Below are 144,179 nucleotides of genomic sequence, written 5' to 3'. Positions count from 1 at the left end.
ATTGGATATCAGATGAGCTCTAGTATGCACCCATTCGAGTATATTGTCACCATTTTTATTGATAAAAGCTTACAACTAAAGTAGAGTCCAATAAGCCACTAATGTCAGCAGGACTGTATGGACCTACATACTATATGTTGCTTGAATCAATTTTAATCAACATATGGTATTACACGGCATGAAATTGGTGGACAGTATTCAAAATCCTACGTAAATCGGCACCTGAACATCACTAAAGTTATTTTATTTTGCTTTGTTTTGTTTGACTTTACAAAGAAAAAAATGATTGAAATAAGCAATTTTAAGTAAATTTGAATTACCCAAAGTAAAATGAACAGTAAAGTTTTGATTGTTTTTATTGTCGCCATTGTTTAATACTGTCACAATGTCAAAAAAAGGATTACTTTATTTAATTAAAATGTAATAAAGCATCACGAACTGTTTACATGTCAATTGCTACCTATCAGCTGGTAAAATCATTTAATGAATCAGAGGTGTAACCTCCATGAACTAGATATAAACTTCTTATCTATTCATTTTGAAAATTGATATACTGTAGCTATATGTCAGGCTAAATGTTCATATATTTCAGTATGATGCTTCTAAACAACAAAATTAATTTTCCTCCAAGATAAGTATTATTTGCAATTCGGCAATGTTGCTGATCTCAACAAATGAAAATTTTAGCTGTCAATCTAAAGTCTGGTTTCCACATGGTTGTGACTTATGACTCGAAAATGTCGTTGCAGAGTCGCAAAGATAGAGTTATATTCTATTTTCAAGACATTTACGAAACTGTCATTACATTCACGACATTGTTGCAACACGTTCACGATCATATGGAAACCTAGCTTTATTCTGAGCACCGCAGTCGTGAATATCCCAAGCTTAGATGCAAGTCAAAAAATAAATTTCTCATATATTTTTCCAATATGTTTCTTTATGGTAAGTAATCACATATTATTCTCGAGATTTATAAAGCCTTTCACAAATCGAGGCAAGATCGAGCCAGATTGAGTCCATATATTTTGCGCTGTATTTTGTGGTGGTAAAACATGCTGTATTTTATAGGCAAACATTTTTTAGAATAAAAGCCTTATTTAAGTCTAATCGACATAAATATAAATAGTTTTACTTACTGAGCACAAACATCAATGTTATTCGCATCACAAATCTTTAACTGTTCAAAACATTGCCACCAAAGTTGCCAATATTCAGCGTATTGACTTACAATTTCAAAACATTGTATGTAAATAAGATTGGTTAATGAATGCATGGTTCACCATAGGCGGCCCAGAAATCTGTTTAAGTTTTTTATTCAATCGATTTATATAAATAGCACAGTAAATGGTAAATATGTTATTGGATTTATGTGCAATACGTTTCTATGATTTTAAAGGTCGTATCTTTCGAAGGTCGTATGTTCTGATCCCTTTATTTAAATAATGCATTTCAAATGAATTGAACACTAATATTATGTATTTATCAATATGGCCCATTCCCCAATAATCGATATTCCTACACAAGGATGATTCGGTAGCAGGACAAGTTAGTTCTTATAAAGCCTGTATTCATAATTTCGTAGAAGCGCTATTGTTAATGTGCATTTAATATAGACGACGAGTGTTTTTAGAATAGACATGTTTCGGCGTCTCATGATGCCATCTTTAGTATAAGTGAATAATACCTATTTAATATAACGTTTATATAAAAGCTTATACAAAGTTTGTATGATAAATAAATTATAACAATAATAAGGAAACGAACTTGGACTTCGGTTCAGCATTAAACCACTACGACTCAACTCAACGGACATTCTGGCAACATTCGAAAAAATCCACCAAACTATAAAACACAACATTCGCAGTCAAGAAAACTACACGCATCTCAAAACAGAGCTGGCAGGGCACACATCGCTCACTCGTACATCTCATCTTATCACCCGACACCAGCTGACTTCAAAAAACATCCCATCCTTAAAAAAATTCGCAAAAATCCAAACATTATCATTCTCAAACCGGACAAAGGCAACGGCGTTGTGATCCTGGATCGTCAAATGTATCGTAACTCCTGTCTTAAAATTATAAACAATACAGCAAAGTCCACGTCACACTATCACATGAAGCAAAACTGCAATGACTGTTAAAGAAAGGCTCGATTAACAACAAAGTTTATAATGAAATCTTCCCAGAGGTTCTCAACTCTCACGCTTCTATGGCTTACCGAAACTATACAAGAAACGAGCACCAGATCAACGACCGATAGTTTCATCAATCAACGCATACAATTATAATTTAGCTAAGTATTTTAGTTCTCTACTAACACCACTCGTACCAGATGACCATTTCACTAAAGATTCTTTCACTTTCCACGACGACTTCTCATCTTTCAACTCATCCACCTCTTGTCACAAATTCTTTATCTCCTACGACGTTGAAAGCCTATTCACAAACATACCACCGACTAAAAACATCAACCTAGCAATTGACGCAATATCACAACCCCAGTATCACTATAAACAGGACGGACATCACGCAACTGTTTTCGATAGCGACAGCACAGACGCATTTTTTATTTAATGGATAATTTTATGACCAGACGGACGGTGTTGCGATGCGTTCTCCTTGGCCCCATACTTGCTAACATTTTCATGGGCTCACATGAACGAAACTGGCTAAACAATTACAACGACGCTAAACCACCATTTTACCTCAGTTACGTTGACGATATTTTTCGTGTTTTTACTAATGCGACTGAGGCCATGAAATTTTATCAGCTAAGGAAACCTTTCCCTACTATATTTATTCACTTCGCACTGAAGATGGTATAAAGTATGCCGAAAATTTTTGCTATAAAGAAATTTGTCGTCTATTTTAAATGACTTGTGATGAACTATTTTAGTTTTGCACCGCTTTCATACAAAACCGGACTTATACACACACTAATCGACAGAGCATACAAACTGAGCAATACGAACAATGGCTTTTAAAGAGACATAAAAAACATCACATCCACTCTTTCACGAAACTCTTTCCCACTTACACTTTATTAACCGAACTGTAAAACGATATCTCGACAACAAACAAGGCAATAACCTCAAACTGGACGCCGAAACTCCTGACACGACCGTGAAGACCAACACAAATGAAAATTCCAAAATAACAACTCTATACTTCAAACTGCCATACATCGGACATTACTCACGACACACACAGCGCAGACTTAGGGATATTATGAAAGGATATTGACATTCGACAAATTTTCACATTATTTAAAATCAAAAACTTCTTCTCATTCAATGACAAATCTCTAATTCAATTAAATCAATGGCGGTATATGAATTCAATTGCGCGGGATGTAATTCCTGATATATTGGCGAAACTTCGCGCCATTTATTCACCAGAATCAGGAAACATACCACAACTGACAAAACTCTACACCTACACCTTCTTAAATCTCACTCATGTAAAACCAACTATTCACCTTTTTGCTTCAGAATCATCGACATTGCAGACACCTCATTCTCTCTTAAAATCAAAGAAGCACTGCACATTAACGAAACTAACTCTGAACTCAATGTTCAAGTTTTTAGTTACAACACAATATTTGAAACTAAAGTGTAGTTAGCAACACACTCCCCATTAATTCATCTCATTACCTTATTATTGTTATAGTATAAATATTAAAAAAGTTTGTCCTCTATATTCAATGTACAACGCCCATTAATTTTTTTTAAGTCAGCAGGGACTTTTGATGATCGATAAATGGGGAGAGGTGGGATTGGTGGGTGAGCTGAATATTTATATATGCATTTCCGATTTCTGGTTCATGTTATGATCATTTGTGATTATGTATTATAACATGTGAATATATGAAAGGGGCCCATCTTAATTATCAATCTTCCGTGATCACAGATGAATTATTTTGTAGATTTTTTTTGGAATTCCATAAAAAATTATAAGCACAGTTTTAATTGAAGAAAACTTTTCTTTAGTTAAATAATCTTTCGGTGGTAGTTTAGGATTTAAAGTTCATTAAACTTGAATGAATCAAACTTTTCTTTGCTAAATGATAATAAAGTGATACTTTAATGAATCATCATAATTTTGTGTTATACTTGTTCTTGCAATTTTTTAAGGTGTCATTAATTTTATTTCCACATGTTTATCATCAAAAGACTGTACAGCCAGTGCCATGTTTTTTACAAACATTTCAGACTCTGCTGATAAATACAATTTACAGTTAAAAAAGAACGGACCATCTAGAAAAAACACCTGTCTAAACATAGAGAGAAATCTTCAACGCATCACCTTTTCTTTTATTTTTAGATGGTTAATAAAGGCCATTGTGATTCGTAATTTTTTATATGTTGTATAGGCAAGCATTATACGAATAAGGGTCAATTATTTAGTACTGACTGCTGACATAAAATAATGAATATGCATGTACCTTCGTCTGTTAACTATAATTGAGTGTGAACTTGCTTTCAGACAACATTTTATTTTCAGCTCATTCTGTAGAAACTATTATAACATCTATTACTATAAATACATCATCCACCAAATTATTGATGTTCTGCGGTGCCAAATGAAGCATTTTCTAATTTTTACTTAACAATTCTATAAATAAAAAAAGTTTTTCATTACATAAAAGTTTTCTAATATTAGTAAATAAAAGTTAAATTATACTAAACTTGCACAAATTAAATTTCTCTCGGCTCAATAATAATCAAAAGGAACAATTGCCGTTGCAAAAAATCTAAAAATTGTTTTATTAATATCTCAATTTCCTTGGTGGATGACCAAACTAACATATTAATTCGTAGAATAACAGTATATATTAAGATTAATTACCCGATAGTTCTAAAAGAACTATTTTAAATCTAAAAGACACGATGCATTTCTTCCAAATACTGTTCAGGTGTCAACTTCTGCTAAATGTGTTCTGGTTTTAAACAGTTGTTTTAATTATATTAGGTGTTTTTGGCCATTTCCCATGGGATTTGCAATGTTCAAAACAATAAAAAAATTTTTCAATATGGACCAATATCTTAGTTCCAGTTTTGATCCTTCAGGCAAATTATTTCTCGTTCTTTATCATCATAGCTATACCATTTCAAATCAGAGAGGGAAGATTAACTTCTGCTCTTAATATAAAGCATTGAGTCTATGCAGCTGCTTAAAAGCCTTTTTCATGTATTCAATGAACAATTGCATGCAAGCAAGGGCAAAACGTCATTTAAAGTTTTGCTGGGCTTGACAAGGGCATTCACATTTATTAAAAATTTTCCTTTCATGTAGCTATCTTTGTTCAGCTGATCGACAGTGTCTTCTGATCGGTTGACGGATATTTAGTTAATAGAGATTAAAAATGAATATGTAAATTTTAATTAATAAAACATGGACACTGGTAGTACAGTCAGCAGCAACAATTTATGCTACGCATGTGCATAAAGTTTGATAGAGAAGACTGAAAATTTGTATAGAAATTAGCCTGATTTCTAATTGCTGAATTTAAGAGGCATAACAACTTGCTATTTTAGAACAAACATGGCGCGGTACAAATAATGAAAAAAAAGGAAAGCAGTACAGCGACAAGTAAGTTAAGAAATGCTCGAGTTTTAGAAGCTTATTCCTAATCGAAAACCATACGTACACTGACATATCGTGGGACAAATAATTGACATAAAATTGAAAAATTTTGTCTGTTATATAAAATATACAATGCATCTTAACCCTCTAAATTCTTCAATCTAGCTACGTAGTTGCAGAATTGATTAAGTCGTTAAACAGATTTACAAATAATTTGCAAATATATACATAAAAAAACGACATTTTAAATGTCTTCTCATCAATGTAATAAGAGTACAACAACTTGCTTTTCATTTTAAACTTTTTCAAAATTTAATTTTTCGTTCTAATTTGTACAGAAATAGGTGAGATCATCGGCGGAATAAATGGAGGCATAATCGTCGTTATAGTATCGTGCTGTGCAATTGCTGCATGTTTATAGGTTTGTCAGCCTACACCTTAAACGTCACTGGTCTTAAAATATGTACGCAACATGATTGATTTTTATATTACGTATTAAAATGCACTCACAACTTTTCATGATAGCTAATATTTAAAAGACATAAATTAAAAGATAATGCATATAATGATAATATGCATAAAAATGATGCTGCATTGTTAACATTACTTAATTGAAAAAGATTGTAATTTTACTGATGGAATTACGCAAATTCGTTTTTCTTGATTGAACGATGTTTTCCATGAAGTAATGATGAAGAAAAGTTGACATTCAAACGTAAGTTTGAGAACCGAGTCAGTCTCTTGTATCAAAAGTTGTCCTTCCACCTTTTTGCAGAACTTTACTTTTCTACCTGGTATCTTTGTAAATTAAATACACTTTTATAAACTCATTGTATTTATTTTATATAATGAAATCATATAATTTCATAACTGAGCTTTGCTAAAAGGATTTATATTTCACAAATGCTTAGCACATTATATATTTCAAGTTAACATACTTAGCTAACAAATATTTAAAACGTGATTCCACATTCGACGTTGAAAGAAATGTTGTATGATAACTCAGGCCCTGGCCTCTACCTTTGTTAGAATAGAAATTGTTAGATAGTTAGATTGTTAGATAGAAAAAAACAGCTGAGTATAATAAGGCTAAAACGCATAAATCAACTTTCCTTTTATTAATTAAATTCATGTCACATCGATTTCGAATTCGGTCTTTGTGTTCAACTATAACAGAAGAAAACGGTAAATATTTTCTCACTAATTATGTTATTAAATGCATGGATATAGCTTTACCTCCATGCGTTTCTCCTTAATACTTACGATATGGAAGCTCTACGTGTATCGCAAGTTCACTACGCCTGGTTGAAATATGTGTTGTGATCAACTATCTATGTTACACCCCTCCCTCCCAAAAAATGGGAAAAGAAGCAAGAGATCGTGATTTAAAGATAATCTTACCCTAGACCAGTTTCAATTTAAAAAAGAATTGTACTAGCCTGTTGTTTGACTTCATGGAGAAAAAAACGGGCTGTTGGTGTTAAAAATTCATTGCAAAAAGTATTTCATATCTTTATAATAAAAATTAATGCTATTTTATCATATGACACATTACATCTAATATGATGATAAAAAAGGAATTGCTCGCGCAGAGTACGTTTCTCATTGTTAAAACAACAAAAATTTTATTTTAGCCATAGCTACTAAATGGCCTAAGCTTCAGAATTAAAAAAGGGTAAATAGGTCTATTTGTTATAATTCTTTTTCTCTCCATTCGTTGGAATTAGGTAATACCATGACGGCTTAAGTTCCTGCGAGAGGTGAAGGTCAAAAGTAATTTATTCTTAACAGGGGGACAATTATTAAAATGGTTAAAAAGTTTATGCAAATATTTGAAAAAATAGATAAGTATTGAAGGAATTATCACATTCTTGTGTCTATTTAAACATGGTGACCGTTTCTGTCCATATGTCGCTCATAAACTTGATATGCAGCTTTTAAACCACTTTCTAAAGCACCTTGTATCCACTTTTGTGTAAAGGAAATTCCTTCACCAGCGAAATGAACGTTTCCCATAGGCTCCCATAAATACCTAGTTTTGACAAAAAAACAATGTATGTCATAACCAAATAAAAAATTTGTTTGACCTATAAAGTTTATACGAAGCTCAGATATCAACCAAATTTGCCACAATTCTTCAACTTATTAAAAATGTAAGTACGTGTTTCTAAGACAAGCTTCAAATACAGTCTTAAAAATTAAAAGTTGAAGTAAAAATTTGATTTTTTATGCACCCAGTTCTGAAAAATCAGCTGTAAAAAAATGGAGGATTTGAAAATCTTATAAAAATTACGGCAAAAAACTTGTGGCAATGTTGTATTTCATCATACAGTCAAAGTTCGTGGCCAGTAAACAACGTGGTATGAACACAACTTGATCTCGCTAAGGTCATATTCTATAATTAGTCAATTATGGTTCAATATTAGCTATATTTGTAATTTTATGTACTCTAGCTTTTATGTGTTCTTTCATGAAAAAATTGCATGTTATCCTAAATGATCCTACCTGATGTTGCCGTATTGAGCAGTTTTCATTGCTCCACACGCGCCTTGATAAGATGGCAGCCTATACCAATGATGAATTATACAGTTTGATACAAGTTCTTCTTTTAATGTTGGATGAATTTCTGCGAGTTGTTCCACTACTTTTCGTTTTACTTGCTCTTCTTCCATGGAGCCAAAAAGCAAAGCCTCCTTCGTCCATACGTAAATCATTACAAGCCCTTCTTTTGTGCAGGGGTCTTCCGGGGTGACGTAATGAACCTGACCTATGGGAGGTTTGTAATTGAAAACCCACCTTTGATTCCTTCATCTTCCCAGAATCTTGTTTTGGTTTGAAGAAAGATTTTGATGAATGCAAGGTAAGAATATGGTTCATAGCTTGAAGGTTTTTTCTTGTCGCCAACTGGGACTTATTATTGTTAAGCTTTGATTTGAAAGTGATTTGGCGCAAAATATTAGTTGGTGTGGCAACAATTACGGCCTACATAAAAACAAAGTAGTAATTTTACCGTTGCACACACTTACATATCACGTCTTCAGCCAGTCAGGAAAATTGTCTCCATACAGAAAGAAATTTGTCTAAAGTATGAATGAATGACTTATTGCTGTATTATATAACATTGAAATATGTCGTCTTTCACTGCTGAATTTTTCGCACTAACCAATGAGGTTTTTCTTGTACATCATAAAAGTTCATTATTTTACAGCAAAAAGTATCGACTATTGAAGCTAATGAATTGCAAGACGATGACAACAATAAGTCATATGAAATTGAACAACTCAAGACTTCAATCGTTATTGTGAACTTCTCAAAATGGATGCTTGTGGTATTTACTAAAAACGTAAGCATAAGATATTTTTAAGTTAAATTATTCCCTTACACAGACAATCTTAAAATTTTTGAAGCTAACATAAAAGCTATTGGTGAGCATTAGAAGTTTTAACATTAACAATTGGCAAAATTTTTCAATCAGATAGTAATATAAAATACAAAAAAATACGTTTAAAGATTGGTAATCCAGGCATATTTAATGTATAAAAATAAAAGTTTCTCAGATTGTATATAAAATGATTTTATTGGGCTCTCAACTCGGTGCTTTGAGCCTTCATCAGAAAGATATAGGAAGTTATATACAATTCTTTTCATTAGTAGACGCTTAAGCCTTATCGTCTAAATTGACGAAAATGAAAACGAAACGATTACAAATGCATGCCAGACACGACGAAAATTTCAAGCATGTTTGCAAAGCCAAAACATTATTGGCAATAAGCAAGCATTTTGACGGATTAGAAACAATGGCGATCTCTAAAAGAAAAAGATTACTTCTTAAGAAAAAGTTACTGCTAAAATGTTTAAAAGTAATGGAAATGAATGATTTGATATAAAAGTTTGTCACTATCAATAATACTCACTATCCACGCCAAGTCCGTAATTTTATTAAATTCATCTAAAACATCTTGCCAGTGATTTCTTTTCTTGTTCCTCGAGTCCTTATAATCCGGGTGACTTTTATCATACAAAATTGGTTTTCTCGCATCAGATTTATCAAAACCTCTTGCCACTCCGCCATGTTTGAGAACAAAGTCTGATATTATCAAGATATTTTTAGCCAATAGTATGCGTTTTCGTTGACGAAAAGGTCAAAAGTTCAACTCTTCTAATATGAACGAAAAAATTTTCGTCGAGTTTTCGTTCAAAATTTTCGTTGCGGAAGTTTTCGTTCTAATTTTCGTCGATATGGACGATAGTGTGGCCTAGGCTTTAGAGCGTCTAATTAGATTAGTGGGTGGATTAATGTGATTGGATGGTGTGGAATGCGTTGTCATGGGTATTGATGTATTGTGAATATGACTGCTGTTAATACCATAATAGTGCATTGTTGTAGTTTTGGCGTTATTTGTAGTTTTTTTGTCCTTTTTCTTTAGTTGTGAGTGCATGATGGGTATCCCAGCTTGCACACGACTTACTTATGACGTTGGTTAAAGGTTGTGAGAACGTCAGGTCCGACCTAACTTTTTAACGACGTTCGCACTACCTTAAGTAATTATTTTGACGTTGTACTGAAGTTGACACAACGTTTGTTAGCGACGTAGTAATTAACCGTTAAAGCAACGTTCATAGAACGTTGAAGTCCGAAGTTATAGCAACGCTGGAACCAACGTTGAAAGCCTGGTTAATTAGCGCTTGCATATGTTAGTGTAATCAGTCCTAAAGTAATGTTTTTTATGATATAGTTGCTGCTGCGACACTCACACAACTTCTACTGATGCAAAATTGAGAGGTTTGCGTAATCAGTCAATGTTCCTAAGACATGTGTTCATCATATATGTTCAAAATATATTTTAATTTTTTCTAAAATGGTGAAAAATAGTTTCCTAAATGCATTTTAAGAAAATTTTAAGCTGTTGAAAGAAATATTTATGAAAATATATGATAATTTTGTTCTTAGGAATTCTAGAAATCTCATTTCATACAAAAACTGTGATTTTTATTTTTGAAATAAATTTTTATTTTCAATTGTAATTTTACTTTTACATAGATGAGCATTTACATTGACAAGCATTTTGTTTTATGCCAAATGTAATTTGGAATATATTCCATGTATGTATATACATATTTATAATTATGTTTAAGATTAGCACGCATTCATAAGCAAAATAAAATATTTTCATAGTTAAGAGTTCTGAATGATTTTTCTTTTTTACAATTTCAGATGACGGCACACTAAACACTCAAGTATACCGCAAAACCACCTACACAGACCAAATACTCGATTTCAACAGCTTCCACCCAACACAACACGAAATAAGATGCATTCGAACACTTTTTAACAGGATACACTCTCATTGTAATACCGAAGAAGCCAAGAAAACAGAACGCAACTATATACTCCACATTTATTAAAAACAATTACCCTAGAAACTTCATAAACAAAACTATAAACAAAATACAAAACAAAACACAAACCGACAAAAGCAACAAGAAACCAGAAGAAATAGTAAAAATCGTCACATGGTAATGTACATAAACGGAACATCAGAAATGACTACCAGACTTCTTCGACCATTTAATATTAACGTCACTCACAAACCTACACAAAAACTCAAATTATGTTTCGCCAAACATAAAGACAAAGCATTACACTCTAATAATAATAACACCAGTCATATTCACAATACACCAATACCCATGACAACGCATTCCACATCATCCAATCACATTAATCCACCCACTAATCCAGTTAGACGCTCTAATCGTCTACATATGAAAAAGAACAGTATATAACTTCCTATATCTTTCTGATGAAGGCTCGAAGCACCGAGTTGAAAGCTCAATAAAATCATTTTATATACAATCCGGAGAAACTTCTATTTTTATACAAAAAAATAAGTGCATGCTCTGATTGGTCTATTGCTGTGTTTGCATTAGCCTGTTAAATCCAATTTCAGCCCAACCAACAAAATCAATCAATCAATCAATGAGATAATGCAAATTAATTTTTTTTCAAATTTTTCTGTTTTCTATTACTGTTATTTTGTAAAAGAAATAAAAGATGTTTTTTTGTGTTTGCACAGGCTTATGCAAACCTCGGAGACGTTTATACGAACTCTCGAGCAAGTGCGGACCTTGACCTTTCGTCTGGGGCTTGCATTGATCTGCTCTTGATTTGTCTGAAAGGTCTCCTCGGTTTCCATCAGCCCGTGCAGACACGGGATGAAACTTCCTTTTCTTAAATAAATTTTAAATACATTTTTCATATACACCTTCCAAACAAACATGAAAAAAGTTCAAAACTACCATTATCATCAACAGATTTTTAAAGCTTTCACAAAAACGTCCAGAAATATTTTACTTCGATTCTTGTTTATGCATGCGAAGGACAGTTTTTGATTTCCTGCATTTATATTGGCTGCAGCTGGGGGGGATTTTTTACGATATTATGACTGTAGTCGACGAGTTATTTCTGGCAAAAGATTTGCTTAGAAAATCAAATTTTTAAATTTATTTGAGAGCGGTGTAAATTGTTCGAAGAGAAAGCAAAATGTATTTAAGTGATACTTATCATAGCAAAAGTGAATTTTACTATTCGGAGACAGTACACTTAATAAAAAATTCAATTTTCGTCTCAACAAGCCACATCGAGCAATTTAAAATGCGATTATTTTTCTTTATAAAAATAAGAATATTTTCACTCGGTCTCAAAAGCATCTTGACATTCATGGAAGATTGCTTCAAACATTTGCTTGAAACATTTCTTTTCTTCACAAATTTAAACATTAAAAATGACGGTTGTAATATCAAACTACGTCTTTATTGTTTTTTCAGTAAAGGAACAAAACAATTCAACATAGACATATAATCAGAAAGATGTTCTGATATACATCAGTAAATTGAAAACTATATCATCAAAATATACAAGATGTACATTATAGAAATATGCTAAACTTCTGTTTTCATCAGTGAAGCAAAGTTTTAACCAGTTCCTTTATGAACATCTACACTATACATGAATATATTGAAGACATGAAGGCGTTTGTTGATACTTTGTTGCAGATTGAGAATTCATCTTCGAAAAATGCCTCGCGGAATAAAAATTGTCCTTGTCAACTTCAACTTTTAAATGGCGATACAACATGCTATCTCATTTCTCAGTCATTACAAATGCACAGAAAATACAACATTAGGGTTAAAACTCTCCACCGGTTTTCCTGTACATCTCATTAAAACTTTGTCCAAATCAGAAGTTTTTAAAATATAAAAAAGCAAAAAATGTGAATTTGTAATACAAAAGGATGGTAAAGTAAGACCGACATCCCCCATTAAGTCAACAGCAAATGATCGAACTTCCCGCTTTAATTTTCACGAGAGATGCGTTATCCAGTCTAATGTACATAACACAGGTTGCAATTCACAAGAGACGCAGATGTCTCGCTGTGGGGGAGTTTTATTTTAACAAACCCTTCGGCAGTATAGTAGTTCAACAATCACTGAACAAGTTCGTAAAGTAAAAGGTTAAGCAAACATTTCCGACTAAATTAATTTCGGTTAACTAAACTTACCTTTCCTTTATAAACAATTGATGCACCACTATTTGAATAACAAGACACCTCTACAAAATCGTTGAGCGGGCAATCATCTTTAAACCAGTAATTTATTTCATATACTTGCTTCTTGTATTCTATGTCATCTGTATTTAATATTCCACTATTGAAAAACGCTTTTGGCAAACTGTGCATGCCACCTTTCAAACAATGCATTTCAGGAGAATGCCATTTTCCCAATGGAAAAGAAAGATAGTGTTCAAGTGATTGGTCAAGATCATACGCATAGAAAACTACAGAAAAGCCTTGAACGGCGTCGCTAGAATGGCAAAAGACTTTCAAGCTTTATTAAATCCAAGTCTTCCTGCTCTTGAATAGAAACTTTAGCTTTAATTACATTGATAGTACTTTCAAGAAAATTTTCCACCGTGAACCGACTCCAAATTTTAATCCAACGATCCCAAGCATTAACTTGATCATCTACACTATTTGCTTTTGATAACCAAGTGTAAATCTGGTCACTGACAACACTTGTTGTTTCGTCGTAGTATTTTCCTGATTAAAAAAGGTAAATTATTGTTACTAACAGTTTATAATGTTGATTTTATTCTCAAGACATAGATTCTCACCCAATGAAATATGGTTGTTTTCCCTTGCATGCCTCGTCAATAGTTTTTTTACATATCTGAATCATAAAATAGACAAAACATCTCATTGTATAATTACCAATATTCAAAATGTCTTTTCGTAATAATTCATTTATTCCATCCATCCAGTTTGGCCAAAATTTGTCAAAATGTTTCTCAGCCCAAACTGAAAACATGAGACACAAAGCAGCATAAACAATTATTCTAGCAAATTAATCATTACATATGAAAGAGTAGTACTAACAATATCCAGTTGCATATAGCGTCATAATGAACTGTAGTGGCAGGCATTTTAAGTGTAATCCAGTATTAGTTATAATGCAGGCCTAAGTTCGTTGTTGAGAAAATAATTGTTGTAAATTTATAGAAATGATTTGAGTTTTCTTTCTATCGATGTTTGCCTTTCATGTTACAAACTTTCTATTTGTATAAAAGAACAACACTTGAATATGTTATACAGAGGCGTAACTAGAACGTTAACTGGGTGTGTATATTCATATATTCCGTTGTGCCCTGCCGATTTCTTTGAAACTCAAATCACTTTCATGAGAAATCAGTTGGGCAAGGCGGAATATATGAATATGCCCCCCTCCCCAATTAACGTTCTAGTTAAGCCTCTGATGTTATATGTTTAGCAAGCATCGTTTTGACTAGCTAGCGGAAATAGAAAAACATTTCTCATGACATGCAATTGCATCTTCCCAATACATGCATTAAAAGTCGTCTTGTTAAATTTACATTACACGATCTCTGCTTTTACACACTTTTTGTTCACTATTTTTATACACTTTACCTTTAGATTTTTCGCGAAGACCATAAATGCTAGTAATGACATTTTCATCGTAGTTTGGAAAACATTTGATAGGTAGATTAAAGTTCTTGATGTAACCGTCCGTTAAATAATGTTGTTTTTCATATTGATCATCCACACCTCCAGGCAATCGCATTGCTCCAGCTTGAAAAATAATAAATATTTTTTTAGTTGAAAATTGTAAGATTTTCTTTCATTTCTGCATGTACATGATTAAAGAATTATATATGTAGATGGTCGCCAATATCATATAATACCAAAAAATTCATGTATTCTAGTGATTTTCATAAAATTTTGCATTTTCTAAAAGAAAAGAGTGTAATCTCTCAATCTTTAATCAATGCTTCTCTTTAAAATGACTTTTCTAGATTACTTGATTATGAAAAAACTGTTTCATTAAAGTGTATAACCTGTAGATTTAAAAATTCGTAGAATATATTTTTAGTTCTGTGTCTTCCAACACGACAATGACGTCAAACACACACATAAGTATATTTTTTTGAAAACACCCCACAGATAAAAAGGTTTGTGTGATTCAATGCCCAACACAATCATCAGATTTGGCACTAAAGAATATAGGCACAACTCAGGGGAGTTGGAAGCGGAGAAGCAATGAAGGCTATAAGACCCTCCTAACTTTTCTTGAAAGGACAGCACCCCTTACTCATAACATTAAAACAGTAAAATTCCTATGAAAGATACAGGTCTCTTTTGAATATAAAACATACGTATGTTTATTGCGGCCTGGTAGACTTCAAAAAAATCTCGCAGAAAGTTATTGTGATTTCCCTTAATAGCATATTTTGTTGTTAACATCACCTGATGAGACAGAAAATGGTACTAAAACAGCTATTTTCATTTTCCTATATGACACTGATGGCATATCATTTACTTTATTATATTATGTTTTACATTTGCATGCATGTCTAAAACTTTCTAAAATGAGAAACACCTTGTAGGGTGCTTAACAATGTTAAATTCTTTGATTTTTAATTGATAAAGCGAACATGCAAAATGCTACTTATAATTTTTAGGAGGCCTCCTCCTATTTTTATTTAACTAAGGAGTTTGACAAGCAACTGAAAACTATCAATTGATAATGAAATTTTTCGAATGCTTGGAAACAGATGGAATGAATAACATAAAAAGAGAGTAGAAAAGATACCTAGTTGTTGAATCTTTCACAGAAGCATAAGCTCACAACATCATTACTTCAGCTATTCGTTGAAATTTTTTGTTGTTTTAATTTTGATTCAATTTGTAGTTGACAAACGATTTTTGAATTATTTATTCTTTAAAGTAAACTTTTTTATTTCTATAGAAGAGTTTTCGATGGGGGTGGGGTGTTGGTATCATTTGTTATTCACTTACTGCACGTTACAGCTAGAACGATTGGAAGTATTGTTTAAGAAAGCATTCGCTGTATTGGAATTTTTACCGTCGAAAGCAAGAAGTTAATCAGCTAATATCGTTGTAATGATTACCATGTTTATACAAAATAAGTTGCTGTTTTTCGTCATATTTTGTCAGCCAGTAACAGTCGTCGTTTATTCAATGTGGCTTCTGGTTGACACACGCATGCCAGGTATATTTCCTAGTTGTGCTGTTGTCTGCTGTTCTAGCTATACCTATGGGGGCAGCAATTTTACAGTTCTGTGAAAAAACTGTGGCAAAGCTTTTGAATTTATGATTTATGAATGAAATAGCTTTAATTTTACCAGACAACTTTACTGAGCGAGTTTATCCATACCTTCTGCATACAAACCAGACGCAAGACCGCTTTCTTCACCATACGTAAATATTCTTCCTCCATAACGGTCTGTTTGCTCTAGAATTTTCACAGAAAGACCAGCTTTTTTTAATTCATACGCTGCACTTAGACCTGCCATTCCTGCACCAACTATAATGACGTCACTGATCTTTTCATCTTCAATATCATTGATTATCGATCTTGGATGTTTTGATTCCACCGGTTTGTATCCGTAACGATTATAAGCTTTTCGCAAACCTTCATCTTGGATACATTTCAGAAACGTTTTGATGCAATCACTGTGCTGAATTGGAATTTGTTTATTTTTCGGAATTTTCGTAGGTTCATCATTTTTCCAAAATCTTTTGTGGTTTTTAAGATAATCTGACGCCATTGTAGAACATGAAAACTTAAACAACTACAATGTACATTGAGTTGAATAAATTAGATGTGTAATAAATGTAGCATTGTATGACTGATCTTAAGAATTTACTTTCTTTACTTGATTTTACTTGTAGATTGAAGATTTTTGGCCGAAAAACAACCGAAACAAAAAAAGACCACATGCCCTAATATCTGTGTTACAAAAACATGTTGATCAAAAGGCGAATGCAATTTTGATTTGTTGAGATATGAACATCAAACGAAAACATATAAACAATACAGTATTTTGCATAATTAATTAAGTAGATATGACATATGCCATATCACATGAAGATCGTCATTATAATATCGTTGCTCGTTACATTTGCTTTGTTTCTCTATAAAATCTATATTATACTTTACATAATCCGAATGTTATTACCGACTTACGAATAATTTAACATGATTAACAATAGAATTTTATCCGAAATACGTTTTTTATTGAAAAAAAATGAATTGCAAGCTGTTATAGTCTGGTATTTAAGTATATGTTACTGATGATACTGAGAAAATCGCTTTTGAGTGGTTAGGTTAGGCTAAATGAGCGTTTACCACTGAAAACATGTCTCGCAAATGAATATTATTTTCGATGAAATCATATACATCATTTACTTTCATAAACATGAAATCATAATCATGTACTTTCATAACAATGATTATCCTTTTCTCTCATTCAATAATGATATTTAAAGCGTCAAAAGATTAATTTTGGATCTCTTCATTTTTCAGGTTAATACTGTGGATATATATTTCTTGACTTGCAATTCAACAATGTTGGTGGTATGATACAAAAAAATATTTTATCAGTGCTATTGCTGCCACCAGCCGACGTGGTCGAGCAACATTGTTTGATAAATCTCAAGAGAACGGTTGCAAGTCAAGAATGCAGTTCAAATACGGCCAAACAATAACCTGTATATAACTGCCGGCAAGTGCATAGTTTCATTTACAAATCGTCCATGTTGATGGCTCATACAAAGACTGCATATAATATCAGATATTGTTGGCACGGCCAACAGCGACATTATTTGGTAAATCCGAGACTTGATGCGAGTTAAAAAAAGCCGTGCATGTTTTTCTGTTAAGCTTCAGGTTTGTAAAGCCTTTCACGTTCGAAGCATTATGGAGATATGCTGCACTTAATTTGCGCTTGACAAACATACTGTATTCCCTAAGCATGCATTTATTAGATTTAAGTTCACTCGTGATAAATCTACTAATTTCTATCGTCTGAACATGATTATTGATATCCGTTTCACAAACCTTTAAGTGTTGAAAATAGTGCCAACGATGTAACCAAAATTCAGTATCTACTTCTAATGACAAAAACATAGACAATATTGATTTTGACAGGCATGCATTGCTTAATCTTTAACACAAAACAGACATTGATAGTGGTAGCAACAAATAAATTAAAATGCTTGATGCTATACCATACTAGGACTATGGTCTTCAATTTTTCTAAAACAGGAATTAATCATGCTTGAGATAAGGTTAAGATGTCTAAAATATGTTGATATTTTTGTTGGAGACACGACCGTGGGTAACAGAATTACATACGTCAACTTTTCACTCAATTTTCAGTGTGTACTGGGCAACATATCATCACATCACTTTAAAGAATGGCAAACTTATCATTTTTCAAGCAATTTGCCAATTTTTTTAAGGATTTGCTAATATAAACCGAATTCGAGTAAAATTTTTGTGTATTGATGACCAATATTTTGAGGAAACACATCGCTAACAAAAGTTTTTGTATGCATGTGCTACGTGCGAGCTTTAATCAATTCAACAAGTGGTTTGGCGTCAAAGAAAACAATAATATTGAAATCATGGAACTCTAGTGAAGGAAGCATAATAAACTTATTCCGATAAATGCAAAAAACCTGGCGATTTCACTTTTTTTTGAAAGTGGAAATTTCTGAAAGAACAGGAATTAAGAGTGAATCATATGTACGTTAACTCACCTTTGTTATTTATTGAATTGGTCTGTTGATTTTTTTAATTGATAACATTTCTTTGCATTTAAGAATGTCAAGTTTGAAAAAATAGTTCGATTTTGTACGATAGACCGCAATAAATGCACCCTCGAATCAGGGGCGGATCTAGGGGTAGGCACCATAGGCAAGTGCCTATGGTGAAATTACCAAAATATACTTCGACTTAGATTCGATACGAATTTATCGAATTATGAAACTATGAATAGCACTTTATCGCAGTCAAATCATCTGACTTTTGTTTAGAAATGTTGTGCAATTAAATGACGTAATTTTGATATGAATCGTAGTCCAGATGCGTATGATTATCTATAAAGCTCCGTGTCGTTAGGCAAAGCAGCCATTTTGCCTAAGTCAAGAAGGCGATCTAGCCATTTGATTGGTTGTTAGCAATTTGCCTAAACAAGATGAATTTGCCTAACTTGACATCGTGTATAGGTATTCTGATTGGGCAATTTTTGCAACCGTATGCTTTCATTGGTCAATTTTTTGCCTAACTTGAGCAATTCCAACCAATCATTGCTGTTGATAAGCATAGTTGAGCTAGGCAAATTAGGCAATTGAAAATTAACATACACTCGTATTGTTTCTGAACAGCCTCTGTGCTCAGTTTACGGTTTTGTGATATTTTATAATGTCTTCATTGTGTTGTGGTAATTCATACGAGACTGCTCAGTCTGCGTTGGCCAAAACGATTTAAAATGCCTTAATGAGCTTTATTCTCGTTTATTGGTCGACGTTCGACCTATGTTTACTAACGAGCAGCTGTTAGATAGAATTTATGACCCCGACCATACTCTGTGTCGAAATTTTGGAGCTGAAATATATGTGCCAAAGCACGCTCATGACGGAAAGACTTGTACTGCAATAAGGTAAATATATTATAATTATATATATCGTATTGTAGTATTTATATATACGTGTAAAATGGTTAAATCTCAATTTCGCTAGGCTATATCTTTGTCTACAGTCAGCAATTCATTCATACAATGCAATCAATCTACCAAACAAAATATTAATTTCTTTTCTTGAATATTTTTTAAGATCTGAAGCTTCTGGCAATTGCCTCTACAGTTCAGCTTCCCTAGTTCTGGTAGGTAACAATGCATTGGTCCCTACTTTGCGAATTTTAACATCGCTTGAGCTATTTATTCATGCTGCTTTTATGCTCAACACCCATGCTTTTTGTCTGTTATAAGTGAGCACAGTGATTACTTTGCCCAAAGCTTAAACAATCTTTTGCCTTTGTCAGTGTCTAAAGAATGTTTAGACACTGGATATACAACAGATGAACTGGTAAAACAGGAGGCTATTTTAAATTGTAATGACCAGAAATGGTCATCTTTTCTTTGTATTTTGGGCCTATCTTCTGTTTTAGGTAGAAAAATTCATACTTTTATCCTGATTCTGGTGAAAGTAGATATAAATTGTTATTTAATCGTATTGTTCAGCCCCGGTTATTAAGCCAAAGAGGTTTGGATGCTATTAATATTTTGTTTTGTCATGAAGGATCTGTACAACCAGGTGAGACTTTTCAGTCTAATCATTTTGTGCCTCTCATTTTCCATGCCCACAGGTTGAAGCGAAAATTGTCTAATTCCTGTACACAGTCTAATTCTAGCAGCTCAACAACAGAGAAACGAAAATTTGTCAAAATTTTTCCAAATATTGCACCAAAAACAGTTGACATTTCAAATTTTTTTACTTCAACTAATAGGCCTGCTGCCCAACCAACTTTTAAAAGGATGCCCAATGAGAGTTTTTCTTCTGCTGCAGCTCTTGCTCAGACATTAAATAAAGCCAATAGTCTTTTGCTTCACACATCATCCCAGGAACTATTGCCTGGTATTCCAACTTCTGGTGATATGCAACCTGCTGTTTTAACCCATAATTTTGATGTTTCCTTGTATAGGGAGAAAGTTAAGGGTATGGATAATTCTGAAATATGTCATTTGATAAAAAATGTATATAAACCAGATAAAAAGTATCATTTTCCTAAATCTAATGGCAGATCATTTAGGCATGATTGGCTAGACCAGCATGAATGGCTTTGCTATTCACCTTCACAAAATGGTGCGTATTGTCTATCGTGTGTGTTGTTTGGCAATAGATTCCCAGGCAAGGCCAGTAAAGTAAAAAAGTTGTTTACTGAACCTCTTCAAGATTGGAAGAATGCTAAATGCTCTTTCACTCAACATGCTGGAAAAAGTAAAGGGAGGAAGTCGGTTTGCATGCATCCACATCACCAATTTTGATGCTTTGCGTTCCCAAATATCAGGTACTCTGCAGCCTATCGAGATGATCATGGATGCTGGTATCAAGAAAGAAATAGAACAGAATAGGAAATACTATCTCCAATTATTGATTCTGTCATTTTTTGTGGACGTCTAGGTTTACCTCTTCGTGGGCATCGTGATGATTCCAAGTATCACCCTACTGTTGGTTGTTATTCATCTGGAGGGGTTGGTAATTTCATTGAAACACTCAATTATGGAGTTAGGAGAGGGGATAAAGTTTTAGAAAATCATTTAAAGAATTGTGGTAAGAATAGAAGTTATATTTCTAAAACAAGTCAAAATAAAATCATTAAATGTTGTGGCCAGGTAATCAGTAATCAGATTATTTCTGATATCAAAAAAAGTAAGTTTTTTTCTGTTATTGCTGATGAAGCATCTGATTCTTCACATAAAGAACAAATGTCTCTTGTTTTGCGCTTTGTTGATACCGATATGAATATCAGGGAAGAATTCATTTCATTTCTTTTTGTAAGTGGGGACTAAGTGGTGCTCAACTTGCCAAGCTACTTTTAGAGGCTCTAAAGGAACTGACTTTATCAATAGATGATTGTAGGGGGCAAGGTTATGATGGGGCTGGTTCAGTTGCTGGTTGCACTAATGGTCTAGCAGCTCAAATTTTAAAGCTTAACCCAAAGGCTCTTTATACACACTGCTATAGTCATAGGTTAAACTTATCCATTTGCGATTCTTTGAGTATACGTGTTGTCAATGATATGTTGAAACATGTTAACAATGCCACTAATTTTATTAAAATTTCCCAAACTCGCAATATTCCCTTTGAAAACATATACGTAATTCAGAAACAAACTCGAAAAGACTAGATTAACAGACGTTTGCAAAACTAGATGGGTAGAACGTATCGAAGGTTTAGATACATTCCAAGAGCTTTTGTACCTGTATACACCACCCTTAACGATATGTCTGAAAATCTAGATGGTGAGTTCAAACCGTCGCTTCAGTCTGATGCCTCATCTTTGTTTCAACTTATTGACAGGTTTGATTTCGTCGTTGCTTTAGTTATCACGAGAAATATTCTTGATTCAACTCTTCCAGTAACACAGTTATTACAGGGTAAGAGTATCGATATAATGGATGGTATTCATTTAATTTCAACTTTGAAAACTGAGGTGGTGAACATGAGGAATTCCTCTGATTTTTATCATGACACCTGGTATGACGAAGCGCTTGAACTGGCAGCAAAGTTGGCATTGAAGAATGGAAACCAAGAACAGTGCGCAAACAAACGACCAGGGAAAATATTCCCCACACAACCATTTCTGAGTATTATAAACGTGCAATTACTCTTCCTCTACTAGATCATTTGCAATCTTCTTTAGAATCACGATTCGACCTTGAGAGTGTGAATGTCTATAAAGGCCTTAGCATTGTACCGACGAAAATGATGTCCATGACAAGAGATGGGGTGGATTGGAAAGAGCCATTCAAAACTGTGGCTAACTTTTATTATGATGATTTGCCAAATCCTTTGGCCTTAGATGCTGAACTTAGGTTGTGGTACACTTATTGGGAGACCCACTGCGGCCTCCTTCCTGATAACATTGCCCAGACTTTAAAATCTGTTCATTTCGCCGGATTTGAAAACATTAAAATTTTACTACGTATTTTAGGAACGCTCCCCATTACCTCTTGTGAATGTGAACGATCTATTTCTTCCCTTAGGACACTTAAAAACTATCAGCGAAGTACCATGGTTGGGGAACGCTTAAATGGTTTGGCCTTGATGCAAATTCATCAGGAAATTGTACCAGATATTGGTGAGGTTATTAATACTTTTGCTGTTGGAAATACAAGGCTAAAATTTGCATGAATTTATTCATATCCTAGTTTTTTATTTTGTTGAAATGTCCATATGTTAACCATTTATTGTGCGTTGTACACAATAGTAACGTCAATAGAATTTGCATCAAACTAATAGCTCGCCCGATAAAGGTTTTTTTCCCTATATACATTCCAATCTTAAAACTGCTGAGTACGTGTATGGTACTCGGCCGTTGTCGACATAAATTTACTTTCACAAAATTGTTAAGCATAAATAGAATAATTTTTCCTTACACCAAATTTTAGTCTTCACAAAGACTCTTTATACAAAGCTCTATTTTGACTATTACATTACATTTACATTCTGCTTATTTGTTGGCAAATGAGAGTGCACATTTTAGGTGGGGGGTAAAGGGTTGGAATTGACTGGGATGGTGTAAGAAACTGAGCAATCTTACATCCATGAAATGTCCCACATAGTCACCCATTTCTAACCAAACTCCTTTTGCTATTTGCTAAAGGTGTGAAAGGCGAGTTTCTGGCGCCTTCAAAAACCAGAGTGCTCATTTTTAGGTGGGGGGTAAAGGGTTGGAATTGACTGGGATGGTGTGAAAAATTGAGCAATATCACATCCATGAAATATCCCATATAGTCACCCATTTCTAACCAAACTCCTTTTCAAAGGTGTGTAGGCGAACTTCTGGCGCCATAACCAGTCTGCTTAATTCGGCTCTCACAGGGCTGTCCATGCCGGATCACGATTTTTTGTTTTGCGTTAAAGTGTTCCTAGGCATGCTGATGAGCCCTGATATGGGGCGAAACAGTCTTGTGTGCATTCAATATTCTGAATAGTGAAAATCAACGACCTTGTGATATGTAAGTATAAATATACAATGTTTTTATGTATTTATACGATTGAGATCTACAAGATTCTGCATAGCTGAATGATTAGACTGTTTGATTTAAACAATTTATCGAAAGCATAAATAGTGTAGTATGTTTTGCAAAGTATGACGTCATAGGTTTAGCACTGAATGACGTCATAATGTTTTGCCTATGGTATCCAAAATCCTAGATCCGCCCCTGCCTCGAATATAACCATAAGGTTAGAGTTATATTTACAATTGAGCATTTTATCGGACATTCTGCCTATTCTGATAAGATGAATAATTATATACCGGCGTCAAACAATTAAAGCATAAAATTTTGTAAGCATAAATGTATTGCTTTTTAAAGGATATTTCTTGTAAGATACTCGTTAATTTTTTTCTTCATTCCTGTGAAACTACGTTATACAATAAGTACCTATTTTAATAAATTATACAAATGACTTATTTCATAAGGGTAAAAGATAATAAAATTTATAGAGGAAGTTCGTAAGAGCAATTATGATGAAGTATATTTTTTTAGTTTTCCGGCGAGTTCAAAACATTGTAAATGTTCACTTGCCAAAGTCCGTATTCCAACATCTAAAAATTTCATTTGACGTAGTAACACTTTTTAATTTACGCAAAGAAGAAACAAAAATCTCATCATAGGTAAGATTATTCTTTGCTAAAATGATCAAGAGTTAGCTTTGTTTGTAAAATCTGTTACTAATAATCGCTCAAAGATCCTTTCAACTTATACATTTTTTGACCGCCTTTGAAGCTTAAGCCCTTAAAAACACTTTTTGGTATACGACAACCGACGTTTTTACATCAGCTTTGCTACTCTTACGCTTTGTTTGAGTAAGCTTCCTGTGGTTATTTTTGAAAAATTGACTTCCCTACATGCTTCACTTGGGGTATAAAACAAAGCGGTTGGCTGTCACAAGTTGCAGTCTTGCAGACATTGGCAGAAGAAGGAGAAAGAGAAACATCTAAAACAATTGTGAAGACATTTTACTGAGTCGAACAAAGCTAACTTCTAAGTAAAATAAAGATAAATATTGATGCATACATACTTCACCATTTGTATAAGCTCATGTCATCGTATATCTAGCCACATATAGATTTTATTGAATATCAATCAATTAAGTATTTCTCTATTGCCCAATAATGTCATGATAGATTATATTTGTTATATTTGCAAAATTTTTTTAAAATCTGTGTTTGTATAGTGACACCTAGACGAATAAGTAAAATACCAAAACAACGTTTATAGCTCTTTAACTAAGTATATATCGATTTAAGCACACATTTAGCCAATATCTTCTTTGAGTTCACGAAATGTAAGACTAAGTGGCATACAAATTTAAAGAATTACTTCTTTCAAAAAACCTCCAGTTCAAATAAGCCAATCCGTGAGAAGAAGCTCTTACATCAACATAAAAACACTGATCATTAATAAAAGTCAAGTTACCTAATCAACGTACACAGAAACAGTGTTTTAAACAAATCTTGTTTCACACTAAATGAAATAGGGTGCGCATGTAACTATTCGTTCTCAGATAAAGTAGTTGATTGATAACTATCTCTGTTATACTTATTTCAATCCTGTAAGATTTCTACAGCTGTTTAGCTACAAACATTGAAAATTAGCAATAAAAGCAAAAATTTGCCTGTTTGCGTGACTTTTACCCTTTTTCTGACTAATCACAGATAACTTCATTGATCGTTAACTGCTACAAAGCTCAACTTGAAAAGAGCTTAATACAACATAAACATTGACAGGTATTTGCGACAAGTGCCATGAAGTAGCCAAGCACTATGAACCAAGATCATGCTGCTCCAATTAGATGCACGAATCGTTAAGTATAACAATGAAAACTTAGGCCTTTATAATGCATTATGTTCTATAAATTGCACCAATAAATAAAGACAAAGAGACTTTCCATTACTCTTTCATTTAAGGAGAAGATATGATCTGATCTCAATAAGAAAAATGTCAATAACCAGGTTTAAGTAACATTTAACGATTTAAACGTCTGCATATTGTCTAGCCTGTTAAATGAAAAGACCTTAAATTTGAAATATAACATTGTCTAGCGTATGATGAAGGACTGGAAAGAAACGCAGTAGACGTCTACCAGCATAATAGTTAAAATGAATTATTGGCAGATAAGATTTATGTTGGAATCTTTGTCATGCGGAAGTATTGATAATCTATCTGATTGTATGGCTGCCGACAAATGCTGACATTATCATGTTGTTAGAAAGTATTGATGAAGTGTAACCACGTGTAGACGTAATGGCATATACAGGAACATAACAACATTAGGAGCTTTAATAACATTAGGAACATTAGGAACCTAAGAGCATTACATAGGGACATTATATCGACGGAACATTATATAAAATAAATTCGGGCCAAACATAGCAAAACACGCATGGGATTATCGACATGAAATTGATTTTGAAAATACTGATGTTAAAGATAAAAGAAAGTACTGTATTAGAAAGACATTACAATCATGGCACACTTCATCGACTCCAGAAGCTTTTGGATACAGTAACATTTTTTAACCAAATGCTAGAGAATAAATAAGACAAGTTAAAAACCAGCCAACATTTATTTTATATGTTATCAGTATTATATTATATTGAAGCATTGTTGAACATACGGAAAGCAATCAACTGTTGTAGACGTTCTGTACGTTAATTGTTGTCGTACAATCATTATGCACTGTATGATGAATGCCATGCAATAACATTTTAATTTAATTTTCATTTTAACAATGCGTTTGGCGAATCCTTTGCTAAATACACGCAGTGTGTCAGGGCACTATAAAAAAGTATATTTGCTGATAACACCCCTACCTTTTTCTTTCAAGTAGAACTACAACTTAGTATTCGAACAGAATGACTACTTCTGAACCAAAGTTTCATACAATGAAACTAAACATATGTATGAATTAAACCAAAGGCAATGTGCATAATGACAATGCAATGATATTTCTAGCATGTTGAAAAATTGGTTTAAAACTGCTTGATTTTGCCAATGAGCTTGCTAACCATCCTGCAATGACACAATGTGTATGTGAAATTTTATTTGACATAATGTATACTCTTTATTGCTAAAATGCTTGACATATAGATATTGCTTCTTGCAAAAGCAACGAACGTGGTACATTTTCATGCTTCTTGCAGCTGCTTGTTAGTAAAAATTTCAAGTTTTGGATAGTACTCCGAATTAAAATTTAACATACTTGTTTTGTTTTCATACCATGTAAATTGAAAGAAACGCTATTTTTTGTTTTGCGTAACATCTGGAAACGAATTTTTAGCACCTGTAACCAAACAGGAAATTTAAAGTTGGATCAGTTTAAGATTGAAATAACTAACTGTCGCAATTAAAAAATATTTATCTTTGTACTTAAATAGTCTCAGCATAAACGTCATACACATACTTAACAATGTGAATTATTTGATACTACACTTGAAAGTGGAGGAAAGCATCACATATTTACAGTTCAACTCAATTCTTATTGGAAAAATTAACAAAACATCCCAGTCTTAACATGAAGTTGGCAATTTCTCTTTCTACATTAACACTTGCATTTGTTTGTGGAACAACATTAGTGGATAGTATTCTCCCATTTTGGATTCGAACGACAACACCAATGCCCACTTTACCTCCAACTAGTGACGAGCAGTTTTATGACAGTAAGTAAATGATATGAATTTGTTACGTATTGGTGAAAAGATATAGTTTCTCATCTCGTTCTTTTTTTTAAAAGAGACTCGATGCGTAGCCATTATCGTAAACACCCTTATGAAATACAAAGGGTTTTAAGATAGCTATAAAAGAAATATCTTAAAAATAAAAATATCTAAAAAGTAAAGGATGTTTGCTGTGTTTGCACAGGCTTATGCAAACCGTGAGGACCTTGAAGAGAGCTGGAGAGCGCAGATCAGTGCAAGCCAGAGACAGAAGGCTCAGAGTTGCACCTGCTCGTGAACTCTCACAAGCGTCTGAAAGGTTTATGAATACGCCAGTGGAAAGACGAAATCTTTTGCTTTTTTTATAAAATTACAATATAAATTGTATTCATGGTTGATTTGCAAATCCTCTATAAATAATTGATTGATTGAATTAATAGGTTGAGCTCATGTCTGTTTTTGCACTGGCTAATGCACCACTATTGACCAATCAGTCTACAAGTTCTACGGCTTTTGGCTAATGTTTTAACGAACAATTTATTCATGAAATATTAATTGCAGAATTCAAACAAATTCCTCCAAAAAAAGTCACAGCATATAAATTGGCAAAAAAATTCTTTCGTCTGCCATCTTCTGTCATGAATAAACCAAGAATCCATCTTCAAGACACTGCTATTGTAATAGATTCATCTGGTTCCGTTGGAGATTGTGAGTACAAGAAGGGAAAACAGGCTATGAAAAATCTCATGAATAAAACATTACCTCCCAACTACGATGGTAACTGGGCTGGTGTTCAGTACTCTACCAACGCAAGAATCATGTTCAATTTCTTTCCTGCTTCACAAGCTGCAAAAAAATCTGATTCATTTTTTTTTAAATGGAGGGACAAACACTGCTGGTGGTTTAGCAAAAGGAAAAGATTTATTTGATGATTCTACGAAAGGTGAGTTAGATTAGCTAATATATGAATATTTTAAATATTTTGTACACGTAAATACTTCATGATTTTTACAAAGGATGCATTAAAATAATCCATTTTTTTGGATCGCACAACAAAAAGTAGTTGTTGTCATTATAGGCGTTTAAATGGCGTTCGAACAAAATGATGCTTACAAAATTTGTGATATCAAAAACGAATCCTATCTGTCAAATATCTCATATACTGCAGCAATCGAGATATTGTAAATTAAACAATCAGTTTAGCTATATCAAAATTATTTGCTGCATAAAGTCTAAACGTTTTTATTCTATATGCTAGGTTACCGTTTTTTTTATTTCAATTACTGGATAAAGAATGAATGAATGAATTTTCTAAAAAAATGAAAAATTTATATGGTAGGAGTAAAAGATTGGGGTGACTTTGCCACCGATAGTTAATTAAATATAATATTATAATACATATTGCTACCAATTTTCTAAGCTTGAACGATAGGTACTCATTTTAATCACAAAAAAGAATTCATTTGGATTATAAGGCATAAGAGCGATAACGCTGATTAAGCCAAATTTTTGTGCCTGTCTGATAAAATTATTTTGCTAAGTAGTGCATGCTGATTTAGTGCATGTATAACACTGTAGTTGAGGAGATTATTTTGAGATTTTTGATTCTTTGTTTTTTTCTTTAAATATTGCCTTTCAATAAGCTCGTGACAATGGTTTGTCCTCTATCAGTTGTTTGATAATAGTGATAATAATATTTCTTAAACATGAACATTTTCATTCACAAATTGGATAAAATGACTATCTCTCAAACTGTCTCAAACCAATATTCATTTCATTTTTGCACAATTCACAGGAAGCCGTCGTGGTGCACGTCAAATGGTGTTTCTTGTGACAGATGGACATTCAAATATAAATCGTCGTCAAACAGCTCCAAATGCAAAGAAACTAAAAAATGATGGTATAGAAATCTTTGTTATCGGTGTTGGATATTTTAGTGGTGGAATTGAAGAGATAGTTCAAATTGCTTCGTTACCAGTAGAAGATCATGTTCTCAGAGTTAGGAGCTATGGAGATATGATCGATGTTGTCAATCGTGTGGTCAAAGAAATTAATCCAGGTCAATATGCAATCGTGGCAAAAATTCCTCCTCCTTGTTAAAAAATGATTAACCCTTTGCTCACTTGTATTTTTGCCTTGAGAAAAATTAAAGTTTTTTTTGCATTAAATGTAGCTGTTTTTTAATCACATCGAAGTTGATTCGACTGAAATGAATAAAAGATGAATTATTTATACTCTTATAAACTACTGTGTAAGAATCACTTCTCGTCTAATTTATATCTTCATGTTACAAAATTGAATTTACATAAAGGGTGAGGTTACGGCAGCAGTAGCGGATTAAGACTACGTCAAATATATCTTCATGTTATAAAATGAATTTACATAAATGGTGAGTTTACGGAAGAAGTAGCGGATTAAGTCTACGTCAAATATATCTTCATGTTATAAAAATAAATTTACATAAAGGGCGAGGTTACGGGAGCAGTTGCGGATTAAGACTACGTCATATATATCTTCATGTTACAAAATTGAATTTACATAAAGGGTGAGGTTACGGAAGCAGTAGCGGATTAAGTCTACCACAAATATATCTTCATGTTACAAAAATGAATTTACATAAAGGGTGAGTTTACGGAAGCAGTAGCTGATTAAGTCTACCACAAATATATCTTCATGTTACAAAAATGAATTTACATAAAGGGTGAGTTTACGGAAGCAGTAGCTGATTAAGTCTACCAGAAATATATCTTCATGTTACAAAAATGAATTTATATAATGGTTGAGGTTACGGAAGCAGTGGCGGATTAAGACTACGTCAAATAAATCTTCATGTTACAAAAATGAATATAAATAAACGGTGAGGTTACGGAAGCGGTGGCGGATTAAGACTACGTCAAATATATATTCATGTTATAAAAATAAATTTACATAAAGCGGAGGTTACGGGAGCAGTTGCGGATTAAGACTACGTCATATATATCTTCATGTTACAAAATTGAATTTACATAAAGGGTGAATTTACGGAAGCAGTAGCGGATTAAGTCTACGTCAAATATATCTTCATGTTACAAAAATGAGCTTACATAAAGGTTGAGGTTACGGAAGCAGTGGCGGATTAGGACTACGTCAAATATATCTTCATGTTATAAAAATAAATTTACATAAAGCGCGAGGTTACGGGAGCAGTTGCGGATTAAGACTACGTCATATAAATCTTCATGTTACAAAATTGAATTTACATAAAGGGTGAGGTTACGGTAGCAGTAGCGGATTAAGTCTACGTCAAATATATCTTCATGTTACAAAAATGAATTTACATAAAGGGTGAGTTTACGGAAGCAGTAGCTGATTAAGTCTACCACAAATATATCTTCATGTTACAAAAATGAATTTACATAAAGGGTGAGTTTACGGAAGCAGTAGCTGATTAAGTCTACCAGAAATATATCTTCATGTTACAAAAATGAATTTATATAATGGTTGAGGTTACGGAAGCAGTGGCGGATTAAGACTACGTCAAATAAATCTTCATGTTACAAAAATGAATATAAATAAACGGTGAGGTTACGGAAGCGGTGGCGGATTAAGACTACGTCAAATATATATTCATGTTATAAAAATAAATTTACATAAAGCGGAGGTTACGGGAGCAGTTGCGGATTAAGACTACGTCATATATATCTTCATGTTACAAAATTGAATTTACATAAAGGGTGAATTTACGGAAGCAGTAGCGGATTAAGTCTACGTCAAATATATCTTCATGTTACAAAAATGAGCTTACATAAAGGTTGAGGTTACGGAAGCAGTGGCGGATTAGGACTACGTCAAATATATCTTCATGTTATAAAAATAAATTTACATAAAGCGCGAGGTTACGGGAGCAGTTGCGGATTAAGACTACGTCATATAAATCTTCATGTTACAAAATTGAATTTACATAAAGGGTGAGGTTACGGTAGCAGTAGCGGATTAAGTCTACGTCAAATATATCTTCATGTTACAAAAATGAATTTACATAAAGGTTGAGGTTAGGGAAGCAGTGGCGGATTAGGACTACGTCAAATATATCTTCATGTTATAAAAATAAATTTAGAAAAAAGCGCGAGGTTACGGGAGCAGTTGCGGATTAAGACTACGCCATATAAATCTTCATGTTACAAAATTGAATTTACATAAAGGGTGAGGTTACGGTCAGGGGTGGATTTAGGATTTTTCATATGTTAGTCAAAAATTTATGACGTCATATGTAGCCTCAAATATGACGTCATAGATGACATCATACATTGTATCTTATGCAGCGATTTATAAAACTTTAGCGATCATAAAATTGCGAAAACTTAGATGAATTCCCTTTAATCAGATGATGACAGACTGTTTCGCCCAATATCAGGGCTCTTCAGCATGCCTAGGATGATGCCCCAAATTTCAAAGCATCATCCGACATGGACAGCCCTTTAAAGAGCCGAAGCCAGCAATCTGGTTATTGCATAGAATTAAATGCATGTCCTTTATACATAGGTACATCAACAATTTTATCTATAAACTAAAAAAGAATTAAGATGTAGAAAGACAAAATTTAAAAAATTCTCATGATTTCAATTAAATTTAAATCTAGTGTTGCCAACAGAAAATTTATCAATTACGCGTTGCACATCTGGAAGAATTTCCTGATGAATTTTCATTAGAGCAAGACCATTTAACCCTTCCTCAACCATAGTACTCCGCTTATAATCTTTAAGAATTCGCAGCGCTGAAATCGAACGTTCACATTCGCATGAAGTTATGGGAAGGGTTCCTAATATTTGAAGTATGACCTTTATGTTTTGAAAACCATCAAAATTTATAGCTTTTAAAGTTGTAGCTACATTACATGGATAAGGACCTTTACGATGTTCCCAGAAGGATTGCCATAATAACAACTCTGCATCTAAACCTAACTGAGTGGGTAAATCAGCAACATAAAATTTTGAAACAATCTTAAATTTATGTCTCCAGTCAATCCCATTTTTTATGAGAAAACATTTTTGTTGGAACAATACTTAGCGGTTGATAAACATTTACACTTTCCGTGTCAAATCGCGCATCCAAAGACGAGAGAAGATGGTCAATTAAAGGAATCGTATAGATTCGTTTGTAATACTCGAGATAGAACGATAAGGAGCGTTAGGCCTTGTAGTTTGCCTTCCAATTGTCCTACGTTTACATTCTTCTACCCCAACCTTTGCCGCTAACGTCAAAGCAATGTCGTACCATTGATCATGATATGAAGCAATAGAATTCCTCACATGTGCAACACTGCTTTTCAAAGAAGAGATCAACTCAATCCCGTCCATAACATCAATACTCTTTCCTTGCAAAAGCTGAGTAACAGGAAGCGTTAGATCAAAACATTTCTGGTAATAACCAAGAGGGCGATAAAATGAAACTCAGAAAGACCTTCAAGCAAAGAGGATGCATCAGCAGCGAGAGAGGGACTGCCACCTTTTGCCATGTTATCCAGTGTGTCAAAAATTTGAACAAACAATTCTTCGAAAGTGTATAAACCTTTAACTCGTTCTACCCATCTGGTTCTACAAACATCTGGCAATCTAGTCTTTTTTGAGTCCGTTTCTAAACTATTGCGTACAGTCTCCTCAAACGGTATATTGCGTGTTTGAGAAATATTGATAAAATTTGTCACATCTTTTATTTTGTTAAGTACTTTCTTAACCTCAATATCTGACAAAGAATCACAAACTGACAAATTAAGCCTATGACTATAACAGTGGGTATATAATGCTTTCGAGTTGAGCTTCAAAATTTGGGCAGCCAAACCTTTAACACAACCTGCAACAGCACCCGCACCATCATAACCTTGTCCGCGACAGTCTTCAATTGGCAAGCCAAGGTCTTTAAGTTTATCTAGAATTAATTTAGCAAGGTTCTCTCCACTCAATCCCCACTTACATTGAAGAAAGGCAATGAACTCCTCTCTTATGTCCATATTCTTGTCAATAAAACGTAAAATTAGAGCCATTTGCTCTCTATGGGAAGAATCTGCAGCCTCATCAGCTATAATAGAAAAGAACCTATTAACCTTAATGTCGTTGACAATCTGTTCAGTAATAACCTCTCCAAAGCACTTGATCATTTTATTCTGGCTGGTCTTAGAGATGTAACTTCTATTTTTCCCACAAGATGTTAAGTGATCCCTTAAAACACCATCCCTGAACGAACTTTAAATATTTAGTGTCTCCACAAAATTTCCAACACCCCCGGTAGAATACTGACCAACCTCTGGATGATATTTAGCATCATCACGGTGGCCACGCAAAGGTAAACCTAAACGACCACAAAAAAGAATGCAATCAGCAATAGAAGACAGTTTACATTTGTTCTGATCGACTTCTTTTTTAAGATTTCTTTCTAACATGAGCTCTATTGGTTGCGCAGACCCTGACATTTGAGCACGTAAGGCAAATAAAATTGGATTTGTTTCGGCATGCAACCCCACTTCTCCTTCATCATGGCGTTTAAAAGTAAATGCATCATCATTCTAGCGTGAAACCGGTTTAGAAAACAAATTTGTAATCTTAGAAGCTTTACCAGGGAAGCGATGACCAAAAGCACGCATGACAAACAAAATGCACCATCTTTTGATGGGGAGTAGCATAGCCAGTCATATTTTTTTAGCCAGTCATATCTAAAGCTCCTACCACCGGTCTTAGGAAAGGAAAAATTCTCATCAGGCCTGAAAACATTTTTAATCAATTGAAGAACACCAGAAGTATCTAAGCCTTTAACTTTATCCTGGTAAGTTGCAACATCAAAATTATGCACAGAATGATACTTCTTTTCTGGACAAGATTGACTAGCGGAGGACTTAATTGGTTGTTTCAACGTGATATAAGAAGGAACTTGTTTGGCAGAAGAAAAAGTTTCATTGGGCTTTTTCAAATAACTTGGATGGCTGTTTTCTGATGCAGTAAAAGTTAGAAATAATTGGAATATTACCAGAAGGAAATTTTGCCACCTTCTTGGAAAATAAGGAAGGCACCTTACGTTTTTGCTGACGTTGTGGCTTGTGTAATGTCAGCAGACTTTCGCTTGTGTGCAATTGCATGAAAAGAAGAGGGACAAAATGGTTAGGCTGAAATGATTCTCCAGTTCTTATGTCACCTTCATGGAAGAATAGAATATGAATTTCTTTTCAACCCTAGTAGTATGCAAGCGGGGTTGAATAACACGATTAAATAAAAGTTTGAGCCTGTGTTGTCCACAATCCGGATAATATGTAACAATACATCTTTTCAAAACTGAAGACAGACCCAAAATACAAAGAAATGATGACCATTTACTATCATTGCAATTAAAAACAGCCTCTTTCTTCACTAAATTTTCCTTACTAGCACCGGTATCTAAGGACTCAACAGAGACAGATAAGGGTAAAAGATTTTTTATACTTCCCTTAAAAAAATCAGGATGCTCTTCAATGGCAGACAAAAGCAGGGATGCTCACAGTAAAATGAGCATTCAGGAAAAGCTCAAGTGAGGTTAAGATTCTTAAAGTTGGAACCAATCTATCATCACCAAGCAGAGACAAAGACACGGAACTGTACAAGCAATTCCCTGAAGCTTCTGATCTAAGAAAATACATGAAGCTGATGATGAAAGAATTTTTGGGTTTGGTTCCAAAATGTTCTATATATGACATTATTTGATAAATGTATTATATAATCATGTTATAATCTTATTTAGTTTTATTGAGTAATAAAATAGCTAACTGACAATAAAATCTCGCGTAAATATGATATTTACTTTATGTTTTTATATTGACAAAATCTACATTCTCTATATGAAATGTGTAATAGTGCTGACAACTATAAGCAGGGAATGAATATAAGTAATTCAAATAGGATAGTTAATAGTAGAATTATAAAGAATCAAGGAATAATCAACAAGCAGGTTGAACTGAAAATTTGACAAGTTTATCTCACTGTACATTCATAAAGTTTTTAAAATGCGAGTCTAAAACCACAAAAATCAGCAAGTTGAAAGGTTGATGAGATTTACACAACACAAGTGACCTGTAATATACAACCAGACGTTTTGCTGGCAACTTATAGCAAGCAGACTTTGTATAGTGCTTTCGTTTTGGAAACACAGCACAATTAAGCAAAAATGCTTAACTTCCCTTGAGATTTATCTGCCTGCCAGCAAACCGTGCGAACGTAAACAAGGCAAGTCATCAATACCGTTTGTATGCATATTTACATTCTTACATATTGTTAGTGAAATATGAGAAAAATTGTACAAAATATATAGTTTACCTCAAAGCTATGCACGATTTTTCCTTTTGATTTCGAACAGTCAAAGGAATATAAGTTTCCGCGCAATAGTTTCTGCTAATGCTGTTTGACGAGCTACTTATGGCACCCAATAGTTGCTCAAGCGATATCTCATCTTGCTCATTTAGTTGCCTGGCAAGATCAACATAAAAACCTGCCAAAATTTTACAATCATCTGCCGCAAAGGCAGCTTGAACAACACCGTAATCCATATCAGATACAACTGAAACTTTTTTAAACAAAGCGTGATTGCAATTTTGCGATGTAGCGAAAGATAAGACCTTCAAAATAAATGACCCCCGCTGTGAATCAGTCAAAGTATCAAATAGCGTAAAATAACAAAGTAAAAATACTAGTCGATAATATAAAATATGATTGTTAGAGCCCTTGAAAGTCGTCAATCCATCAGGCCTCCCCACAGATACATCAAAACTGCAAGTTTCCATGGCAATAGGCGAATTGACCAATGAGAAGACTAAGATTTGACTTTTTGATGGATCTGTGGGCTTGAGATCATATTTGAGGCTAATTACATAGCTTTCCTTAAAAAAACGGCTGTACACTCAGGCCATTAATTAATTCTGATCGTTATGCTTTCGTTTGGCTTACGACAGTGAACTCGACATTTGAATAACTGTAATGATAACCGAAGCCAAAATTGAAGCCAAAAAATATTTGTTGTCATCATTCGTCATCACACGTCAGGCTCTAGTCTCTCGCGTGTTCATTTTATTTTTTTTAAATCAGTTGTCCCTTGGTAATGATAGAGTTCGGATCTTGATCAGAGCGTAAAAATAACGAAATGTTTGTAATGAAAAGGTTCACGGAAAGTGAATCAAAGTGATAAATCGAGAAGCAAGATGAGGTGAACTTAGTCGATCTGCTCTTACGCTGCGGTTTTCCTTTAAAACATATCAAAGTCTTTAAGGATATTCAATTATTGATATCGAGATGACAACCATTTAGTATTTCAAGTTTCAAGCACTATCAAAATCGATGAAAAATATAATCGCTCTGTAAAAAGTAAAAATGCGAGTTATAGACTCGATATTTTTTATGAAACTGGATATTCAAGTTTCTTTTTTATTCGGAAAAACATATCTTTAAATCCACTTAAATGACAAAAAAGACAAACACTGTCTTTTTTGTTTTCCGTTTGAAAGTTTACCTTCCGACGAAAGAAAAATTTATGCTTGAATATTTTTTCGTCATATTTTCTATTGTATTGTCTTTTTAGCAAACAGTGTAATTTTCAGTTGGCTTTTCCTCGTTACAAGTTGTAAGTTACAACGAACTCACTGTAGTAAAGTTTCAGCTGTAAAAAATAACCTTTTGCGAAGAGTTGGCCTCGTGTGTTGTTTGTCGTGATGTTGTTTATATGTTTATGCTTTTGCAATTTGTATTCAAATTTATATTGGCCGTGTATGTTTAGCACTCAGGGGAATGATACTGACGTACAAACCGCGCGAATATTCGACTTTGAAGGACTGGAACTGACGTACAAACCGCGCAAGAGACTAGGACTTTGGCTTCAATTTTATATCTATAAAATGTATTGTCGTTATCATTCCAGATATATATATATATGGAGTTCACTGGCTTACGATATGTGATAGTTGACTAAATTATTTATTAATTTTAGTATGTTGCATGAATAATTAATCACCATTTCATACGTTCGTCGCGTGATGGATTTGATGACCCTTAAATCCGCCCCTGTCAAAATGTGCTACAACTTTACAAGTATTTGATGCAGTTGCACTTCAGAACATCACAAAAAAGGTTACTTAAAGTAAGTTCTATACAATATTGTTTGTTTTCATTTACTAAACCTAAGCAGACTTGAGTCTTTTTGAAATTTCATATGAAACTCAATTACAGAAAATCCGTAAATATCCAGAGATTTAAAATTTACTTTTTTAAAGAAACAAGTAAAAATTCTACAATTGTGGCGAAAAAAGCCATTGCCCATTGCATGAAAAGAAGCAAAATAGCAATGATAACAAATAAGCTAACTTCTCTCTCGTGAACCGTGTAAATGAACTATGATATACTTTTTCGTATAGACTAAAGAGTTTAATCGATCAAACAAGTTTGACGCTGGTAAAAGAACGACCCACATCTGCATTCATTCATGTGTAGCCGACATATATTATAGCTCTTTCGTCGATAGTTATAAATGCATCCTCGTAAGAGCAGATAACTGACAACCACAGTTGACTCGCTGTTATGAATTTAAGGTTTTTAAGGAAATACACACATACATTTTCCTCACTCTTGCCTCAGGAGGGAGTGGGAAATTGTAAAATTTTCGGAAAAGCGGTCAATTTCGGTAAATCTCAGCGGCAAAGGACGAAATGCGCCATTTTTTTTTGCGTCATCAGATATCTAAGGCCGCGCTTGAGATAGCCGCTCCAGTTATTATAGAACTCAATGAGTCGTACTCTTGCTAAAACTCCCTATTAGAGAGCTTAAGCAACAACGTTTTATCCGACAACGGCGTCGTGAGACATCGCGAAAGACTGGGACGAGCATGACGCTCCCGCGTATATTTAAAACAGTTAAGCAAAGTTCGTAATAGAAAGCGGCGGTAGAAAGTGAACTTATTTTCATGTCTTCGTTTAAAACAATACGAAACTTTTGTTGCGTGCTTTTTGAAGAAGGTTACATTACCGAATATGAATTGATCATATTGTACAAGGCATATAAATCAAGGAACCCAGAGCTTCCATTTAAAAATTATGAGCTATTTTTTTTAGATAATCTAAGTGAGGATGAATGTAAAGTAGAATTCCGAGCCAACAAACGCGATATGATTTTCCTCCAACGAAATCTTAGAATCCCTGAAATAGTCAAGTGTCCACAAAGGACAACATGTTCAGGACTGAAGGGGCTATGCATTCTTTTAAATCGTCTTGCTTACCCTTGTCGATTTTCAGACATGATTGGCAGATTTGGGCGACCAGTTCCTGAGTTGTGTATGATTGCAAATACCATCATTGACTTTATAATTATCATAAGCGAAAAATTACAGAATGGAACCATGATCTTTTAAGCCCAGAATATCTACAGGTTTATGCCAATGCCATCCATGAAAAAGGAGCACCTTATGAAAATTGCTTTGGCTTTATTGATGGAACGGTCAGACCAATTTCACGGCCAAAAAAACATCAGCGAATTGTTTACAATGGCCATAAAAAAGTTCACTCTTTGAAGTTCCAGGGTGTGGCATTGCCAAATGGTTTGATTGCACATATTTTTGGTCCAGTTGGTATGCTTATATTATTTAAATGAAAATATTATTGTAAACACTATATTGTTCAAACAAAAACAGTCTATAACTCAGGCAAATACTTTCTATATTACAGAAGGAAAAAAACATGATGCTGGTATGCTGGCTGACTCAAACTTCCATCAAGACCTGGAACAAAATGCTTTTCCTGTGGATGGGAGACCATTATGCATATATGGGAATCCTGCTTATCCAAAGAGGATTCATCTACAAGCTCCTTTTCGGCATGGGGTAATCACAGACAGAATGAAAGAATTCAACAAGCAAATGAGTTCAGTTAGAGTGTCTGTGGAATGGTTATTTGGAGATGTGATCAACTCATTCCGGTTCATGGTCTTCAAAAAAACCTCAAAATAGGTCTAAGTAGTGTTGGGAAAGCATATATTGTCTGTGCATTGTTAAGACTTCTGTTTGTTGTGTAGCTGCTGGGGTACTCAATTGATTTTGTATTTCTTGGTCATTTCGCTTTACTTCTAGTTCTGCACGACGGATTTCAATTTCCTTGCTTGATCTTTCTCTCAAATATTCGACTAACTCACAACTTCCGCGGCGTACTCTCTTAAGCTTAACATCAGAGTTTTGCCCATCAGATTTTCTCTTGCTTGTTTCGCCTATTCGTTCCAAGGCTGTCATCCTTATATCAATAGCATTTGCATTTTCCTTTTGATTTGAACTGATGCTACCTCAAGGAAGCTGTCCTCTTTTTGGCACAACTCTTCAATCAAACTTTCTTTCACCGACAGTTCGTCGACATCAATGCCACTTGCCCTTTCTTCTTTGTGCATCTTCTGCTTGAACTTAGCTTTTAAAAGACTCCACGGGTCTCGAACACTTCTCTTGTCTTTTAAAGTAAAGACTTGCGCTTCCGTTTTATTTAAGTTTTCGACAATAGAATCCCATACTAATCCCCGATTGGGGCTTCCCTTTTTGTATTAAAACAGATCACTAACCATCATTTCTCTCATCAACAATAAATCGTGCTCATCTGTCCACTCCATTTTCTTTGAATTGTCAGCCATATTAATTTTAGAGAGGTTTTAGAGGCAACCTTCAAGCAAGTATTTTCAGGTCGGCGCAGAGGCCCGACGGCGTAAACAAAATACATACAACGCAGAACGGAAATAAAAACAACTTCCTCTTGCCGTTGCCGTCCAGTAAAACGTAGTTGCTTAAGCTCTCTATTTCTAGCAAAAGATCTGCTTAGAAAATCAAATTTTTAAATTTATTTAAGAGCGGTGTAAACTGTTTGAAGAGAAAGCAAAATGTATTTAGGTGATTCGTACCATAGCAAAAGTGAATTTTACTACTCAGAGAGAGTACACTTAATAAAAAAAATTAATTTTCCTCTCATCAAGCCACGTCGAGCAATTTAAAACGCAATTATTTTTCTTTATAAAAATAAGAAATAACTTCACTTAGTCTCAAAAGCATCTTGACGTTAATAGAAAATTACTTCAAACATTTGTTCGAGACATCTCTTTTTCTTCACAAATTTAATTATTAAAAATGACGGTTGTAATTTCAAACTACGTTTTTATTGTTTATTCTGTAAAGAAACAAAACAAATCAACATAGACAAATAATCAGAAAGATAATTTGATATATATCAGTAAATTGAAAACTATATCATCAAATTATACAAGATGTACATCATAGAAATATGCAAAACTTCTGTTTTTCATTAGTGAAGCAAAGTTTTTAACCAGTTCCTTTATGAACATCTACACTATAGATGAATATATTGAAGATATGAATGCGTTTGTTGATACTTTGTCGTAGACTGAGAATTCATCTTTGAAAAATGCCTCATGGAACAGAAATTGTCCTTGTCAACTTCAACTTTTAAATGACGATACAACATGCTATCTCATTTCTCAGTCATTACAAAAGCACAGATAATACAACATTAGGGTTAAAACTCTCCACCGGTTTTCCTGTACATTTCATTAAAACTTTTATTAAATCAGAAGTTTTTAAAATATAAGAAAGCAAAAAAATGTGAATTTGTAATACAAAAGGATGGTAAAGTAAGACCGACACCCCCTATTAAGTCAACAGCAAATGATCGAGCTTCCCGCTTTAATTTCCACGAGAGATGTGTTACCTAGTCTAATGTACATAACACAGATTGCAATTCACTACAGACGCGGATGTCTCGCTGTGGGCAAGTTTTTTTTAAATAAACCCCTTGGCAGTGTAGTAGTTGAACAATCACTGAACAAGCTCGCAAAGTAAAAGGTTAAGCAAACATTTCCGACTAAAATAATTTCGGTTTATTAAACTTACCTTTCCTTTATAAACAGTTGGTGCACCACTATTTGAATAACACGACACATCTACAAAATCTTTTAGCGCATAATCATCTTACACCAGTAATTTATTTCATATACTTGCTTCTTGTATTCTATGTCATCTGTATTTAATATTCCACTGTTGAAAAACGATTTTGGCAAATTGCGCATGCCACCTTTCAAACAATGCATTTCACAAGTAAAGGTTATCGACTCAACAACGCTTCAACTGGTAAAATTCAGATATCAAAAGACGTGTTATTTGATGAAAGCTCATTTCATCGACCAAAGAAATCCACCATCGTATTACATGGATATGATAAAGATATTGTGACCGAAAAACTCAATGATGAACTATTAGAAGGCAACGAAGAACATGAAGTCGATGAAGAAATGGAAGATAGTTCCAGCAACAGTATGATAGATGAACAACAACTACAACAAATATCAACACGAATACACAAATCTCCTGAAATACATGGTGTGGTGAACACAGATATTTGGTGACAGAACAATGTTGCTATCATTGATGATGAGCCTATCGTCACGATGAACCACTCAATATTAATAAAGCTTTTCATAGTCCAGATAAAGCGAATTGGAAACAAACAGTAGACAGTGAATATTCTTCCCACATGAAGAAAAATACTTGGACATTGGTTGATTTACCTAAAGATCGTAAAGCCATAGATTCTTGATGGATATTCAAAGTAAAGTATAATGCAGATGGCTCAATTAAACGTCATAAAGCTCGATTAGTTGCTAAAAGATACTTACAAGAATATCGTTTAGATTATGAAGAAACATTTTCTCCAATAGAAAAACATACAACAATTCGCTCTATCTTAGCAATTGCTAAACAGTTAAATTTGGAAGTACATCAAATGGATGTGTCAACAGCATTTCTGAATGGTGAACTTAAAGAAGAAATATACATGAAGCAACCTGAAGGATACGAGAAAAAGGGACAAGAACATATGGTCTGTAAAATAAACAAAAGCTTATACGGCTTGAAGCAATCTGCCGGTGCTGATTGGATACTATTGATCAGCTCATGAAGAAATCTCGTTACGTCCAATCCAAATCTGATCGGTGCCTGTATATTAAACGAGCGGGAGAGAATGTCATGCTTTTAGGCGTTGTATGTCGATGATTTGATTCTTGCATATAACAACAAGAAAATGCTAGAAGACGAGAAAGATATTCTAAAAAAAAGCTTTGAAATGAAAGATTTAGGCGAAATTCATTTCTGTATTGGCATTCAAATTCAACGAGAAAGGGAAAAGAAACAGATTTAACTTCATCAATCAAAGTACTTGACGAATATATTGAAGAGATTTGGAATGCAAGACTGCAATCCTCCTGCAAGTTCCGTTGAGTTTTAACGAAGTTTTGAGTAATAAAGGAGAGAAGATGAACACAACTAAATATCAAGCATTGATTGGTGCATTAACGTATGCAGTTGCAGCGACAAGACCAGACCTGGCACAAGTACTTTTGAAAGTTAATCAATTCAGCGCCAACCCTAACCAACACCATTGGAATGCTGCCAAACCTATTTTACGATACATTATTATATGGCAAGAGTAATAAGTTTGTCGAAAAACCAGAAATACCATCCAAGAACGAAACACATCGACATAAAATATCATTTCATCTGCGACAAAGCACTGAAGATAGAAATTGCACTTGATTATTATATCATACAACAAATGGTTGCTGATATGTTAAGGAAACCATTAGGAAGAACTGTATTTCAACGAATGAGATCTAATACGGGAGTAACAAACATTTAAAGGAATAAAGACTAGTTTACATTTTTCGAAAGTGACTGTTGAGATATGAACATCAAAGAAAAACATATAAACAAACAGCATTTTGCATAATTAAGTAGATATGACACATGTCATATCACATGAATGTTATTATTGTAATACCGTTGCTCGTTAACTTGTTTTGTTTTGTTCCTCTATGGCAAGACAAACCTGCCAACAGTGAATCGAGATTTATATGTCGTATTAGAATTACTATAAGTTAATTCGAGATTCGTAAAGTGGTACTCGAAATTACTACAATGCGGTGTGAAAACTATATTATTATTGTTGAGTTGTGTATGACAAGATGTATATGACGAGTTTTTTTTATAAACTGTGATGAGATTTATACGACGAGATATATAAGACGAGTTTTTTATGACGAGACTTATATGACGAGTTGTTTTATAAACTGTGACGAGATTTATAAGACAAGTTTTTTTATAAACTGTAACAAAATTTTTTATCGGACGAGATTTATATGATGAGTTTTTCTTTAACAACACGAAGTAATGATTTAACAACACTTGTTTGTTTCATAAGCAGTTATTAATTATATGCAAATTTCGGCGGGTTGGTAACTTTGTCTTTTCTATCTATACTGTATCGCTCTCACCAAAATGACAGAAATGAGCAATAGAGAAATTACTCAGGAGCTTCTTGGCAGAGTTACAGAGCTGTCTGAAAGAACATCACCTGACGTTGACAGTTCTGTAAGCTAAGAAGTGAGAACTATATTTGGACGACATACGACCGCTTTGAATTTGCCAAATGCTGAAACGAGTTGCCAAAGAGAATTAGCGCATCACCCTAATAAAATGGCATCAACAGCTACAACAGAGAATCGCCTCCCAATTAGAAGAATTTCATCCACTGCATTTCAATCGAGGCGCTATTTTCCCGCAAGTAGACCTGCTGCAAGAAGCCGAACAAGGCAAACTCGTTCATCAACAGCAATTGATAACAGGCCATTTTTGAGAGATTTAATCCTATTAAGCGGTCCCAAAGATAATACAGTTCCACGGCAAGGCGCTCGGTTGATGTTGGTAGAAAATGGTCACATGATTTCAGGTTGTCGGTTTTCAAAAGATTTGTCAGCCGCTGCTGTCGAAACTAATATAATGATGGCCTTTGATGGAAAAATTCCACATGGTACAGATATAGAACTGTTAACATCGGTACATTCCACTCTGTTTGCGGCAACATTAGCCCTGGTCAGACATTGGATGGTGTTATCCTCCACAGATTATACGCACAAAACCAGTGTATGTACGACCTAGTGTCCAGCTACTTAACATGGGAAATGCAACAAAGATTCGAGAATTAGATTGCTACATGCTCATCATGTAAATAGTGTGCTTTTAAAAACTGATATGTTGTTCATATACAGGAACAATTCTAGGGAAGCTAAAATACATAGATTGGGTAAAAGCATGGGATCTTTCCACATTTGTCATAAGAGGGATCAAGTCATTGTACACTAAAATAATCTAAAACTATTTTTTAAATTCAAACAATCTTTTTTTACAATTGTATTTTGTGACAGTAATATGTCGAGGTATATAATTTTATATTCTTTCTTTTAGCAAATCTATATAAATTTTCATAATTAAGAAACTTAAGTCATGACTATTGTTCTTGACTTGATTAAATTATTCGTATGAATTCAGATAAGACAGCTCACAAATAGTTTAATTTAATTATTGTAGTCTGCATTCATATTCACAAGATTTTAGTAACTGAATATGCTCATAATGATATGCAAATTATTATGCATTGCAATAGTTTTGCAAGAATTTTTTAAAAAATATGTTATATAGGAATAGATGAACCTTTGGATGATGATAATATAAGCATATCTGAAACCAGTGAAATTCATTCTGTGCCTGTTACTGATATTGTGCCTGCAACTAATGGTGTACCTGAAACTGATGGTGTGGCTGAAACTGATGGTGTGGTTGAAACTGGTTCACTGTCTGCCGCTGGCTCCTCAACTCAAACTAGCACACTCCTTGAAACTGATGATCTTTCTCTTTTGAACGAAGCAGGTTCTCATCTTATGGCCTTGTTCTAATTTAGATTTATCAACTCATAGATCTCGGTAATATGATTTGAAAATACTGGTATATTGTGTTTGTTTGAATTACAATTGAATTTTTTTTTCTGCAGGTGTTTTTTCGGCATTGATAGATACTCCATTCCTGTCTTTGCCAGCTGAGAATAGAGAAGTAAGAGCTGTTAATGTTCACAGAACTACAATACGTCAAGACGTCATAGCCATTTTTAATGATGCAGATGTGCTTAATTGTTTGGTTTGCCCCACCGTAATTGATTACAGCGGCAGGGAAGAAAAATAGAAAGGAAAAGGAGTAATGCTGGATGTTTTGACACATTTTTGGCATGGCGTATACAACATCTAATGTTTCGGCTCGAGCGATAAGTTTCCTATGATTAGGCACGACATGCAAAAAAATGATTGTCAGTCTATTGCTAGAGTTATTGTCTACGGTTACAACCTGCTGAAATACTTTCCTATGAAAATATCACCGGCACTGCTTTGTACATGCTTATTCGGAGAGGACAATTTAGGTAGAGAGTTGTTGCTGAATTCCTTTCGTGACTACGTGACTCTTGAAGATCGCCGAGTTTTTTATAATTGCATGAACGAAAATTGTGACCTCGAAGACGAAGACATTCTTGACTTTTTCTTAATGTTCAAGTGTTTTAAACTTCCGACGAAAGATAACATCAAGGAGATTATGTCCAATTTGGCCCACCAAGAACTTCCTCAAAAGCCACTGTACATAATTCACTTCTGGTCTCCAGTTTTAAGAATGCTCCAATACGATGACATTTTTAAAACACAAGAAGGCATTCTTCAACTTTATACCAGTAGGCAACCTACGGCCAAAAAGTTAATAAAATTGATTAAGGCCGAAACCGGAAATGAAATAGAGGGCCTTACAATAGATCATTTGAAAAGGTACATTCGGTCATTAGAATGTAAAGCTATCGATACATTTCTCCATTTCATCCCTGGAAGCGACTGTATTACTTGCACATTGATAGAAGTAACTTTTTCAAATCTAAGTGGACTCCAAAGACGACCTATTGCTCATACATGTGGACCTTGTTTAGAAATTCCTACCACATATGAGAGCTATGGTCATCTTGCATCTGAGTTTAATAACTTATTGAAGGAAGGACAATCTTGGTCATTTGACATTGTATAAAGTTACGTTAGCAGTTCGTTTTTACATCTTGCATACTGTACCTCTATCAACAATAAAACACCCTTGATAATATTAATTGTAAAAAATACAAACTAAATCTTTCAAAAGATTAAGGGTTGTTTTGTCACTTTTCGATTAGAGGTTGTCTATTTCAAGGAGATAATCCATTTGAAGATTTTCAATAATATAAAACAAATTTTCTTTTTTCCGTCTCAAATATTGAGTTATACATGAACTTTTTATTCGGAGTAGGTATCATATTGTACCACATAAATATATCAGATGGTAATGATCTTGTTAAACTGTTAAAATATTTCATATGAACATGCTCATAGTAGCTAATTCAGTCGTTCATATGCTAAACAAAATTTTTTTATCGTGTCAAAATTTCAAACTAGTCTTGTACCTGTAAACAAACAAAGTCTATTTGTCAAAATGGCATCAAAACAAACTATGTTTTGGTCAATGAATGAATAATTTACAAAATGAATTTACCTTACTGCAATTCATACATATTTCAATCTTCTTAGTTTTCGTTTGTTTTAGTAGTTAAAAAAAATGTAGGAATAAACATATTTTTCAGGCATCTCTTCTTGGCGGAAGATACAGAACGTGTCATTTGGATATGGAACATTGCCAAACATAAACATTGAATTTGGTCAGTTCCTCTTAAGTCAAAAGCAAACGATCTAACAATTGACATGGATAAAAAGAAATTTTATCAGCATTTTTCTAATGGGAGAGTGTTTTCTTGTGATAACAAAGCACAAAATTTGATTGGTTTTGGAATATTAGGAGGTCCCATTGTAATATTTGAAAATTTTCTTTACTTCTTGAATAGTAAGAAATAAAGGATCGTAAGTGTCCATAACACAACTGATCAACGTAAGAATTGTAAATTTTTCTTTCCTACTGGCAATGGTCGTTATAGTTTGGCAGTAATACATAGCATCACTGCAAGACTAAACGGTAAGCTACAACTCGATCAATCATTTCAATGAATCAATCAATCAAAACATAAATCAATCAGTCAATCAATCAATTTGTTAAAACTCTCACATCAAGTACCTAAAATAGATGAGAAAAAATTGAAAAGTGCATGGTTGAAAGTTGTTCTCTGTTATATACAGCAAAAAACAATATATTTGTAAAGAAATTGATAATGACACTGTTAAGAATGTTACTTGCAAGAAAGCCCGGTAATGCACAAGTAAATAAAATAAGCCATTTAAAGAACAAGAGACAAAAGACATTCAAGTCCAAGGTGATGTAGTTTATTATAGTAGCAATTACGAATCTTCTTTCTCAGACATGCAAAAATATACAGAAATCTTTATTTTGGTTGTATACTGAGGTTGATACTATCTTTTTGATTGAAGTATATAGTACTTTTAAAAGCCCTGATTAAATATTATTTTTCATTCATATATAGCGACAAACACTTTTCGATTTCCTTTTTGTGGCCAAACAAATTGTATACTAAAATTGGTGGAACGTTGAAATGCACATGTATAAAAGGATATTCAGGAGAATTTAACTCATGCAATGGTATGGATTTATTACAATCATTAACTACAACTTTCATTAACGGTTCTGTATTAAAAATCAACTACGTGCAGTTTTAAATTTTTGACATAGTAGCGATGTTACTCATGTTATACTTAATTGCTTTGACAGTGCTGTGCACTTTCAAAAATATGCATTAGAACATAATGACTTTTTTATAGCTTGGCTTCATTGAAGTATGAATTATGCACAGTTCAAAATGTCAAGCCCACTTTCACATTATGGCATTATAGAGAACCTAGTAACAAACCATTTGGCGTAGAAGATTGTGTTGTAATTCATCTCAGACAATTTAACTTCCGGTGGAATGAGGCTACATGTGGGTATCACTTTAATTTCATCTGTCAACGCAAGAGACCTAATTTAAACTGTGAGTACTACAGTCATTACTACATTAGATACTTTATATATATTTATATTTTGTGGTTAACTGCTGGCATCATACAGGATGATTATTTTTATAATAATATACATGAAAAACTTTCTCAAATCTGATCCGTTAAGAGCAGTGTAATTTATAGTAAATACCAGTGCAAAAATGGGAAACACTCGTGCAAGAATGCGAAACACCTGTGGAAAGAATCGAAACACCAGAGCAATTTATTTTTGAAAAATACACTCCTGATTGGTTAGTCAAACAAAGAAGTGGTCTAAGAGCCAATGAAAATAAAACACTTCAAAGGTGGGAACGTTACATGTAAACAAATCAATTACAATGGTTTTCGTAAGTTTTAAGTACATTTTCTTTTTTGCGTTTATTGTTAACAAGACGTTCCTGGACGAAAATATAAACACTGCTAAAAGTAGATATCTTGTTCTTCCTTTTTGTGTGGAAGCTATGGTGTTGTGAAAAGTAATAGCAGACAGAATTGAAAAATATGAGCCTGTCAATAATAACTTGCCGGCTTAAGTCTACGTACGCTGAAGTTAAAAATTAACAGCATTGAGAAATTTTTTCTCGAATATTATTAATAAGTTAAAGCATACTTTCGCGTGCAATTTGGAGAACATGCACGAGTGAGATTTTCAATGACTTCAAATTGCACTCCTCCTTCGGATATAAGCAATGAATATCCCAAGTTCCTACAAAAGCCTATGTTCCATTGGATATAAACCTGACAATTCTAAAAGGAAATGTATTGGTAAGTTGCTGTTTCTAGATCCTATCAGATGTACGATTCAGGCTTATCTAAGGACCTTGGAGTCAAATGCAAAAATTATGATGTATTTTTGAAAATGGCTTTCTTGAAGAAGTCTCCTGCTAGAAAAAGAAACAAAGGCATATATAATTTTTAGCTGATAGCTTATGTTAAGTTGCCTTCAAGTTTATTTTGAAGCAGAAACCTTAAATTGACGTTGACACGAAATTGACATAAAGTTGAAAGAAAAGACATTTGCCATTCGAAGTAAGAACGCTCATAAAAGCATCTCGCGCAGAAAAGAACTTTTCTAAGCATCAGATTGTTCTACGTAGATAGGAATAATGCTATACACACTCTAATTGTTCTGCATAGCTTCATACCAAATTTCATCTCCGTAGGTCGCCATGTTTTCTTTTTTGTAGACCACCCAACAAAAGTTTTAGTGCGTTTCATAAAGGTAGCCAATGATAGTCAGTCAAAGAAAATCAAAATAAAGTTGACGTCACTGAACGTGAAAAGTGTGAAGTATTCACAAACGTATATTACCTGGTTATTAATCTATGCGCGGGCTATAAAGCTCCTTGATTTCCAAGAAAATTCTTAAACTTATTTCTCTGTTTGCAAAGATTGATTCACTCAAAATCTTAAAGCTGTTAAATTTTACATAAAAATACAGCAAGTTGGAGGCAATGAAGCATAAATGGAACTGCTTATGTTTTAGCAATTTTTCTTAGAATTTTAGAGCATTTGATTGTTATCATTATTTTAAAGCCAATTTAAAATTTCTAGAAAAAATTTGTCGGAGAGAGGCTCAGCAGATCTACAACAACACCGAGACTTTCGCTATTGCACCTTAAGTTTGAATTGGAATTTCTTTTCAATTAAAAAATTTTTTGTTTAATATTTACCATCAAGCGAGCAATAAATTTAATAAAGTATGATGGGAACAACATAATTTTTAATAATATCAACTGCTTTTACATAATGTTCAATCCCATTATTTCCGTCATCTTCTAAATGAACAATATTTTGTTGGAGGTAGTTAATTTGATCCTCACTAAGGTCAATCTCTGTAGCTGGCACAGCAACGTTATTATTGCTTAATTCCGACAAGGGTGCATCATAATCAACTCCATAGCTTTCATAGTTTAAAATAGTTGTTTCATCTGGCATCATATGAATACTACTTTCCAACAGTACCAGAGGTGTTTGGTTACCAACTGTTCTAATACTATGGTGATTCCACTGTGATGTTAATTCTGATAATGAAGCATTGATTCGTGGAAGAAACACATATGTAGTGCAAATAAATCAATTTCATCCAGTGAGTTCAAAAGCTTGTTCTTTTCCAAAACTCTAAAGAGATCTTTGTATAGCGGTGATAACCAGGGGCGGATCTAGGATTTTTCAAACATCAGTCATAAAACGTCGGAGGCACTCCGCACCTGGGGGGTCTGAGGCATTCTCCCCTGAGAAATTTTGAGCTTCAGAGCCTTAAAAATGCCATTTCAGCGTTTTAGAGCAATACAAAATGTATTTTGTGGGCATCGTTTTGCGTAAAAACAACACATTTTGCTTACGTTTTTTTCAAAAAAAATATGAAGTGAACAATACTTGAATGTTTTGCCAAATATTTATGACAGTTCATAGATAGAGAAAAGCTCAGACTTTAAACCATGCAAGTTTATTGTAACCCTTTACCCATCTCCACATCAGTGCCAGCAAATTCACCGTTTGAGAAAAAACTCAAAATTTTTTTCTGCCAAAGATTAAGCAAAATTATCAGAGTGAAAATTTGCAGTTAAGGACAGCTTAATGCCATAAATGTTTATTAGGCATTTCACTTGACTATTATTTTCTGCAAGGTGTGATATGTAGCAATCACTAGTAGCATTGTATTATCAAATACAAACAGAATGTAACCAACATGTCTTTAAATATATAATTACATGAATGTTAAAATTGGTTCATGTGTCATGCTTACTGGTTATGATAAATATCTTTTCATATGATAAAAGCTCGTTTAAATGTAAATCTGAATTAATTTAGTTTAGAAATTATAATGATCATCAGAAAAATTACCTAGTGATCATGAAAAATACTTTGCTGTTTTGCCAAATTTCAAGGTTTATCTGCATACATAGGAAGACATTTTTACTTTATAGAAAATGCTTTTCATACATCAATAGCCCTTTGGAATTTATGGCAAACAATCTGGTATGAGCCGTAGATTAACACACCTTTACATCTCTACATGAGGTGTTCAGTTGGAAAAGGGGACAATAAGTGACATAGGACAACATTTCATGTATGTGAAATACTCAGGTTTAATACCATTCCAGTCAAATTGTCAAAATAAAAAGCTTCATGGATCAGAAGACTCAAAGTCAGAGGTTATAGTAAACAGCTTCTCATGTAATTAATGTAAGTTTTCTCAAACCTTAAACAATATGTAGTATAACTGTCCAATGGTTGAATGATCAATGATCATAAACTGAAAAGCCCCAAACATTTGTTTATAATAAAGTAAATAATAGTATGGCGCCTTATGGCTACAGATTTTTAGTCCATTGAAATATATTTGCAGGAATGTAGGATTTCGCTGCCATATAATGGTCACGATTCCCCATGCAGTAAAGAAATCATAGCTAAAAGTCCTTTGGGCAAGTCCTTTAGAAGCATCAATCTGCTTACCATACGCCATATTGACATAAATCGCATCACACACTCGCATAAATTGACTTTGATATGTTACATTCATGCATACACTTCACTTGTCCTTTACTTACGATTTTGGATGTAAATTTCTGCTGATAAAACTCAAAACAATGTTTGCTTGCTTTTGAACATCAATGACTGAAATGTCGCTTGCGAGATCGTCTTTGCCAAGCATTTACAATTCATCCATAAATTTTTCGCCCTCTTGAAAAAATTCCCATTTTGGAAAGCAGCATTCATGTCAATATATGAATTTGTAAAAGATTTTCATAAATTCCATCTGATTGTAGTTTAGTTTCTATCATTCTTTAGAAAATTACTATGAAACGATCAAACATTCAATTCAGAGAGTGAGTTTGACCATGTTAGTTCAGTTGGCTATTTGTGGAAATCGGTCAAACCAATCATAGTAAGAGCACATACACGATAGGACGTGGACTCCCTTATAGGTCCGCCCACCCCGCTTATCAGTCGAGATTGCTCCAGATCGTCCACTGATCTGGCTATTGACCAATGAAATAAGCGTTTTTGGCGTTCATAGACTCCTTCATCAGTCGAACCAGTCAAGCCACCCCGCTTATCAGTCGGTTATTCCAGGTCAATTAAAATTCAACTGATCTGGTTACCAAAGAGATATTCATTGCATTAGTCATTAGTTTTAAAAAATAAATAAAGCCGGATTTTTATCACGAAGCAAATGCGATAATAAAGTAAAAATATTTAATGAATTTTTAATTAATATGAATAGGTAAATTTTGAATTTCAAACATTAGTCGCGCGACGGATTTGACATACTCTAGATCCGCCCCTGGTGACAACACTCTATTAACTTCAGCCCACAACCACTCAATTCGTTGATTGTGTACGCTCCTGCCAGTTATAAAACTCCCTCTGTTTGTACCCTTTTGATTAACCATAAAACGTGCCACGTCGACATTTTGAAGTCCTTGATCCCCTCTTACACGAGATGGGAGACTAAATGTTTGGACTCCACTCTTAAAATATTGTAGCACAGTGTTAGCTTTGTTGTTGGTGTAACAGTGCAGGTATATGATCATTCTATATGTTCGTGAGCAGTTGGTGAACTATTATTATCAAGTTCAGCAGTATTTTCACTCTCATTCACCGCCCCCGAAATCGCAACAACTATGGAAAAAAAGTCTTCTAGTTTACTCTTGCAATGTTCTGCAACTATTGTATCTTTATTCAATAATGCTTGGGAAATTTTTCATATAAAGTCTTCAAATTCATTAAAAAACTCCCAAGTTAAATGTTATTCTAACGTATCCGTTACACGAAGTATTTATAATATACGTTTTGCAACCGCTGTCCAGTTTGCCAGTAAGAAATCTCGACGTATGGTCGATTTTCTCAAACATGCTTGCTTTTCTCATATGTCACTTAAGATTCTCGACTAGTGGTTGGAATTCTCGATACACTTTTGTAATGCTTGGCGTGCAATAGTCAACCGTATGTTGTATTCCTTTGAATAATGCAGCGTACTTGTCAATTTTAAATTATTCATGCATTAATCGATTCCAAAATGCCTTTACACTTTGAAAGTTCAAATTGTAAATTAAAATTTGGCCCACCGTACTGTTCGTACCTTCCTATAATGGCTATAACACGGGCAACGCAAAATATTAATTAAAACAAAATATAATTGCTTCCAAATAAAGAATATCAAACAGAGGTGCGTCGCTTCGACGTCGATGTTGCAAAATATTGTCTTCAGAGATTGGCAATGAAGTGGCAGCAAAATGATCCATTTTCAAGTTTAAAATTTTCATTACTTAAAGCTGACTGTTTTAAAATAAAATAAGTCAGGGTTAGATTTCAAAGGTTATAAACCATAATTTTTTAATCAATACTTAGTATTTTGATATTCAATCAAGACGGTATTTTCAAAAACAATGTTAAAGTGCATCTGACTTATAGGAAAGCATGCTGTATTCCAACTGTATAATTGATAGTTTTTTAAAAGGTTTAATTAACCATCTTCCAAACCATAAATAACTTCTCTTGACTGCTTAACCACACAATGCTATTCCTTAATTTGAACCAATTTCCTTGCTATACAAGCTTGGTCATAAGTATAGTTTAAGGCTTATAATCTCATCACTTTAAGTGTTTGGCCTCATGACCTCATAATGATGCAAATGTCGTAAAGCTTTCGCAAACAGGACTTTCGACAATATAGTTGGAACTTCAATTATCATTATAGCTTAGTGTGGTTTTACCGATAGCATTAGCTCGTTGGATACATGCTGCTTATATTTGATCGGCATAGGAGGTTTGTTTTGAATAATAGTATTCTCATAATATCTATTAATAACCTAATATCACATTGACGAGTCACAAACTATAAAGACAACAATCTCATCACTTTAAGTGTTTGGCCTCATGACCTCATGATGCAAATGTCGTAAAGCTTTCGCAAACAGGACTTTCGACAATATAGTTGGAACTTCAATTATCATTATAGCTTAAGCGCGAGCCACACTATCGTCGAAATGCAACGAATTTCGTGACGAGTCGCTCGTCAACGAGCCGTCGTGACGAGTACATGTGCCACATTGTAACGATTTTCCGTACAAGCATGGACGATTATCAGCGCAAAAAGAAACTTCTATTATTGAAGAGAAAAATTCTACTGCTTCTAATTTCTGCAAAACGACGTACATACAAAGAAGGTTCTGGGTACATCCCATAAATAAAAGGCGAGAAGAAAGGGCTTGTATGACACGTTGTTGCAAGAGCTTCGTCAAACTCTATTGGTCGCAACTTTCAGTTCCCGAGCAACATCCTTCCAATTATTTTTCTTTATATTGCGTGTATCTTTATAGTCAGGATGAAATTTGTCCCACAAACATCGCCTCTCTCTCACTAGCTCAATTAATATTTCTTGCCAACCGCCATTTTGCCACAGCACAGTGAAAGTAAACATTAGTCATGTGATTTTTCTTGTCCAATCAGAGTAGATATGCAACAATTACTCGTCACTCGTTGACGATTTCGGTGTGCATGCTCAACGGCGACGAATTCGTCCATATCGTCATATTTTCTCGTTGACGAGCGACTCGTCACGAAATTCGTTGCATTTCGACGATAGTGTGGCCCGCGCTTTAGTGTGGTTTTACCGATAGCATTAGCTCGTTGGATACATGCTGCTTATATTTGATCGGCATAGGAGGTTTGTTTTGAATAATAGTATTCTCATAATATCTATTAATAACCTAATATCACATTGACGAGTCACAAACTATAAAGACAACAAAACAAATTATAAACACTTAGACACCAACATTTTCCCTTCTCAAACAACCATGTGATGTATGAACCCGACAAAATACTGAGATTTTTCTTTTCTTGACTGAGTTGACTTTGGCGATGATTACTGTAAGAATTTTAAAACGTCATTCAAAACCAGAACGAACAAAGCACTTATCTTGACGATCATAAACATGCCATTTATCAACAATAATTCTATAGCTACTTCGTGATCTTTTTTTTGTCACTACGGAGTCACATGAGACTAGTGGCAATAACTGTTAGTTTTAATTTATTTGGCCTGGTCCTTCTTTGATATTGTAACAGATAAGACAATACATATTAATCTATACGTTTGCTGCGGCTAGCATAATTCAATGACAGTTTTGACGAAAGCCAAGATTTGCATTTGCAGAGAGTTAGTGACTTTAAACAGGATATTGTAAAACGAAATGTCAACAAATATTTTAATTTTCAAAAATATTATTGTGTAGCATATTGAACAAAATTTTTGTCAACTGTTCTCATTTTATTTTGTTATGCTGGTGCTGCCTCATTGTTTGCTGGCACTAATTGTTATTGTGCTTACAACTCACCGAATATCTAAAATATAGTTTTAACCACACAATGCTATACCTTATTTTGAACCATTTTCCTTGCCATACAAGCTTCGTCATTAGTATAGTTTAAGGCTTATAACTATATTTTTTTTCCTACAAACCTATTATTTATCTTATCAATTTAGGTGTTTTGCCTTATAACCACCTCATACTGATGCAAATGTCATAAAGCTTTCGTAAACAGGACTTTCGGCAATTTAGTTAGGGCTTCTATTATCATTATAGTTTAGTGTGGTTTTACCGATAGCAATAGCTCGTTGGATACATGCTGCTTATTTTTGATCGGCATAGGAGGTTTTGTTTTGAATAATAATATACTCATAATATCTATTAATAACCTAATATCACATTGACGAGTCACGAACTATAATGACAACAAAACAAATTATAAACACTTAGACACCAACATTTTTCCTTCTCAAACAACCATGTGATGTATGAACCCGACAAAATACTAAGATTTTTCATTTCTTGACTGAGTTGACTTTGGCGATGATTACTGTAAGAATTTTAAAACGTCATTCAAAACCAGCACGAACAAAGGACTTACCTTTACGATCATAAACATGCCAGTTATCAACAATAATTCTATAGCTACTTCGTGATCTTTTTTCGTAACCACGGAGTCACAAGGGACTAGTGGCAATAACTGTTAATTTTAATTAAGTAGGCCTGGTCCTTCTTTGATATTGTAACAGTCAAGACAATACATTTTAATCTATACGTTTGTTGCGGCAAGCACAATTCAATGACAGTTTTGACAAAAGCCAAGCTTTTCATTTGCAGAGAGCTAGTGACTTTAAACAGGATCTTGTAATACGAAATGTCAACAAATATTTTAATTTTCAAAACTATCATTGTGTAGCATATTGAACAAAATTTTTGTCAACTGTTCTCATTAGATAAGACTTAGTCTATTTCACGAAATGAGGATCTTGTAAAATATATATTGAGAGACAAAATACAAAGGTCATTCGTTTACGAATGACAAACAACAATAACGGTTGGGTCCAGGCCCCTTATTACTCAACGATTATCCCATTATGCTCTATCCCCCCCTAAGTCTTTACTAGTATAGGAAAGCGTAATATAAAGTTGTTCTATGATATTTGTTCATCCTCTCAATTTTCTAACAGCCCTTTCTTGTTGAAATCGAGTAATCTGCGTAGAGCTAGTGGTGCTTTCTTGCTTGGCTTTGTGGTCGCTGGTGTAGGTTCACTGGCATCTTCAGGTATTTTGGTTGCGTTTGGTGAAGTTCCATCTGCGGTATCTGTGCTCGGTAGTGGTGCTGGCTCCGGGGTGTCAGTCTGTGTCGCCGGTCTTAGACATGGTAATGACGGTGTTTGTTTTCTGCTGGCTGTCATTTTGTTGGGAGTAAGGTTCTCCGTTGAGACTTTTGGTATCAGCAGCAGGTCCGTATCAATAGTATTTTGGGTAACTGCTCTTGTACAGGTGTGAATTGCCGCAGAAATTTTCTGTTTCTTAGTGTAATTCTGTTGGACCCGTCGACTTTGACGCGGTATTGATCGTGTTGAAGGACTTCGATGACTGTTCCAGTCTTGTCCCATTTCGTAGGGTACGGTCCTGTTTGGTTCTGTATTCTTACGTGATGTCCAATGGACAGAGGTGGTAATCTTCTTGTGTGTTCTGACCAACGTTCCGCCGCTCTCATGTGCCGGTTTCGTAAAGCCTCCTCGCGAGCATTGAGTGTTTCCTCCAGGTGACGTGTGGCCTATAACGGCCGGGGAAAATTGGTATGAAATCCTTAATGGGTCTACCGAAGACGCATTGGGCCGGTGATAATTTCGTGTCGGTATCAGGCGTGTTACGATATTGTAGAACAGCAATTTGTAAGGCGTTTGTGTTGAGGCTACCAGTGGGGCTGGTATTGTTCGTGATGAGGCGTTTCACAGTTTTAACGGCAACCTCCGCGCGGCAATTTGAGTGCGGGAATGCAACGGAGGCGAGGCGGTGGTGTACTCCCCATTGTTTGAGGAACTGCCGTGTTTTGACGGCGATGAATTCTGGTCCGCCGTCAGTAGCGCATTCGTCTGGGATCCCAAAGGTGGTGAAGACGCGACGTAGGCAATTGATTAGTCCGTCGCAACCGTCTTTGGCTCGTTCGATAATAGGCCAGTTAGAGTAACGGTCTACGATTACGAGATAGTTGGATCCTTTGTAGTGGAAATAATCCGCACAGATGCACTGAAAGGGTAGGCTGGTGAGATGGTTGGTGTGGGTGGTGCGCTGGGTTGGGATGGTGCCATCCGGTTGCAGTGGTTGCATTGCGTACGCATTGCTGCAATATCTGAGGTGATTCCCGGCCAGAAGACTGAGTCCTCTGCGCGGGATGTCATAGATGATATGCCCTGGTGTGCCGAGTGTAGAACTTCCAGGATATTTTTGCGTAACAGTGGTGGGATAACCACACGATCTCTGTACATGATGACGCCGTCCACTGTGTAGAGGCTGTGGCGGAACTGGTAGTATTCTTGTAATGGTGTTGGCAGGTCATTACGTGAAGCTGGAAAGCCAGATTCAATGACATTCATGAGATCGTGCATAGTGGTGTCGCTTGCAGTTGCCATGCGTACCCTGTCCCAGGTTGTGGCCACGTTTGTAAGTGCTAGGGAAGCGAGTGAAGCGATGGTTTCGTCAAAGCCGGTGTGTGTGGTAGTGTCCTTCAACTCTGCTATGTCGTCCTGGAGGTAGAGCATGGTGGGGTTCTCTGGACCTGTGGGGTGGCGGGAGATCGCATCGGCGGCTTTGTGACGGATACCAGGGATATGGATCATTTTGAATCTGTACCTCAGTGTCTTCTCCTTGAGATTACGTAGGCGGGGGTTTGGGATGTTTTCCAATGTCCGATCACCGAATAGTTTGAGCAGGGGTTTGTGGTCTACGGCGATTGTGAGGTTGGTGCAACCGAGCACGAAGAACCTGGCTTTGTCAAGGGCGTCTGCGACCGCCAGTGCCTCCCCTTCTATCGGTGCATATCGGGATTCAGCAGCATGTGAAGCGGCTGCCGACCAGGCTGATCTTCCACCCGGTGTGGCAGCATAGTGGTCCAGTCGACTGGCATTCACAGTGTTTTTGCAGTAGCCAGAAGCCGATGCCGTGTTTTGACCAATCAGTGGCAAGACAAGTGGGACGTGTCTTGTCAAAGATGCGAACGCCCTCGTGGATTTCATTTATGATAACGGATTTGGATTCCTCAAAGAGTGTGTTAAGTTCCTCGTCCCAATAAAACTTCGTGCCGGGTTTTAGCAGTTTTCTAAACGGTAGCATGCGTTCAGTGGCTCCAAATGCGTATGAGACTTGATTGATCAGGCCAAACCAAGAGCGGATGTCAGTGATACTGCGCGGCTTTGGGAAATGGCGAATAGCATCGATGAATTTCCTGCTTGGGCGAACAGAGTTTGATGTGATTTCAAACCCTGCGAACTCGACTGTGTCTGAGCCGAAGACAAATTTGTCTGGGTTGAGGATAATGCCGTTTCGACCGCAGATATCTAACCATTCGACAGCCTGATGAAAACTTTGGGTGAGGTTATCTGCCCAAAGTAGGGTATCGTCTATGCATTTGGTTTTGTTTGGAATGTGTGATACAATCTCATCAAACCGGCGTGAGTAACCGTCCCCCGAGGCAATGTACCCTTGTGGCGCTGACTTATACCGATAGCGACCCCAGGGAGTGATAAAGGTGGTGAGGTGTCTGTCGTCTGGGTGAAGGGGAACGCTGTGATAACCGTTCCAGCAGTCGAACACTGACTTCTTTTTGCCACTGGGAACAGAGCGTGCCTGGTGAAAAGGGCTCTGGGTGTGGTGGGTCTCCCTAGTGGCGTTTGCATTTAGTGCCTGTAGGTCAACGGTTCGTCGTGGTTTACCGTTCTTTTTCGCACAGATGACCATCCTGTGGCACCAGGTGACAGGCTCGCCGATTGGGACGGGTTCAATCACGCCGAGGGCCACGTCTTGGTCAAGGCCAGCTTTCACCTCGTCCTGCCAGTGTAAAGGGACTGGGATTGGTGTATGGTGTGCTTTAGGTTTCGCATTCGGGTCAATCATGAGACGCATTGGTGGACCTTCCATGCGTGGCAGTTGTTGTTGCTCGCAAGTGTTAAACGTTTCGAACTACTTGTAGTGTTGGATTGTCCGATCTTTTCGTCTGTATTTCGCTCGTCTGCCGTTATAGGTCGTTTTAATTGTTGTTTGTCATAGATAAGACTTAGTCTATTTCACGAAATGAGGATCTTGTAAAATATATATTGAGAGACAAAATACAAAGGTCATTCGTTTACGAATGACAAACAACAATAACGGTTGGGTCCAGGCCCCTTATTACTCAACGATTATCCCATTATGCTCTACTCATTTTATTTTGTTATGCTGGTGCTGCCTCATTGTTTGCTGGCACTAATTGTTATTGTGCTTACAACTCACCGAATATCTAAAATATAGTTTTAACCACACAATGCTATACCTTATTTTGAACCATTTTCCTTGCCATACAAGCTTCGTCATTAGTATAGTTTAAGGCTTATAACTATATTTTTTTTCCTACAAACCTATTATTTATCTTATCAATTTAGGTGTTTTGCCTTATAACCACCTCATACTGATGCAAATGTCATAAAGCTTTCGTAAACAGGACTTTCGGCAATTTAGTTAGGGCTTCTATTATCATTATAGTTTAGTGTGGTTTTACCGATAGCAATAGCTCGTTGGATACATGCTGCTTATTTTTGATCGGCATAGGAGGTTTTGTTTTGAATAATAATATACTCATAATATCTATTAATAACCTAATATCACATTGACGAGTCACGAACTATAATGACAACAAAACAAATTATAAACACTTAGACACCAACATTTTCCCTTCTCAAACAACCATGTGATGTATGAACCCGACAAAATACTGAGATTTTTCTTTTCTTGACTGAGTTGACTTTGGCGATGGTTATTGTAAGAATTTTAAAACGTCATTCAAAACCAGCACGAACAAAGCACTTACCTTGACGATCATAAACATGCCAGTTATCAACAATAATTCTATAGTTACTTCGTGATCTTTTTTCGTAACCACGGAGTCACATGAGACTAGTGGCAATAACTGTTAATTTTAATTAAGTAGGCCTGGTCCTTCTTTGATATTGTAACAGTCAAGACAATACATTTTAATCTATACGTTTGTTGTGGCAAGCACAATTCAATGACAGTTTTGACAAAAGCCCAGCTTTGCATTTGCAGAGAGTTAGTTACTCTAAACAGGATCTTGTAATACGAAATGTCAACAAATATTTTAATTTTCAAAACTATCATTGTGTAGCATATTGAACAAAATTTTTGTCAACTGTTCTCATTTTATTTTGTTATGCTGGTGCTGCCTAAATATTTGCTGGCACAAATTGTTATTCTGCTAACAACTCACAAACTATCTAAAATGTATTTTTTATGATATAATGATAGATGCTGCGATAAGATTCGGCAAAAAAATACGCGCGACGTTGCTCTTAAGATGACTCACGATCAAGTATAGAACATCCTGAAAAAAAAAAGGGGGCGGAAATCGTTTTGTCTGCCGCCTTATTAGATTTTTTCTTGCATAAAAGATTTGTGTGTATAATAATGTAAAACTTTGTAAAATACGTCACGATGGTTGATTATAAATAGTCTGTGCTAAGCTTGTCCCAATTATATCATACATATTATAGACGAAGCAGACATCTGTTGACATTTAAAAAAAAATGAGTGGCCTAACCGTTGTAACAGCTCCTGCACTCACAAGAGTGTATACTGATGTTGATACTGGTGCAGATATGGATCTCTCCGTTTTTCAGGCAGCTTTGTTTCAAATTCCTTACGGTTTTTTTATAATTGGTCAAGCAGCTGTTGGTCATACTAGTGCCAAAAATCCAGCAACATCTTCTATAATATTGGTAAAGCCATCGAAACCTGAAATGGTGGCCGAACCCGTACATTTTGAGGAAGTATGGAACGATAAAGGTACGGGCGGTAGTGAACATTGCTCGTTTTGGAGAGTTGTTCCTCCAAAGATTATGTTGCACTTGGTGATCTGGTTACCAAAGGCTACGACCCACCAACGAGTGCACTAAGATCAAAGTATGCCTGCATTAAAAAAGAATTTGTTGTTCAGGGCGTAATGGATCCTTCTCCCATATGGAAAGACAAAGGTTCAGGAGCAGACCGTGATGGCTCATTATGGGAAGTTCATGGTGAAGGTCTTGGAGGCTTTTTCAAAGTTCAAAGTGGTTATTCAATGCCAGCTCTTGATGTTTACGTTCTCCCTGCTACAGTTGAAGAAAAAAGAAAAAGCTAAGCAAATTATTCTTGGAACGTTTTTACTTTATTAACTTCTTACAGTAGAACATTTTTACTAGTAATTTTTGTTTGACTGTTATGCATGTGAAATTTCATTTAAAACCTTTTGTGCAATGTTTTCTGGAAGCCGTTATATATTTCAGGCATGATTATCTTTCTTTTTAATTAATAAAGTTTGCCAGTTAATCATCTAAAATAATGAAATATTGTGTAGTCAAAACTTCACGAATCTCTTTGTAATCACTTTTTGGTGTGCAGTATAAACTGAGCTCATACAGCTACTCAATAAATGCAGCATATTACAGTTTTTTAGCATTAAAACATGCACCCAGCTATTACACATGTAGGGCACGTAGCATATTTTGATCTCAACAAGAACAGTCTATTTCTCTTAAACTGCGTCTCTCTCCCATTATTTTTCCTGAAACATTAATATTTTTATACGTATCGTAACAAGTTTTCAATTTTTCCGTTTTAAGAATACATAGGTAATTGATAATTCTGTCGTTTTGGTCGTAAATAAAGTTTATTTTATGTAACTTTCCTGAAAAAATGATTAGAAGGTATCAAAATTGATCTCAAACTTGCAACTTTGTATTGAAATTGAAGAAAACCAATCACACATGCGTATGAATCAAAAATTCTTTGAAGAACTCTTGACCAGCTTTTATCTTCAAGGATAATATCGATATTATTTGCAAGAAAGTATCGTCAGGTGTATTGGCTCTTAAACGGCTAAACGAATTTTTTGTTAAGCAAATCTTCCTTTCTGCTTATATTAGGCAATTGTTCGACCATACTTTTATTAATGCAGCTCAGTATGGCATGTTTCTAGAGAATCAGTCAAATTGACTTCAAAAACCTTACAACAGAGCTTCTTGAGTCATCATACAAATATGAGCAATGAAACAGATCATTAGACTTGACACCTCTTACAGTCAACTGTATGTTGTATTCCTTTGAATATTGCAACGTACTTGTCAATTTTGCAATATTCATGCATTGATTGAGTCCAATTGCCTTTACATTTTGAAGATTCAAATCGCAAATTAAAATTTCGCCCACGGTACTGTTGGTGCCCTTCTATCATAGTGGCTTTAACACTTAAACACAGTCAACACAAAATATAAGCTAAAAAATATGTAGCTGCTTCCAAGTAAAGAATAATTTTATTTGGCTTCAATTATCCTTTTAGTTTGTAGTGTAGCTTTACTGGCAGCAATTACTCGTTTGATACGTGCTGGTTAATTTTGATCAGTTTAGAATTTTTTTTTTTTGAGTGATAATACAAATAATACCTATTAATAACAAAATGTCAGATTGACGAGTCACGAACTTTTACTGACAACAATACAAATGTAATTATATAAACTTAAACACCCACACATTTGCTTTACAAGCAACAATGTGTGGTATGAACCCGACACAAATACCGAGATTTTTCTTATCTTGACTGTGTTGACATTGACGTTGATTACGCTAAGGATTTTGAAACGTTATTCAAAACCAACACTTCTAGTAAGGACGCCATTTACGTGAGCCTGACGATCATCAACATGCCAGTTATCAATAATTCCACTTCGTGATTTGATACGTCACTACGGTGTCAAATGATGAGAAGCGTGGACGTGCTTTACTGATGAGTGTTAGCGAGCTTTCCCAAAATAATTAGTTTTTGTAAATAATTTCATACATTGACAATTACATTGAAAAGTATTTTGTGTTTCATAAACAAAACAGAAAAGCATCAGTATGTTTGGTGTAAAAGTCAGTGTTTGTAATTACGGCCTTCTTTCATGAACAAATAAAACAAATATCTCACCTGTGAAAGCGACATGTTACTTTTTGTAGACACTAAGATATCTACATACAATGTCCAACAATTTAACAAAAGAAGTTTTGGCATTATAAAAGAACTACCAAAAAAGATATCGTGTTTGTTTTTTTAAAAAAATTCTCTTTAATCTACTATAGACCCCAAAAAGAGGTCGAGAATATTTTTTTCAGCAAAGCAAAAATTTTAGCGGAAATAAGTCAATCAGCATCCATAATTTTGCATAATCACCCGAGTCCACCTAGCCCCTCCGGTTATCAAATAACAGAGAGCTTAAGCAACTACGTTTTACTGGACGGCAACGGCAAGAGGAAGTTGTTTTTATTTCCGTTCAGCGTTGTATGTATTTTGTTTACGCCGTCGGGCCTCCGCGCCGACGTGAAAATACTTGTTTCAAGGTTGCCTCTAAAACCTCTCTAAAATTAATATGGCTGACAATTCAAAGAAAATGGAGTGGACAGATGAGCACGATTTATTGTTGATGAGAGAAATGATGGTTAGTGATCTGTTTCAATACAAAAAGGGAAGCCCCAATCGGGGATTAGTATGGGATTCTATTGTCGAAAACTTAAATAAAACGGAAGCGCCAGTCTTTACTTTAAAAGACAAGAGAAGTGTTCGAGACCGGTGGAGTCTTTTAAAAGCTAAGTTCAAGCAGAAGATGCGCGAAGAAGAAAGGGCAAGTGGCATTGATGTCGACGAACTGTCGGAGAAAGAAAGTTTGATTAAAGAGTTGTGCCAAAAAGAGGACAGCTTCCTTGAGGTAGCATCAGTTCAAAAGCAAAAGGAAAATGCAAATGCTATTGATATAAGGATGACAGCCTTGGAACGAATGGGCGAAACATGCAAGAGAAAATCTGATGGCAAAACTCAGATGTTAAGCTTAAGAAAGTACGCCGCGGAAGTTGTGAATTAGTCGAATATTTGAGAGAAAGATCAAGCAAGGAAATTGAAATCCGTCGTGCAGAACTAGAAGTAAAGCGAAATGAGCAAGAAATACAAAATCAATTGAGTACCCAAGCAGCTACACAACAAACAGAAGTCTTAAAATGATGCAACAACAAAATCTAAAATGATGGAGAGCCAAGCTTTACTTCTTCAGCAACAACAGCAATTGTCAACAGCATTTCTTGACATTATTTAGAGGTTCACAACCAAGTAAGATTGTGTTGTCACTTACAAGGAAAGAATTCTTAACTGTTGTGTTTTAGCAATCTGTGTAACTATGAACTTTTAATGTTTTGTTATTTGAATTATAATAACTTTCTCACTTACACTTGTCAGTATTTACATAACAAGTTACATACTTGCTAATTGTTTGTGTGTTTAATGAGTCATTTTGGCATTCATTAATTACTTATAAAGTAATTCTCCAAGGTTGGAGGATCTAACTGAAAAAACTTGGATGTTATATTTCCATACATGCAAGTGAGTGAATTTCTTAACAATGCACAGACAATATATGCTTTCCCAACACTACTTAGACCTATTTTGAGGGTTTTTTTGAAGTCCATGAACCGGAATGAGTTGATCACATCTCCAAATAACCATTCCACAGACACTCTAACTGAACTCATTTGCTTGTTGAATTCTTTCATTCTGTCTGTGATTACCCCATGCCAAAAGGAGCTTGTAGATGAATCCTCTGTGGATAAGCGGGATCCCCATATATGCATAATGGTCTCCCATCCACAGAAAAAGCATTTTGTTCCAGGTCTTGAAGGAAGTTTGAGTCAGCCAGCATACCAGCATCATGTTTTTTTCCTTCTGTAATATAGAAAGTATTTGCCTGAGTTATAGACTGTTTTTGCTTGTACAATATAGTGTTTACAATAATATTTTCATTTAAATAATATAAGCATACCAACTGGACCAAAAATATGTGCAATCAAACCATTTGGCAATGCCACACCCTGGAACTTCTAAGAGTGAACTCTTTTATGCCCATTGTAAACAATTCGCTGATGTTTTGTTGGCCGTGAAATTGGTCTGACCGTTCCATCAATAAAGCCAAAGCAATTTTCATAAGGTGCTCCTTTTTCATGGATGGCATTGGCATAAACCTGTAGATATTCTGGGCTTAAAAGATCATGGTTCCATTCTGTAATTTTTTGCTTATGATAATTATAAATAAAGTCAATGATGATATTTGCAATCATACACAACTCAGGAACTGGTCGCCCAAATCTGCCAATCATGTCTGAAAATCGACAAGGGTAAGCAAGACGATTTAAAAGAATGCATAGCCCTTCCAGTCCTGAACATGTTGTCCTTTGTGGACACTTGACTATTTCAGGGATTCTAAGATTCTGTTGGAGGAAAATCAAACCGTGTTTGTTGGCTCGGAATTCTACTTTACATTCATCCTCACTTAGATTATCTAAACAAAATGGCTCATAATTTTTGAATGGAAGCTCTGGGTTCCTTGATTTATATGCCTTGTACAATATGATCAATTCATATTCTGTAATGTAACCTTCTTCAAAAAGCTCAAGACAAAAGTTTCGTATTGTTTTAAACGAAGACATGAAAAAGAGTTCACTTTCTACCGCCGCTTTCTATACGAACTTTGCTTAACTGTTTTAAAGATACGCGGGAACGTCATGCTCGTCCCAGTCTTCCGCGATTTCTCACGACGCCGTTGTCGGATAAAACGTTGTTGCTTAAGCTCTCTAACTAAATGGGTTTGTAGTAGTTTTCACTGCAGCCTGTTTTTCATGATCAGGTTGTTAAACTGGTGATTCATTATAGTTGATTTCTTAACACGACACCATCTGGATTTTATTTAAATTCCGGCATTTTTGCGTGTATTGTAGTTAATTAGCTATGCCTTTTTGTAATCTATAGTGGAATTTCAAAAACAGATGTAAGTACAAGCGCGCAAAGCATTACCGTGACGTACACTCATTTAAATAAAAACATCTTTCATTGCTTTGTTATTATTGATAGACGTCACAAGATTTTTGTTACAATGTGAGTTTGCGTTATAAACTAATTTTCTGGCTTACAGAAAGTTAAGCTTTAATGAACTATTTTATTCTATTGACGAAGACGATGTTTACTCGATTCTCCGTCGGCAATTGCAGCCATTCAAGCCTCCGTCGTCTTTGCTCGTTTGGGATAGGAAACAAAAACTAAAAGTTTGTACACATTTAAACTGACATTGTAACCCTATTAATTTGAACTTTATAATGCATAATATCAACAGAAACGTATGTACATCTGTGCACTTTTTTCTTCAGTAAAGCAACTTAGTTTACCTTAACAATACTTTACGCTATAATTTTTACAAGATATGCTCTGTTCGACTTTGCTTAAGCCACACCTTGAATCCTCGTGTAGAGGCAATGTCCAAATTATATGTGCTAACATATAGTTATACATGTTGTGTAGCAGCCATGATTATGACAATGAATGAAACTGCTTTGGTTTGATTTTGATAAGACTTGGCAAAAACACAAGTAGTATTTACGGACAAGATTTAACACTGGCCAAAATTTGCGAATTTTTTTCCGTTCAGATCATGGATAGATTTTCCCATACTCCTTCATATATACTGAAAGCAGGAAATAGCTTTTCTGCGAGTTAAATTTTATAAAATTTTATAGGCTCTGACGAAAGTTTCTGGTGATATAGAATCATCGCAAAGAGATACACTAAAAACCTAATTCTAATCGAAGATGCCTTTCGTAAAATGTTTCGTGAAAATTTTAAAAGCTTATGTAGAAAATATTGTATGTGTAAGAAAGATCAGAGTAATAATTATAAATGCATAATAGAAAAGAAACATGTCAATCAAATGTTAGTTAAATATACATATCGAAGGCGAAGACATCTTGTTTTATTCCGTCCAAAGTTTTGTGAGTATATATTCCAAACGATCATTAAATGGCACCCAACGTGGGGCCGGCTTCATTCGAAAACCAGATAAATGTCGAAGGATAATATTGAACGACTTCGCGCCAAACGAGGCGGTTATCGTGGCGTGTGTACAAGGCTTGTAAAAGAAGCACTCGAGCTTCTGGGTGCCACTGAAGTAGACATCGAACGATGTAATGTCATCGCTGAACAACTCGAGAGTAAGATGAAGATCGTGAACATAGAAAATGATAAAGACGGTGCCTGTAGCTTCAAGGTTAAATGCGTACACTGTCAAGGATCCAACCACAACAGCTGTCACACGAACTGTCAAGGGAAGTGTTCTTTTGCAGACGGCCAGAGCTATCTGTTCCAGCACGAATTCTCTTTAACACTGGAAGCCAAAGGTCTTACATTCGAAGGTTACTTCAAGGCCGGTTAAGGTTAAATTCAATTGGTTAGGAGACACTTCAATTAAATACCTTTGGCCAAAGGAAGAGTAAACGAGAAAGCTGCGAAGTGTTCGAGGTGAGCATTGCAAGCAAGAGTGGAGGTGAGGTAGTAGAGATTAAAGCAATCGCATTTCCAACAATATGTGCACCACTTCCTGGAAGGATAAATATAGACGAATATCCACATTTCCATGGTTTAGAACTTGCAGACTTTGATTCTTCCGATAAAAATGGTAGCTGTGATTCAATCGACATTATGATAGGAGCTGATCATTATTGGGACGTAGTCACAGGTGATGTCGTACGAGGAGAAAATGGTCCAACAGCGATGAGCAGCAAATTGGGATGGCTTTTGTCTGGATGGTCATCACAAAAATCAGACGGACGTACTCTGAACAGCCTCATTTTAGCAGCTGACTGCATTGATAATTCTACTGTCGTAACCGATAGGGATGAGTTAACAATATCATTGAAGCGTTTTGGGAAACTGAGAGCGTTGGCATTGACTCCTTTGACTCGGAGAACTCACCCGAGGAACAAGATTTTGTGCAAAATATTCAATTCACTGGAACACGCTACGAATTTGGTCTGCCGTGGAAAAATGATCATGTGCAAATTGATGACGATTACGAACTCTGTCATAATAGATTGAGATCATTGCATCGAAAGCTGCTAAAGATTCCACAAAATCTTCAAGAATACAATAATGGTATTACTGAACAATTGGCAGCAGGAATAGTCGAAAGGGTTCCGGCATCTGATAAGGATTGTGGTAAAATTCACTATCTTCCCCATCATTGTGTCATACGAAAGGATAAGGTTACTACGAAGCTACGCGTTGTGTACGAGGATCTGCTACGACGAACTTGCGTAACTTTTCACTAAACGATTGCTTACTGACCGGGCCGAACCTCATTGCACAAATCTTTGATTTTCTCGTCAAATTTCGACAAAACAAGATTGGGCTAGTTGCTGACATTGAGAAAGCATTCTTAATGATTGGAATTGACAAGGAAGATAGAGACATGCTTCGTTTTTTGTGGCTAAGGGATACTAGGGATCCGCATTCAGAAGTATTAAAGCTAAGGTTTTGTCGATTGGTTTTTGGTCTACGACCTTCGCCAGCAATTCTAGGAGCTACTATCAACCATCATTTGAAGACACACGAGAAGCAGGAGCCAGAACCGGTTGAACACTTGAAAAATTCTCTGTATGTCGATGATTTTGTGTCCAGTGCCGAAACCGATGAAACCGCTTTGCAAATATACAAGGGAACAAAGCAGTTGATGGCCAAGGGTGGATTCAACTTGCGAAAATGGAGCTCGAATTCCAGTAACGTAGTAAAGTGTATCGAAGCGTTAGAAGGTAAAAAGAATTTGAGCTTGATTAGTGAAAAGTCATGCGTTACTCAAGATGATCAGTCCTTTACAAAGTCGACAATTGCAAAGAGTCGCTGCTCACGGATCCCACTCAAGTCAAAGTACTACGAATGGTGTGGGATACGGTGGAGGACACATTTCTGTTCAATTTGACTGAAATAATCGACTACGCCAATTCATTACCTGTCACAAAGCGATCGTTGTTGAAATGGTCATCTAAAATCTTTGATCTCCTTGGATTCTTGTCTCCTTTTACGATAAGGCTCAAGATTCTGTTTCAAATCATGTGCTTTGATAGATTGGGATGGGACTGTGAACTGCATGGCAATCGACGTGAACAGTGGAACGTTTTATTGTCAGAGTTAAGGTTTCGAAATGATGTTCGTGTGCCGAGGAAGTATTATCTATTCCAACCGAAATACTATACTACACAAGTTAATGGATTCAGTGGTGCATCTGAAAGTGCAATTGGTGCTGTTGTCTATGTAAGAACAGTCTATGAGAATGGAACCATCGACGTGAAATTAATCGCTTCAAAGACAAAGGTCGCACCAGTGAAAAAGCAAATGATTCCACGATTAGAGCTGGTGGCAGCGACTGTACTAGAGAAGTTAGTAGAGTCTTTGTTAAAGGTACTCAAGTAGAGTCTGGAAGTTTTTTATTGGGTTGACTCGATGACAGCACTTCACTGGATACGAAACGATCGAGCATGGAAACCATTCGTGCAGCATCGAGTGAACAAGATTTGAAGTATTTCGTTGACGGAATCTTGGAACTTTTGTCCTGGATCACTTAATCCTTCAGATTTACCCTCACGAGGTATTTCTGGGCGAATTCTTCTTCATGGCTCAATGGACCCAAATTCTTGGCAAGGGACGAAGAAGAGTGGCCAAAACGTCCAGTTGGCAACCTCTCACAAAGTGAAGAAGTTCTGAGGGAAATTGTGAAAGAGCATCCGAATGTCGTAAGATCACTAGTTTCGAATGAAATCGAACAACGAGCCATGCCAGATCTTAACAAAGCAATCGACATTGCTCGTTATAGCTCCACGAACAAACTTCTTCGAATAACTGCTTATGTAATGAGATTCATCAACATATTAAAGAAGATGCCACGGTGCGAGCGAACAACAAACAAACTCATAACCTCAGAAGAACCAAGCTCAGACGAAATAAGGAAGGTGAAGCTGCTATGGATAAGGTCTATTCAACAACTATCCTTGGAAAAGGAAATATTATTCCTTCCGTCAAAGAATGCGAATTCTTCAATACCTATTTACGTTAAGCAATTTGGGCCATTTCTCGACGATGATCACGTGCTGCAGTGCCGTAGGAGACTGAAGAATTCATCACTGAATCTGGAGAGCAAAAATCCTGTATTGCTTCCAAAGTAATCAAAATTTGTGGAGCTATTAATATGCGAGGCTCACCACAATGTGAAGCACAGCGGGGTTCGTGATACACTAACAACCATTAGAGAGCATTTTTGGATAATCCGTGGTCGAGAAGCAGTAAAGAAAATCGTCAGAAAATGTCGTATGTCGCAAAGCCGAAGGTCTTCCTTATGAGGGAACGCCTCCTCCAGATCTTCCTGTTAGTAGAGTGTCGGATGATCCCCCTTTCACAAACGTAGGTTTGGACTTTGCAGGACCGTTGTTCGTACGAGAGAGTTGCGAAAGGAATAATTTGTCGGATAATCCATTAAAGGTGCATATTGTATTGTTTACGTGTGCGTCTACTAGAGCCATTCATCTGGAGCTCATTCCTTCCTTAAGCGTTCCAGCCTTTCTCCGCGCGTTCCGCAGATACGCTAGTCGACGAGCACTGCCAGCTCTTCTTATATCCGATAATGCTAAGATTTTTCGAGCTGCATGCTTAGAAATTCGCAAGTTATGTCGTTCTGAGGAAGTGTTGCGCTATCTTGCAAACCATCAGATTACATGGCAATTTATCGTCGAAAAGGCCCCTTGGTGGGAGGCTTCTGGGAACGTTTGATTCGAAGCGTGAAACGTCCGTTGCAAAAGAAAGTTGGTAGAACCAATCTAACCTACAACGAGTTGCATACTATTGTGGTTGAAATCGAGGGCGTAATAAAGGCACGACCCCTAACCTACGTGTACGACGATGAAGAAGCTGTATCTCTTCCGCTAAGCCCGTCGCACTTGGTGTATGGAAGACGAACAATGACCATGCCAAACAGTGAGCACTTTGAAATTCAGAGCACCTATCAATCTTTGACGAGAAAGGCGAAACATCACAAAAATTTGCTGCAGCGTTTTATTCTTCAATGGAGAAACGAGTATCTTTTAGCCTCACGAGAGCAATACACTTCAAAATCAAGAGGTAATCAAAATCCCGAAATAGCAGTGGGAGATATCGTCATTATTTGCAATGATCAAACAAAACGTATCTTTTGGAAGGTGGCGAAAGTTGAACAATCGTTACAAGGTGACGATGGAATTACACGAGCTGCACAAGTCAGAGTCCTTCGTGGAGACTCTAGTCATTCAGACTTGTTACGACGTTCTATCAGGCAACTTATCCCAATTGACGTTCATCAGGAAAAAGACAGTAACGAAAGAGTAGAGAGCGATAAGAACGGCGAAGAAGAACAAGTGCTTCGTCCAACCAATCGACCACAACGCAGCGCGGGCATAACAGGACAATGGCGAAGATTGCAGAATACAAACAAGCTCTAAACAACTGTACATTCTTAGCAAAAAATAGTTTTGTTTTTTTTTGTTTTGTTTGTTGACAACATTTTTATTATGTCAGCCCTGGGGAGTGTAAGAAAGATCAGAGTAATAATTATAAATATATGATAGAAACATGTCAATCAAATGTCAGTTAAATATACATATCGAAGGCGAAGACATCTTGTTTGTATTCCGTCCAAAGATTTGTGAGTATATATTCCGACGCTCATTAAAGTGTGTTTGACATTTTTATCCATTGTTGAAATGTATCTGTAAAACAAAAACTACATGTAAACAAGTCGTAATCAACCGTATTCTCATAATCTATGAAAAAAGTAAAATGATGAAGTTTTATTTCTGCTAAGAATATATTACATTATCTTTGACAATTGACAAATCAAGCCGTAAGATTTTCTTTTCAAGTTGCATAAATTTATTGCATGGATTCCGCAAGACAACGCTGTTGATTGCTACCTACCATGCCGCTTGTACTGCTAACACCAGTAAGCGTGCAGTTGATTAATGTTATAGATTAAATAACGTAGCAAATCCTTATTCAGAGACGGATCAACATAGTTAGTTTTGTTGATTACAATGAGTTATCAATTTTTACAAAGAGATATCAATTTTTACAAAGATTTATCATCTTTCCAAAAAAGAAGGCGTGAGTTCCTAGAAATTGTTTCAGAAAAGTGAGGGACACGAGCATTAAAGGTTCCGACACGAGTGGACCTTCTGTCGAGATATCTATACTGTGGTCGGCATATTTAGTTGACAGGGATGTTTATTTTGAGTAAGTAAAGGTTATTTAAATTATAGCCTAAAACAACAACTGCCACAAAATAAATCCACTAGCAAAGTGTGAAAGCATGGATATTTACCATAGGTTTTAATAAAGGTATGTAAGAATCATAACGTATTGTTTATCGCAATAACATTGGACAACAATCGTCGCAGTTCAAGATTCAATATATTGACGTATGTGTAGTTAAGGTGATTATTATTTTTAAGTAGAAACCGATGTTTTAAGACAGGAAATATACAGAAAATACTGTTATAGTGCCAGCTATTTGTTATTTTGTAACGACAATTGAAAGTGTACACATACTTTATGCACAAATCGTGCTTAATGAGTGAGGTATATACAGCTTAAGTGTTAAGTGTTAATTGCCGTATTTATGGACGTGCTAAAGTGGATAACAACTGATAAAATCTACATTTGTCTCTTATCTAGAGAGGATTATCTTTATAGTTTAAGTATCAGCAATTAAAACCATACATTTTCAAATCAGATTACACAATCTAGTTTTGTTGAAGCTAACTAGCAGGCTAAACAATTTACTTTTGTTGCATGGAATGCATTCAGCTAATTGACAACAGCCGAGTTTCACATAGCATGAAAGTAGAATCAGCCTTTGTCCATAAATAAGATGCCAACAGATTATAAACTGCAAAACTTTGAACAAATGTCATTTTCACGAAGAATTTGATCGAATCAAAAGATCCTTGCGTCTATAGAACCATTTGCAAAATAAATTAAAGTGCTCATACATTTATACATATTTGAAAGCTACTATGATCAACTAGCTACATTAGAAAACTACAATAGTGTACTTTGCTGAATTGTAACACAGTATTTGTGAGTGAAATCCAATTATGACTTAATTCATAATATCATGCCTGTCAATAAATTGGTGAATAACATGGTATAAGAAATTATCCAAATCTAAAAATTTACATTGTCTGCATGTGAGCATTAATTTGCAGGTAGCACAATGTTATCCAGGGGCAGCGCAAGGGAGATTAAAGGCAACCATTGTGTTTCTACTGCCATGTTAAAAATAGTTTATAATGTTAAAAATGTTATTTTAACATTAACTAAAGAGAAAAGTCGCCAAGAAAAACAAAAAAGCCAAACGTATTTCAGCAATACAAATTGAAAACATAAACAAGACATCTGTTTATCATGTGCCTGCATCTCAATGAACGAGCAATGAAAATGAATTCGCTTAAACAAACATTTGCATAATTCAGAATAGATGAATGGATTAAAGTTAGCTACGCAAAACTTGCAATTTTATATCCAAAATGATAATATAAAATATCTAAAATTAACCAAGATACATGATGATGTAACTCAGAGTTGTCGGGTAGTTCTGTTTTTATTCTTATTGGGCAAAGATGACATGTAACACACAGCACAATCCATTTTACAATGCTTTTTCTCAGGTATGAATTAATGCATTGTAATCATGTATGAGCCCTGAATGAGTCCTTTAGCTGTTTCACTCAGCATATATAGGTTGTGATTATCTTCAATTTCTCACTGATATTTCCTATTTTATCAAGAATATATTTTGTTGTTTTTTTTTGTTTTCTTTCCAATGTAGGGATGACAATGATAATGCAAGAAAGTAGAAAAGCACATTTGTTCTTCCAGCAAGATATGCTCTTTCTCAGAATACATTCATGAAAGACGTTGAGGTAGAAATTCATTCAAACTTCTTATCGCCGCACGTGCCATTTTCCTATAGGCAAGATGGATGCAAATACGTTTTAGAGACGCTTAGCTAATACTATGAAGAGCTGCCCTCTAATTTTTAAATGCTCTATCACATGATCAAGGAAGAGTTGTGAGCAAATCAACTGTGTCTATCCACCCTTTCTTGGTAGATGCTTTTGGTAGTTATGTAAGTTTCTTTATGTCATAAACTATTTTATTTTCACTTATTATTCTCCATCAATGCAGCCATGTCATACAGACTAAACTTTCATCTGGGCAATCTTGCCTCAATTGCTAAGAAACCTGAAATACACACTAAACAGGTTGAAATACGTATCATAAAGTTAAAATAGATGACGAGCAACATTAGCAAAGTTTACTTTGTTATAATCATGCCAGCTTATCCACATGTTGTAGCTAAATTTGCATGGTGTTTTATTTAATTTGCTTACCCTTGCTAAGTTATATACCATAGATCAAAACTTCTTTAAACCAATATTATATAAAAAATTTTTGAAGAAACTTGACTATATCCACCATTGCAAGCGCTATCTCCAAGTTCTTACGAGGCAAAAAGTACTAGAGGAAATTATCGATCCAAAACGTCTGTGCGTTCTCTCCACAAACGAATTGTAAATTCATAGCTTCCAACTGATGAGAATGATCATTCATCAAATGAACACATGACATGGATGAAAGAAAAAAACAAAAGAAGAAGAGTTATGTTTTGTTGTCAACGAAAATGGAACCAGCCAGGTGCATTTTATTTTAAGTTTTGCATTTTGGCTGTTTAACTACGCAGGTTGTCCTAAAAAAACAGAATCAACATAAATTAATTATGTATTTGAAAATTATTGTGCACAATAATGTAATTAGCATTCACAACAACTTTACATTTCTGCAGGATTTGATAAGGTTTGTTCAGTATTAATTAAAGCAAAACAAGTTAAAAGTATTATCATACATGATTTTAATCTCAAATTTACTACTCAAAAGCATTGTAAAACCATAGCGACATAACTGAGTAAAAACAGTCTTAAAAACTAATTCATGGTTTCCATAAGTTCCAAGAAGGAGAAACAAGCGTGTACCTAAATCAAGCAAGGAGCAAATAGCTATTATTTATGCCTCTTTCCCTTCCAAAATTCCTTTCAGCTTAAGGAGTTTTTATTCCCAGACGAGAACTCCAGGCAACACCATTAATGCCCATATTGTTATATTTGCATTGCTGCATTCATAATGCAGACTAAATTGTGTTATGCCCACTTCTTTTGAATGCATACACAATTATTTGTGCTAATTCCTTTTCGTAGGTCACCCTGCAAGAAGTATTTAAATTGTTGCAATGTCTATAGCATATGTATAACGAATTCTCTTTTTTACTAAATTGTAGTTGAAGAGAGAACACAATGGCCAATATGCTGAGAATTAGCAGCTGAAAGCAGATGAAAGACGAACTTATCTCCAACAACAAAACAGACAACAGTTGCTAGAAATGGAAGCATGGCTTCAAAGTCTTTCAAACTGACGAGAGACGCTGAAAACGTTGATGATGCTGAGGAAGAAATTTTTCCAACTGATGGTAGGTAAATATTTGTTTTGTGACTGGCAAGCTATTGAAAGCTTTTTTCTCAAAACAGTTCTTTATTTTATACGTAGCAGATTAAAAATTTAGCAAAAAAAGTTAAGGCTAATAACAACATAAATTTATTGTTTCCTTTTTTAAATTATTATATTTCTACTTTTTACAGAAGATTCGTATGTTGCCATATGCTTGAGGCTACACCTTGTTGAAAGATCTAATAAAAAGACTTAACTCTGCTGTATCAGGTGCAAGAAGAAATTTTTCTACATTTGTGAACATGTGAAGACATTATGTCAAGTTAAAGGCAAAGTCTACGACACTAGTGAGAGTGTATTACATTAGACTACGAATCTATAACTAAAAAATTATTTTAAACATATAGAAACAAATGTAATGCAAGAAAAGTTATCCCTGAAAGGAATAAACCCAAAGCACCATTTCCTATTTTTGGCAAATCGATGTAGGAACTAAGCAAAACAATTTTCATTGCAGGGAATTCAACATTTTTTGAAAGTTTCAGAAATTATCAAGCATCACAAGCTCAAGCCTTTTTATGGTTGTAACATAAAATTCCTAAAGACATTTTATTAAAATTTTATGAAGTTTTGTCCCTGATAAATGAACTTGATCACTTGAACTGAAATTAAACAATTTAAACAAGATATTTGCTGTTTTCAACTGCATTTTATAGCATGCAGTTTGGCTTTCCCCATAACAACCACTTTAGAGTTCCAGTTTCCGTGTCTCGTTAAATATACAACGTGTAAGAGTGACTTTACACCTGCTTCGTGCAGGTTTTACAATGTCATAGTGTAACAGTGCTATCTTTTGTTTTACATTGAGTCACACATCAGAGAAATATTGAAACAGGTGCTGGTAAATTAATCTCGCCTAATCGTGTTAGTTTATACTTCAATGTTGGATAGAGAAAGGGGAAAAAATTTGCCCTAACTTTACTGTTGTTTTATCCTTACAAAATTTAGTTCTGGAACAAACAACCAAATTGGAAAAGGAAATGTAAAATACCTGTTTAGCACAATATCAGGGCTCATCATGCTGCAGGATGCATAGGGAACACAAATATATGTAGAATCTAAACACATCTAGAATAACTATGAACCTAACACAGACAGCTTTACAAAAAAAATTGGCAAAAGCAGGTTTTGAAGGAGGCAGTAACTACATCACACTTGAAAGGAATTGAATTAAAAGTGGGTGAATTTTTAGGACATTCCATGATTACAGGAAACAACGTGAAACAACAATCACGCACAAAAAAGATTTCAATTTAAACTATTCATATTCAGCATTAAAATATTCATCTCAAAGATAAATCTTTAAGAGTTTGATTGGGTTATTCATACGAAAACCAGATCCATATTTCATAGTTACACATTATCATTTTAAAGTGACACAAACTTTCCCTTGATTGTCCAATATCCAAGAAGGAACACCCTTTTCCGCTTAGAAAAGTTTAAGGATTCATTAAGTCGAGAAATGTCAAACTTTCAACATCCTGAAACCATATGACAGAATGTCAATTACTTCAAAATGAAGCTGCTTAGAACAATTTTTTCTCACATTTTTCAAAGCAACAGCCTGCAAAACAGCAGGCTGTTGCTGCATTACATTGTCAGGTAATGTAGAATTTAAGGTGTAGAGTGCCTCTACAACGTATAGGTTTACATTGCTTTCTCAGTAAATATACCACTCTTATATGTTTAACAAGTAATAAAATCCACAAGGCAGCATGCTATAAGACTTTGACAATTTAAAAAAAAGAGCAGGAAAATACCTATGCTCCTAAAAAATAATCAAAATGTCATAGCATATTTTTTACTTTGAGCTATTAGGTGAGTGATAAATAATTCCCACTCCTTGTATTTGTGAATGCACTCTGCCTTTGTGTTGACCACTTGAACTTTTCCATTTACACATCACCAAATACAAAATAAAAAATACAGCTTATCCTTGAAATTGCCATATTAATGCAAAAAAACTGTTGTAACTAATTAAGAAGGTACATACCTTGCTTGGTCAAATATCATACCTTCACATTTTCTTTTTAAAGAGAAATAATTAAAAATTCTCTACAATGGCAATTTTTCATCCACTATTCTTCTATAGGGATTAAAAAGATGGAGAAAAATACATAAGCATACTAAATACATTACAAAAAACATATCAAAAAAATATGAATAAAGATACAAAATTTTCACTTAAATCTGTCAAAGACACTTGACTGGCCAATAGTATTAGTATTGTCAGACACAGAGTAAACAATACAATTTTTCCAGAATATTAACACCAGAGCTGTTTTGATAAGCTAAATTAGCTGTTGGATACATCTATTTCCTCCCAGAAATGGAAACAGGAATTTTCATGTTTGTCAAAAATTATTGCATAAAAATCATACATTGTATTATTTTTGATGTCATATTTGTTACAACAAAATGCTTTCATTAAAACTTGCCGGTGTATCAAAACTAAGTTTCCACTGTTAACAAATGATGCAAATGGCAAAGGACAAACAGCTCTGTTCTGGGTAGGGATTATCAGCATGCTTAATTATCAAACAAAATAAAAATATGGTAAAACATTTATCCGACATTCTACATGTACAGGCCATAAAATGAGAATTAATGTGATTGTTGTGTATAACAATACCCATGATACATTTTTTTTTCTATAAAAATGCTCTGACTTCTTGAAAAATTGATTGAAAGTAACAAGGATTAAATTGAACAAGGATTACCAAGAACAAGCTGTCATTGTTACTTGAGATCAATGACATGACTAATCTAAAAAATTAGGAAAAAACAATATCAACTTTACAGTGATAGAACATGTTGACATACTATTAAATTATTACAATTAACTAAGATTGACTTGCTTCACTGATTCAATGAGCTTAAATATTATCATGTAAGAATTTTCTTCTTAAAAAACGAAGAAAGACCCAGAAACAAAAAATGCCCATTTGTTGTCATGTGTTAATACTTTCTGATAAAAACTGCAATAGCATACAATTAAAAATATAATTGTAATTAGCTTTGCCATAGCAACAAAATGGCCCTTGAGTTCTCAAAAGCTGACACAAAGCATGGCAGTTCAATATAAAGTTGGCAGAAGCAAATTGAATAGACGAACCAATTGCCAATGCCACAAACCTATTGCGAAACATCAACAACAGAGTAAATATTGCTGATATGACTTGAAAAAAAACAGTCAATATTGTCACAGTAAATACTAATAGTGGTACTGCACATGGTAACATAAGTTGAGAAAAACATGAACATCTTAGCCAATAAATCCTAACCTTAGTCTATCTAGTCAATAAATCCTAACTATCAATGCACAAACCTAGAAACGATGGAAATAGCTTTCGAAAAGGGCAAATAATTGCATAAAGATTTGCTTTTCAATGTGCATTGCCTTGATGCTTTGTGCGTGTTCCTTATAACGTACTAATTGAGTTATGATAATAATAAATAGCCATCATCAAAGAATCAGTTTTATTCAGAAATTCAACTATAAAGAAGAAATTTATTAATGATTATATAGAATACTATGAAAATTTACCTCAATGGTGGAAAGCAGTTTTTTTAGATCTATTCAAAAGTAATATTTGCTAAGTTCGTTTGATGTGAATGTGACGATGGAGCCCAAATCCTATTGATGTTCGATCTTCTAGTGAAGTGAAAGTGACTGAGATCCGTATTGATTAGTAGCGATTTTTCAAAATACCATGGAAGTTGCGCTGATTTTATAACATTTTCAAAATTTGTAATGAATGAAATAATTAATACAAATTTTCTTTGGAAAGAAGCCAACAATCATCACACAAAACATAGGTACGTGGAGCGTACATGTGGGTAGCCACAAAATAGACGGCAAGTACATAATATATATTAAACATTGAACTTTGTTTTAAACATTGACGGCAAGTACGTAATTTATAAAAATTTTCGACATTGCAAAATGTGCTATGAGCTCAATCTTTAGTCGAATGACCAACCCAAACAGGTCTTTCGGAATCAGAGAGTGGTACATACCAAACATGTTTGATAGATGTAATACGTTATAGGTTGTGATATGGTTGTAAGTAATAGAGTAGTGGGTTTATTGACCTCTTTATTCAGACTAGATGAATCATAAACAATGTCATTTTCTAAAATCCTTTCGTTTGCGCTTATAATGTATAATCCTCACTCTGGTCACAGTGCTTTGGTGAGCAAAGCGTAAAGAAGAAAGCAAATGACTGTATTTTCATACCAGTCTTAAATGTATTAAAGTAAACTTCTCGAGGTGAATCTACATGAAGATAAAGTCATATAAAAATACATCAAGCCTTTTGATACATTTCAAACACAGTACGACGAATTGTTTACTTAAAAATATTTTGGTATGTGCTCCCCGTATTTAGAAAGGGTTACGTAGTTGGACATTTGAATGGCGAGTGAGCTAAAAGCACATTTTTTCAATTTCCAACAGTTTCAAAGTTTGATTTGGGTCTATCTATTTGCCATGCACCTTAATGCTTCCCCACACCCATTTGTTGACTTGTCAAACGCTCTTGCATATATTACATGTCACGCGACTTAGCTCACGTGCTTACATCGTTAAGTTTAAGTTGCAAAAAATAAAAATGGTCAAATATGATTTCAAACGAATTTAGATAAATAATCATTGAAATTTTTACTGAAAACTATTTTTTGATATAAATATTCAATTTCATCAGCTTTTTTTTCAAATAATTTTCTGACGTATATAATAAGTGATATGTTGTTCAGTGAACCGATAAATCAACGCACTTCATACAAATTGTATTTATTTACATTATAAGATGCGACACTTGAATAATGAATATATGTTCGGTAATTTTGCTACAATGGGTTGTGCTGTTTTTTGCTACTTTTCCCATACGATTTTAAAAAATTTTACATCGATTACAAATATTACCATTTGCATTCAACTGGTAGCTGTCCCGAAGTTTTCATGTTTGCTTACAATTCAAACGTCACGTTTGTCAGACGAAACGTAGGGTTACAAATTAGAAACGTAATGTTTGCTCAGGAATGTTTAACGTTGGAGGAACTATTTGAACAGGTTTTGGCTATGTGATTAACATGTTTATACGATTTTCCAATGATAAAATGCTGTAGCAATTGAAAATTACATCTGTATACCTTAAACGATTTGCAGAGTTTGATAATTGGACGTATAATATAAGAAAGAGCTGTTACAAACTTAGTATTCCGCGATTAGGGCAAAAGTAACGTTTACCAGTTGAAACCCGACGTTTCGTCTGACAAACGTGACGTTTGAAACCTAAACAAACGCGAAAAATTCGGGACAGTTACCAGTTGAATGCAAATGTTAATATGGAAAGCCATAGTGGACAAAAGTAGTCGAGAATCTTTTTCTGTTCGTGAATTTATTTGTTTGATTGAGATGAGTTTTGTCTATCGAGATTACTTTTTACTGTTGAGAATACATGTTTTATAGTCCAGATAACTTTTTTACAGTCGAGAATTTTTTTGTAGTCGAGAATTTTTTTAACAACATAATCTTTAGTAACAACAAACCAGTTTATATTAGGCCATGTAGACAAATCCTAAATCAGTCTACAAATAAAGAGAAACGTAAAAGCTATAACCTTCCAGAAAATATGTTTGATGATGTTGAGGATGATGAATTCTGGAGGTTATCAAATGACTCAAGTCATAATGAAATCTTAAAAAACAATTTTCAAGTTAGGATTTGATAAAATATTGTTTTTCTTTATTGTTTTGGAGTAAAATCTCTTGAGAAAACTATAGCAGTATATATACATGTTCTAGAGATGAAAAAAGATTAAAATATATAATATAAAGCTTTTTACACATTGAAAGGAGCAAAATTGTCTAATGTCTATACTTCAGTATTTGTCATAAACACTTATTCATATATTTTAACTTATCAAGCAAATCAAGTTCAATTTGGAGAAACAAATCAAGCTACTGTGGTCATAGATGAATCCTAAAAGCAACATGAAGCCATTAATGATAAGCAGTTTGATGATACTGTTGCAGATATGACCAATACTGAACCTTCTACTGAAATGCAAAACAACCAGTGTGAATTGTTTCAAACAAGCTTGGAAGAACCATTTGATTTACAAGGTAACTGATGTTTCCATGTATATGAAAATAAAATGAGTCAGACATTGTTAAAGTTCTTGACCCAGTTAAAGAATCAAATAATCACAACTACATTAAATAGTTTATAATAAAAACAATTAAGCCCCTCCCTAAAGCCATATTGTTTGAAATACTTTTGTTAAATGTATCCTTATATCTTCCTAAAATCTTCCACGATATTCATCATTATCATCATTATCATCATCATCATTATCATCATCATCATCATCATTATCATCATCAGTACTATTTTCATTTTTATTTTTATAGAGTATGCCAAAGAAACTATACAAACTAGTTGAATATTTTTTGCCTGTTATCTTTAATTGTAATCCCAAGTACCCTAGCATTTTTCCATTAGTATCCTAATTAGTACTTGCATTATTAGTATTATTGTTATTATTATTAGTACTATTAATATTATTGAAATGTGATAATTTTTATCAGCAGAAATCGATCACTCACTTTTACCAAAAGTGTTATGACATGGAGCGGACGTGCTTTCAAGTTACAAGTGCTGCAGGGTGATTAAAAAGAGCTCGATGCCAAAAATTATTGAGGAGTTAGCTCATCAAGAAATAATACAGCGTCCAAATACGTGGCTAATGCATGGTCACTGATCCTGAAGCTACTGAATCGTTTCAAGCAATTTGAAACTGCTGAGAGTTTGGTGAGTTTTTATCAAGCAAAAAAGCTAAACCAGAAAAAGGTTTGCAAGCTATTGATTTCAAGTGACCGGCGTATTTCAATGACATGATCGTCGGTCAACTCAACTGATTTTTCAGGGACAACAACAATATGGACAGTTTCTATATCACCTACCGCGCTATCAGGATCGATGCCATATAAATTTACATCATCGATATTTACGTCTGTTAAATCAGTTTCATTAAGCTCAGAACGCCATAATGCTAGGGTCGACATACTCCGCATAGTTCGAAGTCCATGATGATTCCATTGGTTGACAAACTCATTGAGCGATGCTTGAATTGCAGGAATGTAAACATGGTGCAGAGCATACAAATCGATTTCATCGTGCGCATCTAGAATCTCGCTTTCCTCCATAAATTGGAATAGATCTTTATAATAGGAGGAACTCACTCTTTTCACCTTCGCCGAAAGACGCTCAATTCTTTGGTTATGCACGCTGCGTCCGGCTATAAAGCTTCCTCTGTTTAGACGTCTATTAGCTATCAAACCGTGCAACGTACATTTCCAACCCCATCGCCACGTACGTGAGATGGAAGCCCAAATCTTTGTGCACCATTGACAAAACATTGCAAAACAGTATGCGCAAGATTGTTCGTGAAGCATTTCAAATAAATAATAGTTCTGCTATAGCCGTCGATGCAACCATGCAGGACAAATCTAGTGATAAGTTTGTGATTGGAGTCAATGTGCCAGACATGATTTGGTTTCCTCACATTGTACACTCGCATTTGTATAGCGTATCTCCGTCTTATGTCACGGTTAATAGGGTCAATAGTTTCTAATGCTTCACTAACTCTCCACTTTGGATATGAATATCCCGACCACGCTAAGCACTTTTACGTAAGTTTCGCCAGAGAGGGGTGTCAATTTTAAAATATCTCTAATGTACCATTCAAGTTCTTGTTCTGTTATGTCACAGTAAGTGTCTGCTATACCATAGTCTATTCTTCTTCTGTAAAGAGTTTTGGCACTCACTCCCAGGCAACTGGCAATAGCTTTCCAATTCATACCCGTACTGCGTAATTCTTCAATTTGGTCTGCTGTAACTATGTATCTACGTCTGCCACCAGAGCTTGCATCTTGCGGGACTGGAATTGTACAACGTATCGCAGCTTGCTCATTACATAAAGTAATCTGTGTTCGCAGAAATCGAAGTTTTTCTCTCAATTTAATGAGTAAGTTTGCTATGAGCGGCGATATGGGATGTTGTTGATTTCTAAGGACTAAGGAGATGGCCATTATTACTCGAATATGTCCTTCAAGGCGATCACATAAATGTTCTGAAAAATTGAAGTTACCAAGAAATTCGTTCCTATCTATACGTTCTATACAGTCTTGTATCGATAATAACAGATTTTCTAAATCTTCGTCGACAGCTCTTGAGACGTTTGACATTTCTAATAAAACCACTGTATTGAAATAAAGAGTTTCGCCATCTTTTCTTAGTTTATAAGCACACTTAGATTTTCATTTTCAACTGCCAAAAAAATTCTGGACGTCAAAAAAATTCTCGACTCCAAAAAAGTTCTCGACTGCCAAAAAATTCTCGACTGCCAAAAAAATTCTCGACTGCCAAAAAATTCTCGACTGCCAAAAAAATTCTGGACGTCAAAAAATTGTCGACTGCCGAAAAATTCTCGACTGCCGAAAAAATTCTCGACTCCAAAAAAATTGTCCACTATAAAAAGTTGTCTAGCTGGACTATAAAACATCTCGATGGAAAAAAATTGTCGACTACTTTTGTCCTCTATGGCTTTCCATATGTTTCCTCTTACGCTTTGTCTGTGTAAACTTCCTGTTGTTATTATTGAAAAATAGACTTCCCTACTTGCTTCACTTGGGGTATAAAGCAAAGCAGTTTGCTGTCACAAGTTGCACTCTTGCAGACATTGGCAGAAGAAGGAGAAAGAGAAACGTCTAAAACAATTGTGGAGACATTTTACTGAGTTGAACAAAGCTAACTTCTAAATAAAATAAAGGTAAATATTGATGCATACATACTTCACCATTTGTATAAGCTCATGTCATCGTATATCTAGCCACATATAGATTTTATTGAATATCCATCAATTAAGTATTTATCTATTGCCCAATAATGTCATGATTGATTATATTTGTTATATTTGTAAAATTTTTTTAAAATCTGTGTTTGTAAAGTGACACCTAGACGAATAATTAAAATACTAAAACAACGTTTATAGCTCTTTATCTAAGTATTTATCGATTTAAGCACACATTTAGCTAATATCTGCTTTGATTTCACGAAATTTAAGACTAAGTGGCATACAAATTAAAAGAATAACTCTCTTCCAAAAAACCTCCAGTTTAAATAAGCCAATCCGCGAGCAAAAGCTCTTACGTCGATATAAAATCCCTGATCATTAATAAATCAAGTTACCTAATCAACGTTCGCAAAAATCGTGTTTCAAATAAATCTGGTTTCTCACAAAATCGAATTGTGTACGAATGTTAATATTCGTTTTTAGATGAAGTACTTGACTTCTAACTATCTCTGTGATACTTATTTCAATACTGTAAGATTTCTACAGCTGTTTAGCTACAAACATCGAATATTAGCAATAAAAGCAAAAATTTGCCTGTTTGCATGACTTTCACCGTTTTTCTTACTAATCACAGAATACGTCCTTGATCGTTAACTGCTACAAAGCTCAACTTGAAAAGAGCTTTGAACAACATAAACAGTGACAGGTATTTAAAACAAGTGTCATGAAGTAGCCAAGCACTAAGAATCAAGATCATGCTGCTCCAATTAGATGCACGATTCATTTAGTAAAACAATGAAAACTTTGGCCTTCATCATACAACATGTTGTATAAATTGCTCCGATAAATAAAGACAAAGAGATTTTCCATTACTCTTTCATTTGAGGAGAAGAGATGATCTAATCTCAATTAGAAAAAAGTCGATAACTAGGTTTAAGTAACATTTAACGATTTAAACGCCTACATATTGTCTAGCCTGTTAAATGAAAAGACCTTAAAGTTGAAATATAACACTGTCTAGCGTATGATCAAGGACTGGAAAGAAACGCAGTAGACGTCTGCCAGCATAATATTTAAAATAAGTTATTGGCAGATAAGATTTATGTTGGAATCTTTGTCATGCGGAAGTACTGATAATCAATCTGATTATATGGCTGCAGACAAATGATGACATTATCATCTTGTTTATAAAGTATTGATGAAGTGTAACGACGTGTAGACGTAATGAAATATACAGGAACATAACAACATTAGGAGCTTTATTAACATTAGGAGCAAAGGAACATTAGGAACATTAGTAACCTAAGAGCATTACATAGGGACATTATATGGACGGAACATTATATAAAATAAATTCGGGCCAAACATAGCAAAACACGCATGGGATTATCGACATGAATTTGATTTTGAGAATACTATTGTTATTGATAAAGGAAAGTACTGTATTAGAAAGACATTACAATCATGGCACACTTCATCGACTCCAAAAGCTTTTAGATACCGTCACATTTTGTAACCAAATGCCAGAGAATAAGTAAGAAAAGTTAAAAACCAACCAACATTTATTCTATATGTTATCAGTATTATATTACATCGAAGCATTGTTGAATATACGGAAAGCAATCAACTGTTTCAGATGTTCTGTACGTTAATTGTTGTTGTACAATCATTATGCACTGTATGATGAATGCCATGCAATAACAGTTTAATTTAATTTTCATTCTAATACTGAGTTTGGCGAATCCCTTTGCTAAATACACGCAGTGTGTGAGGGCACTATAAAAAAGTATACTTGCTGATAACACCCCTACCTTTTTCTTTCAAATAGAATTACAACTTAGTATTCCAGCAGAATGACTACTTCTGGACGAAAGTTTCATACAATGAAACTAAATATATGTATGAATTAAACCAAAGGCAATGTGCATAATGGCAATGCAATGATATTTCTAGCATGTTGAAAAATTGGTTTAAAACTGCTTGATTTTGTCAATGAGCTTGCTAACCATCCTGCAATGACACAATGTGTATGTGAAATTTTATTTGACATAATGTATACTCTTCATTGCTAAAATGCTTGAAATATAGATTTTGCTTCTTGCAAAAGCAACAAAAATTTTCATGCCTCCTGCAGCTGTATGTTAGTAAAGATTTTAAGTTTTGGTGAGTACTCCGAATTAGGATTTCACCTACTTGTTCTGCTTTCATACCATGTAAATTGAAAGAAAAGCATTTTTTCTTATGCGTAACATCTAGAAACAAATTTCTAGCACCTGTAACCCAACAGCAAATTTAAAGTTGGATTAATTTAAGATTGAAATAACTAATGGTCAAAATAAAAAAATATTTATCTTTGTACTTAAATAGTCTCAGCATAAACGTCATACAAATACTTAACAATGTGAAGTATTTGGTACTACACTTGAAAGTGGAGGAAAGCCTTGCATATTTACAGTTTATTTTAATTCTTTTAGAAAAAATTAACAAAATATTCCAGTCTTAACATGAAGTTGGCAATTGCTCTTTCCACATTAACTCTTGCATTTGTTTGTGGAACAACATTAGTGGAGAGTATTCTCCCATTTTGGATTCCAACGACAACACAAATGCCCACTTTACCTCCAACTACTGACAAACAGTTTTATGACAGTAAGTAAATGCTTTGAACTTGTTACGTGGTAGTGAAAAGATATAGTTTATCATCTTGTTCTTCTTTTTAAGAGAAACTCGATGCGTAGCCATAATCATAAACACCCTTATGAAATACAAAAGATTTTAAGATAGCTTTATAAAAGATATCTTAAAAAAATATTTTCAAAAGTAAAGAATCTTTGCTGTGTTTGCACAGGCTTATGCAAACCGCGAAGACATCGAAGAGAACTGGAGAGCGCAGATCAGTGCAAGCCAGAGACAGAAGGCTCTGGGTGACACCTGCTCGAGAACTCTCACAAGCGTCTGCAAGTTTTACGTATAACCAGTGCAAAGACGAAAAACATCTTTTGTTTATTTTGTAAAATTACAATATAAATTGTATTCATGGTTAATTTGTAAATCGTCAAATCAATAATCATCAAATCATCAATAAATAATTGATTGATTAAATTATTTGTTTGAGCTCACATCTGTTTTTGCACTGGCTAATGCACTACTATGACCAATGAGTCCACAATTTTTACGGCTTTTTGTGGTTTTAACGAACAATTTATTAATGAAATATTCATTGCAGAATTCAAACAAATTCCTCCAAAAAATGTCACAGCAGATAAATTGGTGAAAAAGTTCTTTCGTCTGCCATCTTCTGTCCTGAATAAACGAAGAATCCACCTTCAAGACACTGCTGTTGTAATGGATTCATCTGGTTCCATTGGAGACTGTGAGTACAAGAAGGGAAAACAGACAATAAAAATTCTCATGAATATAACATTGCCTCCCAATTACGATGGTAACTGGTTGGGGTGTTTAGTACTCTACCGGCGCAAGAATCATGTTCAATTTCTTTCCTGCTAAACAAGCTGCCAAAAAATGGAGGTACAAACACCGCTGGCGGTTTAGCAAAAGCAAATGATTTATTTGATGATTCTACGAAAGGTGAGTTTATTAGCTAATATATGAATATTTCAAATATCGTTCATGCACGTAAATACTTCATAAGTTTTACAAAGGATGCAATAAAAAGATCCATTTTTTGGATACACAGCAAAAAGTAGTTATTCTCATAACAGGCGTTTAAATGGCGTTCGAATAACATAATGCTTACAAAATTTCTGATATCGAAAACGAATCCCATCTGTCAAATCTCTCATATACTGCAGCAATCGAGATATTGTAAATTAAAAGAGCAGTTATAAGTATATCAAAATTATTTGCTATATAAAATCCAAACGTTTTTATTCTATATGCTAGGTAACCGTTTTTTTTCTATTACAGGAAAAGAATGAATGAATGAACTTTCTAAAAAAAATGAAAAATTTATATTGCAGGAGTAAAAGATTGGGCTGACTTTACCACCGATAGTTAATTAAATATTATAATACATATAGCTACCAGTTTTCTGAGCTTGAACGATAGCTACTCATTTTAAACACAAAAAAGAATTCATTTGGATAATAAGGCATAAGACAGGTAACGCTAATTAAGCCAAAGTTTTGTGCCTGTCTGATAAAATTATTTTGCTAAGTAGTGCATGCTCATTAAAATCTGCATGATTTTGAACATGTATAACACTGTAGGTGAGGAGATTATTTTGAGATTCTTTGTTTTTTTCCTTGAATATTGCCTTTCAGTAAGCTCTTGACAACTGGTGTGTCCTGTATCAGTTGCTTGATAATAATGATAATAATATTTCTTAAACATCAACATTTTCTTTCACAAATTGGATAATATGACTATCTCTCAAACTGTCTCAAACCAATATTCATTTCATTTTTGCACAATTTACAGGAGCCGTCGTGGTGCACGTCAAATGGTGTTCCTTATGACAGATGGACAGTCAAACATAAATCGTCGTCAAACAGTTCCAAATGCAAAAAAACTGAAAGATGACGGTGTAGAAATCTTTGTTATCTGTGTTGGATATTATAGCGTGCAATTGAAGAAATAGTTCAAGTTGCTTCAATGCATATAGGAGATCTTGTTCTCAGAGTTAGGAACTATGGAGACATGATCGATGTTGTCAATCGTGTGGTCAAAGAAATTAATCCAAGTCAATATGCAATCGTTGCGAAAATTCCTCCTCTTTGTTAAAAAATGTTTAACCCTTTGTCACTCATGTATTTTTGCCATGAGAAAAATTAAAGTTTTTTTTGCATTAAATGTAGCTATTTTTCAATGACATGGAAGTTGATCCGACTGAAATGAATAAAAGATAAATTATGTTACAATACTGCTGTGTCTGATACACATATTACAATCTCAAGCAAAAATAAAAAGATTTTGAAATATTTACTTCAGATTGCAAAATTGCAACGCCAAACATGGGGGTTACATTTTTGCAATTTTTTTGCGCGTCATGGGATCTGATTTAGCAGTCTACAATTATTCAAAATCTAAGAACTATAGACTTCACTCTTTAATCCGAAAAACCTTGAAATATTGCACATCTTTCATACCATGCATACTTATACAGTGCTGTTGAAGGGGAGGGGGGGGGGTGCTTGGGGGAGGAGCCTCCTTCTACCTTTGAAATGGGTAATTTTTCATAATTTCATGGCCTTAGCTTCGTAAAGAGAGCCCCCAATCTGATAAATTTAGTTCTACAGCACTGTGCTTATACCATTGTTCAGTATGTTTAAAGGTCTTGCAAGTGAGATGTCAAACTTTAAGTACGATCTGAGCTGAGCTTTTTTTATTCGTATTGATTCACTACAGTTTGAGGTTGTTGCTTTGTTTGTTGTCGAGATGTCGTTTTATGGTTCTCTTTTTAAAGTGTAGTGGGAAAGAATTTCGTAAAAGAGTGGATGTGATGTTTTTTATGTCTCGTTGAAAGCCACTGTCCGTATTGTTAAGTTTGTATAATCTGTCGATTAGTGTGCGTATAAGTCCGGTTTTGTATGAAAGTGGTGTGAAACTAAAACAGTTCGTCAGAAGTCCTGCGTATGTTGGTTTGTGGTATGTAGATGTTGTACAGCTGTCATGAGATTTTGTTAGTAAAATGTCAAGAAATGGCCATTGATATTGTTGTTCAGTTTCAAATGAAAATCTAGTGTTTGCGTACTGTGTGTTAATGTAATTATAAAGCTACATGGCCTCAGTTTCGTTAGTAAAAATACAAAAATTATCTTCAACGTATCTGCGGTAAAATAGTGGTTTAGTGTCGTTGTAGTTGTTTAGCCAGTTTCGCTCATGTGAGCCCATGAAAATGTTAGCATGTATGGGTGCTAAGGGAGAGCCCATCGCAACACCGTCCGTCTGGTCATAAAATATTCCATTAATTAAACAATGCATCTGTGCTGTTGCTATTAAAAACAGTTGTTTGAGGTCTGTCCTGTTTATACTGAACCTGGGGTAGTGAGTGAATATTAGGTCAATTGCTAGGTTGATGGTTTCAGTAAGTGGTGTGTTAGTAAATAGGCTTTCAACGTCGAAGGAGATGAAGAATTTGTGACAAGAAGTTGATGAGTTAAAAGATAAGAATTCGGCGAGGAAAGTGAAAGAATGTTTAGTGGAGTGGTCATCTGATATGAGTGGTGTTAGTAGAGAACTAAGATACTTACCTAAATTATAATTGTATGAGTTGATTAATGAAACTGTCGGTCGTAGTGGAGGCGATTGTTCTGGATCTCGTTTCTTGTGAAGTTTCGGTAAGTCATAGAAGCGTGAGAGGAAGGGAACCTCTGGGGAAGATATCAATAACTGGGGAAGATATCTAAAACTTGTCGTTTATATTAAATGCGCATTTGCAATAGTGCTTTTACGAAATTATGGATACATATAGTTTATCATCACCAAAGCATTGTGTATACATCTTGATGAAGAAAAAATTACTTTAAAATAAAAGATATTTTCTGTCATTGCAATAGTTAGTGAAAACACAGTAAGCATTTTTTATTTCTTGTATAAGACATCAAAGCAAATATGTTAATTTTTCCTATAAATTATCTTGATTTGTAAATTCTCCATACTTTATTTAATTCATTCTCTCTGCAGTGGTAGAGCTTAGATTGTTTAAGAGGCTAATGCACTCTCAATTATACAGACAAATCATGCTGTGCATGAGTTGCATTGTTCTTATTTTATAATAAAGTATAAAACACACTGGTTAATTAATAGTAAGAATTCTTAAAGACATGAGTGAAAAAAATCTCTAACACGTATCAGCTTAAAATCAATTGATTGAGGAATACAAATTAAATAATTTTGCATATTGCCTCTTAAAAAATATGCAAATGAAATAAAATAAACATACAGTCTTTCTAACTTTTTAAATTTTCGAGAAATTGATAAAGGGTTAAATATTATATGCTTCGTACAGATTCACAACAAAAAGGCTTTACTATTTAACATTTAATTTTAAACTTTTTTATAACTGAGAACAATAATATAAGAACAATGAAAAAAATTAACTTTTTTCGTTTGACGTTTTGATTGGCTAGCAGTGTGAACTGCCTGTGATTTGTCTCGTTTGTTACTTTTCAGAAAAAATTTGCTTTCTTTTAAAAATTTTATAGGTCACCATTTTGAATCTAAGAACACGTATACTGATCTTATGACTGATGGTAAGTAAACAAAGCAGGAAGCCGGGAACAACACTAAACGTATAGACACTGAAAGGTGCTGGAATAGAAATACATGTTTTAATGATGTAAATTTTGGCACTGGAATTGCAGAAATATTTCAGACTGATACAAATCTGATATCCATCAAATTACCATGCTTAAACGTGGTTGCTAGGTAGCATTATGCGATAAAGAAATCCATGAAAGCCAATCCGAACTTGTAGGCGAAACTCCTTATCCTTGTACAGAAGGAGAAAAGAAAAGAAAACTATAGTGAAAGTAAAAATTTAGCCACCCTAAATGCTTTAGTCATACTTACAACAAAAACAATTTTCGTTTACTTATGTGGCATTTTTACTTATTTTAATTTCCTCTTCCGTTGAAGAGTGCAGACTGCCGATCAAAGGCTTGAAAGGATAATTTATTGACCAAAGAACATAACTTGAGTTCTGGTCGCTAAGCATTCACATGGTTTTTTAGGAGAAAACACGTTTGAAAACTACGCGCATAAACTTTCTGTTTACATTTTCAGTTGGGATGTAAAAAGCATTTATGGTTATTTAAAATGGAATATTCTAGCTGATAGCTCGTAAACAATGTTGCCTCTAATTTCTCTAAATTTTGTTCAAAGTCATACATAATATAAATCCTAACAAGGTTTTTATATTCACATGAAAAACATGTGACTTGGACAAGATTTGAACTCGTACCTTCAGAATACTAGTCCGCCGCTTTACCTGTGGAGCGGTGATGCGGTGGCACAGATGATATGGTGCCATCCAGTAACTGCTATTATGTCATAATTTTAAATTAGCTTGTAGACAGTACACAAGCAGTGGAAAGCTTCATTAACAATGACAGAAATTGACAGGGACATAAAAATAGTGGTGAGTGTACGATCCACGACGCGTCTATGAAAGACGACGTACGCGACACTGTGTTCTAGCGCGGTTGCGTTGCCATGCCGTTTGCTGGGTTGTCAATCAATCGTTCTACCACTTAAATTCGGCATTTTTACGTCGCAAAGCCATTGTAAGATTTCAGAGGTAAACATATTTCAAAAACGTTGTTCAAAATAACGCTACTTTCCGTTTTATTATAATTTCGTTCAACCCTTTTATTTTATACCACGATTTCGTGCAGTGTAAACCTGTAAACCTATTTGACAATATATGCATGACAATAAATCCGCCATTTTTTGTTTTAAATGTTCTAGCTCATCGCATCATGTTGGGTTGTCAAATCGTAACAAAGTTTTTGATCTAAAACGCCAACGCACTGACCGCGCTAGAGCCCATTCTCACATACATCGTCGTAGAAAGACGCGTCGCTAATCGTAAACTTGCTAGTAATATTTGAGAGAATACGAACATTCAAAATAATTGGCTTTTTGTTAGTAGACTTATAGTCAAGGATTTAAGGATGGACAAGTATTAAATACATTGTCTCAGAAGCAAAGCTATTCATTGTTATGATATAAACAGATAAATTCAGACTAACTTGATATTTAGTTACTGAAATTGTAATGCAATCGATAGAAGAACGGCGCTCACGACTTACAAACATGCACTACCTTTTTGGTTCCGCTACGTAGATGACACAATCGCAGCACTACATGCAGACAAGATTGATGACTTTCACACTCACATCAACAAACAGAACAGCCACATACAATTTACCAAAGATGTCGAAGAAAACGGAACTCTTCCTTTTCTCGACTGTTTGGTAAAACATGACAATCGAAAACTACGAACAACAGTTTATCGCAAGCCAACACATACTTACCGACTACTAGACCAATCATCTTACAACCCTACATCACACAAAGCCACCACAATCAGAAGATTAACAAGACGTGCACAAATCATATGTGATTCACCGGACGCTCTACACAACGAAAACAACTATCTCAAACGTGTTTTTGACAAAAAAAAACTATAACTCTGACTTTATCAAACGCAACCCTTACAAACTTAACGAACCCAACGAAACGAACAACTCAGTGACAACAGCAACGATACCTTACATGAAAGGTACGTCTGAGACTATCTCGCGTATGTTACGACCATACAACACACGTGTAGCACATAAACCAATCACAACGTTACGACAAGTTCTAACGAACATAAAGGACAAAGAGCAACCCAATGAACGACAAGGTGCAGTTTGCAAAATAAACTGCACCGACTGCCAAGCCTCCTATATCGGAGAAACTGGCAGGAACTTAAAAATAAGACCTACTGAACACAAATGAGCTACTAAGAAACAAGACAAACTAGTTATATTGCCGAACATCACCGAATCACAAAGCACAACATTGACTGGGACTCGGCAAAATGCATTACTTACAGTACTGACTATAGACAACGGCTTACATTAGAAAGTTGGTATACCAACTTGGAGCAAACCCCCCTGAACAGATCACAGCAATTACCGGCACCTTACAAACGACTTTTACACAATACAAACAAACGATCAACTAAAAACATTTCACTTCACACTAATTCACAATGACAATACACAATTGACACCCACACATTACAACTAAAAACATCACACCTAAATCACACATCACAACTAAAAATAAAAATATTTCACTTCACACTAATTCACAATGACAATACACATTTTCTGTACACACAATAGAATGACGTAAGAAGCAGATAACAAATACGGCTAACCTGACGTTTACTCCTCATTTGTGTCTTATGTCGAAACGTCAGTCAACAACAACAAAAACAGTCCTTCTAAGGACTATATTAACCTGGACAATTGACATTTACAAACATGTTACGATACTCCCGGGTTCAAACCATTTACTTTATATTTTTTCTATTGGCTTTCTTCATTTACTAATTAGCATAAGTCTTTCTTGTTATGGTGAAAGTAAAAGTTCTCAATCGTTTTTTTCCCAGAGGAGCTCGAAGAATGAAAACCTACGTAACTCGGACAACCAAAGATAAGCCGGCATTTAAAATTCAAATTTTCCTGTATTGTCACAAGATTACACGCATGAGTGACCAGAAAGCCTGGGACCAATCTAAATGTTTCTTGGATTGCTTCACGCGCGAGTTTTGCTAACAACTTATACGAAATAATATAAAATCCACTTACATATTATAAATACATATGTTGCCATCGCTACATATGACATTACATGCACTAAATTTCACTGTGCTACTCAGTTACTATTTTAAATACACAATTATAACCAAACTCTGTTTTCGAGCAGATCGAGTTAATGTTAATTATGACCAGCGTTTTCCTCCTTTAGAATCTCTATTGCACACGTCTGAAAAAATTAGCTCTAAATGTGTTAGTAGTCAAATGCTTTCTTTTGTAGTTTACTATATCAACATTTGATGACAAAATCATTAGATTAGGAATTGATGATTCATTCATGTAATCTTTTCTCTGTAAATATTTTGACTGAACTCTTAATTCAAAACTTGACACTACGTTAGCTTTGAAAGTGGTACTTTTAAATATTGACTTGGTTCACTGTCCTTGTATGCATTGAGAGCAAAAACCGAATAAAATGGACACAAGCCCCCGAAAACGTTCAAATCATATCAAAAATGATTGCCTATACTGAGTATGTATTTCGTAAGTCAGAAAAGTACTATGCCTTTTAAAACATAACGTTGACTAAAAATTCCACAACATTTGCGGATTAATGAAACAATTGATCTTTCAAACATTTCAGTCAAACAATTTCCATGTCATCATATAAGTAATACATCAACTGCAAAAAAACTTTATTTTTCTCAATGCAAGAACTCAAGTAAAAAGAGTCACTTTTCAACAGGGAGGAGGAATTTTCTTTACGACTGCATATTGACCTTGGTTAATTTCTTTGACCACAAGTTTTACGACACCAATCGCGTCTCCAAAATACTCAACTCTGAATAGATAATCTTCTGGTGGAAATGAAACAATCTGAACAATTTCTTCAATTCCACTGGTAAATGCTCCAATACCGATAACATAGATTTCCATACCGTCATCTCTCAGTTTCTTCGCATTTGGTACTGTTTGGCTTTTATCTACGTTTGACTGTCCATCTGTCCGAAGGAACACCATTTGACGTGCACCACGACGGCTTCTTGTAAATTACGCGAAAATGAAGTGCATTGGTTTGATAGTTTGAGAGATAGATGTTCTATGCAAATTATAGAAGAAAATGTTGTTGTTTTCTTAATATTAGTATAGCTATTTTTAAAATACTGATCCTAGATTTAATGATCTTATTGTAACGCAATATTATTGAGGGAGAAGCCAATGAATCAGAAATTTAACAATTATCTCCACATTTCAAACATCTTAGACGAGTTCAGAGTCATTCCTCTTTTAATGAAACTATAGTTAGCAAAGTCCCTACAAACCTGCAGCCTTTTCATTGTTATTACTCTTACGCTTGTTATTAAAGAAGTAAAATCTGAAAAAGTGTTTTTTTAGAATTTTAAATTAGTAACGTACAAGTTTAGAATAAGGTATTTATTTAGATTTATGTAACTATTAAAATTTTAAATTTCAGCTTTTAACTAGCATGAAAGAAATAGAGAACTATTTGTGAGCAGCGTTTTGTTGATAAACCACTTAGTAATGACTATTATAATTTTCTAACTTCCATCTTTATTTAACTATTTTTTGTCGTCTCACCTTTGGTAGAATCATCAAATAATTTTTTTGCTTTTGTTAAGCCGTCAGCAGTGTTTGTCAGCCCTCTTTCATAGCTGAATAGATCAGATTGTGTGGCAGCTTGTGAAGCAGGAAAGAAATTGAACATAATTCTTGCGTAATTGGAGTACTGAACACCAGCCAAGTTACAATCGTATTTGGAAGGTAATTTTATATTCATCATATTTTTCATTGCTTGTTTTCCCTTCTTGTACTCACAATCTATAATGGAACCAGATGAATCCATTACAACAGCAGTGTCTTGACGATAAATTCTTCGTTTATTTAGGAGAGAAGATGGCAGACGAAAGAATTTCTTTATAATTTTATCTGCTGTCACATTTATTGGAGGAATTTGTTCGAATTCTGAAATTTAATTGTTGAATTTCCCACTGTACTGAAAACCGTTTAAATTCTATGGCGTTATTTATGATCATGGCTAAAAGTTGAATTTATTCTATGAAAAAGTAACCAGCTGGTACATTACAACAGTATATTTAGCACAAGACAATTTCATAACTTTAACTTACTGTCATAAAACTGCCTATTACTAATCGGAGGTAAAGTGGGATTAGGTGTAGTGGCTCTAATCCAAAATGGTAGTGTACTTTCCACTAATGTTATTCCACATACAAATGCAAGAGCTATCATGGAAATTGTAGTTGCCAAATTCATGTTATGACTTGAATGTTGAATTGATATCTCCTAATGATATAAATAAACGTTAAATACTTAATGATTTCCTTCCTTCGACCTCATTCTGGTGCAAAAACACCAAAAGTACTTGTTTTAAGTTCATGTTAAAAATCTTTAACTTTCAAGCCTAGTTTTCAATGCAACATAAGCACAAGCAAGAAACCAAAGCAAAGCGTATGCTCCAAAGGTTAGAGGAAGCAAAAGAAAAGGGATTTTCTTAACAATGCACTTTTGTTTCACCTTAAATACGCTAATGTCAGGATCCAGTACTTCTGCTTATGCTTATATGTTGATGATTGTGTTGGCCGCTTCATTGCATTCTTTTTATTTTCTTTTGTCTTTGCTTGTCCTTATGCTTATGTCCCAAGTGAATACCATGCTTAAAAGTTTACTTTTAAACAAAAATTAGCATTTCATACTGAGCTACCTTTAAATCTACTCTTTGGTTACAAGTGTTCACTGTGACATTCATTAGTTATACGCTCCCGATGTGAAAAAAATGAACAAAATCTTTCAATTTGCGTGGTATAAAAACAATAAGTATGTGGTATTTTATCAATAGTGAGCACTAAAACATGTGCTTTTTACTAACAAACTCAAGTAATCGAAGAATAAACTACTTAAGCATGAAAATGTGTAAACCATTTCCACAAGGAAGAGTATACTTAATGCCAAATAAAATGTCACACAAGCAATTTATTATTACAGGATGTTTAGAAACTCATATAAGAAAAACAGTTTGAATCTTATTTCATAACATGCAATAAATAACATAGAATGGCACGATCTTTATATGTACTAACTTTGGTTTATGTGATACATGCAGATTTAACTTTCGTGTTTGAAATTCTGCTAATGCAAATTTAATTCTGTTGGAAAAAAAGTTTTTGTTCTGATACAAGTAAAAAGAAGATGAGTGGTATAGTGCCACCTTACAGGGCGTGCGTTCAACAATGAGATTTGCCAAACTCATTCTTATAATGAAGATTTAAAATAACTGTGGAACGTCGTTAAATAATTGCATGGCTTTCCTCATTTTGAGTTTATTGATTTTGAAGTTTAAACTTTCGATAATTTGGAGAAAATTAACTTAATGCGTGCTCAATTCGATCAACTTCAGCAGAGAGCGATAAACGTTCTATTTACTTTTGTAAATATTTGTCTCGTCGTTACTTGCTAACCATGAACGGATTTCAATGAAGATTTATAAAAATAGGAAAGTAACAAATCAAGACATATTTTGGCCATGGATTTTTGCTTTCAGCTATGTACTCAAAAAAACTTATGTGGCTAGATTTACGATGACATAAGCATACAAGAGATAAAGCATGTATGAATTGAATAAAAAAATGACCTACAAATTTTCACGTTAGCTTTGTTCAACTTTGTAAAATGTAACCACAACTGTACAGATGTTTTCTTACTCCTTCTTCTACCGATTTTCTTAAGACTGCAACTTGTAGCAGCAAACAACTTTGCTTTATACCCCATGCAAAGCATGTAGCATCCACTTTGCAAAATCATAGACAGGAAGCTTACCATAACAATGCATATAAGCGAAGAAAAAGTTGAAAGGTGTCAGAGGCTATTTACATGATTCGAGGCATTAAAAAGAGCCAAAACTTTAAGCAAAAAAAATAAACTGTTTGTTAAGACGGGCAAAAGTCATTCCTGTTCTAATTCTCAAATTAGGACAAATTAATTGTTTATATTTTAAATGCTTAGCGTTATTGTAAAGTCAGAATTATGTGAAAATGCCCAAGATGATTTATCTGATGATAAGTATTTAATCATTTCCATTTGCCAAAATCATTTATCGCCTCGCTTAATCCCAGATACCCGGGCTCATGTAATCATCCCCTCAGGCCAAAAATTCTTTTCAAGGATTAAGTTTGAAAAACTGCCAGCATCTGATCAGCAAGTACAATAATTCAATGATCTATATTCAAACTCAAACATACTCATTTCAAATTGAATCACGACTGAAACCTAAATACCTTATAGCTATGGAAACGCTTCCTTTACCTCAATCATTCAAAGGCATATATATAAACCTCATCATAAAAATAACTACTTAGTATCTTCTAGTTAAATAACAAATCGGCAAGGTTTCGTTCGACTAACTCGACGACAAACTAAACATACATTTCACGCAAAGACGATTTTAATTCTTACAGAATAACTCTGTTTTATTCAAAATTCCACATTTAATGCTTTCAACCATATCATTACTCACCATAGTGATAGTAAATTTGTAGAATAGTCCGGATATTCTACAAGATTATAGTCTATTAAATCCAAAACAAAATTTGCAAATAGAATACAATACGCCTGACTTTTAAGTCGACGACCCCCCCCCCGGTCGTAAGCTGTGCACGTGAGTCAAGGCATCATTGACTAATAGAAAATATAGTATCAAAGTAGCCTGCAGCCCCCCGGTAATTTAAAACAAATGAGTCGCGAGAGAAGTCAAGAATAATTAAAATACGCTTTGGCCAATCAAATAAATGGATATAGTCATCAGATGGTGCAAGATGTGCGCTTAACCGCAGCCTCTGTAAAAGAAATGCGTTTCAAATAATAACTTCAGATAAAACTGAAATGCAACTCAGACTTTATAAAAAAAATACGTAATTACTCATCATTTTGGTGACCTTAGTACTCAAAATAGATTAACTATTTCTTTAGGAAAATACGCATGTCGCATGACTCTTTTGACATACCCTAAATCCACCCCTGATAACAACTGCTGAACATATTTTTTTTGTAGTTTTGTCTCATTGAAATACGTAAGAACACACATGCTGGTCGGCTATTAGCTCCCCCCAAAAAAGTAACTTAATGGCATCTGCTGCACGTTTTGTTCGCTTGTATACTTGAGAAAAGACGTATTTTAATATATTTCGGGGCAATTAACATCTTTTCGTGGAAATGGTGAAAGACATATAAAATAACACATTAAAACGAACAGTAATTATTCGTCTGGGTGTTGTCTTTACTTGGAACAACTTCATTTACCTGATATGTTTTAAACATAAGCAGTTTTCCAGTTGCATAGGGTGGAACACATAATTTTATACATTCAAAAAAATGCCACCCCCAGTCAATTTCAAAAAACCCCACTTAGTATGTTTTTAGTCAAATTACAAGGTTCGTGCCAAGAAACTTCATTAAAGAGGTTGTGGAAGGAAGCAATATAATGTCAAAACACATCAATGTTGCTCAAATAATTATAATATTGTCAGAATATTTGAAACATGTCCTGGTGATTGAGTAGTAATTGATGTCTTTAACGTATTAAAGATATCTTGTTAACTATGGAAAACGGAAACTTTTAAACTAACTTTAATTTAGGTTGAAGATTTATTAAAAATTTTAAACTAATGCTGCTCAAAAACTCTAAAAGGAGCTCTTTGTTGATTTTATTGCTAGATTTTTAGGAAAGTTTAACTACTTAAGATTTATTAAACAAAACGGAAACGTTTCTATTTAAAGCAAAAGATTTTTCTTATGTGCTAATGTGCACTTAGTTCATTGAAATATATTTGATTATAACGTTAAATAAAACTATTTCTTTGTTAAGACGTAAGACAGACTTAATTAACGGTATGTCCTCTTATAAACTACTGTGTAAGAATCACTTCCCGTCAAATATATCTTCATGTTAAAAAAATGATTTTACATAAAGGGTGAGGTTACGGAAGCAGTGGCGGATTAAGTCTACGTCAAATAAATCTTCATGTTATAAAAATGAATTTACATAAAGGGTGAGGTTACGGAAGCAGTGGCGGATTAAGACTACGTCAAATATATCTTCATGTTATAAAAATTAATTTACATAAAGGGCGAGGTTACGGAGCAGTGGCGGATTAAGATACGTCAAATATATCTTCATGTTCAAAAAATAAATTTACATAAAGGGCGAGGTTACGGGAGCAGTGGCGAATTAAGACTACGTCAAATATATCTTCATGTTAAAAAAATGAATTTATATAAAGGGTGAGGTTACGGAAGCAGTGGCGGATTAAGACTACGTCAAATAAATCTTCATGTTATAAAAATGAATTTACATAAAGGGCGAGGTTACGGGAGCAGTGGCGGATTAAGACTACGTCAAATATATCTTCATGTTAAAAAAATGAATTGACATAAAGGGTGAGGTTACGGAAGCAGTGGCGGATTAAGACTACGTCAAATATATCTTCATGTTATAAAAATGAATTTACATAAAGGGTGAGGTTACGGAAGCAGTGGCGGATTAAGACTACGTCAAATATATCTTCATGTTATAAAAATGAATTTACACATAGGGTGAGGTTACGGAAGCAGTGGCGGATTAAGACTACGTCAAATATATCTTCATGTTATAAAAATAAATTTACATAAAGGGCGAGGTTACGGGAGCAGTTGCGGATTAAGACTACGTCAAATATATCTTCATGTTACAAAAATGAATTTACATAAAGGGTGAGGTTACGGAAGCAGTGGTGGATTAAGACTACGTCAAATATATCTTCATGTTATAAAAATGAATTTACACATAGGGTGAGGTTACGGAAGCAGTGGCGGATTAAGACTACGTCAAATATATCTTCATGTTATAAAAATAAATTTACATAAAGGGTGAGGTTACGGAAGCAGTGGCGGATTAAGACTACGTCAAATATATCTTCATGTTATAAAAATAAATTTATATAAAGGGTGAGGTTACGGAAGCAGTGGCGGATTAAGACTACGTCAAATATATCTTCATGTTACAAAAATGAATTTACATAAAGGGTGAGGTTGCAGAAGCAGTGGCGGATTAAGACTACGTGAAATATATCTTCATGTCACAAAAATGAATTTACATAAAGAGTGAGGTTACGGAAGCAGTGGCGGATTAAGACTACGTCAAATATATCTTCATGTTATAAAAATAAATTTATATAAAGGGTGAGGTTACGGAAGCAGTGGCGGATTAAGACTACGTCAAATATATCTTCATGTTACAAAAATGAATTTACATAAAGGGTGAGGTTACGGAAGCAGTGGCGTATTAAGACTACGTCAAATATATCTTCATGTTACAAAAAAGAATTTACATAAAGGGTGAAGTTACGGAAGCAGTGGCGTATTAAGACTACGTCAAATATATCTTCATGTTATAAAAATAAATTGACATAAAGGGTGAGGTTACAGAAGCAGAAAAAAGTTCACAAACTTTGGTAAAAGTTCTTTCCATAAGTTGTTCATAAACTTGAAATGCAGCTTTTAAACCACTTTCCAAAGCACCTTGTATCCACTTCGGGGTAAAAGAAATTCCTTCGCAAGCAAAATGAACGTTTCCTATAGGCTCCCATAAATACCTAATTTTGAATACAAATATAATATATACCAATGTTTCTTTTTAAATTGTAAATTGTTATTTTAGGAAAATAAAGGTTTGAGTAAAAATTGAAGAAGATAACATAGATAAACGAAAATTATCCATAAAATGTTATAACTTGTATTTGACGTTATTTCTAAGTATATAAAAAACAACAATTTTACAGAGATTTTTGTGAAAAACATTGAAAAAAATGCGACGAGCATGTTTACAGTATTATCTTATTAAAAATAATCTCGTTTCTTAACCTATCACTTCAATTAAAGAATTATGCGTTACCCCATATCATGCACACCTTATATTTTTGTGTTGAGCAGCTTTCATTGTTCCATACGCTCCTTGATAAGATGGCTGGTTATACCAAGCATGAACAATACATGTTGTCACCATGTCTTCTTTGAATGCCGGATGGATTTCTGCGAGTTGTTTCATCACCTTTTGTTTCACTTGCTCTTCTTTCATAGATCCAAAAAGCAGAGCTTCATTTTTCCATGTGTAGATCAAAACAAGTCCTTCTTTTGTGTTGGGATCTTCCGGAGTGAGATAATGAATCTGACCTATGGGAAGGTTTGTCTTAGAAAAACCACCTTTGATTCCTTCATTTTCCCAGAATATCTGTTTGGTCTGAATATAAACTTTTGTTGATTGCACAATAGAAATATCTTCCATAGCTTCAACACATTTTCTCATCGCCAACTGGGATTCATCATTATGAAGCTTTGGTTTGAAACTTATTTGACGCAAAGTATTTATTGGGATGGCAACAATTATTGCCTAAACAAAAATCAAACAGTTTTCAAAGGTTTTGCTTAGCTTTTATTCTTAAAAATCAGGAAAGTGCATATAAAACTCTTAGGTGCATATAAAACGGTATATGTAATTTTTACAGACTATCAATATCAATGAAAGTGAAAATTATTGAGTTAAACAGTCCTTTGAAAATTGTCCTGGTGATTGACAAGTATAACCAGTCCTAAAAATTAATGAAAACTACAATCAATAAGATAGCTATAATGTAAATGACACAATACGTTTGGGGAGACTTCTCATTAGGTGGCAACCAATGGTTACGATTTTATCTTGCCAGGTGCTAAATTTTAGGTCTGTATAGTGTCACGTTACGTCAAATATATTCTTCAGGTATGAAAATTCAGTTCTTAGTGGAACATCAAAGCAAACAACTACTTTTGGTAAAGTTTCAGGAGACTTGGGAGATAGTAAGATTTCAGAAAACAGGCAATTAAAGATGTCCCAATGAAGACGACCTACAGACCCCACTAAATCCCTGAGAAGACCGGGTTCGCGTTGAAATTATATTGTAAAAGCTAATCCATTTACCGTGAATTAAGCTAAACGCAACATTCAACTATTTTTTTGTTTGTTGCGTGATTTTAAGCAATATGTGCCAACGCGCTCAACTTGTCGAGATTTAAAATCCTGGGATAACATGCAGTTCAGTGACCAGCTCAAAAGTTTTCCTCCCGAGCCATTATTCAGCATATGCACTTCACAGTGCGCATGTTCTAAAATAGTAAAGAATGCTGCTCAAAAGCACTGAACGATGTTGAGATACGCTTCGGGGTTCAAAGAGCTATAGGGTTAATTTAAAAGCTGTAAACTGAAGTACTAATGATTTTTCCTAAGACGACAAACAATTAGCAAAAGCTGTGTACAAACCCTGTAGAACTAGACGGATAATGTAATTCCATAGGATGCGAACAAAAGCAAAGGCAGACTGCCCTCAGACCAGTAGTAAGAATATCGAAAAGCAAATTTTGTCACAATTGAGGCCTTATAACTATTATATACAAAGTAGGAAAAATTGTAGCTATTTGAAAAGAAATATTGCACAGAAACCAGCCATACATTTTGAAAAAGTGAAAAGACCAACAAAATAGAAGTATCAACTATCCTTAAACTATTTATACTCGATGTTCAATTTACTAATCTCTCGTACCTTCGCATTATACACACTTGGCGCACCGCTACTTGAATAATACGACACCTCAACGAGATCTTTCAGAGGATACTCATCTTGATACCAGTAATTTATTTCGAAAACCTGTTTCTTGCATTCTATGTCATCCTTACTCAATCCTTCATCGTTGAAAAACGCTCTCGGCAAACTATGCATCCCTCCTTTCAAGCAATGCATTTCACTAGAACACCATTTTCCCAGTTCAAAATTAAGATAGGATCCCAGTGACTGATCAAGCTGCTCCGTATAGCAAAATACAGAATAACCACGAACAGCATCATTCGACCATGGCAAAAGATTTCCAAGCTTAACTAAATCCAAGTCTGCTTTATCTTCAACAGGCTTTAGCTTTGATTACATCGATATTACTTTCAAGAAAGCTTTCCAACGTAAACTGACTCCAGATTTCAATCCAACGTCCCCATGCATTGACTTGATCATGAACAATTTCTGATTTCGACAACCAAGTGTAAAGCTGGTCTGTAACAGCACCGATTGTTTCATCAAAATATTTTTCTGCAAAAAAATGGAGGAAGTTTACTAAGCCCTTAGCTAATAGCCGAGTGCGAGGTCTTTACGTAGAATCATCCGACCGAGGTCTTTATGCACAGACCGAGTCCGCAGGGCGAGGTTTGTACAAAAAGACAGAGGTCTGATATTTCTAAGCAAAGACCGAGAAAGCAAGGTTACTAAAAAGTTTATTATATGGCATCATTTGACCTGAAACGAAGTTGCTTTCTTTCTCGTCTTTGCTGTTTTGCTTCGACTCACATTCGCAAATGGTTTTTTGCTTTGTTTTTTTTTTCATTTTGCTGTTTGCTTTACAAAGTTCGTTTCCATTTGATTGTAAAAGTACGCATTTTGGAACGTAGCGCATTACGTAAAATAATGGACCGGCAAAAATGTTTCTGAGCGAAACAAAGCGCGCCATTTTGCTGGAAGTGACGCTTGGCATGTATAATAATTTCAATTAATCATGATTAATTGTCATTGCTCTCAATTTACAGAAAATGTCTTCCAAGATTTCTCATTTCCAGAAAAATTCTTGCAAGAATAAAATAAAACAATGTCGCGATTTTCAGGAAAAATATATTTTTAATAAAATTGAAGAATTTAAAGTCTCGTTACACTTACCAATATCCAAAATATCGTCTTTTAAGGCATTATTCATGCCATCTTTCCAGTTCGGCCAAATGTTGTTAAAATGCTTCTCAGCCCAAACTGCAATGTGGAAACACGCCGAACGTCAAGTGGTTAATTTATTATCGACAATGATTTTTTTGGTCACCTAGCTCTCCTATCTTTGCAATACCTGTCGACACTACCTACACAATTTCTTGAAATTGACCTGCTATATTAAAAACTTTATATTTAAAGAACTTTTTGCGCCATGCATGCAATGTATTTAGTTGTTGCAATAATTCATTTGTTTTATATACTTCACCTTCAGATTTCTCGTGAAACCCATAGATGCAGGTAATGACATTTTTGTCAAAGTTAGGAAAAGGTTTTATGGACAGATTAAAACTTTTGATGTAACCGTCCGCCAAAAAATGCGGTCTGTCTGAATGATCATTAGCATCACCGGGAAATCGCATAGCCCCCACTAAAAAATAGAACAGTTCATTTTTTTCAAAACTGTAAGATTCGATGCTAAAATTTTTCTTAATATTCTGAGGACATTCATTAACTAGAATATCAAAGTTTTTAAATTTTAAAGCTTTTAATGGTTAACATAATTTGGCGTATGTGTAGGTTGCGTAACTTGCTCATGCATGCTCTTGTATACTTCATCATTACTAGATGACACTGACCATGTCACTAGAGTCTTATCACTCTCGACATTAAACAAAAGACAATGTTTTGCAATATCTAATTTGTGTTTGAAACAAATGATAAGAGAAAAATATCAATGAAAGTAACAGTTATTTTTTGGCGTGTTGATGACACAAGTCCTGACCTTGAAATGAAAAAAAAAGGTTGTTGTCACGAAAGCATAAAAAGGGGGCAGTTCAGCAATGGAAAAACTATGGTCTGATCAATCAAAATTTCATTTGTCTCGTTCATATGAGTTATTTGTCGTGCCTATACGTAGTTTAGCATATGGGAGATTCTGTAACGATATTGTGGTTTTTGGGGCATTTTTGGGGAAGGAAAATCGGCTGACTTTCCAGAAATGCATACAATCTTAGAAAAGAAGCAATACCACTCTATTTTGCAACGAGACACAAATACATCTGGAAGAAGAATCATAGAAAATTACTTCATTGCACAGCAGAACAGTGACCAAAAATAAACGCACTTCTACAAATCCCATGTAGCTCAATAGACACACAAAGATATTTGGGTCATAAAAAAACTCCTTTACCACAAGTCCTTTCGTATTCAAAATGTATAGACGAACCGAAAATTCAAAACAAAGCCTTTGAACTTCGTTGTCACAAATTTCACATAAAAGACCAAATTGCTGTGTACATGTTTTGTATTTTCGACTACATTTGGGATAGTTGTTTTGATAGTTAAAAATGATATAGCTAAACATATAATGACAAAACGGAATTATAAACAGTTATGAACTGGGTGGATTAACATTCTTGCCAAATTAAAGTTCTATTGAACTGTGGGAATGTTTATAAAAATATGGACGACATGAAATAATTATAAATTCAAGCAAACACCCACTACGGAACAAGTTTATCCATACCTTCTGCATACAGACCAGACGCATGACCACTCTCTTTACCATACGTAAAAATTCTTCCCCCATAACGGTCCGTTTGCTCTAGAATTTTCACAGAAAGACTATTTAATTGTTCAAATAGCAATTAATGGTAAGGTGTTTCCGCGACTAAATTTCCTTAAGTAATTAGTGCAAAAAAGTACCATTTATAAACAAAGAAGAATAAACTTCAAAAAAGAACTACACATAAAACATGTTGGTTTCGTTTATTTAAAAAAATTTGAGCGCTGCAAGGCTAAGACAAATTGTCGTCAATGAACTTGTTGGAAAATCACTGCCTTGCATCAACAAAATGACTGCGGCCTTCAAAGAAAAAAATTACGACTTTGTGCCCTCTTATGTTGTGTGTATTTTAACTTGAAGTTATTAAATTTGGAAAATTTTTATTCATTATAATTTTTGCATATATAAAAGTTGTGTTTGGTTTGATTTCGACTTGAAGGTGTTTTGACTTAAAAATTCATCGAAGAATAAGATGCAATGCACATTGTGTTGCTCAACATTTGCTGCTCTGAAATGTTTAATTAAGCACGTTAGTCTTTTATGAAAGCTGCAAAGTTTATAACAAATGCTGTACTGTAGAAGTGGGATAAAGGTAGGGCAATTAGTGGAGTGAGGGGGGGAGAACAAAGCCCCATTATACAAGATCTGGGAGTTAAGCCCCTTCTGCTTTCGAAAATGCATGATTTAATAAGAACATGATTGACGAAAACTCAATGTATTTTCAAGAAGTACAATTAAAATTATTAAAATCACGTTCTTCATAGAGCGATAACTCTTCTTGTCTAAATATTTCACATGTCCATGACAGCATTCATTTTTGCTGTTTATTTTTCAAATGGAATAACTTAGATTAAAAACTTACGCGAAGAACTTCTGATAGCTGCATTGAGTTGCATGGGCGCAGAAAACCAACAAATATTTACTGACATCTGGTGTTGTATTCTCATTTAAGTGTCAATGCTGTTCCTCATCGTATGTGGGTCAAACCACACGTCATTTGCACATTAAAACATCGGAAATCTTGGGAATCTCTCCCTTAACAGGGAAAACTTCCTCTTGTCCACCACCGTCCGTAATTCTTTCCAATATAAGAAACATATCTCACTCTGCCGATTTTAATGACTTCTCAATTCTCTCTTTTTCCTCCGACAATTATGACCTTATGATTCATGAAAGCCTTCTTATATCTAAGCTTAAGCCCTCTCTTAACACCCAAGGTAACTTAATCCCCCTTCACCTTTTTAATATACTCCCCTTTTTATTTCATTCCGTCACCTAAACTTTCTACTCTCCTCATATGTAATTTAACACCTTGTAAATATATGCTTATATTTACAGCCTCATGCAAAAATTCCTATCATTTCATCTGAAGATGTTTTAACATTGGCGTCAATCCTGTGTTAATTGAGGGATGGGGCAACATATTCATATATTCTGCTATGCCTGGCCTAATTTCTTTTCAAAACAATATACCTTTCAAAAGAAATAAGCCAGGCATCACATAATATATGAATATGGTCCTCATTCAATTATCGCAGGATTGGCTCCAATGTGTCTTAAGTTAACGCCATTATTAAAAAAACCTTCATTAATTATTTCTGATTTACTATCATGATGGCTTTTTTAGAAGTCTTATGTAGAGCTATTATATTCATAATAAAAATATTTTTGCTAGTTTAATTTGAAAGCCTGTCACTACTGTTTTAGAATAATAGTATTCCTGTAGCAGTAGGGTAATAGAATTTAGTATACAACTAGACATAATGTTATAAATAATGTTTTCGTTACTGTGTTAAAAATTACAATAATTTATAAATTATAAGCTATTGTAGTAGACTCATTTTCTTAACTTTCAGATCTCCGTCATGCATAGCAAGGTATGAGTGTGTGTAAGTCTATTTCAAACGTATATTAAAATAGCAGTCGTTACTTGTAAGACTTGTGAGCTATGATCTTTCATCTATGAGTCATTTCGATGAAACATTGTGAAGATATAGGATGATGTCAAACAACGCTGTCGCGTATTTCTTATCATTTCATGGCTTCAGTCTCGTCAAAAGAGCACCCTCCCTCTGATAAATTTAGTTCTTCAGAACTGTTTATAACCTTTCTTTCACTTGAAAATCATTTACAGCAGTAAATAATGAATTTCCAATCTCGTCATTTTGCAGGTCGATTCTGGCATACTGCAGCTATATATAATCAGCAGCTGATGTCGGGTAGGTCAAAACATATCAAATAAGCTCATTTTAAACTTATAAGACTTGTTTAGAAAAGCTGTTGGTTGGAAATTTGTGAAGAATATTTAATACAACAAAATTCCCAACAGGATATGCTCAAAGTATTTGAAAATGAGATGTGTGTTCAGTTATGTATTCTGAGCATCACAAGATCTGACTGTGTTTACTATATAGTGACAGCTGTGACAAAGTTTATATGCTTCCAAATGACAAAATAAAAGTTCCAGCAAATATTGCATTTCTTGACTTGAAATTTAGTTATATTGGTGATCTGATACAAAAATTATTCACTGTTATTCTGAAATTCAGATTCAGATATTCAAATATATCACTGTTATTCTGAGATTCAGGCAAAATGAGCATGCATTGGTTAATAATTAATTACCCATAGTTTGGTTGCAAGTCAAGATTTCATTTCCTCACCACATATTTTTAACTTGTTCGTCAGTGTCAATTAATGTCGATTCTCCAATTAAGATTCAAGCTGCCTTTACTAGTATGAAGTGTGATTGGCTCTATTTAATTTAAGCTGTATAATGTGCAAAACATGCTTGATTTCGTAGAAACATATTATTTATACTAACGGCCTTAATCAACTATAATTGATGAAAACTTTGAATATTTTTCCCAAATCATGCAACTTTCAATAATATTAATTTCACAAACCTACAGCTGTTGAAAATATCGCCACCAAACCGACCAAAATTTCGTATCATAATGTCAATGTAACAACACTGCCATTTTTTTTGCATCTAATACTTCATGTAACTTCTCCTATTACTACAACATCTCGGAAATTTTCAGCAAAAGGAAATTAGAAAATTCCCGCCGTGGCTCAAGCAGGCAATAAAATTTTATTTGTAGGAGGATTAGTTCACGTTCATTTACAGGTTGAAACTTTCCAATATCGTATGCACTAACTGTATGTATGTGTAACTAAACATGAAAAAAGTGTGAACAATTTGAATATATATCTATAAAGAGTTACTATTTGTTATTATTCTAATTTTTGCGAATAAGGAATGATTCAAGTAAACGTATTTCGACACTTTTTGTTTTCTATTGTTATATTTTTTAGGTGTTTTATTTAAAAAGTCGACTAATGGCAAAAAAAAGAGTTTTATGTTTTAATGAATTGAAAGGCTCTTTTTGGCCTTCTAAGTTCTCTTTCATTGAAAGGCAGTGTCATAAAGAAAATTATCCTTCTTGGAATATGCATTTGTCAATATAATAATAGCTATGCTTGAAAACTTGCACTCCAAACTTTCACTTTAAAAAACGAACATCATGAAGAACCACAAGCATTAAAATTGACGAAGAAGTTATAGCTACTGTCTTTGAATGTCATATACTTTGTATTGATGTCTATATCCAGAGAACGGTAACCAATGCTCAGCACAGCAGCTACTTTGATATCCTTTTATCTCTTCAAGTCTCATGTGGAACTGTTTAATCAATCACATCACTTCAGATAAGCTTGACGCTGAAAAAGATCAAGGGAGAATTCAAAATGGCTGTGATGATGGAGATGAGTCTCCTGATTTGATGCTTATTCCTTACGGCTGCGCTGCGAGAAATTCAAGAGTTCGGAATGAATTTGAGTTGTTGCGAATGCTTGGAAAAAGGAGGGTCTGCTTCAGTTGTAAAGGTATCTTTTTATTACATACATCGTTTCAATAGACGGTAATTTGGTCATGTGAAAGAAAATTTGTTTGTGATTTAGTTTTTGAAGTGTTTTATATACGCTTTGATACGTAATAAATTGGACGGCTGTCTGTATGCGATCAAAAGAATTCCTTTGTATCCGAAAAGAGTTCCGTTAAATTGCTAAATTGCTCGAGAAGAGAAGTTCCTTTCTAGATTGAACTATGCAAATATTGTAAGGTAAAAAGAAATTTACTATCTAAAATGAATCAAAATTTTATAACATTAAGGGTTGAAAGCAAAAATAAATTTAGACGATACAAATTGCTTTGCTTGTTCAATGTTATCTGTGTAAAAACTATAATAAAAAAGTAGATAGTCCCTTTTTTCATAAAGCCCATGGATGCTTTTGCTCATGATGAGAAAGTTATAAGAAGGTTCTCGTTTGTCACAAGAGAGTTATGAGAAAGTTACATTGTAAAAGATATCTAAAAAACGTATAGTCAAAGAGGCAGCGGTTTTTTTAACCTTTGCAGTATCCTTGGATGTTCTAGTTTCTCTTATGAGATTAACAAAAAGATATAATTCAAAAGCAAAAACCCCGTTTTCGGTCCATGCTTCCCAATACCTTCTTAAGCGTAAGGCCCTAGAACGCCGCATGTTAACGTTTCGGTTGGAGATCTCGGTCCCTCCATGCTATCCTACTTGGGTATGCCAATACGCAGCAAGCTTCCGCCCATCAGATCCCGAGATCACCTGCGATAGGCTTTACTTGGGGTACGCAGGGAGAGTGAGGTCGCGATCAAAGTCTGGGCCTCTAAGCCACTGCATACTATATCGCACCCAGCTTCCACTGCTAGTTGACATCTCCTTTAGGAAGTTTTAGATTTATATATATATATACCTAAATTCAAAGGCTTACAAAAGTTGTGGTATTATTAAAGGTCACTACTGCGCCTACCCAGATGATTTCTTTGATAATATGCGATTAAATGAGCTAATTGCAACAAATGTAGTGCAAGTACGTGTAGTTAGTCGTTGCCATGACTATGAACAATTATTCGAGTGGACTGCGCATGCTCGAGCGCATGCCCAGATGATGTCTTTATTAAATTGTTACTAAGCATGCTATTTACATAAAAATCAGTTCTAGTAGATGCAATTGGCCGTTGCCATGACCGTAAAGTTGGGCAGCTAAGAAATTCGACTGCTCGTGCTCAAACAGATTGCGCATGCGCAAATCATTTATCTGAAAATTTGTAACTTAGCGAGATAATTATTCCATAATCGATACATAGAGTTGGTCGTTCTTAACTAACTTGTCACCGAGCGAGCTCTAAAATTGGTGCTTTTATATGTGCTAAGCAAATTTTCATTAATGCATTTTTGGCATGCTCTTTGTCTTCTTAAGCTTGTTTTGACAATGAAATATATCAACACATTGTCACGCCCCTCGTAATATTCGTGACAATGTTAGATATGTTTTTATTTTCTTTATAACTTTGTATCTGCATATTTGTCCATAAACAATGCTCCAATATCTATTACAGATATTATAATTCGTGGATTGAGGTAGAACAGATACTTGAAAATGAGACTTACAACAGTGAAACAAAATAAAGCAAGACAGAGGAAAAAGAAAAACGCCAAGTTGAAGAAAGCTGATGAAATTGAACGTAGTAGAAAAAGCTTGTCGAAATATTTGAAAAAGTAAAACATATTTATTATTTTAATTTACTTCATTTACTTGGATATTTAACTGACTTTATTACAATTTCATCATCTTTCAATGATGTGTATCTATATAAATTTATCCTCCATATATTGTTAACAGGTTTCTTCCATGATTCCAAATTATCAACTTTAACTAAGAAAATTAATCGTTGAAAAAACTGAAACATTTTCAAATAAAAGAACAAAAATTATTAAGACTTTTAAAATATGATTTAATTTTGAAAAGAAAAATTACTTGAAATGCGAACACAGAAAAAGAAAAGTGTGTTGAATATGTTATAAATCAGTACGTCAGCGGCCAAGTACATGAAACTAAAAGGTAGACTATAAAGGTTTTCATAAATAGTGGACACAAACTTTTACCTCAATTACAGAAAAATCTCACAACGTATGGTTCCAGGTTCCTTCCATATGTCGTTCATAAACCTGAAATGCAGCTTTTAAACCACTTTCTAAAGCACCTTGTATCCACATACGGGTAAAAGAAATTCTTTCACCAGCGAAATGAACGTTACCCATCGGCTCCCATAAATGCCTAATTGGGTAAAAAATTATTATGTATGTTAAAAAGTAGTTTGATTAGAAGTCTACCATATATAAAGATGAAATTTCCCATATTTCTCAAACACTTTTACAAATATAAGAGCAAATTGTTAAAACAAACAACAAATGTTGTCAAATTGCGCTACAAAGGGCCATTTGTTTTTTTTTTTACGTTAAGAAAACGAAAATAAAGTTATAATTTTCTTTTCGTTTTTCTTGTTTTGTTGAGCCAATCTCTAAAAAACCAATTTCAAAATTGAATGTTTGTGTTCTGGAGAGTGTGACATTGTAGTCCTAGTTATAATACGACTGCAGTGTTTACTCTGAAAATCAGAGCATTAATTTAACCAAAAGCGTACATTCAAAACAATATGACTTGCAAAACTTCCTTGTATCTGCGAGGTAAAACACGGGTAAACAAACTGTAAAATATAAATACAACACAAAGTGCAAAATAATGAACTTTCTTCGCTTGATAGATTCATATATTCTCCTTACACCATCAAATATCGATTCGTTGATACTATGTCATCGACAAGTAGAATCTGTTAGGACTTCGCTGCATCAAAAAGTGTAGTATTCCTAGCTAGCTACATGATGATTATAAAACTCGTGTTCGCTTGCTTTTGTTTACCACAAAGGAAACATTCTTAATTCTAATGTTCCAAACGAAGTTTCAAACGAGCTCAACGAAGCAACAACGTTTCAAAACTACATCGTGCGTTGACCTTGCACGGTGAATCATCAAAGCTGCATTCCTGATATTTTTGCAAAAGCTTGCTTTTATACAGGGAATATGCAGCTAAGCGTTAATGAGATGTTTAATCTTTTGCTTACACTTGAATTTAATATTGGTTTTGCAGAGGTGGATAAAACCAAAAAAAACCCGATTTTTATTTGCATTTTTAAGGAGGAAAAAACGAAAACTAAAAGTAAATGTTTTTCGTTTTCCTAAAGCGTTGGAAAAAGAATGGCCCTTGAAGAAATTATAAGAAACAGGAAAATAGCCCCGAAATTTTCGCACCTTGTACTTTCGTAATGAGATGTTTTCACTTCTCCATACGCTCCTTGATAAGATGGCAGATTATTCCAAGCATGAACAATAAAGGTTGTCACCATATCTTCTTTGAAGGTTGGATGAATTTCTTCGAGTTGTTCAACTACTTTCCGTTTTACCACTTTTTCTTTCATCGACCCAAAAAGCAGAGCCTCCTTCGTCCACGTGTAAATCATTAAAAGCCCCTCTTTCGTTTAGCAGTCCTCCGGGGTGACGTAATGAATCTGGCCTATGGGAAGGTTTGTCTTTGAAAATCCACCTTTAATTCCTTCATTTTCCCAGAATCTTGCTTTGGTTTGAAGAAAGATTTTTGTTGAATGCTGATTAAAAACATTTCCCATTGCCTGGACGCTTTTTTTTATCGCCAACTGGGATTTGATGTCATCAAGCTTTGATTTGAATCTTATTGACGCAAAATGTTTATTGGCGTGGTAATAATTACTGCCTACACAACAACAACACACATGTACAATTGCGATTATTCATTTCTTGAACAAGAAGAGCACACACTCTAGTTTATGTAAGAGGATAGTATTTTCTATTCATAGTTCAAAGTTTTCCTGAAACATTTTACAATTGCTAGCCATTGGTTCAAGAACAATGTAGGATTGATATATTCGATTCAGTGATGTCGCTAGAAGACACGCACAAATATGCTTAAAAATCACGTCATTACATTAGGCTTGTTTGTGAAAATGGTGTTTACACAGAAAAATCCTTCTAAAGTGGAATAAACATCAAAAAATGCACTGTGTACAATTTAGTGGTTGTTAGCAATTTTTGCAACACATTAGCAAGCCAAAAATAATAATCGAAAAGTACATAGAAGGTTTCAGGAGAAAAGCATTCCTTAAAAAAGAAACAAATATTAGGGAAAAACATTATGATTTTCAAATTTGGTGTCAAGTGAACTTGCAAATAACAAAATAATTTAAATTTGCTAAACTCACCTTTGCCTTATACACACATGGTGCATCATTGACAGAATAACATGACACCTCTACGACATCTTTCAGTGGATATTTTTCTTGATACCCGTAATTTATTTCATATACTTGCTTCTTGTATTCTATGTCATCTTTACTTAATATTTCATTTTTTAAAAACGCTTTGGGCAAATTATGCATACCACCTTTCAAGCAATGCATCTTACCAGATGACCACTTTCCCAGTTTAAAAGAAAGAAAGTGGTCCAGGAACTGTTCAATTTCGGGCACATAGCAAAATACAGAAAAACCACGAACGGCATCGTTAGACCATGGCAAAAGGTTTTCAAGTTTCACTAAATCTAAGTCTTTCTGGTCTTCAACAGACACTTTAGCTTTAATCGTATTGATGTTACTTTCAAGAAAACTTTCCACCGTGAACCGACTCCAAATTTTAATCCATCGATCCCAAGCATAGACTTGATCAACGACGCTCTTGGAATTCGATAACCAAGTGCAAAGCTGGCCAGTGACGACATCTGTTGTTTCTTGGTAATATTTATCTCCAAAAGGAAAACAAACAAGTCTAGTTTTAATCCTGATCATGGTCCAACACAATCAAATCAAACAGTTATCAACTTGCCATGTAAATAGTCTCTTAATTTTGATGGCTGGCTTATAAAAACTGGGAGAAAAAAGTCTCATTAAACTTACAAATATCAGTTATATCTCCTTTTAACTCTTCCTTTATACCATCTTTCCAATTTGGCCAAATTTTGATGAAATGTTTCTCACACCAAGCTAAAAAAGTCGTAGTACAATCTTTCAAATTCAATGATAATGAAGTTAAATAAACAGCTCTATTAACAGTATTTAGAAGTTAAGGTTATCGTCATAACTGTTAATTGCGTATCAAGTGGTTCAAGCAGGTTACAAATTTTACAAAAAATGTTAATGGCTTGAGTGTATTTTGCGAAGATACCAACGCTAAAAAACGAATTAGAAATTGGCTAATTAGATGAGGCGTATATTAAGAGAAATTTTTCTGTTCCTAGCCTCTTCACGTATATCCTCTTACTTCGCAAAACATATAGAACTTTATTACAAACTTTTTGCAGTGTCTACTTTTAATAAATTTTTTCATGAAACCCATAGATACAAGAAACGGTATTTTCATCGTAGTTTGGAAAATTTTTTATTGGTAGATTGAAGTTCTTGATGTAACCATTTGTCAAATAATGTTGCCCCTCATATTGACCATCGGCATCACAAGGAATTCGCATAGCCCCTGCTAAAAAAACAAAGAAAAAACAATTCATCTCTCGCACAAATTACTAAAGGGCATGTATAATAGTAAGGTTACATGACACTTTTATCAAATTAAACTCTTGATTTCAATAGTAAGCATAATTCAACTTAATTGATTTTATCAAAGCTTGAATAGTCAATTTAAGATCAGATAAGATGCCCTCTTAGTTTTCCTTTTTTTATAGTCAATGCAAAAGTAAACGGTTGCACATATGTTTTATGACATGGTACTCATCACACTTTTGCATTATACTTATGATTTATTATTTTTAAAAACAAATATAGAACTCAAACAATTATAAAAATGGTGAGGACTAATAAAAACATCTCAAAAACTTTGTTATAGCTATAAACATGAAACACTGAGCAGGTCACCAATTCCGGGCACCATCTTTCTCGTGAGTTTTTTTTTATTAATTTTTTACGTCTACAGAAGCGTACTAGCAATAATACAATATTAAAGATGGATTTCAAAATAGCAAATACCATGGTGAATGGTGATAATAACAATGTAATAGTTCTTAAAAGAACTGTTTTAACAAGAGACTAACCCAACAATTCAAAGGAACAGTTATTTACAGCTAGAAAGAGACACTATGCATTTCGGCAGATTACTCGTCAGGTGTCAACGTCTGCAAAATGATAACCTCCAAAACATGCTATATTTATAATGTTACAGAAGGTCAATATCATCTCTATTTTTAGAGATGACACTTAAAACAGAGACAGATTAAACACGTAATCCTTTTGTCGGCAAAGGACACAGCAAGTGTTGCTTAAAAGATGTTTTCCAAAGATGTTAAGCAGCACTCACTGTGCCAATGCTTATTCTGATGAAAACTTTAAAGTTATTAAAAAATGTCGCTCGTTATTCCAGCTACGCGTCATGGAGTCGGTATTAATTAAATTGACTAATCCTGTCCTTTGCCGACAAAAGGATTACGTGTTTAATCTGTCTCTGTTTTAAGTGTCATCTCTAAAAATAGGGATGACATTGACCTTCTGTAACATTATAAATGACCTTCTGTAACATTGTAAATGACCTTCTGTAACATTGACCTTCAGTAACATTATAAACGTGATTTGGAGGTTCTCATTTAGCAGACGTTGACACCTGACGAGTAGTCTGACGAAATGCATAGTGTCTCTTTCTAGCTGTAAATAACGGTTCCTTTGAATTGTTGGGTTAGTGTTTGTTAAAACAGTTCTTTTAAGAACTATTACATTGTTATCATCACCATTCACCATGGTATTTGCTATTTTGAAATCCATCTTTAAGTTTGTCACCACGAAAAAGTCTCTGTTTCATTAAATAATACAATAATTGTTTAATTTGTTTTAGATGAAAATAAATTTCTGAGGCAAATATTTTTTAAATTTTTTTTGCTTTAAGATTCGTTTTGATTGCAACCACTGAAGAACAACTGCAAGCACTATTAGACCAGGTTGTGGAAGTGAGCGCTGAAATGGGCCTGACTATCAACTGTGGTAAAACCAAATCGATGGTAGTCAGCAAACTTGCAGAAAAGCCCCACTGTTACTTGAGAATTGGCAACGACCATATTGAGGAGAAGGAAAGCTTCAACTACCTTGGAAGTCTGCTGACGACCGATGTGAGATGCAAAAAGGAAGTGAAGAAGAGAATTGCTGTTGCAAAATTGAAATTTCAAGACTTGCGATCCATCTTTGTCAACCGAAACTTATCAATGCCACTCAAAATACGATTACTCAAATGCTACATTTGGTCAATCTTGACTTACGGCTGTGAGGCCTGGACTCTAACTGCTGACCTGGAGAAAAACTTAGAAGCAGCAGAAAGGTGGTTTTTGAGAAGGATGTTGAAAGTGTCATTTATTGATCACGTCTCAAATGAAGAGGTTATGAGAAGAGCCGGTGTGAAGAGAGAACTACTCTCCGTAATAATCGAGAGACAACTTCGTTTTCTTGGCCACGTAGTTCGGAAGGAAGGCCTGGAATGTGTTGCGCTGCAAGGAAAAATCGAAGGGAAAAGAGCACGAGGCCGTCAACGCATAACGTATTTGGACAGAGTTAAGAAAGTTACCGGAATCGCCAACACTGCAGAAATCTTTGCCTGTGCTCGTAACCGTCAACGTTGGAGAGACATGGTAGCCCAAGCATGCATCATGCATGGCACCTGAACAGAACAGAACAGAAGATTCTTATGAAGTATTTATCGCGCATACTAGTGTCAACATTGGAACAAAAACGTTTCCGTTTTTCCCATATTTACAGACATGCGAAAACAAACAACTATAGGAAAATACCTTCTTGTTATGGGTAGCTATAACTTCACAGGAAAATGTAATTGTCAAAAAATTTTGTACATTTGATGTTAAATCTCATGTGAAAAGTTTTGATTGCTAAATTACCTAAGATAAAAAGGAAATTGTGTTTAATTTATGAAATTATAATAAGTCATTTTTAACTTCAACCTATTGCTCAGCGGCCCATCCTAAAAATGTTAAATCAAAATAAGTTGAGAACACGACGGCGTCCACAACGCAGTTCTCTTCGAAATTTAGACGGCGTTGTCGTTTTGTTTTATTTTGGTTGAAAATTTTAACATTCACGTGCCTCAGTTCACTCCGAACTTTCTTCTACGAAACCCATCTGCCACAAATGCAATCCCACATGACACTTTGCACTTAAATGGCATATTTAGCAGTATTATAAACGTCAAAAAGTGGGCTTTTCAAGAGTTAATTCAACGAATTTCAATAAATCATTTAAATAAAACGATGTTCAATTTAAGCATGCAAACAACCTTGGCTAATCAACTCACACCTTCTGCATATAAACCAGATGCAAGACCACTTTCTTTACCATACGTATAGACTCTTCCTCCATAGCGCTCTGTTTGCTCAAGAATTTTCACAGAAAGACCAGCTTTTTTCAACTCGTACGCTGCAGATAAACCAGCCATTCCTGCACCAACAACGATGACGTCAACTATAGTTTCATCTTCATGTACAGTACTGACAACCGACCTTGAAAGATTTGATTCCTGAGGCTTGTATCCGTAACGATTGTAAGCTTTCTGCAAACCTTCATCTTGAATACATTTCAGAAATGTTTTTATGCAGTCATTGTGCTGTATTGGAATTGGATTGTTTCTGGGAAGTTTTATAGGTTCATCATTTTCCCAAAATCTTTTATTACTTAAAAGATATTGTGACGCCATTTTATACCTCTTGAATGCAGAGAATAAGAAGTTTTAATTAGTGCAATGAAAGTAGAATAAATCATATACAAGTCAAACAAAGTAATATATGACAATTCATAAAAAACTTTGCTTTCTAGGAGACATTTATAACAATTTCAACCAAAAATCCTCACTAAAAACACTATGTTGTTTTTTTAAAAAATACCTTATCATTGTGTTAAAACTTGCTAATGTTCAACGAACGTAATTTTCATTTACGATGTAATTTTAACAAAAATACAATGTTCTCGGGCATCTAAGCAATACTCGTTTAATAAATTTTCCTTTCGACCTGTACTTTTAAACACGTAAAAATAAAAAGACAAATAAAAAACCCTAAACGTTTACTGAGTACATTGTCAACTTGCTACGTTGTACAGTTGAGTTTCATATAAAACTGGAGTCGCAAGTATGTACTTCACCATCACATATAAATACAATTTTGATTCAAGATCAAAACACTCTTAGCATTTAAAGCTTATGCAACTGATTTGTATACAATACTGTTCCCATTTTTAATGGCATTTATCCGTCACTTTTTATGGTATTTCAAACAACTTTATCTGAAACTTAATCATAAAAAAATTACACATATTAAAAAATTACTTTCCAAAAATTATTTCATTAAGAAAACAATGCGTGGTATCAAAACATGCTTTATAGAAGCGGGATATGCGTGTACATTTATAACTGATTACACGGTTGTTGTTGTATGGCAAGCGTCATTTCAGGTGCTTTAATTGGCTCAATTATATTGTTTTCCTTTATAAAATAAAAAAGAATAAAATGCGTGCGGTGATTGGTCTCCAGCTGTGTTTGCATTAGTCAGTGTAAAACAGATCTGACCTTAACTAATCAAATTAATCAAAACAATCAATCAAAGAGAATTTGCAAATCGATCATGAATAAATATTAGATGAAAAATTAAAACGTTTGTTTTAAACTTGTCTTGTCGCATTATTGTTATTCTATAAAAGAAATAAAAGAAGTTTTACGTGTATAAACAGGCTTATGCAAACCACAGAGACGTTTGTGAGAACTTTCGAGCATGTGCATCTCTCGACCTTCGGTTCCAAAGGTCACCTCATATTGCATAAGCCTGTGCAAACAAAGCAAACATCGTTTATTTCTGAAGTAATCACGTAGCTTTTTAGACAAAATGTAAAGATGTACAAATTTTATAAAACATGCAGCAAGTTTTGTAAAGCGCAAAAACTAAACGAAACAAAAAACCTGTAGATATACGAGTCGTAAGAGAAACAAGGGTGAAAAGATTAGCAATTAAACGTCGCTCATTCATACGTAGGCATTGATGAGATTCTCGTCGCAAGTTAAAAGCTTCAATCGTGGAAATAAATAAACTGGAAAAAGGAGTCACGGTTTAACTTTCTATTTTCAATTTTACTTTAATTATCATGATGAAACTGATTGTACTTTCACAAATGCAAAATACTTACACACTTCTTTCTCAGAAATTTTTTACAAATCATCAGCAAGGTGAATGCTTCCCTGCATTCTGATTGGCTGCAGAATTGGGCGGTATTTTACGATATATGACCGCAGTCAAGAATCAATTTTGCAAATTACATGAGCATGAGTGGCGGATCTAGGGGTAGGCAACTAAGGCATTTGCCTATGGTAAAATTCCTAAACCAATCTGATTTTGATCTTATACGATTAGGATACTAGAACAGCAAAATACTAATCGATGAACATAGCCGAAATTTTTACAAAGAGTTATCATATTGCAAAGAAGGTAAGGTTCTAAACGCATTGCAAAATTTGTAAAAAATTTTTTGTAAATTATATTGATATATTTGAAACTTATGTAGATATATTTGCAAAAACATCTATATTTTCTATTGCGAGCTAGAGGAAGTATCTTGCTGAAAGGTGTGTCTGCTTATAATTTTCTTCAGAAAAGTGGGAGAAACTTACATCAGAGTTTCCGACACAAGTGGACCTTCTGTTAAGATATCTATTCTGTGATTATAGGCACATTAGGCATTATAGTAATTTACTGCTTAATATTTATACGTCATTCGTAAGTGTTCTACAGTTATAAATATATGTTTATACATAGTTCATATAATTTTGAGATAATTGCAGGCTAGATCATTGTTACATAATGATACAAAAATAAAAATGTTCATGTCATGAGGTTACCATTCTACATCAAGCAGTTTAGCAATGAGTCTGTAATAGGGAATGGCTTGATCATTACGAATCTATCAAAACATCATTTGATTGGCTAAAGTGCTTTTCTTCTTTCTGTAAACAGTTTTTGCAACCATACTTTAGTTTTATGGTTTGATAATTCACTTCACTGGCAGTGATTTTGCTGATGAGCTCCCCTGATTTTATTTTTTTGTCCATATGTTTAATTAATGTTCAAGCAAACCCGTGCCTTCAACTTTTTTGAATAAAGTTGAAATAATCAAACTCTTATTAACCTACTTTGGTCTTCAGCTTGGCTTTAACTTGTAAAACAACAACAACAAACAAACAACATTTGTATACCGGCCAGTATTAATCCCCGCCAGGGGGGTTGACCGGTCCATGAACTTTTCTACGCCAAACGTCTCTATCTCTCGCCATATCTCTCGTTATACCCATTGCCTTCATATCACTGTTCACAGCATCCATCCATCTCCTTCTCGGTCTACCTCGTTTGCGGACTCCATCAACATTCATATGCAACGTTCTACGAATTTCAGCACTTTCTTCCCTCCTTTCCACATGCACAAACCACCTCAAATGCTGGCGCCTTACCCAATTCTCGATACACTCAACACCAACTCTTTCTCTAATCTCTTCACTTCGAATCCTATCCATCAACGTTACACCACACATCATCCTAAGCATTCTCCTTTCCGTCGACGCCAATCTTCTCAGCTCCTCTGCTTTCGGCGCCCAACACTCTGCTCCATATCCCAAAACACTTCTAACACATGCCTTGTACAATTCTCCTTCTGCTTCAACGAAGTCGACTTTCCGCACAACATTCCCGACAACTCTAAAACTCCACCACGCTGCTTGAACTCTGTTCCTCACCGCTTGCTCGCACCCTCCACCATCATTTAACACATCGCCCAGATATTTAAACTCCGATACACCTTCCAAACTCACGTCACCCAGTTCAAACCGTTCAATCGCGACTCGCCCACCACTTCGACACGTCCCGCACTCAAAATCAGTTACTCTTGTCAATGCACCACGGACACCTGAACATCTTCCATGAACCCACTTACTGCATTTCCACACATTATCAAATTCCTGACTCTTTTCCACACACACCACATGGCCATTTATCACTGTCCTTCACCTCCACCTGCCTCGAGCATCTCATGCCCTTCGTCTTTGCCTCATTCACTTTCAGTCCCTTGACTTCCATTGCCGTTTTCCATTCTCGGTACCATTCCATGACTTTCTGCTTCGACTCCGCCACCAAGACAATGTCATCTGCATACAACAAACACCAGCATTCTTCTTTTCTTCTCACTTCCTCTGTCAGTACATCCATCACACGAGCAAACAGTAACGGCGACAAGACTGAACCTTGATGAACACCAACTTTTAGCTCAAAAACACCAGATCTAACACCTTCCTCCGTAACCACCGCCTCTACACCTTCATAAGTCTCCATAACTGCCCGAACCATATTCTCTGTCACACCTTTCTTACGCAGCGCGTACTCGATCACCTTTGTCGGAACTCTATCAAACGCCTTCTCCAAATCTACACACACCATATACAATTCTCTGTCCTTCTCCAAAAATTTCTCCTGCAGCTGCCTCAACACAAAACACGCATCCGTCGTTCCTCTCCCCGGTATGAACCCATACTGCTCTTCCCCAATCCGAACAACTTCCTCAACCTTCTTTCAAACACTCTCTACTATCTTCAACGCATGCTCCATCAGCTTAATAGTCCTGTAATTCCCACATACCGTCGCTGCTCCTTTTCCTTTGTACAGCGGGACCACTAGACTCTTTCTCCATGTACTCGGCATCTTTGAGCCCCTCAAAACCTCGTTCGCTATATTACACAACTCTCTCACGCATAGTTCATTGTCCAACATTTCGCTACCCACTTCACTCGGTCCCGTCGCCTTTCCTTTCTTCATCTTGCGCAGAGCCGCCGCCACCTCATCAACAGTCACTGTTTCCCACGGCCCCAAAACTTCATCCGCTTCAATTTCTCCATTCCACTCATTCTCTACATTCATCAAACGGTCACAGTACGCCCTCCACACTTCTAACCTGTCTTCCAATAACACCTTCAACTCCCCATCGTGGTTCTGCACGCCGGGAGCACCCAAAATATCGTTCCTCTCCTTCCTGCTCCTTCTAGCCGTTCTAAACAAACTTGTACTTAAACAAACTTTAACTTGTAAAAGGAGAAATTAATTATAGGGTGTTTGTAAATATATCAAGTTTAGGCTTGTATTTGCATAAATGGCTTTGCTACATATCATTAAGCATTAGCGCATGCTTTTCTACAAATAAATAATAAGTTTTTGGATTAATGTGTTGTAGCAATAGCATTATTGTTTAAACCTCTTCAATGCAATATGCTCTATTAACCAAAGTGTTGGGTCAAGGTAATGGAAGTGAAGTAGGGTTTTGTTACATATATTCAGAATTATCCTTTATTTATCAAATATTATGTGGTATTAAACCTCAAATAATGACCTTGCATGCTGCACAGCAGATATAAAAATGTGGGGTAAAGAAATACTCCATTTACTGATTTATTAATAAAATATGTAACTTTCATTTTAACCTAAACTGTGTACCAACCTCAGTTGTCATTTAGAAGATAGAAAAACATCTTAAGAAATAATTTACAAATATGAACATCTACGAGCATAAGCTTTCAGACTTTTGTACATTGCACTAAATATTTCTACAATAAACTCAATTCAAAAATCAAACATAGCTCTATATAATACTCTATTTTTATAAATACTACATAAGTTATGACTACATGCTGGCTACTTGGAGTGCAATAATTGTGCGGTAGAGGTAAAGTGTTATAATTTCATGGATTGGTGTACGAGCCATATTTAATTCTTACAAAACACACTTTTTCTTTTTTAAAAAGATATTCATGTTATTGGCCATCTATATCAGCTTACTGTTTATTATGTTTGTATGTAAAGGGTGTATTGGATATCAGTATGCACCCACTTGAGTATGTTGTCACCATTTTTATTGATAAAAGCTTACAACTAAAGTGGATTTCAATAAGCCACTAATGTCAGCAGGACTGTATGGACCTACATAATATACGTTGCTTGACTTAATCAATTTTAATCAACATATGGCATGTGTGAATATCCTAAAATTTGTGGACAGTATTCAAAATCCTACGTAAATCAGCACCTGAACATAAAAAAGTTGTTTTATTTTGCTTTTTTTTGTTTGACTTTACAAAGGAAAAATTTGATTGAAATAAACTATTTTAAGTAAATTTGAATTACCCAAAGTAAAATGAACAGTAAAGTTTTGATTGTTTTTATTGTCGCCATTGTTTAATACTGGCACAATGTCAAAAGAAAGGATTGCTTTATTTAATTAAAATGCAATAAAGCATCACAAACTGTTTACATGTCAATTGCTACCTATCAGCTGGTAAAATCATTTAATGAATTGGAGGTGTAACCTCCATGAACTAGATATAAACTTCTTATCTATTCATTTTGAAAATTGATATACTGTAGCTATATGTCAGGCTAAATGTTCATATATTTCAGTGTGACGCTTCTAAACAATAAAATTAATTTTCCTCCAAGATAATTATGATTTGCAATTCGGCCATGTTGCTGATCTCATACAAATGAAAATTTAGCTGTCAATCTGAAGTCTGGTTTGCACATGGTTGTGACTTATGATTCGGAAATGTTGTTGCAGAGTCGCAAAGATAGAGTTATATTCTATTTTCAAGACATTAACGAAACTGTCATTACATTCACGACATTGTTGCAACACGTTGACGATCATATGGATACCCAGCTTTATTCTGAGCACCGCAGACGTGAATATCTCAAGCTTAGATGCAAGTAAAGAAATAAAGTTCTCATATATTTTTCCAATTTGTTTCTTTAAGGTAAGTAATCACATATTATTCTCGAGATTTATAAAGCCTTTCAAAAATCGAGGCAAGATCGAGCCAGATTGTGTCCATATAATTTGCGCTGTATTTTGTGGTGGTAAAACATGCTGTATTTTATAGGCACACATTTTTTAGAATAAAAGCCTTATTTAAGTCTAATGGACATAAATAAAAGTAGTTTTACTTACTGAGCTCAAACATCAATGTTATTCGCATCATAAATCTTTAACTGTTCAAAATATTGCCACCAAGGTCGCCAATATTCAGCGTATTGACTTACAACTTCAAAACATTGATATGTAAATAAGATTGGTTAATGCATGAATGGTTCACCATTGGCGGCCCAGAAATCTGTTTAAGTTTTTTATTCAATCGATTTATGTAAATAGCACAGTATATGGTAAATATATTATTTGATTTATGTGCAATACGTTTGTATGATTTTAAAGGTCGTATCTTTCGAAGGTCTAATGTTCTGATCCGTTTATGTTCTGATCCGTATTATGTATTTATCAATATGGCCCAATAATCGATATTTCTACACAAGGATGATTTGCTTTCTATTAGCAATTGCAGAAATTTTAATCTCATAATTGACAGATTGTCTTCGCCAAAACAATCATAATTCATTCATAAATTTTCTTTCGCTGGAGAAATTGTAGTTTATATCAGTATTTACGAAATTTAAATCTGTAAAAGATTTTCCAAAATTCGGTAGCAGGACAAGTTAGTTCTTATAAAGCCTGTTTTCATAATTTCGTAGAAGCACTTTTGCTAATGTGCATTTAATATAGACGACGAGTTTTTTTAGAATAGAAATGTTTCGGCGTCTCATGATGCCATCTTCGCTATAAGTAAATAATACCTATGTAATACAAAGTTTATATAAATGTTTATACAAAGCTTATATAATACACAAATTATAACAATAATAAGGAAATAGAGTCCATAAGCGGTGACGTCTCGTTTCCATGTTGCTAAAAATCTCAGTTCCAAACAAGCGCCCATTCGATTCAAAATGGCGACATTATCCATCGCTTCGCTTTTTTCTTTCTTCTCAGAAGAAAAGAAATCTATAAAAAAGGGGGAACACCACTTTAAGTCAGATCACATTGAAGCATTTACTTACCAGCAGGGTGTTGTACGAGGAGATGTACACGCAAGCGTGAAACGAAAGGTTTATAAAGTGACAGTGAGTTGTTACTCTTTGCATCATCGATCTTTTACGAGTAGCATCTTGCCGAAAAGAACGTTTCTATTTGCCAAACTAAATGCCATTAATCTTGACGATTTATTTGGATGAAGAACATGAAGTAAAATCAACCGAGTGTGAATGTCCAAGAGGCGTGTTTAAATGCAGTCACGCAGCAGCCCTCTTTATTCACGGTATTCACAAACCGAGCCGAACCGACGTCAAATGCCAGTGGCGGAAATGAAGGTCAAATACATTGCTTTCAACTCAAGCGGTCACAGAAATGTCCCCCCCCCCCGCCTAAAAGGCATTCTGCTCTGTCGAGAAAGCCTACACAAGCTGACCGTTGCGCGTTCTACGAAGACCTGAAGGATTATGGGCGGTTTACGGGACTCTGCTGGCTAATCAACCTTGAGCCACCTATTGCTAACCAGCTTCCTTTTCCAACCAAAGAAGAAATTATTTTCTCTGACGAGTTTCTTCAAGCCACTGGGCGTCAGCAGCAGCTGGACTGTTTGGTTCTCCTTTCCAGATTACAAGAAACGGACATTTTAAAGGTTAGCGAATTAACTGCTGGCCAGCGCGCCAACCCGGCCTGGTTTTTGCCGAGAAGGGGCCGCCTTACAGCCAGTAATTTCGGCTCTGTCCTAAAGGCAAAGAGGATCACTCCTTCACTTATTAAACGTTTTCTCAGGGAGTACGACCTATCAAGGGTAAAGGCAGTGCAATGTAGTTCTGTCGTACTTTCATTAAAGTGATAAAAATTTGATCCTCAAAATTGAAGGATTCTACCTTCCATCCAGCAAAATAGTTCACGCTATCTTTAAATCTAAGATCATGCTTTTCAACAATATTAAAGACTTCTTTGGTTGGAAGAACTGTCTCCATTCGTATTACATCTCCCTCAAGCGCAGACACAGTGTACTTGCTCCTCTTATACTGTTTGGTTAAGTTCCTTTAGCTCCCTGTTGGCAAAGTCAAGCTCTGCTTCCAAGATAATCTCCTGTGTTGTTTGCAGGTTCTCTTCTGTGTCAGCTACTAATGGCTGTTCATTTTTTCGGGCAAATTCTGTCATCTGTGAAAGAGATTCTACCTTTGATTCAGTTTTCTGTATTTTCTTCGGCGGTGGATCCCTTTGTTCAGTAAATAACTTATGCTTATTGCGTTTAAATGGGGCGAGTGGCTGAATGGTTAATGGCGTGAGCTGTAAGCCAGACGGCGCGGGTTCAGTCCCAGCTCGTGGCACATCTGGCAATGTGTCTGTAAACCTAGCCCGGGTTGACCAAAGCCATGTGAGGGAAATTTGGTAGAGGAAACTATGTCCTCGGATGGACTGTACCTGTATCTGCAATGTTGCAGCCTTGTCACACTGTGTCACGCTGATATCAGCTGCCTTCACTATAATTTCAGTAACCAGGATGTTCCGCTTCGCGGAACCCTCATCGTCGAAATCGACGGAGTCCATTATTGCGTTCAAACACTTCAGGACCATTGGCTTTCAGACCATTCCTAAAATGGCAGCTACATACTCTTGAGTACTTGCTGTGCTCTCGATCTTCTCTTCTGTTAATAAAAAAACACCCGATTTAGTGATTCTGTTGTCAACAACATAGCCTTTCCACAACCAACGAAGGCAAAATCGCGAAGCGACGCGAAACATTTCGTGAATCGATCAACCACGTTACATAGCAGATCTACATTGGTTTTAAATGTATCTAAATTCCAAAAACGCGGTGAAGCACTCAGATTTAAGGTTTTGGCTACGGAAAAGACAAAGCGACCGTTAAAAAGACAACTAGCTGAAGCTTCTATAATTCAGTAATCGATGATTCTTCCTCATGTCCTGATGTCAACTCTTCACCTGAATAGAGTCCGTAAATCTCACTTAAAATCACGTAATTCATCAAATTCTCACCAATTAAGGAATTCTTTTTAAATATCAGTTCATACCTTATGAGTCGAATCCATCTCTTGTACTCGTCGTTCTGCTTTGTAGCTCTTGGAAAAGCGAACAACTTGCAAGTGTTGCCCTCCGACGAATGGCCACATGTAGGAGCAAAACAATAAACCATTTTGCCCGTTTGACCCACGTCCTTTACACTTCTTAAACAAAAGTTGATCCCTTGGATGACCCTTTAACCTTTCCTGTTTTTTTTTACTTTCTTTTGTAGGATTACACTGGATAATTAAAACTTTAGACATTCAAAACAAAGGAAGCGTGGCCAAAGCGCTCGCATAAGATATTTTGTTTCGAATTGCATTTTTTAGCGCCATTGTAACGTGACGTCACACTTAAGGACTCTATGAACTTGGATTTGGGTTCAGCATTAAACCACTACGACTCAACTCAACGGACATTCTGACAACATTGGTAAAAATCCACCAAACTATAAAACACAACATTCGCAATCAAGGAAACTACACGCATCTCAAAACAGAGCTGACAGGACACACATCGCTCACTCGTACATCTCATCTTATCACCCAATACCAGCGGACTTCAAAAAACAGCTGACTTAAATACATTCGCAACAATCCAAATATTATCATTCTCAAACCGGAAAAAGGCAACGGCGTTGTGGTCCTGGATTGTCAAATCTATCGTAACTCCTGTCTTAAAATTATTAACAATACAGCAAAGTCTACCTCACACTATCACGTGAAGCAAAAGTGCAATGACTGTTTAGAAAGCTTCTAAAGAAAGGCTCGATTAACAACAAAGTCGATAATGAAATCTTACCAGAGGTTCTCAACTCTAACGCTTCTATGGCTTACCGAAACTATACAAGAATCGAGCACCAGATGAACGACCGATAGTTTCATCAATCACACTGTTAATTTCAAGGAGTCATTTTAACTCCAAAAGTGGAGTACAATAAAAAGGTACAGAATGATTCTGTTTTTGGAGTTAAATTTTACTCCAAAATTTTAAGTCCATTTTTGGAGTAAGCCCAAAAGTGGAGTTAAAAAAACTTTTTCTAGAGTTAAACGTAACTCTTAAAGTGGAGTTAAAATAACTCTTCTCTTGTTACGGAGTTGTTTTGTTATGTAGAAATTACGAAACCCTGTAGTTAGGACAATTTGACAAAACACACGAATTACAATTTTTTAAATGAAAAATATAATAACAACAAGAAATACAGTTTTAAATAAGATAGAAAAGATATGCACAATAATTATATCTAGAACGTCAATATAACTATATAAATTACCATCTTTCTGTAAATTTATGGGTGCTCTACGAATTACTTTAAATCTTGAAAGAACTTATGCACAACAGCTCGTTTCTTAGCTTCTGCTGACCTTTCTATTAGTGCAGCCTATAAAAAAAGAGAAATACATTCCCTGCTGAGGTGGGATATGCAATATTAAATATATAATAACAACCCACTAAAATTCCAAAGCTTGCATTGGCAAAATCGAGATATTAAGCTTTGAAATAATTTTCCCCTCTGCAGCAATGAATAAAAGAGACAGACAGTCCGTTGTCCCTACGCTGACCAGCTTTGGAGTCAAAGACTTCATTATAACATCATCAATTGATTCATCCTCTGTATGACAAAACCAAAAAAATTATCTTAAAAAAATATAAAATAACACATAAGAATGCACTGTTCAATTAGAGAGAGAGCAATCAAATGGCTATGACGTACAAATAAATCCTTCACCATAATATTTACAGAGCAAATATGAAGTAAGCCTGAATGTTTTGTGGTACGCTCTTTTATCAAAAGTGGAAGAAGTATTACTGCTACACTCTCCTCAATTTCTGAATTAAAGAAAGAATTAAAACAGTTATAACTTGTGCTGGCTTTTAATGCAGAAAAATTTACATTCGAACCCTCCTCTACTAAAAGAAAGCTAAAATCAACAGCAAACACAATCTAAAATTATATATGAAATGTATAAAATGATGTATTGTACCTGACTGCCTCTTTTGGATTATCCAAAATGCTTTCTTCCATGTCAGTAAGATGTGGTTTGACTGAAGGCCTGTTGGAAGCCAACTTAAAAAGCTTGGATTTCCATTGTTCTTTGAACGAGTCAACCATTTTTCTGATAATACTTTGATCACGCATAATTCGACCAAATTCTGCTTTTAACGAAATGATCAGAAAAAATAATGAACTAAGGAAAAAAGACATAATCTAAAGTTAGCATGAAATAAAATTTTTTAAACAAGTACCTAAAAAATGAGGCCAAACCGGTTCATAGTCATAAGCACAATTGTAGAAATATGACTCACTTCTGAAACCAATCTTAGAGCAGGATATTGTTCTAGAACCTGTTCCACAGCTGATGGTTCCAACAAGATATTTTCTCTCCTGAAGGGAAAAGTATCAATCCATCAATCTACGTTCAGCTTGGCTGTGAGTGTATTTTGTATTTCCAGTAGTATTCCCTCGAAGGATTTGAATTAATGAAGGTTGAGTTCTCATTCCGCCCTGTTGACTGTAATATCCAAAGAATAAATTACGTCATCCGCTTCAACTGCCGTGGGCTAACGATATGGTTGATTGAATAATATGAAAGGGTTATTTGTTTTATTAATATATTATTTCATAAGTCTCCTTATATTTATAGCAATTGTATCAATTTTAACACTTTATAGCAATTATATCATAAGGAGTTAAAACAATTACAGTTAGGAGTCATAATTACAACCGGAGTAAAATGTTATGGGTTAAAATAACTCCATTAATTATACTCTGATAAGGGTTAGTTTAACTCTCTTGGCGAAGTTAAAATTGCTTCATGTGGAGTAAAATCAGCATTTAATCATTAGCTGTGGTTATTTAACTCCATTTAAGAGGTTGATATAACTCTTAATTTTTTACTCCACCAAAAGGAGTTATGTTAATTCCCTATTTGGAGTTGAAATAACTCCTTGAAATTAACAGTGCAACGCATACAAGTATAATTTAGCTAAGTATCTTAGTTCTCTACCAACCCCACTCGCACCAGATGACCACTCCACTAAAGTTTCTTTCACTTTCCTCGACGACTTCTCATCTTTCAACTCATCCACCTCTTGTGACAAATTCTTTATCTCCTTTGAAAGCCTATTCACAAATATACCACCGACTGTAAACATCAACCTAGCAATTGACGCAATACCACAACCCCAGTATCACTATAAACAGGACGGACATCGCGCAACTGTTTTTGATAGCGACAGCACAGACGCATTTTTTATTTAATGGAAAATTTTATGACCAGACGGACGGTGTTGCGATGGGTTCTCCCTTAGCCTCCATACTTGCTAACATTTTCATGGGCTCACATGAACGAAACTGGCTAAACAATTACAAAGACACTAAACCACTATTTTACCGCAGTTACGTTGACGGTATTTTTCGTGTTTTTGCTAATGCGACTGAGGCCATGAAATTTTATTAGCTAAGGAAACCTTTCCTACTATATTTATTCACTTCGCACTGAAGATGGCATAAAGTATGCCGAAACATGTTTGCTATAAAGAAATTTGTCGTCTATTTTAAATGACTTGTGATGAACTATTTTAGTTTTGCACCGCTTTCATACAAAATCGGACTTATACGCACACACATCGACAGAACATACAAACTGAGCAATACGCACAATGGCTTTTAAAGAGACATAAAAAAACATCACATCCACTCTTTTACGAAACTCTTTACCACTACACTTTATTAACCGAGCCGTAAAACGATATCTCAACAACAAACAAGACAATAACCTCAAACTGGACACCGAAACTCCTGACACGACCGTGACGACCAACACAAATGAAAATTCCAAAATAACAACTCTATACTTTAAACTAACATACATCGAACATTACTCACGACACACACAGCGCAGACTTACGAACAATATGAAAGCTTTTTGTACAGATATTGACATTCGACTAATTTTCACATCATTTAAAATCAAAAACGTCTTCTCATTTAAAGACCAATCCCTGATTCAATTAAATCAATGGCGGTATATGAATTCAATTGCGTGGGATGTAACCCTCGATACATTGGCGAAACTTCGCGCCACTTATCCACCAGATACAGGGAACATACCACAACTGAAAAAACTCTCATATCTTCCTACGCCTTCTTAAATCTCACTCATGTAAAACCAACTATTCACCTTTTTGCTTCAGAATCATCGACACTGTTGACACATCATTCACCCTTAAAATCAAGAAAGCACTTCACATTAACGAAACTAAACCTGAACTCAATGTTCAAGTTAGTTCAACACAATATTTAGTTTGTAACACGCTGCCCATTAATTCATCTCATTACCTTATTATTGTTACAATATATGTATCATATTACTTTTATATAATCTTTGTATTACTTATGTACTTGATGTTCTGAAGATGACATCCTGAGACACCGAAACCTATCTATTCTAAACAAAGCCTGTTTTCCACTAGCCATGTATCGTAACGTATCGTAGCAATGCGTAACATGGCGCATGCGTGCTTATGAATTTTTTGGTCAATAGGCACAAGCACGCATGCGCTATGTTACATTTTGGTACGATACGCTACGATACATGGCTAGTGGAAAACAGGCTTAAGTCAAGACCATTCCAGATAAGTCAAATCGTTCACTAACCTGTCTATTTACCAATAAAATGATTCATCTGATTGTTTTTGGACTCCCTAATCCATCAAACCAGTCAATCCATCCACCGCTTATCAGTCAGTCACTTAATATCTTTCCAGATCAGTCAAAATACATTGTTCTGGTAACCAATAAGATATTAGAATTTTCTGCCATAAAGCTGAATTGTGAAAACTGATCCGAGTGATAATATATTCAAGAATTTAATAATCACAAATTTCTTTTTATCGATGAGTTTCAAATCACTTTGAACATGTAATTTTTGAGCTGTAAACGACAGTTGCGTGACTGATTTAACGTACCCAATATCCGCCCATTTTTAACTAACCCTGTGCTTTGCTGAATATAGTATTATGTCTTTACTCATCCTTGTTTTAAATATCACCTCCTCGGTTGTGCTTTGGTGATATCATTTTTTCTTGCCGTCATTACAAACATTAGCAAAGCCAGCCCTCATTGTAAATTTTAAATGAAATCGTAATTTATTCCCTTACAAAATCTGTATTGCTTTTACAATATGTGAGCTCATAAATACTTATACCTTTAACACTGGTATAAGTATTAATTTAAAATTTCTTAATTTAAAATTTAAAATTTCTAAAAAAAGATTTTGGCGGAGAGTGGCTGAGCAGATCTATAATATCACTGAGACTTTCGCCTCTGCTGCTAAAGTTAAGATTAGAAGTTCTTTTAGCTAAAAAAATCTTTTCGTTTATCATTTACCATCAAGTGATCAAACAATTTTAAATAAATATGACGGGAACAATATAATTGTTCTTAGCAATTTTAGGATGATTTAAAAAGTGGCCCTTGTCAGTTGAGTTCACAATTGCAGTCAAAAATTTCAAACAGTTGTTAAATGAAGTTAGAATAAGGTGTATGCAAAAATATGCTTAATATTTCTGACGCATAAAAGGTCGTAAGTCTTATGTATGATTTGCATGTTATGTTTGTGTGATTTTCGTCCTTAATATAAAAGCTCACTAACACTCACACTCATTGATTGCAACACAGGCCTCGAAAAGTTATTAAAGGACTTTATAGCCATGTTCAGTGATTGTGATTTAGGGTAAGCTTTTATACAAACGTTGTTCTTGATGTTACGTCCAAATTCATAACTGATTTATGAACGTTTTTTTTGTAACAGAAGTCGACGAATGTCGGTTTTATCCTTGTCGCTGAGGAGGCAGATGCATTAATACCGTTGGTTCTACAGATGTAAGTCTTTAATTTTTTAAATATCTGTTGTAATAGCACTTCTATTATGTATGGAATGAGTGCAGCCACACCTATTCAATATCCATGTCGTAGATTAAAAGTAAGCAATGATTAATGGGGGGACTGGTCTTGGGTGTTTGCGCCTGACTGGCTCTCTTTATTGCTAAGGTGGTTGGACACACTATCATACAATATCAGACCTGTGTAGGTTAGGATTGTCAACAGTAGCAAAAATAACGACCGTTCTTTTTATCGCCATTATTTTACCGGTTTTGCATTAAGCTTAGCTGCTGAACCATGATTTTTGCTTGGCTTATCTCTGTTGATCTTTTAGAGGCTAGCAACATGTATACACTGCGTGCCTATTTTTACTATTTTATCGCGGGCACAACGTGCAATATTTGATCAGCGTTTGCTAAGTGTAGCGTGAGTCAGATTGCACTCCTAATAAAATTACGTTGATGGATTATGCTGTTGAATAATTTAAACATTAAAATGTAAATTTTTTAAGAGGTGTTTATATTTTTTGGCAATCAGTATTAACTATTTCCTGCCACACAATCTGACTCAAAAGCAAAATAACAAAGCAGATTTTTCTTTGCATATTATTTTTGCAGAAAGCGTGTTTTTTTATAAACCTTTTGAATAAATTTGAGAGGACATTTTTGCAATCAAACGCTATGTAATATTTTTGAAAACGAGTTGTGAGAAAAATCATTATTATTTTTAGAAAAATTGTTCAAAAGTATAATCTAATGATGTACATTTATAGGTATTGCACAAGTAATGGGCCTAAACAACTTAAACTTGACATTATGTTAATAACAGACAAACATACGTAGTACGCCAAAAATTATGACAGAAAAATGAAAAAAAAAATGTGCAGGTATTTTGCTTTAATACATTCGGTGAAAACGAAAAAATACTGTATGAGGATTGTAACTTCTGAAAATGTAAGTCAAAAATTTTGCTATGAAAATGATTAGGCGGGTTCGCAACCATTAATGTGTCTTTTATGTCCTAATTTTCTGCGTTTTGAGAGGGGAAAGAAATTAATAAGTTTAAATGAACTAAATTTGTTAAAAACATTAGAAATTAAAATCAAGTGGAATGGGATGTATAAAGATAATTACCTAAGAAACTAACCTTGTTTGAATTTGATGTATTTGGAAAGTTTTATGTTAGGTTAAGTAAAAAGGGGGTAAACCATATTATAACGAGCTATAAAAATTAAACAAAGGTTGTTTATAGACAATATTCCTTTTTTTAATTTTTAGTATCTTATCAATGAGCGGAAACTAACATCTGCAGTGCACATTTTTCTTTTAGTTTATAGAGACACTTGAAATAGTTGACCAATTTGAATAACGTCATCATAAGCATAATTTATCCAGAGAGGTTGTTATAAGTAATTAAAATAATTTGGTCTGTTATTTTTGATGTAAATGGTATTTCTTGGAATTGTTAAAACAATATTTTTGTCGCATATTTTTTCTGACACTAAATTTCTGCAATTATGGCTCTTTATCCCAAAGATAATGAAAAATCATCAAAATTTGTGTCCCGTCCACAAAAAAGTACTTGCCTTGTATTAACGTCAAAACTCAAAAAGCCAATATTACTAGCACTTTAGGACAAGACAATTTCTGCTTCAGTTAAATTTTTTCTAAGCTGCTGTTTGAGAAGAATAGAAAATAACTCGTCGGAATCCAAAGGAGAAATTTCATTGATAGCCAAATTGCGTTTTTAATGGTAAGTAAAGAAAACATAAAGAAAACCTAAAATTCAGAGCCTATCACATAATTTGTAAACAATAGCTCTTATGGATTAGAACTCCTTATCAAGAGCATAAATTTCATTTATCATAGTCATGCTTATACGTAATCCAACAGATAATCTAACACAATCTTTAACTTATAAAATACCAAAGCATTATTAAACATTTTTGAATGTTTTTTTAAACACTTTCTTTAATTTAGAGAAGCGCAGCCATACCTTATATATACATAGTTGCCATTTGGTAATTTCACTCATCTAAAATTCTTTAAAAAACTTTTACCGTTTCGCAAATCTTTTTATCATTTTTTATTTATCCTTATGATGAAACAAAAACGAATTGATTGATCACAACCAATGGTAAAGCTCTACTAATTGACATCTATGAATGTCTGGAAATGTATTATGTCATATTTCTATTGATACGCAAAAGAAAATAGTAGCTACATCAAACATATTTGAAGCAACCACCATTAAGTATATTTATTCTAAATACAGATAGCAAAAAAATGTTTTTCAACTATCATAGACATTTAAGAATTATAAATATTTGCAAAATGTTTTACGCTTTTAAATGAGAATGATAGTAAACTAAAACATAAATGCGTTTGTGATAAAGAATATTTGATTGGACATATAAACTAAGACTTAGAATTGAGGAAAATGATAAAGAAAGATAGGAACATAATATAACAAATTGAAATGGGCAAATCATCAATTAACATCAATACAGAATTCATTTTAAAATGCAAAAAATACATGCAGAATAAATGATAAAATTCTCGTCTTTTGTTTCTTCTGCAACAATTAATCAATATCGCAAGAATATTTCTGACAGATGGCAAATGCCTTTTAATTGTCTGAAACAAAATATTTGAAGAAGTAAGAATTTTTTAATACTGCAAAGTTGATTTCCTCTATTTAGCTTTTTAGACTTTCTTGACTTTAGCAGTTCTGTCAAAATGCTTATAAATTTCATTCAATTAAGAGGTTATATCATTATGATAGTCGAACTTCTCTATACGGCTGACAGAAGTTGTAAACAGAATATCACGTATATCATGTAAAAAGTAAGTCGAAAATTTTGCTGTGAAAATGTTTAGGGGGCATGGGGGTCTGCAACCATTAGTGTGTCTTTTTTCTCCTTATTTTCTGCATTTTTGAGAGATGAAAGGGAATGAATACATTGAAATAAACTAAATTTATTAAAAACATGAGAAATTAAAATCATGTGAAATGTGGTGTATAAAGAGAATTACCTAATAACTAGCCTTGTTTAAATTTGATGTACTTTATAAAGTTTCATGTTAGGTTAAGTAAAAAAGGGTAAATCATATTATAATGAACTACAAAAATTGAACAAAGATGCTTATAGACAATACACTTTTTTTTATTTATAGTATCTTATCTATGAGCGGAAACTAACATCTGCAGTGCAAATTTTTCTTTTAGTTTATAGAGACACTTGAAATAGTTGACCAATTTGAATAACGTCATCATAAGCATAATTTATCCAGAGAGGTTGTTATAAGGAATTAAAATAATTTGGTCTGTTATTTTTGATGTAAATGGTATTTCTTGGAATTGTTAAAACAATATTTTTGTTGCATATTTTTTCTGACACTAAATTTCTGCAATTATGGCTCTTTATCCCAAAGATAATGAAAAATTATCAAAATTTGTGTCCCCGTCCACAGAAAAGTACTTGTCTTGGGTTAATGTCAAAATTCAAAAAGCCAATATTACTAGCACTTTAGGACAAGACAATTTCTGCTTCAGTTATATTTTTTCTAAGCTGCTGTTTGAGAAGAATAAAAAATAACTCGTCAGAATTCAAAAGGGAAATTTCATTGATAGCCACCTTGCGTCTTTAATGGTAAGTAAGGAAAACATAAAAAAAAAACCTAAAATTCAGAGCCTATCACATAATTTAAGAACAATAGCTCTGAAGGAATAAACTTCCATATCATAAGCATGCATTTCATTTATCATAGTCATGCTTATACGTAATCCAACATATAATCTAACACAATCTTTATCTTATAAAATACTTAAAGCATTATGAAAAATTTTTGTATGTTTTTGTAATTATTTTCTGTAGTTTAGAGTAGCGCAGCCATACCTCATATATACATAGTTGCCATTTGGTAATTTGACTGATCTAAAATTCTTTAAAAAACTTTCACGGTTTTGCAAATCTTTTTATCATTTTTTATTTATCCTTATGATGAAACAAAAACGAATTGATTGATCACAACCAATGGTAAAGTTCTACTAATTGATATTTATTTCCATTGATACGCAAGAGAAAATAGTAGCTACATCAAAAATATTTGAAGCAACCACCATTAAGTATTTGTATTCTAAATACAGATAACAAAAACATGTTTTTCAACTATCATAGACATTTAAGAATTACAAAATATTTGCAAAGTGTTTTACGCTTTTAGCTGAGAATGATAGTAAACTAAAACTTGAATGCATGTGTGATAAAGAATATTTGATTGGACATAATAACTAGGATTTAGAATTGAAGGTAATGTTAAAGAAAGAGAGATACATATTATAATAAATGGAAATTGGAAAATCATTATCAAACGTCAATACAGACTTTATTATAAAGAGCAAAACATACATGCAGAACAAATGATAAATTTCTTGGCTCTTGTTTCTTCTGCTACAATTAGTCATTATTGTTACAATATTTTTGACAAATAGCAAATTCCTTTTAACTGTCTGAAACAAAATATTTGAAGGATTAAGAATTTTCTAATACTATAAAGTTGCATTCGTCTATTTAGCTTTTTAAACTTTCTTTACTTTGGCAATTCTGTCAAAATTGCTAATAAATTTCATTTAATTCAGAGCTTATATAATTATGTGAGTCGAACTTCTCTATACGACTGACAGATGTTGTAGACACAATATCATGTATGGCTTAACAGCCTTCCTTTCTGTAAATAGACCGCATATAGTTACCGCATAAAGTCCAGGGAGTCTGTTAAACACTGAGCAACAGACTTATTTGCACTCAATTTTGCTGGCTTAGTTAAGGAATATGTTTTTCCCATTCATCTGGTGAATTGAGTTAACATGAGCAAATTTGAAATTAACTCATTTTCAATTTTTTCTCAGCTGCTCTTGGTGAATTTCATGTTTGGCTTTAATTCCTTATAGTGGACATTGAAATGTATTATTTCTTTCTATGCTTTCAACTCCTAGAAAACTTACATCTATTTATTCAAAACACGTTCTAGGCGGGTGAACTCTACTTATATGAATTGTTGTAAACATGTGTCTTAATAATGAACAATTTGTTTAATCTATTGCAACAATATTAAATCATCATAAATTATCTGAAAGCAAACGTGAAAATACTTTTTGGAGAAGGAAGTTAAAATGTTACATAATTATAGAAATCAATACATGAATTATACATCCAAAAAAAGTTTAAGAACAAATGATTACATGATTATATTGATGATAAGCCTTTCATAAATTAAGTAAATGTTTTACTACGAAAGCTTTGAAGGAATTAGTAATCGTCCACCTTCTAATAACTAGAAAATAAAGATGATATCAAGCTCAACAAAAGCGTTTCTTGGGACTCTCGTAATCCTGTCTATTAGTGGCCAAATAGCATATGGTAATGACGACATATCAATCTGCAAGAAACGCTTAGAGACAATAAAAGACAACGTCAAAGAATGGATGGAAACTTGCGTTGATAAAAATGGCAATGACGATAACACAACTGCATGCAAGGAAGTAAAACAATACAACAAAGAAATGATGCAAATGCAAACAGAAATGTGTTTTTACAAAGGTATATTCTTTAGATTTGACAAATTTTCATAGTTTTCTTGTTCATAGCAATAAAGACAATATGCAACAATAATAGGTAGAAGTTATGCAGCCAATCTAGTTTCAGTTATTAGTAATTATTCTATAGTGAAAAATTCTTTCTAAAAACACTTATTCTGGTCTTTCACCAAATATTATGATTCTAAAGTCTATAAAAATTTGCATTTTTTTTAATCCACTCGCATCGTTGTTATTTATAGTTTTTTTATTTTTCTTTAGATGTTTATCCAAAGCCATATTTGATTATTATGAGCTTTGATAAAATATACTCTGTTGATTCTATTACTGGAGATATTCATGTCAGCACTATTAATGGATCCAGTAAGAATAAATTTGACCATGCATCAAAATATAATGACATTGAAATTGATGTAGTTGAGAATTTGCTTTACTACATTGATGACAAAGACATCAAACGGGGAAATTTTGACTTAACTAGAAACGAAATTTTTGCGAAAAATGTATTTGTTCGTGATATTACAGTTGACTGGATTGGTCGTCGTATCTTTTACATTGACTTCACGAACAATATCTACCAAATTTTTTTGGAAAAGAAAATTACAAGTGCTATGAGGCTTCAACCAGGCTTGCAATTTTCCAGCATTGCATTTGACTCAAAACATGGGTAAGGCGATATTGAAATTCTTTTTGTTAACTTGTAAACGTAAGGTAAGAGTTTTTATTTTTAGAGACGGTATTTTAATTTAATAGTAAAGTTGAATTTTTGAAGTCCGTAGTATGGCCTGTTATTTAAAAGTACAAGAATAGAAAAAAATTTTGATTTTCGAGGGAAAACAAAACTCCCTTTTTCCCGAGGGAGCGAATATTAAGTATTCTTTGTGTATAAAGAAACAAACGTCATATACTTTGACAGCTTTTCAATAAAATCAACGAGATTTGGCCAGCAATATATTATTGCGCGTCTATGAGGCATTTCAAACCGACTGCAAGGATGAGCTGAGAGCGTGCAATTATTCAGCACACGTGCAGTAGAAAATAACATGTATATCCTGAAATTGCAAAAATCGACAGCGATATTTATGTTAAGCAAGCAAAGAGCTTTGACAAAAATGTAACAACGGAGAAAATAATGTTTATAATTGATGAAGTCGTTAAATGAAATAAGACAGAGAGATAGAAACTAAAATAAAATATTAAATAATTACTTTACAGATGAAACTTTAGTCAAATGCTCACAGAACATTGGTTTGCCACAACCTAGATATGCCCTACAGAAAAGATTTCAACAGATTGGGAGCATTGTTTGTTGTTATGCTGTTCCCTTTCATTTACTTTAATCCTTTTTGAGGCAGTGTAAGAGATGTGCAACAATGTCAATACGAAATAGCAATAAATTTTTAAAAAATTCACGAAGGTGGTGAGCGTAAAAAACTTCAACATTTCGTTTTTTATTTAAGATAAAAAAACTGCACACATTCCCACGTAGTTACATCAAAAATATAAAAAAGTATTTTAGTTTTCAAAAAATGTGGCAATTTTAAAAAAAATCAGTATATCAAGTTTATAGTTTTTCAAGCCTTCTTTTAACTTGCATGAATGGCGGAGTATATTGAAAAATCAAGAGCTGCAAATTAACTGTATGCACACTACCCTTAAATAAATCCACTCACACATCCAGTCAAATAACCGGAACGGTAAATAATTTCACTACCTTTAATTCATGCAGTGTTCTTAGTGTAACTTAGGCAAACGTTAGATCTGTAGTCGCTCAACTGATGATGAATCTGAATATAATAATCATGTTAGAGATCAAAAAGAAATTGGCTGAAAAGCCTTATGAAGCGAGAACTTTCTGAAAAGGTTATAAATAATTTACGAATTTAAAAAAATTTCCTCTTCTATCGATTCCTATGAACTCTCCATTCATTAGAGCATTCTAATCAATAAATACAAGTCTTCACTCATTGTTCAAGAAATTTCCATTCCACTAAACCTCTCTTAGCGTCAGTATATTTTACTTCCCAACTTCTTTATCATGTATTCCATTTGACACCACCTCCTTAAGTCGTAATTTAACACCTTTTCTAAATACAATATCTTGTCTTAACATCTCATTATAAATTATTACTTGCCTGAATATGTCTTGAGTAAGGACGAAACGTCAGTATTAATTTCATTTTACATCTTTTGGTCTATTTCTATGGCTCTAATTAAAACTTTATGTTGATCATTAATTTTTATCATATTACAAGAAAAAATTAATTTTCACGAACACAAAAAACCAAAAAAACGATAGTATATATGAAAAAGTTTTTAAAGAGTTCGGGGCAAGGTGCAGTGAATGACAAGAACACATGGACTTTACTGTTACTCAAATGCGTAATATATTTAAGAAATGTATTTGAGAATGCAAATATGCAGCGATGATAATCAAAACTGCCACTTGCATCAAACATTTTCGATAAAGTAAAGGCCATAATGTTTAAGCAGTTTTTGTAGCTAATCCAATCCGGAGATTCTTAAAAACACGAACATGACATGGCGATGAAATCATCATTTTCAAATGATACCAATAGCGCTAGCTCCAGTATTATTCTATTTCTGATTCTTCAGAAAAAAAATGAAAAAATTTGACAATTAAAAATAGAAGGTTAATATAGTTGTAAAAAGTCGTTTGTCCAACAAACTGAAAAAAAATATCAACGAAAGACAATGTTTGTGAAGCTATAGCTCTTCTAAAGACATTTGTAGGACATCCAAGGAGCTGCTATTTTTCATGCATGACAAAACTGAAAAATTAAAAGGCTTAAAATTGAAATGACAAAGCTTTCTTAATTTTATATC

The 144,179-nt window shown here is 34.4% G+C and overlaps 10 protein-coding genes, 2 long non-coding RNA genes and 2 pseudogenes across 13 annotated transcripts in view; 4 read left to right on the top strand and 10 right to left on the bottom strand.

Moving 5' to 3' along the window:
* LOC124454682 (L-amino-acid oxidase-like) overlaps window positions 1-1,226 on the bottom strand; it is a 10,065-nt gene extending 8,839 nt beyond the window's left edge. The window contains exon 1 of the mRNA XM_047005459.1: window positions 1,140-1,226. The gene's annotated coding sequence lies outside the window, so the exon portion shown is untranslated. The remainder of the gene's footprint in view (window positions 1-1,139) is intronic.
* A 5,959-nt stretch (window positions 1,227-7,185) lies between these two features.
* LOC124454535 (putative L-amino-acid oxidase YobN) lies at window positions 7,186-8,353 on the bottom strand. Its single transcript, XM_047005322.1, has 2 exons — window positions 8,097-8,353; window positions 7,186-7,623 (listed from the first exon to the last, which is right to left on the bottom strand). Exons 1-2 carry the CDS (start codon window positions 8,303-8,305, stop codon window positions 7,473-7,475), a joined length of 360 nt encoding a protein of 119 aa, XP_046861278.1. The 5' UTR covers window positions 8,306-8,353; the 3' UTR covers window positions 7,186-7,472.
* A 5,101-nt stretch (window positions 8,354-13,454) lies between these two features.
* On the bottom strand, window positions 13,455-18,154 carry LOC124454225. The gene is made up of 5 exons (XM_047005029.1): window positions 18,030-18,154; window positions 16,344-16,761; window positions 14,576-14,737; window positions 13,862-13,948; window positions 13,455-13,690 (listed from the first exon to the last, which is right to left on the bottom strand). The coding sequence occupies exons 1-5, from the start codon at window positions 18,096-18,098 to the stop codon at window positions 13,455-13,457; spliced, it is 972 nt and encodes a 323-aa protein (XP_046860985.1). The 5' UTR covers window positions 18,099-18,154.
* A 13,866-nt stretch (window positions 18,155-32,020) lies between these two features.
* LOC124454224 lies at window positions 32,021-33,867 on the bottom strand. Its single transcript, XM_047005028.1, has 6 exons — window positions 33,795-33,867; window positions 33,696-33,746; window positions 33,240-33,476; window positions 32,830-33,143; window positions 32,645-32,785; window positions 32,021-32,362 (listed from the first exon to the last, which is right to left on the bottom strand). Exons 1-6 carry the CDS (start codon window positions 33,865-33,867, stop codon window positions 32,021-32,023), a joined length of 1,158 nt encoding a protein of 385 aa, XP_046860984.1.
* Window positions 33,868-54,797: 20,930 nt separating this feature from the next.
* Window positions 54,798-62,239, top strand: LOC124454351. Its single transcript, XM_047005161.1, is given in 3 exon segments — window positions 54,798-55,001; window positions 61,416-61,755; window positions 61,758-62,239. Coding segments are annotated over 2 exon segments (591 nt in total). The 5' UTR covers window positions 54,798-55,001; window positions 61,416-61,448; the 3' UTR covers window positions 62,042-62,239.
* A 1,945-nt stretch (window positions 62,240-64,184) lies between these two features.
* On the top strand, window positions 64,185-64,922 carry LOC124454745. The gene has a single exon (XM_047005510.1). The coding sequence runs from the start codon at window positions 64,305-64,307 to the stop codon at window positions 64,791-64,793; it is 489 nt and encodes a 162-aa protein (XP_046861466.1). The 5' UTR covers window positions 64,185-64,304; the 3' UTR covers window positions 64,794-64,922.
* Window positions 64,923-65,116: 194 nt separating this feature from the next.
* LOC124454744 lies at window positions 65,117-66,338 on the bottom strand (annotated as a pseudogene).
* Window positions 66,339-69,182: 2,844 nt separating this feature from the next.
* LOC124454223 lies at window positions 69,183-70,959 on the top strand. The gene is made up of 3 exons (XM_047005027.1): window positions 69,183-69,552; window positions 69,621-70,176; window positions 70,371-70,959. The coding sequence occupies exons 1-3, from the start codon at window positions 69,183-69,185 to the stop codon at window positions 70,957-70,959; spliced, it is 1,515 nt and encodes a 504-aa protein (XP_046860983.1).
* A 1,312-nt stretch (window positions 70,960-72,271) lies between these two features.
* LOC124455012 lies at window positions 72,272-80,125 on the bottom strand. Of its 2 annotated transcripts, none has more exons than XR_006951653.1 (4): window positions 79,932-80,125; window positions 79,105-79,150; window positions 78,378-78,470; window positions 72,272-72,531 (listed from the first exon to the last, which is right to left on the bottom strand). It is a non-coding gene; the product is annotated as an uncharacterized LOC124455012 (long non-coding RNA). The 2 variants fall into 2 exon arrangements; XR_006951654.1 differs by having other exon boundaries at window positions 78,400-78,470.
* Window positions 74,399-75,635, bottom strand: LOC124455018. Its single transcript, XR_006951661.1, has 2 exons — window positions 75,217-75,635; window positions 74,399-74,789 (listed from the first exon to the last, which is right to left on the bottom strand). It is a non-coding gene; the product is annotated as an uncharacterized LOC124455018 (long non-coding RNA).
* Window positions 80,126-102,951: 22,826 nt separating the features above from the next.
* LOC124455008 (L-amino-acid oxidase-like) lies at window positions 102,952-103,893 on the bottom strand. The gene is made up of 2 exons (XM_047005765.1): window positions 103,499-103,893; window positions 102,952-103,183 (listed from the first exon to the last, which is right to left on the bottom strand). Exons 1-2 carry the CDS (start codon window positions 103,891-103,893, stop codon window positions 102,958-102,960), a joined length of 621 nt encoding a protein of 206 aa, XP_046861721.1. The 3' UTR covers window positions 102,952-102,957.
* On the bottom strand, window positions 103,301-109,068 carry LOC124455009. The gene is made up of 6 exons (XM_047005766.1): window positions 108,787-109,068; window positions 107,886-107,963; window positions 106,626-106,787; window positions 106,316-106,402; window positions 105,234-105,697; window positions 103,301-104,306 (listed from the first exon to the last, which is right to left on the bottom strand). The coding sequence occupies exons 1-5, from the start codon at window positions 108,869-108,871 to the stop codon at window positions 105,516-105,518; spliced, it is 594 nt and encodes a 197-aa protein (XP_046861722.1). The 5' UTR covers window positions 108,872-109,068; the 3' UTR covers window positions 103,301-104,306; window positions 105,234-105,515.
* Window positions 109,069-113,535: 4,467 nt separating this feature from the next.
* On the bottom strand, window positions 113,536-126,967 carry LOC124454222. The gene is made up of 7 exons (XM_047005026.1): window positions 126,905-126,967; window positions 120,182-120,587; window positions 117,218-117,359; window positions 116,783-116,928; window positions 116,093-116,631; window positions 115,110-115,587; window positions 113,536-114,077 (listed from the first exon to the last, which is right to left on the bottom strand). Exons 2-6 carry the CDS (start codon window positions 120,576-120,578, stop codon window positions 115,546-115,548), a joined length of 1,266 nt encoding a protein of 421 aa, XP_046860982.1. The 5' UTR covers window positions 120,579-120,587; window positions 126,905-126,967; the 3' UTR covers window positions 113,536-114,077; window positions 115,110-115,545.
* A 767-nt stretch (window positions 126,968-127,734) lies between these two features.
* On the top strand, window positions 127,735-128,666 carry LOC124454221 (annotated as a pseudogene).
* The last annotated feature ends 15,513 nt before the right edge of the window (window positions 128,667-144,179 follow it).

Source organism: Xenia sp. Carnegie-2017, unplaced genomic scaffold (genome assembly GCF_021976095.1).
Source record: "Xenia sp. Carnegie-2017 unplaced genomic scaffold, XeniaSp_v1 HiC_scaffold_3, whole genome shotgun sequence".
Lineage (NCBI taxonomy): Eukaryota > Metazoa > Cnidaria > Anthozoa > Malacalcyonacea > Xeniidae > Xenia > Xenia sp. Carnegie-2017.
Note: the sequence above shows the minus strand (reverse complement) of the source record. Positions and strands in the feature narration are given on the sequence as shown.

Excerpts from the sequence above, each read along its gene's own strand:
- LOC124454535 (XM_047005322.1), bottom strand. The coding sequence starts at position 8,305 with ATGATTTACGTATGGACGAAGGAGGCTTTGCTTTTTGGCTCCATGGAA. Across the intron at positions 7,624-8,096 it reads GCTCAATACGGCAACATCAG|GTATTTATGGGAGCCTATGG; the intron begins GTAGGATCATTT and ends TGTCAAAACTAG.
- LOC124454225 (XM_047005029.1), bottom strand. The coding sequence starts at position 18,098 with ATGTTTTTGTCATTAGAAGTAGATACTGAATTTTGGTTACATCGTTGG. Across the intron at positions 14,738-16,343 it reads GTCTGGTTTGTATGCAGAAG|CTGGAGCAATGCGATTGCCT; the intron begins GTATGGATAAAC and ends TTATTTTTCAAG. Across the intron at positions 13,691-13,861 it reads AAAAGACATTTTGAATATTG|GAAAATACTACGACGAAACA; the intron begins GTAATTATACAA and ends TTTTTTAATCAG.
- LOC124454224 (XM_047005028.1), bottom strand. The coding sequence starts at position 33,867 with ATGTCAGGGTCTGCGCAACCAATAGAGCTCATGTTAGAAAGAAATCTT. Across the intron at positions 33,747-33,794 it reads AGAAGTCGATCAGAACAAAT|GTTTACCTTTGCGTGGCCAC; the intron begins GTAAACTGTCTT and ends GTGGTCGTTTAG. Across the intron at positions 33,144-33,239 it reads TGTTGCAGGTTGTGTTAAAG|ATATTGAGGTTAAGAAAGTA; the intron begins GTTTGGCTGCCC and ends ATTCTTTGTCAG.
- LOC124454745 (XM_047005510.1), top strand. The coding sequence starts at position 64,305 with ATGGCTGACAATTCAAAGAAAATGGAGTGGACAGATGAGCACGATTTA.
- LOC124454223 (XM_047005027.1), top strand. The coding sequence starts at position 69,183 with ATGATTGGAATTGACAAGGAAGATAGAGACATGCTTCGTTTTTTGTGG. Across the intron at positions 69,553-69,620 it reads GTGTATCGAAGCGTTAGAAG|TCGACAATTGCAAAGAGTCG; the intron begins GTAAAAAGAATT and ends TCCTTTACAAAG. Across the intron at positions 70,177-70,370 it reads GCAGCGACTGTACTAGAGAA|ATTTACCCTCACGAGGTATT; the intron begins GTTAGTAGAGTC and ends TTAATCCTTCAG.
- LOC124455008 (XM_047005765.1), bottom strand. The coding sequence starts at position 103,893 with ATGAGAAAATGTGTTGAAGCTATGGAAGATATTTCTATTGTGCAATCA. Across the intron at positions 103,184-103,498 it reads GCTCAACACAAAAATATAAG|GTATTTATGGGAGCCTATAG; the intron begins GTGTGCATGATA and ends ATTCAAAATTAG.
- LOC124455009 (XM_047005766.1), bottom strand. The coding sequence starts at position 108,871 with ATGAGAATACAACACCAGATGTCAGTAAATATTTGTTGGTTTTCTGCG. Across the intron at positions 107,964-108,786 it reads AGCTATCAGAAGTTCTTCGC|AGCAAACGGACCGTTATGGG; the intron begins GTAAGTTTTTAA and ends TGAAAATTCTAG. Across the intron at positions 105,698-106,315 it reads AGACGATATTTTGGATATTG|AAAAATATTTTGATGAAACA; the intron begins GTAAGTGTAACG and ends ATTTTTTTGCAG.
- LOC124454222 (XM_047005026.1), bottom strand. The coding sequence starts at position 120,578 with ATGGCGTCACAATATCTTTTAAGTAATAAAAGATTTTGGGAAAATGAT. Across the intron at positions 117,360-120,181 it reads ATCTGGTTTATATGCAGAAG|CAGGGGCTATGCGAATTCCT; the intron begins GTGTGAGTTGAT and ends TTGTTTTTTTAG. Across the intron at positions 116,929-117,217 it reads ACCGTTTCTTGTATCTATGG|AGCTGTTTATTTAACTTCAT; the intron begins GTTTCATGAAAA and ends TACTGTTAATAG.